The sequence below is a fragment of the Onychomys torridus genome, chromosome 22, assembly GCF_903995425.1.
Source record: "Onychomys torridus chromosome 22, mOncTor1.1, whole genome shotgun sequence".
Taxonomy (NCBI): Eukaryota; Metazoa; Chordata; class Mammalia; order Rodentia; family Cricetidae; genus Onychomys; species Onychomys torridus.
In genome coordinates, this window is record NC_050464.1 from 18,302,934 (window position 1) to 18,442,197 (window position 139,264).

At 50.3% G+C, this 139,264-nt stretch overlaps 7 protein-coding genes and 1 non-coding gene across 10 annotated transcripts; 4 read left to right on the plus strand and 4 right to left on the minus strand.

Moving 5' to 3' along the window:
• Positions 1-29,166: 29,166 nt before the first annotated feature.
• Positions 29,167-34,853, plus strand: Vps37d (VPS37D subunit of ESCRT-I). The gene is made up of 4 exons (XM_036172697.1): positions 29,167-29,371; positions 30,833-31,004; positions 33,160-33,242; positions 33,675-34,853. Exons 1-4 carry the CDS (start codon positions 29,234-29,236, stop codon positions 34,074-34,076), a joined length of 795 nt encoding a protein of 264 aa, XP_036028590.1. The 5' UTR covers positions 29,167-29,233; the 3' UTR covers positions 34,077-34,853.
• Positions 34,854-45,759: 10,906 nt separating this feature from the next.
• Dnajc30 (DnaJ heat shock protein family (Hsp40) member C30) lies at positions 45,760-46,927 on the minus strand. Its single transcript, XM_036172253.1, has one exon. The coding sequence runs from the start codon at positions 46,903-46,905 to the stop codon at positions 46,246-46,248; it is 660 nt and encodes a 219-aa protein (XP_036028146.1). The 5' UTR covers positions 46,906-46,927; the 3' UTR covers positions 45,760-46,245.
• Positions 46,928-47,047: 120 nt separating this feature from the next.
• On the plus strand, positions 47,048-57,940 carry Bud23 (BUD23 rRNA methyltransferase and ribosome maturation factor). 2 transcript variants are annotated; one of them, XM_036172251.1, is made up of 12 exons: positions 47,048-47,147; positions 47,239-47,276; positions 49,479-49,574; positions 49,669-49,751; positions 49,960-50,056; positions 51,966-52,062; positions 53,157-53,207; positions 53,936-54,021; positions 54,496-54,541; positions 54,793-54,851; positions 57,202-57,291; positions 57,405-57,940. In XM_036172251.1, the coding sequence occupies exons 1-12, from the start codon at positions 47,100-47,102 to the stop codon at positions 57,457-57,459; spliced, it is 846 nt and encodes a 281-aa protein (XP_036028144.1). In that variant the 5' UTR covers positions 47,048-47,099; the 3' UTR covers positions 57,460-57,940. The 2 variants fall into 2 exon arrangements, with proteins under 2 accessions (XP_036028144.1, XP_036028145.1); XM_036172252.1 differs by lacking the exons at positions 47,048-47,147; positions 47,239-47,276 and adding an exon at positions 47,301-47,399.
• Positions 56,702-56,834, plus strand: LOC118572864. Its single transcript, XR_004943558.1, has one exon.
• A 2,229-nt stretch (positions 57,941-60,169) lies between the features above and the next one.
• Positions 60,170-88,631, minus strand: Stx1a (syntaxin 1A). The gene is made up of 10 exons (XM_036172482.1): positions 88,509-88,631; positions 74,854-74,931; positions 74,464-74,563; positions 70,203-70,277; positions 69,422-69,495; positions 69,214-69,322; positions 68,683-68,756; positions 65,640-65,777; positions 62,200-62,310; positions 60,170-61,498 (listed from the first exon to the last, which is right to left on the minus strand). Exons 1-10 carry the CDS (start codon positions 88,536-88,538, stop codon positions 61,421-61,423), a joined length of 867 nt encoding a protein of 288 aa, XP_036028375.1. The 5' UTR covers positions 88,539-88,631; the 3' UTR covers positions 60,170-61,420.
• LOC118572647 lies at positions 88,587-102,528 on the plus strand. The gene is made up of 6 exons (XM_036172375.1): positions 88,587-88,739; positions 90,702-90,788; positions 95,344-95,448; positions 101,894-101,988; positions 102,108-102,228; positions 102,319-102,528. Exons 1-6 carry the CDS (start codon positions 88,587-88,589, stop codon positions 102,463-102,465), a joined length of 708 nt encoding a protein of 235 aa, XP_036028268.1. The 3' UTR covers positions 102,466-102,528.
• Abhd11 (abhydrolase domain containing 11) lies at positions 99,365-105,161 on the minus strand. Of its 2 annotated transcripts, XR_004943467.1 has the most exons (7): positions 104,919-105,161; positions 104,647-104,782; positions 103,666-103,839; positions 103,329-103,499; positions 103,055-103,236; positions 102,551-102,770; positions 99,365-99,638 (listed from the first exon to the last, which is right to left on the minus strand). XR_004943467.1 is itself a non-coding variant. In XM_036171495.1 (6 exons), the coding sequence occupies exons 1-6, from the start codon at positions 105,044-105,046 to the stop codon at positions 102,638-102,640; spliced, it is 924 nt and encodes a 307-aa protein (XP_036027388.1). In that variant the 5' UTR covers positions 105,047-105,161; the 3' UTR covers positions 102,479-102,637. The 2 variants fall into 2 exon arrangements, 1 of the variants encoding a protein (XP_036027388.1); XM_036171495.1 differs by lacking the exon at positions 99,365-99,638 and having other exon boundaries at positions 102,479-102,770.
• Positions 105,162-123,873: 18,712 nt separating this feature from the next.
• Positions 123,874-125,130, minus strand: Cldn3 (claudin 3). The gene has a single exon (XM_036172671.1). The coding sequence runs from the start codon at positions 124,909-124,911 to the stop codon at positions 124,252-124,254; it is 660 nt and encodes a 219-aa protein (XP_036028564.1). The 5' UTR covers positions 124,912-125,130; the 3' UTR covers positions 123,874-124,251.
• Positions 125,131-139,264: the final 14,134 nt, after the last annotated feature.

A 139,264-nucleotide genomic window follows, 5' to 3' on the forward strand; every position in this document is an offset into this window, starting at 1 on the left:
ACTCACTCTGTTGTAGACCAGGCTGGCCTTGAACCAAAAAAATCTGCCTGCCTTACCTCCTGAGTGGTGGAATTAAAGGCAGGCAGGCACATCAAACCAGGCCCCATCCACTAATTCTTATTCCCACCTATGTATCTGTTATCCAACCATCTCTCTATAAATACATCTAACTACCCATCTATTATCTTTCCACATACTGATCTACACACACACACACAAAGGATGGGGAGAAAAACATTGAATACATACTTTCTGCACCTGTCTCTGTGCTAAGCTTCTACATTTTTGGAGTGTATGACTAAGCATTCGAATAAATTAACTATGGTTCAACAACTCAGGAAAAGTACGAGGTGTGAAGATGCATGCCTGTGGTCCAAGGGAGCTGAAGCAGGAGAGTCAGGAGTTCAGGCCAGCCAGGGCTACAGGTCTAGACCCTGTCTCCAACAACAACAAATCAACAAATCAAAAGAAAATGATCTAGCCCTTTGCTCTCTACATGCCATAGAGAGGAAAATAAATGGACAGGCAGCAAGATGGCTCAGTGGGCAAAAACACTTGCTGCCTAAAGACCTGATTTTGATCCCCAAGGCCCGCATAGAGGAAGGAGACAGCCAACTTCTAGAGCTGTCCCCTGACCTCCACATGTGTCAAGCCACTCTAAATAAGTGAAACTTTAACTTAAAATGGAAATCTGCCGCTGGAGAGATGGCTCAGCAGTTAGGGACACTTGTTCTTTTCCCAGCACCCACACGGTGGCTCACAAACACCTGCAACTCCAATGCCAAGGGATCTGATGCCTTCTTCCCCAGGCACACACATGGCACACATACATACATGTACAAGTAAGACATTCATACTCATAAATCTAAAGAAAATTGTTTAAGTTAAAAAAAAATTAAGCCAGGCAGTGGTGGTGGCACACACCTTTCATCCCAGCACTTGGGAGGCAGAGGCAGGAGAATCTCTGTGGTCGACAGAGTGAGTGCCGGGATAGCCAGGGCTACACAGAGAAACCCTGTCTCAAAAATTTAAAAAAGGAAAAAAAAAAAAAAAAGAAAGAAATGACATTTCGATGGGCTGTGAGTGGGGGAATCAGAAGCTGAGGGTACAGATACACAGATACACTTTTCTTTGTTTCTTTCTGGGGAAGGCAGGGTTTCTGTTTATTGTTTTGTTTTGTTTTTTTTTTTAGGATAGGATCTCTTGTAAACCAGGCTGACCTAGAATGTACTATGTAACTGTGGATGACTTTGAACTTCTGATCCCCCAGCCTCCACCTCTTGAGTACTGAGGCTCACAGTGGGTCCCTGCCACAGCTGGCACATGGAGCAGGTGATGAAACTTGTTGAACTCAATAGCAGAAGTGGTTGCACAACCCCAGACTCACCAAGAATCATCGAAAAATGGGTAACATTTTTAAAATTTAAAGAGGGAGTAGGGCAGCAAGATGGCTCCGGGGGTAAAGGTGCTCACTGCCAAGCCTGAAGATTCCGAGTTTGATCCCACATGGTGGCAGGAAAGGACAAGTCCCTAAAAGTTGTCCTCTGCCTGCCACATGTGCCTTGGCACACACCTACACACAATGAATAAATATAATTCAAAGATGGGTTTGTTTTTGTTTTTTGTTTTTGTGTTTTTTATTGACAAGGTTTCTCTGTGTAGTTTTGGTGCCTGTTCTAGATCTCAGTCTGTAGCCCAGGCTGGCCTCGAACTCACAGAGATCTGCCTGGCTCTGCCTCCCGAGTGCTGGGATTAAAGACGTGCGCCACTGCTGCCCAGCCAAAGTTTTATCAAAAAGAAAATAGATGGATTTTTATAAGACATAAATTATAGCTCAATAAAAATAAAATCGGGACTTGGTTGCTGGAGAGATGGCTTAGAGGTTAAGAGCACCAGCTGCTCTTCCAGAGAACCTGATTTTAATTCCCAGCACCCACACGGCAGCTCACAGCTATCTGTAACTCCCGTCCTCGGGGATCTGACACCCTCCACTGGCCTCTGGGAGCACCAGGCACACACGTGGTGTACAAACATGCATGCGGGTAAAACACATAAAAATAAATAATAGCCAGGCAGTGGTGGTGCATGCCTGTAATCCCAGCATTCGGGAGGCAGAGCCAGGTGGATCTCTGTGAGTTCAAGGCCAGCCTGGTCTACAGAGTGAGTTCCAGGACAGCCTCCAAAGCTACACAGAGAAACCTTGTCTTGAAAAACCAAAATAAATAAATAAATAATAAAAATAAAACAAAGATAGGGACTTGTATACATGATTCTGTTTTCTGGTCATCTTCTCAATTGTGGTTATGTGGTTAACATCTCCATGTCCAGGGCTGGAGAGACGGCTCAGAGGTTAAGAGCACTGGCTGTTCTTCCAGGGGTCCTGAGTTCAATTCCCAGCAACCACATGGTGGCTCTTAATCATCTACAGTGAGATTTGGTACTCTCTTCTGACCTGCAGGCATGCATGCAGACAGAATACTGTATACATAATAAATAAAACTTTAAAAATTTCTTCCATGTCCATTTTACAGACTGGAATCAAGACTCCTAGGGGTGAAGTTATTCAGAGGGGTGCAGTGAGGACTGGTGATGAAGAGCTGGTATTTATGGACTGTTTATCACCTACGGGACCTTTGATACATCTGCAACCCCCTGACTTTATGTCCATTTTGCAGACAGGACCAGAAGCTCTGTTGAAGGTCACAGGAGAGGGTTTGCTTTAGGGTTCCCCTTCTTTTGTTTATTTAACTTTACTTATTTATTATTTTGTTTTGTTTTTCATGACAGGGTTTCTCTGTGTAACCACCCCGGCTGTCCTGGAACTCACTCTATAGACCAGGCTGGCCTTGAACCCACAGAGATCCGCCTGCCTCTGTCTCCTGAGTGCTGGGATTAAAGGTGTGCACCACCACTGCCCAGCCTTTTGTTTAGTTTCTTTTAAGACATGGTCTTATGTAGCTAGAAAGATTCAGGGCACAACGGCTCATACAGCTAATCTCGGTACATGGGAGGCTGAAGCAGGAGGATTGCTGTGATTTAGGGGCCAGTCTAAACTACACAGTGAGTTCCAAGCCAGCGGAGACTAAGGGTGAGAGTCTGTTTCAAAGACCAGAGGGAGAGTTAACTGTGTGACTAACTGGTAACAAGGCAGGAAGCCATTTCCTCAACTAGGTGTGAACCTTGAGCTTCTCCATGAGTGAGTCCAAATGTCTTCGAGAATGTGGCCGGGCGGTAGTGGCGGTGGCGGCGCACACACCTTTAAACCCAGCACTCGGGAGGCAGAGGCAGGCGGATCTCTGTGAGTTCGAGGCCAGCCTGGGCAACAGAGTGAGTTCCAGGAAAGGCGCAAAGTTACACAGAGAAACCGTCTCAAAAAACCAAAGAGAAATGTGGGCCATCGAGATGGCTCAGCTGGGAACTCTGCCAATCTGAGTTCGATCCCCAGGACCCACATGGTGGAAGGAGAGAACTGACTCCTGCAAGTTGTCCTCTGACTTCCACACATTGATAAATGTAAATATGTTAGAGGAAGTCAGACTGGATTATCCAATTGTTCCATCAAATATATGAGCCTTGGCGCTGGGGATGTGGTTCAATTGGCTGTAGGTTCGCCTGGAATGCACCAAGCCCTGTATTTGATTCCCATATCAGCTTGGCAGAGGCGGCACAAGCCTGTGTTCCCAGCATCAAAAGATGGAGGCAGGAGGATCAGAAGTTCAAGGTCATCCTCAGCTACATAGTAAGTGCAGAGACCCTGTCTCAAAAAAAAAAAAAAAAAAGTTAGGGGCTAAAGAGATGAGTCAGCAGTTAAGAGCATTGACCCCTCTTCCAGAGGACCAGGGTTCAATGCCCAGCCCCAAATGGCAGCTCACAATTGTCTGTAACTCCAGTTCCAGAGGATCCGACACTCTTACACAGACATACGTGCAGGCAAAACACCACTGCCATAAAGTAAAAATAAATAAAATAAAATAAAAAATAAAAAGTGAACCTGGCATGGTGGTGCACACCTTTAGTCCCAGCACTCAGGAGGCAGAGGCAGCGTGGTCTACAGAGTGAGTTCCAGGACAGCCAAAGATACACAGAGAAACCCAGTCTTGAAAAAAATAAATAAGGCCGGATGGTGGTGGTGCATGCTTTTGATCCCAGCACGCGGGAGGCAGAGCCAGGCGGATCTCTATGATATCAAGGCCAGCCCAGGCTATAGAGTGAGTTCCAGGAAAGGCTCCAAAGCTACACAGAGAAACCCTGTCTCAAAAAGACCAAAATAAAAGAAAACGAAAAAAATAAATAAAATAAAAAATAAGAAGTTCTCAAGCGGAGAGTGATGGAACACTAGTTTCTGCTGTGGATATCGCTCTGTGTAAATAAAGTTCTGATTGGCCAGTGGCCAGGCAGGAAGTATGGGTGGGACAAGAGAGAAGAGAATTCTGGGAAGTAGAAGGCTGGAGAGAGACACTGCCAGCCGCCGCCATGAAAAGCAACATGTAAAGACACTGGTAAGCCACTAGCCATGTGGCAAAGTATAGACTAACAGAAATGGGTTAATTTAAGATAGAAGAAGCAGATAACAAGAAGCCTGCCACGGCCATACAGTTTCTAAACGATGTAATTTCTGTGTGCTTTCTTGGTTGGGTCTGAGTGACTGTGGGACTGGCGGGTAAGAGAGATTTGTCCTGACTGGGCCAGGCAGGAAAACTCCAACTACAAGTTTCCTCACTTGGGAGGCCGAGGCAGGAGAGTGTCACACATTTTATACTGTGACTGTCCCATGGAGGCTGCCTCAGGTCATTCCTGGAAAACGCTGGTCTCTGGGCTCTGAGAGGGTAAGGGGGCTGAGGAGGCAAAGAAGGAGAGGGAGAAGAGGAGGAAAAATGGAGTGAGCATCCCTCCTGTTCCTTCATCAGCTCTTCTCTCCGACATCTACCCATGCAGTCATTTCCCTATGTATTGATCCATCCCCCTCATCAGCATACCGCTCCACCTGCTGCTCATCTACATCCATCATCCCTCTATCCATCCCATCCAACTCAACTATCCATCACACTCATTCCCCGCCCCCACCTAAGCCTCCTGAGTGCTGGGATCACACATGTGTGGCACCTCACTCACCTGGCTTTAGCGATTCAGCTCTCCATCTATCCATCCACCCACCAATCTCCAACCAGTCCATTTGTTTCTGGGTCAGTTTTTTCATGGATGTTTACCCATCTTTCCACTTAAAATTACAATTCCACTTACGATGATTATTGTTATTATTAGTGTGTGTGTGTATGTGTGTGCGCACTCAGTGCCGTGGTGTGCATGAGAAGGTCAGATGACAACTTTTGAGAGTCTGTTCTCACCTTTCACTGTGCGTTCCAGGGATTAAACCCAGGCAGAGGCAAGGGGCATTACCCACTGAGCCATCTTACTGGCTCCCTTTCTCCCTCCCTCCTTCCTTTCTCTTTTTTTTTTGGGTGGTGGTGGTGGAAATGGGTCTTATGTAGCTGGGGCTAGCCTTGAACTCACTATGTAGCCGAGGGTGACCTTGAACTCCTGAGCCTATCTGCCTCTACGTTCCGAATACTGGAGCTGCAAGCATTTGCCACCACATCCAGTTTATTTATTCTTCCATTTCTTCATCTGTTTGATGCCCAAACACCCAGTCATGTGCACGTGATCCATCTGTTGCCATCAGACCCCCACGAAAGCCGAGATGGGAGCTCAGAAGCTTGTGTGCTATTCCAAGGCTCCCACCCCTTTGAGACTCAGCAGGCAGAGGGGATGCAGGCCCACCAGAAATCAGAGAGGGACAGAAGCGACGGCACAGACTGTGGAGGTCAGTGAATGCAGTGGCTTTCAGCCTAAGGGTCAGAAAGGGCTCACAACTAAAAAGCATGCTTGCCAAAGACTGAATGGAAACTGGGTACACAGATGTGAGAGAAAATACACGGGGATGGAATGGGGGTGGGGAGGCTGGCAGGGCTGGGGAACCAAAGCGGTAGGTCACTTAACTGGCTGGGGTGACCTGCAGCCTGGAAACCCACATAGCTGCTAAGCCCACTGGTTCACCTAGGCTGGGACAGAGGTAGTCAGAGCCAGGTTCTGCCTAAAAGCCTGGTTCCAGTGTCCTTCATAGTGCAGACAGGGTTTCTCTGTGTAGCTTTGGAGTCTGTCCTGGATCCTCATTTTGTAGACCAGGCTGGCCTCGAACTCAGAGATCCACCTGCCTCTAAAAAAAGACTCTGGATTGTTTTTTAATTTGTGTGTGTGTGTGTGTGTGTGTGTGTGTGTGTGTGTGTGTGTGTGTTTTGAGGCAGGGTGTGTGTACAGGTCACTATACAGCCCCAGCTGGTCTCACACTCACAGAGGTCCACCTGCCTCTGCCTCCTAGGTGCCGGGGCACATCTGGCTCTGGCTGTTTGTTTTATTCTTTTTTTTTTTCCTTTTGGAGACAGGGTGTCATGTAGCCCAGGCCTCGAACTCCAGCTCTTTTTCCCTCTCCCTGTCCCCAGTGCTGGGATCACAGAATTGGCACCACCACACCCAGTACGTGCAATGCTGGTGATGGGACTAAGAACTTCATGCGTGCTAGACAAGCACTTTCTTTACCCACTGATTCTTTTGTTTGTTTGTTTGTGTTTTTGTTTTTCAAGACAGGGTTTCTTTGTGTAGCTTTGTGCCTTTTTTTCTGGAACTCACTCTGTAGCCCAGGCTGGCCTCGAACTCACGGAGATCTGCCTGGCTCTGCCTCCTGAGTGCTGGGATTAAAGGTGTGCGCCACCCCCACTGATTTTGGTAGAGGCTTATTACGCAGGCGTGGCCATTGGTGATTGCTAGGCTTGATTATGATTTGTTTCCCTGAATCACAGTTTTTAATCACCAAAGTCCCAGCCAATGGTGTTAAGAGGGTGGAAACTCTTCTTTGGGCAGCAAGATGGGTCAGCTGGTAAGGGTTGCCTGGAAAGCCTGGAGATGCAAGTTTGATCCCCAGAACCAACTCCATGAAAGTTTTTCTCTGACTTCCACACATACAACCCCTTCAAAATCATGTTCATGTAGGTATACACACACACACACACACACACACACACACACACACACACACACACACACTCGCAGAAAAGAAGGAAAGAAGGAAACTTAAAAAAAAAATTATGCTGGGTTAATTTCAGCACTCCAGAGGCTGAGGCAGGAGGATCTCTGTGAGTTTGAGGCCAGCCTGGTCTACAGAGTGAGCTCCAGGACAGTCAGGACTACACAGAGAAACCCTGTCTCACAAAACAAAAATACAATGGTATTTTAGTCCTGGCTAGTCTGAAATTGCAACTCACTATATAGGTCAGGCTAGCCTCAAACTCACAACAACCCTCTTACTTCTGTTTCTTGAGTGCCAGGGTTGTGGGTGTGCACCACAACAAAAGTTTTAGGTGGTGCTGGGAATGGAACCCCGGCTTTGTGCATACTAAGCAAGCACTCAACCGACTGACATACACTCCTAGCCCCTGCCTGTTTTCTTTATAATGTCAGAAGTCTTGGATTTTTGTTACAGTAACACAAAACTGCCCTGTACAGTGACTGAACTCAACCTCCAGTATCCCAACCCATCCCCTGTCCAGCCCTCCCATCTCATCATAACCACCCACCCCCACGCCCCCACGCCCCCACCCCCGCCTCTGCTGTTAGTGGAAGAGTTGTTGAAAATTTAACCCTTCTTCCCAGGCATTGTGGTGCACGCTTTTAATCCTAGCACTCGGAAGGCAGAGAAGGATCTCTGTGACTTGGAGGCCAGCTGGTTTACACAGTGAATTCCTGGACAGCCAGGTACACAGTAAAACCTTGTCTGGAAAAGGGGGTGGGGTGGGGAGAGGAAGAGGGGAGAGGGAGAGGGGAGAGAAAAAGAGATTTAAAAAAAAAGTAAAGAAAATCTATCCCTTTACCTTGGTGTCCATTAGTAATTTTAAAAAGCAAAAACATATTCCCCATTATAATGTAGCTCAACACTGCAACGGCCTGCTAGACTTATCTATTAGTCCAACCACAACCTTGGTGATCTAAATCATATAAGTTCTGGGCTGGGCAGTGGTGGCGCACACCTTTAATCCCAGCACTTGTGAGGCAGAGGCAGGAGCCTCTCTGTGAGTCCAAGGCCAGCCTGGTCTACAGAGCAAATTCCAGGACAGGCACCAAAACTACACAGGGGAACTCTGTCTCAAACAAAACAAAACAAAATCGTACAAGTTCTGGTCAAGCCTGGTGTGGTGGCGTGACCCCAGCACTCAGAAAACCAAGGTAGAAAGAAAGACCACCACTACATAGCGAGTCCCCCATACTAACCAGGCAACTTAACAAGATAATGTCTCAAAATGTCTTAGAAAGTGTGGAACTGAACACGTTAGCGTATTCCTGTCACTCCAGCTCTTGGGAGGTAGAGGCAGCAGGGTTAGCAGCTCCAGGGTAGCTTTTGAGGCCAGGGCTTTAGGAGACATTTTCTCAACATCCCCCTTTTCCCCTCCCCCCCCAAAAAAACCTGCACTCAAACACCCATCCCAACCCAAGTACATAAGTAAATAAATAAACCTGGAGCTGTGGTTGTAGCTCCACGGAGGAGTTCAGTCACCAAGACCAAGAAGAAAAAAGACAATGCAAAGAGTGGTGAGGGCTGGAGAGAGCCCCGGTGATTAAGAGCTTATACTGCTCTTGCAGAGGACCTGGGTTCAGTTCCCAGCACCCTCAACTGCCTGCAACTCCAACTCCAGGGACTCTAACACCCTCTTCCAGTCACCAAGGGCATCTGCACTCGTGTGCACGTAACACATACATACAAAATTAAGGATTAAAATCTCTCTCTCTCTCTCTCTCTCTCTCTCCCTCTGGACAGGGTCTTACTGTTGTATAGCCTAAGCCAGCATCGAACTCTCATAGATCTGTGTGCCTCTGCCTGGCACACACCTTTAATCCCAGCACTCCAGAGGCAGAGCCAGGCAGATCTTTGTGAGTTTGAGGCCAGCCTGGTCTCGAAAGCGAGTTCCAGGAAAGGTGCAAAGCTACACAGAGAAACCCTGTGTCCAAAAAAACAAAAACAAACAAACAAACAAAACAATAAGGAGTGTGACTGCCCCAGTTTCAGGCTTGTTCCATTTGACAGAAATGTGTGTCTGGGGAACGGAAGGGTGACACATCTCTCAGGCTTCCTCCCACCAATACTGTGTGCCAGGTGAGTCTAGGCAAGGATGCGCCAAACAGTGGGTACCTGCTATTTACAGAGGGGGCGGCCAGCGTGAAGCAGGCAAGCTGGGAAGACTCACTGTACCGTGCAGGTCTGGAAAGTCCATGCCCTGTGAGGACTGTGAGGACTCTGCTTGTTCCCTGGGGGCTCACTCACTGCTGTGCAGGAAGCTTGGCAGGTCGGACCAGTGGAAAGTAGGCAAGGGAGACAGTCTAGCCTAGCGTTGCTCACAGCCATCACTCCCCAGGGAACAGGCAGAGTCTCCTGGCCCTGGGCCTTGCATCATTGGAGGAAAGAGGGGGAAAAAAAGACAGAGAGACAGAGAGGAAACAGAGAGGTAGATGAGAAAAAAGAGGGAAGGACAGAAAGACGGGGAGAGAGACAGAGGCAAAGACAGGGAGAGATAAAGAGGAGAGAGATCTGTTTAAAAACAGGCAGAGAGATGGAGAGAAAGTGAGGTACAGAGAAAGAAACAGACAGATCAAAGACAGAGACACAAAGAAAAAGAGAGATCAAGGAGAGAGAGACATAAAGACACAGAGAAATAGACAAAGATAAAGCTAGGCAGGCAGAGAGAGATGGAGACAGAGACACAGAGTGACAAGGAGAAAAAAATCAGACAGATGGAGAGAGAGAGAGAGAGAGAGAAACCCAGAAGGCCCAGCACAGACATTATGATTACACTCTGTCCGTTTTCCAGGTGGAAAGTTGAGGCCACTCAACAGATACGCTCTGAAGTGCAGCCTCTTCCTTTGGGCATTATCGGAAGACATTATCTCTAGCTTCCTCAAGTGCCTGGGTGGATTCTGTGCACACTGCTTAGGAGAAAGGGGGGACCTTGGAGATGGGGGTGACAGTCTAAGTTGCCCCATCCCAAATCACCATCTGCCTAGGGAAGAGCAGGGTCACACACAGCCATGGAGTTAGATAAGGTGCTTTTATGGTTCGGGGCTCCCTGGTACAGGGCTGTGGGGTGCAGGGCACAGACTTAAACACTTTCCTATTGCACAGTCTTGAGTGTCACTGCACAAGGAGAAAGAACACGCCACAGGAGCAGATCAGCGACTCTGGAGGTTGGTTTGGCCTCCTCGGTGGCTACCATGACTCGATGTGCCATTTACCTTGTATTATTATCGCAAAAAGTAAAATAGGGCTGGGGAGGTGCCTCAGCTGATAAAGGCACCCGCTGCCAAGCCTGATGACCCGAGTCCAATCCGTGGAGCCCACATTGTGGAGAGAAACTCCAGAGTTGTCCTCTGACCGCCGCAGGCATGTGCCCATACACATACACACATGTCACACACCAATAAATTAAAATGTAAATAATAATTAATAACAAGAAGAAGACATGGTAGAACCTGGAAATCAGGACTTAGAAGACGGACAGTCTGACAGCTTCCTCCAAGGGACTTAGGTCTGGAAAAGGTCTCTGAAGCCTGCTGGAGCCGGCTTTTCCTCTGTCTGAGATGTCAGCCTTGCCCCCCGTGGGATGAGTAGTTCAGGACTGTTATGTCAGGGCATCAGGCCACTGGACCAGGATGGAAAACGGGTCTCAGGGACAAATCTCTTTGGGTCACACACCTGGTGGGGCTGATTGTGAAACAAACGTTGAGGTGACCCCCAGAACTTTCCTCTAGGCAGCGGCTCTGGGAACGTCAACTTGGACCTGTATCCTGGGCTAGCCCAGGAGGTGCATCGGTATTTATCAGGGTCACGACCAGTTCTGGGAACGTTCTGTTCCTGGCCCTGGTTGGGGGTGGGTGGGCGGGGACAGGGACCCCCTTTTCCAATGTGAGCAGCAGCATCTTCAAAGAGGAGAGGCAGGTGAGAGCCACTGAGTTGGAGTCTCGTCGGGCTTAGGAGATGTGGATCGGGAGAGAGGTGAGGTGGAGGAAGCGGGTCCACAGCATACAGACACTTAGGATCTGATCTAGGTCAGGGTCATGGTCCACACTGCCTGCCAAGGCACAGCAGGCACTTCCTTGCCTACCATGTTTCTAGCCCCAGGTACCGCTGGGCGGAAGGAAGACAGGAGGACAGTGGAGGAGCCAGGGGCAGCAGAGGGAGCAGAAAACAGCATTCCGATCAGGCTGCCTGGGTTCACATCCCAGTTCTGCTACTTCTAGGCTGTGTGACCTTCAGCCACTGCCTTGACCTCTCTGGGCCTCTATCTCCTGGGCTACAAAGTATCAATAACAGCCTTTCTGTCTTGGGTGGAAGAGGAGCCCTTTTCGTTCTGTCATGAAGGAGGAACAGGGCCAAGAAAAACCTCACATGACACCTGGTTTGCAGTCAATGTAAAAGATTTACCATTCCTTTTTTCTTTTTTCTTTGTCTTTCTTTTTCTTTTTCTTTTACTTATTTATTTATTTTTTTTTGGTTTTTCGAGACAGGGTTTCTCTGTGTAACTTTGCACCTGTCCTGGAACTCGCTCTGTAGACCAGGCTGGCCTCGAACTCACAGAGATCTACCTGCCTCTGCCTCCTGAGTGCTGGATTAAAGGTGTGTGCCTCCATGGCCCAGCTTCCGTTCCTTCTTTCTCTGGCCAAAGACAGTCCTCAGTTTTTACTTTTGTTGTTGTGTGTATGTGTGTGTGTGTGTGTGTGTGTGTTGTTCTTTTGAGATAGAGTCTCACTATGTAACCCTGGCTGGCTGGCCTGGAACTCACTATGGAAACCAGGCCTTGAGCTCATAGAGATCTGCCTGCTTGTGCCTCCACAGAGCTGAAATTAAAGGCGTTTGAAATAAAAGCACACCTGTCCTGCTTTTACTGTTCCTTGTTGCTTTGTCTTGAGACAGGGTCTCATGTATCTCAGGCTGGCCTCGAACTTGCTATGCAGCTCAGGATGAACCCCTGCCTCCACCTGCACTCCCCAGTGCTGGAATTACAGGCATGCACCACCACACCTGGTTTATACGGTGTTGGGTATGGAACCCAGGGCTTTGTACATGTTAGGAGAGTGCTCCAGCAACTGAGTTATAGTCCTGGCCCTTGGTTTCCTCTTGTTGTTTGTTTGGTGTGAGACAGGGTCTCACCCTGTAGCTTAGGCTGCTCTCAAACTCATCAATCCTCCTGCCTCATCCTCTTGAATGCTGCGATTACAGGCATGCACCATCCCCCATCCCCCCCACCCCCCCAGCCTTCCTTTGGATATGGAGCCATGGCAGGTGTAGGGACAGGCCAGTTGCTGAGAATTATCAAGCTCTTGGGTAAGGTGGCAGACTGGACTAGATTTCCACACTCCAGGTGACTTATAAAAAGCCCTTGGGAAGACACCTAGGGACCTTGATTAGACGGCCTGGCCTTCCCTCCCAAGGTGTCTCGGTGTCCATTTTAGTCTGTCCAAGTCTCTGTAAGGGTGTCCCTGGAGGAAACTTCCAGTGACACAGAGGAAGAACCAGGCCCAGAAAAGGGCCAAGGTCACAAAGCCTGACAAAGGCAGGAATCTGAAGACGGAAACCCAGCCCAGACCTGGCCACACGGTCCCCTCTCCCACCATGGTGGCCTCAAGAGCCACAGGCTTGGGGACAGAGTGGCTGAGAGCCAACAAGACGCTCCTGCCCTTTCAGGCTTGACCAAGTGGGCAGGCCTTCAAACCAGGTCTCTAGCCCCTGCCTGCTGCCAAGCTGGGTGACCGGAAATCCACAGGCCCCACCCTGGCATCTGTCCCCTCCCTCCTTGCTCCCTGGATCCAGTCAGACCACCCCTTTACCAGGTCTCCATTCAAACACAGCCCAGCATGGGGGTCCCAGGAGGCGACCCAGAGAGCCTGGGTGATCCTAAGAGGTCAAGCAAGATAGACTAGGATTCCTGATGGCCGATCCTCTCTGTTGCCTGAGCCTGCCACTTTCCCCACTGGCTCTGAGCATGAACAAGCTGGGGAGGGCGGGGGAGGGCATCGAGAGTGGGAGCCCTCCACTCCAGCTGTGATTTAAGAATGCCCCCTCACCATTGCAGACGGTGGCAGCTGAGGTCCGGCAAGGCTCTGAGTCTTCTTGCACAAGGCATCTATGTCCCTCTGATACCTGAAGACCTTCCCTGCTCACCTGAGCTCCACGCGATCTGCAGATGACGTCGGGCTGGGCTCCGATCCTGGGCCTCGGGTCTCCGCGGGGCTGCAGATGCTCAGGCCGCCGCAGCCTCACCCCGCGCCTTCCCAGCGCCGGCGGCAGAGGGCTCCGTGCGCTGCGCCCGCACGAGGCCCGGCTTTTAGACTGGGGTGTGGACGGACGGACGGGCGCTGCAGGTTCTCCCGCCCTCCCTCTCCGAGGTGTCCTTTGCCCCTTGGTCCGGTGCCTCCTTCTCTCCTTAGCACGTGGATGGCAGCCGCTCCTCCGGCTGGTGGCCCGTGGAGCAGCGGTGGCGCGCGCCCGTGGGCTCAGGCGCCTGCCAATCACCTTCCGCCGCCCCGCTCGTGCCCCGGCTCACCTTTAACCGTCCTCTCCCCCCGGGGCTCGGGGTCTGGTTCCCAAATTGTAGGCTGGGTGGGAGAAGGGAGGAGCCCCAGGTACCGGGCGTTTGAAGAGTCTCAGCTACCGCCCCAGCCCCAGGCCGGGTTTGAACCTCACTCACGGTTGTTAGCTCTGCGAGTCTGCAGCTCCCACATGCTCACTAATCCCAAACTGTGCCCCGGAGAGTCAGCTCCATCCTGGGTCCTCCAACGAGGACGCCCCTTCTTCTCTAAGCCCCCTTCTCTCCCTAGCCAGACCCCTCCTGGAACATATTCCGCCTGAGTGCTGGGAACTGATGGTGGGTCGTCTGCAAAGAGCAGCCAGTGCTCTTCACCACTAAGCCATCTCTCCAGCCCTAAATCCTCTATTTTTTTTTTTTTTTTTGAAACGAGATCTCTGAGCCCAGGCTGGCCGGCAACTCTCTCAGTGTAGCCAAGGATTGACCTCGACCTCCTGGTTCTGCTGCCTCCACTTCCCGAGCACTGGCGTTGCAGGGGTGAGTCCCCACACCTGGCGACAAAAGATTTTGTATCAGCATCTCTTTGAGACAGGGTTTCTCTGTGTAGCTTTGCGCCTCTCCTGGATCTCGCTCTGTACACTAGGCTGGCCTCGAACTCACAGAGATCAGCCTGCTTCTGCCTCCTGAGTGCTGGGATGAAAGGCATACGCCACCACTGCTTGGCCGATATCTTTCTTTTTAAAAGTTATTTCAGGGGGCTGGAGAGATGGCACAGGAGTTCACCATTATCCGTAACTCCAGTTCCAGGGAATCTGATTGCACTTTTCTGACCTCTGTAGGCACAAAGTATGCACACGTGGTGCATACATGCAAATATACAGGCAAAGCACTCTCATGTAAGATAAAATATATAAATCCAATAGTAAAAAAAAAAAAGAAAGAAAAAACTTACATTTAGCTTGCCTATTGTGTGTGTGCATGTATGTCTATGTGTTTGGGCACCTTCCTGCCGAGGCACACACGTGGGAGTCAGAGGGTAACTTGTGAGAGTTGGCTCTCTTTCCACCACGTATCAAACTCAGGTCCTCAGGCTTGGCACATCTATTAGCTAAGCAATCTTACTGGCCCTATTCCTCATTTATTATCAGAAGGCATGCTATGAAAATATTATTCTTAACATTTATCTAAAATTCACATTTCAGCCAGGGAGTGTGATACACACTAGGTCGTTCCAGCACTCAGAAGGCAGATATAGGAAGGTTATGATGTGTTCCAAGCCAGCCAGAACTCCATAGCAAAATACTTCTAAAAAAAAAAAAAAAAAGAGCCGGGTGGTGGCGCACGCCTTTAATCCCAGTACTCGGGAGGCAGAGGCAGGTGGATCTTTGTGAGTTCGAGGCCAGCCTGGTCTATAGAGTGAGATCCAGGAAAGGCACAAAGCTACACAGAGAAACCCTGTCTTGAAAAACAAAACAAAACAAAACAAACAAACAAAAAAACCTTCAAATTTACCTGGGTTGGCCATACCCATTCATAAAACAGGGAAAGTAGGAAAGTTTGGGCAAGACTGTCCTCTCCTAGCTCTAGCTACACGCTGCGGACAACCTCAGGTGGATCCAGAAGGGCACAGCTGTGTTCACATCCATCTCATGAAAACCAAGAAGAGATCAAGGTAAAGATCGGGATGGGAGGCAAGGAAAACTGTAGTAATTGGAATGGGCTCCATCAGAGAGGTGGGGTGGAGTGGGGCAGAAACTTCTAGAATCAGCCTAGTCCTGGAAGGCTGATTGAAGGGGGATGGAACACAGGGTCTGGTGTGTGTCAGGCAAAGGCTACTTCTGGGGCACACTCCCAGCACCTCCCTGGGGGATTCTAGGCTAGTGATCCACTGCTGAGCTATACTCTGAGCTGTAGCAGTAAGATGTTCAAGGCTACTGGGATGTTGGGGAAGAAGGGGAGTGGGCTAGATGGTGTCTGGTGAATTATTCCCCCTTGCACAGTGAAAGATGGGGAGATGTGGAGTGTCCTCGTGTGAGGAAGGCTCCTGAAGATAAGCAGAAACCATCTTCTAAAGACCCTTTTTGTTCTTGTTCGAGAGACGATTTTGGTCTGTAGCCCAGGATGCCCTCGAACCCACAATCTTCCGGATCACAGAGCTGTGTAATCCCACTACACCTGGCCGTTTCTCATTGCTGCTCTTTGCCCAGCACTGGGAGATTACTACCATCCCTCCTTCACCTTCTCAGACCTTCATGGGGTTAGACTCACTCCCTCCAGCAGCCATCAGAGGCAGTGGGTGACTGCTCCCCACTTTACTAGGAAGAAAACAGAGGGGCTGAAAATGCAGCTCAGTTGGTGGAGGGCCTCCCTTGCCTAGCACACTCGAAGTCGAGGATTCCAGTCCCGGCACCACACAAACCAAGTGTGGTGTTGTATGCCTGTCATCCCAGCATTCAGGAAGTGGAGAGCTGGAGATTGTGAGTTCAAGGGAAGCCTGGGGTACATGAAAGCCTATATTAAAAAAGGGGGGGGTTAAGGAAAGAGGAGAAGGAAGAACACAGAGCACTGTGGTGTTTTGTAACTTATCTGGGTTTCTGTGTCTGGGAGGTGGTGGAGCTGGGCTTTGGTTCTTGGTGGTACATCACACTGTGCTGGGGGCGGAGACTGGAGAGGTGGCATGAGTCCCTTCTTCCATGGAACGTGCAAATCTTAAATGACTGTGACGCTATCTTGGCAGCACCTTAGAGGCAAGAAGGGATGCCCCAGACCTTTAGCAACTTAAGTGTTAGGGTAAAGGGTACGAAGAGGGAGGGTTTCAGGTCCAGGGATGCTCTGAGCAACAGCAGCAGGGGCTGGGGAATGAAGCCCAGGGAGATGGCTCAGTGGGTTCAGTGTTTGCTACAGAAGTCTGAGGACCTCAAGTGGGATCCACAGCACTAACATCAAAAGTCAGGCTCAAGCCGGGCCGTGGTGGCACACACCTGTAATCCCAGCACTCGGGAGGCAGAGCCAGGCGGATCTCTGTGAGTTCAAGGCCAGCCTGGGCTACAAAGCAAGTTCCAGGATAGGCTCCAAAGCTACAGAGAGAAACCCTGTCTTGAAAAAACAAACAAACAAACAAACAAAAAGGAAGATGCTTGATGAATGTTCTATTGTGGAGAATAATCAAAAGCAATTCAAAGAGAAAGAAACCACATAAAAAAGTAATATATACCCATGTTCTATTTTTTTTTTTTTTGAGCTGAGGATCGAACCTAGGGCCTTGCGCTTGCTAGGCAAGTGCTCTACCACTGAGCTAAATCCCCAACCCGCTTACCCATGTTCTTATAAGCAACCACAATTAAACTTAGTGAATTGCCAAAAGAGAATGAGAAAGTAAATGGGGGACTAGTTGGGAAGAGGAAGTGGGATAGGGAGAGTAAGAGGGTGAGCATGATCAGTGTGCATTGTGTGCACCTATGAAATACCATAATTAAACCCATTACTACTATTATTACTATTACGACTACTACTACTATTATTATTATTATTATTATTATTATTATTTTGGGTTTTTCAAATCAGGGTCTCTCTGTGTAGCCCTGGCTGTCCTGGATCTCACTCTGTAGACCAGGCTGGCCTCAAACTCACAAAGATCCATCTGCCTCTGCCTCCCGAGTGCTGGAATTAAAGGTGTGCCCCACCACTGAAACCCATTATTATGCATAATTGATACCGGATTTTCAAACAGAATACAGTGTGAATCTACTTATATAAAAATCTAGAAATGCAGACTAACTAGCAGCGACAGAAGAAGAGGAGAGGGTATGGAGTTAAGGGTTGGGAGAGAAGGCTAAGAAAGACATAATGAAGTTGCAGAGATGGCCCAGGGGTTAAAGCACTGGTTGCTCTGGCAGAGGACCTGGGTTCGGTTCCTGGCACCCACCTGGCGGCTCACAATCATCGGCCACTCCAGTACCACAGGACTTAATTCCTCTCTTTGACCTCAACAGGTACAAAGCACACATGTGGTGCACAGACATACAAGTAGGCAAACACCCATACATGTAAGAATAAAATCAGTAAGTCGAAAAATGATGGAAATGATGAATTCCTTTTTTCAATAGTTCATGTTGTCCCACAGGTGCTGGGAATTGAACCCCCGGTCCTCTGGAAGAACAATAAGTGTGCTTAACCACTGAGCCATCTCTCCAGGCCCCAGATGATGAATTCTTTGTTGTCTTGGTGGTTTCACCTAAGAACTGCTCCTGAACTCCTGTGACTGAACACTTTGAATATGGGTGACTGACGGAAGCCGTGAGCCCAAACAAATGATCCTTCTTTGAGGTCAACTTCTCTCAGATGCTTTACCGTAATGTAACAGTTCAGGTAATGTAACAGTTCAGGTAATATAACAGTTCAGGTAATGTAACAGTTCATGTAATGTAACAGTTCAGGTAATGTAACAGTTCAGGTAATGTAACAGTTCAGGTAATGTAACAGTTCATGTAATGTAACAGTTCAGGTAATGTAACAGTTCAGGTAATGTAACAGTTCATGGTAATGTAACAGTTCAGGGTAACGTAACACATGGGTAAACTGTCCTGTGCTGTGTGAGCTCACAGAGGCACTGTCTCTGGAAGTGGCCTTGCCCCACCCCACTTCAGACTCAAGCATACTGTTGATGTCACGTATCCTCCAAGGACCCTTGTCTGGGCATGCTCTGGGTCCCCCTAACCCTGTGACAGGGAGGGAAGAGGGCAACAAAAGATCCCAAGAGTGAAACACTGTGTCCTCTGGAACAGCCGGAAGGTGACCCATTTCTAACAGAGGTCGCTAGTGTTCACCCCGTGGTATAAAAATGCTAGCTGGGTATGGTGGTGCACACCTTTGATCGGGAGGCAGAGAAGTGGGAAGATCTCTGTGAGTTCGAGCCAGATTGGTCTATAGGGCGAGTTCCAGGACAGCCAAGGCTACATAGTGAGACCCCTGTCTCAAAAAACAAACAAACAAACAAACAATTAAAAAAGCGTTCCTTCAGTGGAAGAGAGAATCTGGAAGCTCAGCCATGAGGAGAAAGCTCCACAGCGAACCCCAGCTGACTGTCTCAACTACCTGAATGCCTGATTGGATGATGTTTTGTTTGTTCTCTCTCTTCTTTTAAGTAATTAATTGTGTGTGCACATGTGAGCGTACATGCCACAGAGCCTCTGTGGAAGTCATGGAACAACTTAGGGAAGTTGGTTCTCTCCTTCTACCTTGTGGGTTCCCGTGGGTCAAACTGGGATTGTTGGACTTGGCATCAAGCACCTTCACCACGCTCAGCCATCTTAGGACTGTTAGTAGAATTAGCACTTTGCACGAGGAACAGTACCCACACGCCACAGCCCACATGTAGAGGTCGGAGGACAATGCTTCTGAGTGACTTCTCTCCTTCCACCTTTGTGTGGATCCTGGGGATGGAACCTAGGTCATCAGCCTTTTACATGGCAAGACCCTTTACCCAGTGAGCCTCCTTACTGCTCCCATGTTTCTTTTCTTTTCTTTTCTTTTTTCTTTTTTCTTTTTTTTTTTTTTTTTTGGTTTTTTGTAGCTTTAGAGCCTGTCCTGGACTAGCTCTGTAGCCCAGGATGGCCTCGAACTCACAGAGATCCACCTGCCTCTGCCTCCCGAGTGCTGGGATTACAGGCATGCGCCACCACCACCCAGCCTCTTTTTATTCTTAACAGGAAGATATAATCCTTATACTATATATGGAATGGGGTTGAGCATCTTTGGACTTTTTAATCTGTTTTTAGTTTCTTTCAGTTTTTGTTTTTGTTTGTTTGGTTTGGTTTTGGTTTTTTCAAGACAAGTTTTCTCTGTGTACTTTTGGTGCCTGTCCTGGATCTCGCTCTGTAGACCAGGCTGGCCTCGAACTCACAGAGATCCACCTGCCTCTGCCTCCCAAGTGCTGGGATTCAAAGCATGTGCCACCACAGCTGGCTTCTTTAGTATTTTTTTAGTTTTGTTTTGCTTTGGCTTGTTTTTTTGAAAATATTAATTATGTACAATAATGAATATCATCATGATATTTTCTTATATGTATCTATTGACCTTTGAGCATACTCACCCCCTTAGCCTCTCTGATCTCCCTCTCCCTCTGTCTTATCCCTTTCCTCTTCCCAACTTCTGCTTTCATCCCACCCACCCCACCCCATCAGCCCCTGAGAGTTACCTTACCGTTGCTTACAAGAGAGTGGATGAGGGTGAACAACTCACCAGTGATGACAACACCGCGTTCTTTCCCTCAGCAGGCACAAACTCGGGCTTCCTGAGTCCTGCCCTCCTCTATGATGGAATGAATATTGGCCAACCCAAACTTATGCAGCTTTTGGGAAGGTAAACACAGCTACTGCCAACTCAAGAGGCCATATTGAACAACACTCTACCCTTTCCTCAGGCTCTTGGATTCTGTTCAATTTTTTTTTTTTAATATCTATCTGTCTGTCTGTCCATCATCCACCCATCCGTCCATCTACCCATCTGTGTCCATGTCTGTGTCTATACATCTGCACACGTATCATAGAGCCACATGTGGACCAACTTTCAGGAGTCGGTTCTCTCCTTCCACCATGTGGGTTCCAGGGATCCAACTTGGGTCCTCAGGCTCAGTGACTAGTCTTTCTCCACTGAGCCATCCTGCCAGCCCTTGGTTTTTTTGTTTTTTGTTTTATGATAGAGTTTGGCTTCCTACATAGCCACAGCTGAGTAGGAACTCATGTTCTTCCTGCCTCAACCTCTGGAAGGTGGGGGTAGGAATTACAGGTGTACATCTAATGAGATGCCTGGCCTCCAGCTATGCTGTCCAAAAAAAAAAGGTGGCCAATGGTATGGAGTGTGAAAAATCAGCCCTGGCAGTAAGAAAGGGGGTGACAACCTTAGCCTTGGCTAGACCTTAGCCTTCCCTTGATGGTAGGAAGGGAGTGAGGGGCCTGAGTCAAGCAAAGTGGGGGGGGGGGGGCGGCGAGGAAATGGACATGAAAAATGTCAGCTGCAGACAGAACTTTAAAAGTCTTGGAAAACAACAAAACAAAAGTCTTGGAGTTGCTGGATGTGGTGGCACAAGCCTTTGATCCCAGCCCTTGGGAAGCAGAGGCAGGAGAATCTCTGAGCTTGAGCGAGCCTGGTTTATATAGAGAGTTAGGGAGTTCCAGGCCAGCCAAGGCTACACAGTGAGACTCTATCTAAACACAAATGAATAGGGCTGGAGAGGTGGCTCAGGGGTTAAGAGCACTGCCTACTCTCCCAGAGGACCAGGATGCAGTTGCCAGCATCCACATGAGAAATCCCAACTGTCTCTAATTCCAGTTCCAAGAGAGCTGAGGTACACACATACATGCAGGCAAAGCATATGTACTAAAAGTAATTGTAGCACGAATTTCTAAAGGTCTTTTAATAAAAAAAGATGAGCCAGATGTTGGGGTAAATGCTGAAAGATCAGAGAGACAAAGGAACAAGCCACAGCCATGTCTCGCCTCACCAACTCCATGAATCCTCTCACTGAAATCCTCTGAGTTCTCACCCAAAAGGCTCCAGCAGAAAGGGAGGCTTCTGCCGAAAAGCCTTTAGTTCCTGACTCCTCACACCTTATATATTTTGGTTGTGAGCCTGGCCTTTAACGGCTGAGCCCCTCACACCTTATATACCTTTCTCCACCCAACCATTACTTCCTAGTACTGGGATTAATGGCGTGTGTGCTTTCCAAGCAAAGGCATGAAATCTCAAGTACTGGGATTAAAGGTGTGTGCCACCACTGCCTGGCTCTGTTTCTCTCCTAGACTGAGTCAATCTCATGTAATCAAAGGTGGTTTTGAACTCACAGAGATCTAGATGGATCTCTGCTTCCTGAGTGCTAAGATTAAAGGTGTGTGCCACCACTGCCTGGCATCTATGTTTAATCCAGGGGCTGTTCTGTTCTCTGATCTTCAGGCAAATTTTATTAGAGTACACAATATATTACCACATTTCCCCTTTTTGTCTAAAATAATAAAAGAAGGTTATAACTAACATAAGAAAAACTATATACAATAAGTACAATAGCCAGGTGGTGGTGGCACACAACTTTAATCCCAGCACTTGGGAGGCGGAAGCAGGTGGATCTCTGTGAGTTCGAAGCCAGCCTAGGCTACCAAGTGAGTTCCAAAGTACAATAAATATACACAATATATACAGTCAAGAATTATATTAACGCCAGGCGGTAGTGGCGTACACCTGTAATCCCAGCACTGGGGAGGCAGAGGCAGGTGGATCTCTGTGAGTTTGAGGCCAGCCTGGTCTACAGAGCTAGTCCAGGACAGGCTTCAAAGCTACAGAGAAACCTTGTCTCAAAAAAAAAAAAAAAAAAAGAATTATATTAACAATGTCTAGTCCTTTAACATTTGACATATTCAGAGAAAATACTCCATTATTTATCCTATTTTGGTGAGTCCAAAATGTTCTATGTAATTCACTTTCTATCCTAACTTGTATTGCCAACCCAAAACTATCTTTTGATGTATTTCGGACTTATACTCTTCACACCTCTTTAGTGAATTTCTTTTCTGAATTTGTTAACAAGGAAAACTATAACTATCTAATCTTCAACTCCGTCAGAGACCCAAGAAGGAAATAATATTTACTGAGTAAGCAGGAAGTGCAAATAAATGACTTCTAAAATATGTGAGAAATTACAGAAACAGCTGGCTGCCTGGACAGTCACCCAAGGTTCCTCTGCCATGTTGGGGCATCCATCTTTGGTCTATAGGCCTAACATATCTGACAGACTCATCTGTGAAGCAGGATATTCTAAAGGGCCTTCCTACTTTGTCTTTGCAAGGTGTGGCAGCCCTTTTTTTGTGTCCTGCTTGTTAATTTGAACAACATACTGTCAGCAGTTGAGGCAAGGGTACTTTCTTGCCCAGTGGCTAACATTTGCCACAAAGAGAGTAAACTCCATATGGAGTTTCTTCAATGCACATCATCTTCTTTGAAGTAGATTGGTGCTGCCAGGAGCAGACATGTCTCATAGACATTAAAAAAAATTAGAATCTATGTTATTAAAACATCTTAAATGCCATATTCTGTAGATCTCTAAAGTGTTTGAAGATGACCTGTATATCTAAAATATATGTTTGACCTTGAAAACACACCTAATATGACTACAACTTCAATTGCAGTAACTACTAACTTTCATTTCTTTATATCCTAATTAGTTGGTAATAATAAATTTCAAGGACTATCAATTTGTGTTGCCTTGTTAAATGAACTGTATAGACACAATACCTTGAACAAGATTAAAAGTGTATGTTCAGTATGCTCTAACAAAATTATCTCAAATTTGTATCAATATACAAAATTTGTATACAATGTACAAAAATCCAATCCAATGTAAAATATTTAAAACACGGAGTTGCTTTTTAAAAGTAGATTCAATAATCTACTCTTTTATCTTATCATTTCTATATCTTTTCTCTGATTCAATAATCTACCTCTTATCTATATCATTTTTTTCTTTCTCTTTTTCAAACAAGAACCTTGAATCTAATCTCCATTGTTTAGTGTTTTTCCTGACCATTATCAACTAACAACTTGTAACCAACCATCCTAAAAAATGACAGTTATCCATAACTCATTTAAAGGCCAAAAGCCACCCACCCCACCTCTTGGGAATGTGGGTGTGCTGTTCTCAAAATTACTTCCTGCTGTCTGTGGACGAAGGCATCTTTAGGCGACCCTGAAAAAAATTTTTTGGGTTAATTGTCAAGTCCTGGGAGAGGTAGCAGTATCATTTGTCTAGTCTCTGCATAATATGAAAGTGCAGGGCTTGTCTCAAGTCCTGGCTAGAGTAGCCTGTGAGGCTGTATTATCGCAGCTAGCCATCTTGATACTGTCCTGAGCAGTTTGTAGTCCACAGCTGAGTGGTGTTTGGCAGTTTGGTGTCATTATCATTGTCCTGATGGAATCATCATTGTGGGGTCCCATCATCTTTTTGGAGACTTCAAAGATTGCATTCCTTTTCTTGGTAATTTTTTTCTGGGCAGTTCTCCCTTCTTCTTTGAATGCTTATTTGTTCAAAGGTCTTTAAATTCTTCAAGATGGTTGTTTTTATTTTTCTGAAAGACAAAAACAAAAACCTTCCCCAACCCTAACCTTGGGGAGTTTTCAAATCTAATCTTTATCAGTTTTGATTTATGTTTTTTTTCCTGAATTTTTTGTTGTCTCTTTTATAGCTCTTCTATCATCCAGAGCAGTATGGTTTTTTACAATAGGCATTGGGTTCTTTCTTTGCTCTGGGAAGGGTTTCTTCCATGGTGACTGGAAAGGACTGAATGGAATTTGACATGGGGGTTACCTTGTCTGTCCCTTATTGATCTACACTCATTAGTCCAGTGTCTGCCTTTGCCACACCTTCTCCATAATCCAGAAGGTAGGGGCATTCTTGGGATTATTGCTTGGAATAACATGGGTTTTTAGGAATGCCCTGTTTACAGTCCCTTTTTAGGTGACCTTGTTTACCGCAACTGAAATATTTGACATTACTATTTTTCTCCAAACCTCTGGAAATCACCTCTCCTATCCAAGCATCATAATCATGAGATTCAATATTTATTGTATCTCAGATCCATTCCTACAAGGGAGCTGATCTTACCTTTAACAGCCTAATTATCCTTTTGCATTGTGTGTTAGCATTTTCAAAAGCCAGAGATTCAATCATTATCTGTCTACCAATTATTATCTGTCTAGCTTCTGAAATTGGTATCATTCTATTTAGTGCTGAAGTCAATCTTTATAAGAAATCAATGAAGGTTTCTTTTGGCCCCTGTATAACTTCTGTAAAATGACTCAATTTTCTTTCCTACTTCTTCAAAAAAAATTTTTTTTGAGATAGGATTTCTCTGTGAAACAGTCCTGGCCTTCCTAGAACTCACTCTGTAGACCAGGCTGGCCTCAAACTCACAGAGATCCACCTGCCTCTGCCTCCTGAGTGCTGGAATTAAAGGTGTGCCCCACCACCGCCGCCTAGGCTACTTCTTCATGTGGCTAAAGCCAGGGTGTGGTCATCATATTTGGATTGTCTTTGTATATCAGCATAATCACCTTCTCTAAGAAGTTGATCTGGCAAATTTTAAGACTTCTAGCCCTACTCTGTTGTTCAATGGTCTTAGCCTCATCTTTCCACTAGGTCCTCCATTGCAATTGGGGACCAGCCTCTAAGACTGCTGTAACCAGATCTCTCCAGTGTTGAGGGATAATTCTATTACAAGTTGACCATGAGTTTAACATCTGCTTCAGGAAAGATGAGTGGATACCAAATGAAACTATTGTTTCTTTGAATATCCTCAAATCTAACATTTGCACAGGAGTCCAGTCAGCTTCTACATAGCCTTGAAGACATCTGTCACTGGGAGTTCCTGTAAGGTTACTGGATAAATTAAGGTTGGCTGTTTGAAATCCTTAGGCTGTTTCTCTGTAACCTTATAGTGAAATGTTGAGATTGGTTCACCTTTAAATTCCTTTGTCTGGGTTTGAATATCTCTATGATCTGTTTTAACAAATTTTTCTAAAACATTTATCTTGGCACTTCACTCATATTAACCAACTTTTAAATGATCAAACAAATAATATTTACAATTGACATTACACTGTTCCATTTTCAGACCATTTAATGTACAATCAAACAGAGACCAAATGCCTTTCATTGTAAAAATGTTTCACATTTTTTAATGTGGAGAAAAAAAAACCTTCCTTAAACTAATTCTTCCCTTTAAGAAACTTTAATAGACTCACCAAATCTGTTGACAATGATGATTCAAATGATGCTGTGGCAGCAGCCCAAGGATGGGTCCCAGAGAAAGCCAAAGGAAGAAACTGGAGGGTGTGAAAGCAGCTAATTCTGGCATGTTTGGAGCCTGGGCCTGGGGAGTTTGCTGCAGAGAGGCTGCAACAGAAATTTAGCCAGTGGGGTAGGGACTCCCAGCCCAGGTGAGATGGAGATTCCGGCCCCCGTATAGCTCCAGCCTGAGCGGGGACTCCAAGGCCACAGGCCACTGGCTACTGGCTATTTTGTGAATTTGTGCCCCACAAGTTGGACGCCAGATGTAACAGGAATTGCTAAAGGGTCTTTTAATTCTAGATATAAAGCACAGAACAATCAGACTGCAACCCACAGAACCAGGGAGGCTACATAGAAGGGGGACCCTAAGATGACTGTGGCTTATCATAAGTTTTGGTTTTACTCAATCACTGGGCAAGCCTATTTAGGATAACACTTTATACTGTATCAAGCTGATGATAGGAAAATAAATAAATAAATAAGAAAAAGAAAACCAAAACAGAAGAAAATCTGGAACGAGATATTGGAGTAAATGCTGAAATTAACGATTAAAAAAAATAAGCAAATAGACTTTTAAAAACTGGAAGGGCGGCATTCTTCCCTGAAGCCCCTCCCACTCAAAGCTGCTACTTTTCTTTCCATTTGTACTGCTCAAAAATAGTACACAAACCAGTACAAACATCATGGAGAGGGACATGGTGGCCCACACTGGTGGTACCAGAACTCAGAGGAGGAAGGCAGGAGGACGGTGGCAAGTCTTGGCTACATGGTGTCGAAAATAAAACAGAAAACAAAGACTGAACTCTAATTCAGTGGCAGAGCAACCTGCCTAGGATCCCCAGTGAGGAGCTGAGGGTGTGGTTCAGCAGCAGAGTACTTACTTCGGATAGGGGAGTCCCCCGTTTCTACCCCTACTTCCTCAAGGGAAAAAAAAAAAGTCCTGGGGGTGGGGTGGGATAAAAGGGAGTCCTTTAAAGCAGAAACTAAGATGACCAAGATGGACAGAAGACATCAGGAACAGAGCAAGGGATTACAGTCAGTCACCTCAGAGGTGAGAGGTGAGGTGAGCTTCAGATCAGCGCTGTGCCTGCCAGTGTTGACCTCTGAATGGAGAGGCTGCCTTTCCTGGAGGCAGGAGGGGAGCGGGGTCAAAGGGCAGGAGCAAAGAGCATCCTGATAGGCAGGGCTGGGACCCACAGGTTTCTTTCTAGGATGGTCGGTGGAACTCCTGTGTAGAGAGGGACACAGAAGGACCAGTGGTCTTTAAAAAAAAAAAGTAACTTATTTATTGCCAAAGGTGATGGTGCACGCCTTTAATCTCAGCACTCTGGAGGCAGAGGTAGGCAGATCTCTGTGATTTCAAGGCCAGCCTGGTTTACATATGAATTCCAGGCCAGCCAGGGCTACACAGTGAGACTCTGTCTCAAAACAACAACAAAAGTTTATCAGTTTATTATTATTATTCTGTGTGTGTGTGTGTGTGTGTGTGTGTGTGTGTATGCCTGAGTATATGTATGTGCACCACATGTATGCAGGTGCCAGAGGGAACCTAAGGAGGGCATTAGATCCCCTGAAACTAGAATTACAGGCAGCTGTGAGCCACCATGTGGATTCTGGGATCCCAACTCTGGTCTTCTGCAGGAACAGCAAATGCTCTTAACTGCTGAGCTATCTCACTAGTCTCTAGAGCTGGAGAGAGGGGGGAGGGGGAGAAGGTTGTCTTACAGAGAGAGCATGTATGTGAGGCACTGGGGTTGACTAAACAGACCTGAGAGGCAGGAACCTTCCCACCATCTCCCTTACGTATCTGAGGACAAGGTTCCCAGAGTAGGAGGGGCCAAGGGCGAGCCAGACAGAAAGAGACCCCTCTGAAAAGCTCTCAGGCTGACACTGAAGAGGCAGAATAGGGAGGTCAGCAGGGTGTGTGTGGAGATAGCCTGTTGATAATGATGGAGACTACAGCCAAGGGAGAGCAGAACTGTGAGTTCACAAGAAAAGAAAGGCTAAGTTCCCCGGGCTGGCGAGGTGGAGAGGGTTTGGGGCAGGGGGCTTTCCTATGAGAGGATTTCAGCTACCGGTAAGTGGTGGAAGAGCCGAATAGGATACAGCACACTTGTCATCTTAACGCTAGGGAGCCTGAGGCAGGAGGATGGAGCTGATTAGAGACAGTCTTATCGAGCTCTCTTGGTCCCTAGGCCTTGGCTTATGGTCTTCTCCAGAACTCCTATTCAGCCATGAAACCCGGTTCAGGTGTTGCCTCTTCAGATGACTCTTTCGGATTGGCTGGTCCCAGTCATGTGCTTTCATAGTGCCTTGTGTGTGTGTGTGTGTGTGTGTGTGTGTGTGTGTGTGTGTGTGTGTGAGAGAGAGAGAGAGAGAGAGAGAGAGATTCACTATGTATGTGTATGTGGGGGAATGTGCATGCATGGGTGCATGTGGAAAACAGAAATCAAGGCTGGCTGTCATGTCTGCTTTTGTTTGTTGGTTTGTTTTCAGGCTGGACCTGAACCTCACTGATCAGGCTAGGCTGGCTGACCCTCGAGTCCCAGGAATCCACCTGCCTCTGACGTCCTGTGAACATGAACCACCACATCTGGTTTTTACCTGACTTCTAGGAATTGTACTTAGGTCTTCGTTGTGTGGCAAGCACGTCAGCAGCTGAGCCATCTCCCTTGTTCCCGCCATCCTGATTTTGGGGACAGAGCTTTGCTGTGTAGCCCAGACTGGCCTCAGACTTGGGACAATCCCCCTGCCTCAGCCTTCACAGTGCTGGAATTATAGGCAAGCCACCATGCCTGCTTCTGCCCATTCTGTCTTGTACTTAGATGTGGGGCCGAGACTCTGCCTTGACCTGCAAACTCTCTGAAGGTGGGACAGCGTCCCCCTTAGACAGCGGCTCAGCCCTTGCGCTCTGCGGACATGGCACAAAAGGGGGCAAGATGTCAATCATCTTCTGTAATGGGATCTTTGGGAGGTGATGTCATCTCTGAGGTTTTGAAATCTATTTTATTTTGTAAGTTACCTTTTATTCATTTATGTTTTGGTGGCGCTGGACTTGTTTAGGGCCTTGTTCAGGCTAGGCAAACACACTACAGCCTGAGCCATGGCCTCAGCCCTCTGTGATGTCTAGGTATCTCTAAAGTAACTGTAACTCGAGTTAGCTACACGTTCACCTGCCCTGAGCCCAGGCACTCAGTACTCACTATCTCAGCTCCCCATTTTACAGAGGACAAAAACTGAGGCATGCGGTGGGAGGTGGGGGGGAGACGATGAATGTCCAAGTTAGCAGCCAGACAGGGACTTTGGCGCCCGGCCCAACTAAGAAAGCTGTAGGAATCCAAAGAGGAAATATGAAATAGCCTTGCAAACTCTGGGCGCCTGGGGTGGGAGGGTCCACGGTGAAGCGTGGCGGGATGAAGGGGTGAGAGGAGAGGAAGACTTGGGTTTCCAGAGGGAGGCGGGAGGATGGGCTTCTGGAGAGAGGCCGCTTGGAGCGACAGGTACGCGGTGGCTCCGCGGCACCCGGGCAGGAGATCTCGGGCTGAGGCTCGCCCCCTACCTACCCCACCCCCAGTCCTGCCAACGGCGGCGGCGGCGGCGGCCCCTTTAAGAGCGATCGAGGCGCCCCCTGGCGGCAGAACGCGGGCAGCGCAGCGCGCGGCCGAAGCTGGAGCTGGAGCCGGAGCCCGGAGCCCGGAGCGGAGCCGGAGCGGAGCCGGGGCGGAGCGGGGCCGATCGGGCCGAGCCAGCAGCCGAGCTGGGGGCGCGGGCGGGCGGTATGTACCGGGCCCGGGCGGCGCGGGCGGGGCCGGAGCCCGGCAGCCCGGGGCGCTTTGGGATCCTCAGCACCGGGCAGCTCCGGGATCTGCTTCAAGATGAGCCCAAGCTGGACCGGATCGTGCGGCTCAGCAGGAAGGTAACGCGGGGGGCGCGGGCAAGAAAGAGGAGGGTGTGTGTGGGGGGTAATGGAGAGGACGGGCCGCGGCCTGCGGGGACCCGGAGACCCAGCCAGCGGAGGCCACCCCCCTGGAGCTGCCAGGCCTCGGGATCATGGGAGCCTGGCACGTCCGAGTGGGCCCCGCGGAGCCGCCCCCGGGGGATGGGGGGCGCCCCGATCCGGCCTGGGGCGGGTGGTGCGGGAGGGGGCGCCCGGGGATGCACCCGTGCACCCCGGGATGGCCGCGAGGCGTGCCCTCCCGAGGATGCTCCGGGGAGGTGTGTTCTGGGGGGCGGGAGGTGGAGGGTGAGCTGTGTTGTTGGGGGCCCTGGCTCAGCACACCCACGTTCTTTAGGGCCAGAAAGGGGAGGCGCCTTGCTGGGGGGGGGGGGGAACTGAAGGCCTGCTTGACACCTGGGGGGGGGAGGAGAGCTGGGAAGGGGGGTTATGCTTTAGATTGGGGAGGGGGCTTTGTGTCTGCCATTGGGCATGGGTCTATGAATACAGAGGCTTGTATTCTGTAGGCCACCATAAGAGAAAGTTGTATATTTCACGGGAGACATAGGCCCGGGCTGGTTGTCTGTTGTGGGGGGCGGGGGGCGTGCAGAAAGAGAAAGTGTGTGTTAGAAGGAGCCAGACGACGAGGGGCATGTGCATGGATCAGGGGACAGATGGAGGGGAGCGTGTTCTCCAGGGGCGGGGAGCTAGGCTTGGCCCTCCTAGAAACAGGCTCAAAAAGCCTTCTTACAGGGCCCCAGTGCTTCTGCTAGGTGAGCAGCTTAGCAGGTGCTGGGGACCACAAAAGCGAAGGGGGTGTGTATTGTAACCGCGGGGGTGTGTGGGATTCCACTAGAGGGCCGATGAGGGGGTATGAGAGATGAGAGGGTGACCTGAGTGTGGGGCGGGGTGTGCTGGGAAGGTACAGGGTGAAAACATCGCTCCCCCAAGAGTCAGAACAGAGGGTGGGAATGTTTTCCACACAAACACCTGAGGAGGAAGCGAGACAAAGGCCTGGAATGAGAGGCAAGCTGCCCAAGCATGGAAAATGGGACAAGAGAGGGGAGGGGGGTAGTCCTCGGGGAGCTGAGCAGACATATTAATTGAAAAATTAAAAATTAACTAACATTTGTAGAGGCCTTCATAGTTTGCTTCACTTGGGTCTCACAACAACCCGGTAAGCGAGGCGGGATTTTTTTTGTTTTGTTTTTGTTTTTGTTTTGTTTTTAATTGTAGAAGAAACTGGGGCCCAAAGAGAAGACGCCAGGCAAAGCCTGGAACAGGCCAACCTAGCTCTCTCCACCTGTTGGTCCCGACAGCCCTGCAGGTTGGGGATTCCCAGGTGCCTTTGGCTAGGCCTGTGGTGGGTGCTGTGCCAGGGTGGACCCCGGGAGATCCTGGGCAGTTCAAGCCCAAGCCCCTTAAGCTCTCCTCTGCTGGCAGTTCCAGGGTCTGCAGTTGGAGCGGGATGCCTGCTTGGCCTCCAACTACGCGCTGGCCAAGGAGAACCTGGCCTTGCGGCCCCGCCTGGAGATGGGCCGGACTGCCCTGGCCATCAAGTACCAAGAGCTTCGAGAGGTGGCAGAGAACTGCGCAGACAAGCTGCAGAGATTGGGTGAGGGGAGGCTTGGGAGGCCCGGGAGGTCCGGGAGGCCCGGGAGACCTGCCTGGGGCGGGGCTGGCCTTGGTCTGTGCTAGGCTCTTAAGGGTGAGCCTGGGACACACCTACTCCTGGACAAAATTTGAAGGGAGCTGCTTTGGGCCTTCTGGAAAGTGAGGTTGTGAGCTGTGGAGGAGCAGGCTTGAAAAGCTGGCCTGGGTCCCCCATGTGTGTAATCCCGGGACTTGGGAGGCAGAGGCAGGATGGAACACAAACTTGAAGAGCATTCCTAGGCTACCGTAGTGAGCGCTGGACCAGACAGGGAGGTCAGTTGAGGGGAGAGCCTGCCTCAAAAACAGAAACAAACAGCTGTGGTGAAGAGGCCTGTGTTGTGGGCGGTGGTGGCGCACTCCTTTAAACCCAGCACTTGGGAGGCAGAGGCAGGCGGATCTCTGGGTTCTGAGTTTGAGGCCAGCCTGGTCTACAGAGCAAGTTCCAGGACAGCCAGGGCTACACAGTGAAACTCTGACTTGAAAAAAAAAAAAAAAAAAAGAAACAAAAAACAAACAAAAAGAAAGAAAGAAAAGAAAAGAAAAAAAAAAAAAAAGAATTGGCCCTGATAGAGGCCCTGGGCAGTGGAAGAAACTGGGCATGGTGATGTAGGCCTATAGTCCCACCACTTGGAAAGCAGACACAGGAGGATCAGTAGTTCAAGGCCAAACGTGGCTGTAGAATGAGTTTGAGCCCAGCCTTGGCTACCTGAGACCCTATCTAAAAAAAAAAATCAGGCTGATGAGATGGTTCATTGAGTCAAGACACTTGGTGCCAAGCTTGAGTTTGATCCCTGGGACCTACATGGTAGAAGGAGAGAACCAGCCCCCATAAACTGTCCTCTGACCTCCACAACTGTGCAGTGGCATGAAGTGTGCCCACACGTAAAACACACAGGAACACACAATAAAAATGTAAACAGTTTTGGGGTTGGGGATGTAGCTCAGTGGTAGAGTGCTTGCCTAGCAAGCGCAAGGCCCTGGGTTCGATCCTCAGCTCTGGAAAAAAAAAATGTAAACAGTTTTAAAAAACGCAACATCAAAACAAACGAAAAATAAGAAATGGGGGCTGGGAGATGGCTCAGTGGCTAAATGAGTGCACTGTCTGCTCTTCTAGAAGACCTGGGTTCAGTCCCAGCACCCGAAAAGCAGCTCACAACTTCCCGTAATTCCAGTTCTAGGGGATCCAATGATAGATCTTCTGATCTCCATGGGCACCAGGCACTCACATGGTACACATGCATGCAGGCAGGCAAAACAAACATGCACATTAAATATTTAAAAAAAGAAGAAGAAGAAAAGGAAAACAAGAACGTAGTCGTGAACCCTGGAGTGCCCCCGTGGTCAGTGTCTCCCCTTTATTCTTTTTTATTCTAGAGTGTAGGGCTGTCTCATGTCTGACCTAAGTAATGGGTTGGGTGCTGGTAGCCTCGATGTGGTAGTGAGGAGGATATCTGTCCCTAAACACTCAGTAGTGTCCATGTTACCGAAGAGACTGAGCCAGGCATGGTTTTGCATGCTTGTAATCCCTGCACTCAGAAGGCTGAGGAGTACCATATTTGGCAGGCTAGCCTGGGCTACACAGTGCAACCTTTCGATGATGATGATGATGATGATGATGATGATGATGGCTGGAGAGATGGCTCAGCAATTGGAAAGGAGTGGAGTTTGGTTCCCATCACCCATGTTGGGCAGCTCACAGGCTCCAGATCCAGACGGGGTCTGACAACCACTGGCCTCTTCAGAAAGCTGAACTCAGTCAAGTGTGCATACCCACCCATACACAGACACATACTCATAATTAAAAATACAACCTTCTAAGAAAGAAAAAGAAACAACAGTATTAAAAACAAACAAAAAAATAAGCTGAACTTATTTGTGTATGCCTATAATCTCAGCACTTTGAGGTCTAGAGACTGGAGGATCAGGGGTTCAAGGCTAGCCTGAGCTACACAGCGAGTTTGAGGTTAGGGGCTTTAAGAGACCCAGCCTCAAACGAGACCAAGAGAAAGCCACAAAGCCAGTTGAGGATTTTGGAGGCCACCAAGGTGGGAACGGTAGTTACCTGCGGTCAATGGGAGAGTCAGAGTCCCTGTCTGTCCCCCCCCTGTGGTCCCCAGAGGAGAGCATGCATCGCTGGAGCCCCCAATGTGCGCTGGGCTGGCTGCAGGCTGAACTGGAAGAGGCTGAGCAGGAGGCTGAGGTGAGGTGGACAGGGAGGGAGACCCATCTCGTCCCATTGGGGTTGCCATGATAACAAAGGCTTGGGAGTGCCTCCCCTGAGAAGCCCGCCATGATTGCCTACAGAACTTTCCGGGATGGCAGCAGTTGATGTCCTAGGGAGGTCTACAGACATTGGAGGGCAGGGTCGGCGGAGGAGTAAGGCCGGGTTTCTCTGGGGCTGGGTTGGGAACCGCCACTAAGTGAGTTGAAGGAGGGCATGGGACAGCCCCTTCTTGTGGAAGAAATAGGGGTGGACAATCTGTCCAGTCTGGGTAGACCCAGAGGCGGGGCCAGGTTGGAAGCTCAGGGCCTCTGCTGGCTGGCTGGTCACCCCGTGGGGAAGGAGGAATCTAGTCTCTGCTGGGATTGCCTCCCCTCAACTCTCCCCTTTTCCCTCCTGGACACTGCCCAGGTCCAGATGGAGCAGCTGCTGCTGGGGGAACAGAGCCTGGAGGCCTTCCTGCCAGCCTTCCAGAGGGGCCGCGCCCTGGCCCACCTGCGGCGGACCCAGGCAGAGAAACTGCAAGAAGTTCTGAGACGTCGGGAACGCTCTGCCCAGCCGGCCCCCACCACGGCTGCTGCTGCTGCTGCCGCCGCCGCCGCCGCCACCGCCGTGGATCCCCCCAAACCCTTCCCTGCCGCTGCCGTCCTGCCCACGGGGGCCGCCCGGGGACCACCTCCAGCCGTACCCCGGAGCCTGCCCCCCTTGGACTCCCGCCCAGTGCCCCCACTGAAGGGCTCCCCCGGGTGCCCTTTTGGCCCGGCCCCTCTGCTGAGCCCTCGACCCTCTCAGCCTGAACCCCCTCATCGGTAGGAGCCAGGGGGCGGCCTCCCAGCGGGGGTCCAGACAAACTTGATTCGTGGCTCCTCCTCCTCCCCCACTGTCTGGGTGGGGGGAGGGGCAGGCCCCTCCCCCTAGCCTCAGGCCGGCCCCAGGGCCCTGGAGGCTGAGCTGGGGAAGAGGGGCTTCCCGAAGAGGCCCGGAGAGGGCTGGGGGTGGGGTGGGCAGGGTGCTGGACCTCGGTCACCAAGGAAACTCTGCCTTTTTATTTTATTTTGTTTTATTTCATTTTTGTCTCCCCGGTCCTCCAGGGTGCCAAGCCAGGGTCCCCAAATGAAAAGAACTTTGAGGGGGGGGTCTGCTTCCCCCCAGGAGGTCTTGCTTGGGGAGGGGTCTTGCTGTCGCACCCTGCCACATGACTGGGCTCGAACTTATTGGCCAAGGCTTACTGGATTGTTCTCCTCATATCCTGAGCTAACCCTTTCCGCAGTTTGGGGGCCCTCCGCCTAGGAGCCAGGTGGTCATGCCCCAGCTGCGGGCCCAGGGGCACCCCCAAGGGCCTTGCAGCTGGCCCTTGGGGCAAGGTAGGACCGAGGCTTCTGACCTGCGCAGGTGAGAGCCGGCCATCCCCAGGAAAGACCATTCTGTATTTTTCTGTCCCTGTCCCCTTGAATGGAACCTTTTTGAGGGCAGGTCCTTGTCTTTGTATGTTCTGTCCTCAGCCCCGCCTCCTAGGGGCTGTCAATAAATGTGCTGATGGATGACGGTGATGATGCCCCGCCTCCTCTCTGCTCCCTCAGCCAGCCTCCACGTCTGCTCTGGCGCGTCCTCCTACCGAGCTGCCCGCCCTTCCTTTCCCTGCCCATCTAAAGCTCAACTGACCTGCAAGGCCAATGGAAGCCTCCTCCGGGGAGCTGCCTGCTTTCCAAAGAACCTTTTCTAAACCTCACTTCCCAGCCTGGCCAGAAGTTACACTGCCTACGCCACGGTCACCGAGAGCCTCACCTGGCTGCACCCTCTCTTCCAGGATTGCTTGTCCAGCTCATCACGATGGTGCCCCACCTTCTCTGGCCTGCCGAACCACAGCCTCCACGGGTGATACCTTCGATGGGTGACGGAGGAGGGGCTCTGTTAGGAATGCAGGCATCTGCCGCCCACTAGGGAGACATTAAGTGGCCAGCATGGCTGCTGGGTGTGGAGCAAGACCAGCAAACAGAACATCGGGGAGAAGGGGCATAAGGGTGACCCCGGAACGGGAGAGGCTGGAGCAGGAAAATCGGAAGTTCAAGACTCGGGGCTGGGGGCATAGCACAGCGCTTGTGTAGTGTGTGGGAAGCTCTGGGTTCGATCCCTCGCACCCCCTGAACTAGGCATGTTAGGTCACACCCATAATCTTGCACCTGGGAGGTGGACCTAAAAGATCGGGAGTTCAAGGTCATCCCCGACGACTTAATGAGTCCGAGGCTGACTAGATGGCACTGTCTCAACCAAACCCGCAAAAAACACGTTCAAGACCAGCCTAGGCGACATTTACATCCAAACGGAATACGTGGTGAGACCCTATCTTTGAAATAATGCAGCATCGGCATTCCTGGGGTCAACCAGGGTCAAGTAAATCTAAGCAGAGGAAATTTGGCCAAGAGGCACAGAAACGCCTACACACGAGTAGTCTGCCAAAAAACGCACTGTAGAAACCGGGTATGCTGGCTCATTCCCATAATCCTAGCACTTGGGTGGTGGAGGCAGGAGGATTGCCTTTTTGAATCTAGCCTAGGGTGGTGAGTTCCAGGCCACCCTAATCTACAGAGTGAATTGTTTTTATTTGTTTTGTTTGAGACAGGAGACCTCATTTTGTAGAACTCTGCCTCTGCCCCTGGAGTGCTGGGATTAAAAGCGCTCGCCCACCACACCAGGGTTAAAGAATGAGATTTTGTCTCAAAGTAACAAGAGTGCTATAGAGGCTTACAAAGCTAGATAGAATCTTCTAGAATGTGGGTGTTGGGTTGACTCTACTTTTCACTGAAGTTTTTTTTTTTTTTAATTAATTTTTTTTTCCATTTTACATACCAACCCCAGTTCCCCCTCCCTCCCACTTTACCCCCATCCGCTCCTCAGAGTGGGTAAGGCCTCCCATGGTAGTCAACAGTCTGGCATTCCAAGTTGAAGGAGAGCCTAGCCCCTCCCCACTGTATCAAGGCTGAGCTAAGTCTCCCAGCACAGGGAATGGGCTCCAGAAAGCCATTCACTGAAGTTTGTAGTATAAGAGGGACCCACCCCCCCCCCCCCCCCCCCCCCCCCACCCCGGCATCTTCGGAGTATAAAAGATGAGAGTGAGTCTTGGGACTGAGTTCCATAAGAAAAGTGTGCAAATGCAGGTGTGTGGTGTTGAGCCCCCAGGATCTCCCGAGGACTGCCTTCCAGTGTGGTCCCAGGGGATAGAGCCGAGAACACCCCAATGGGGGCTCTTAGTGGCTGCCCCTGGAGGCAGGGATCCCTGTTGATGTGTGAGAAGAGCTTGAGGATTTGCTTGATCTTTGGAACTTAAAACAACAGCTGGAGCCACTGGCGGGTGGGAACCCTAGAGCTGCCAAGGTCATCAGTCACCCCCAGAAGGGCGCAGGGGAAAGTGCCTGCTAGAGAAACCCCATATGGCCTTCGCCTGCATTCTCCCAGCCTCCTCAGTGCTGGCCTTTGGACTGCGGGAGGCTGAGGGATACATGAACCCTGGGGTTGCCTGGTGACGGCGTGAGGAAGACCTCCCTCACCTTCCAGCTCAGCCTGGGAGCAGACTGGGTGCTCACAACCTCCATGAGGCCCCGTTCCTGGACCGACATTCCCATCAATTTTGTTTAAGAGTATAACCAAAGAGAAAGGGTCAGGTGTGGTGGTGCATGCCTTGGATCTCTGCACTTAGGAGGCAGAGGCTGTAAGATATCTGTGAGTTCGAGGCCAGCCAAGGCTACACAGGGTGACTTTGTCTCAATAAAGTTGAGTTGGGGAGAGCTAAGGCTGGGCATGGCTACCTTTGTTTCCATTATCGGGACTTTGAGGATTATTTTCTAGAAGGGCTCAGTGGCCTGCACTGGCCTCAACCTTCCTTCCCTAGGGCTGGTAAGAAGTAGAGAAAGAGCCAGCCAGGTTGGGGATGTGTCTTGGTTCATAGAGTGCCTGCCTCACATGCACGAAGTCCTGGGTTCTATCCCCAGCATCGCATAAACCAGGTGCGGTAGTGCATGTTTATAATCCCAGTATTTGAGAGCTGGAGGCAAGATGGGCAGAAATTCAAGGTCAAGGAAGTTTAAAGCCAGTCTGGGCTAAAAGAAACCATGTTTCAAAATTCAAAACAGAACAAGCCCCAGTACAAGACAGAATATAGAAAGGGATAAGTGTTACCATGGCAACTGGATGGGTCCTTCAGGTTGCCTCCCAGTGAGGTGAGGTATGGTGGCCCATACCTGTAATCCCAGTACCTGGGAGGCAGAGGCAGGCATATCTCTATGAGTTCAAGGCCAGCTTTGTCTACAAGAGTGTGAGTTCCAGGCCAGAGAGGGCTCCATAGTGAGACTCTGCCTCAGAAACCAAAACCTAGATTCATAATGTCCCCTGGCTAACTGGTGCGTGGTATGTTCTGAAGATTTCAGTCATTCTTACTTTAAATGTTCTGCCTCCGGGTTCTAGGGATGAACATGACCCGGAATGACCCTGGGATGACCCTTTGTGAGGGAGGAAAAGACGAGAGTACACAGTGAGAGAGGCTTAGAAGATGATTGCCTGGCGTTTGTGATGCCTTGGATTCCATCTCTACTTTCAATACAAAAATTAATAATCCACCCATTACAGGCTCCTGCAGCCTGCAGCTAGCACCATGGCGCGCATCTATAACCCCAGGAATGACTGTTTTGTTACCTGGAGACCTGGAAAAGAGTCCTTAAATTACATTTATTTATTCAATTTACAGGGGAGGTCACATGTCATGATATGCATTTTGAAGCTAGAGAGCAACTTACAGGAGTTGGTCCTCTACTTCCACCATGTGGGTCTCAGGGATCAAACTCAAGGTGTTGATCAAGTTCAAGGTGTTGATCAAGTTGGCATCTAGTGTTTTACCTACTGAACCATCTTGCAAACCCTTATTGAGGGCATTTAAAAAAAAAAAAAAAACAACAAAAAAACAGGGGCAGAGTATTGGGTTTGGAAACACAGTGTTGTTTTGTTGCCTTTTCAAGACAGGGTTTCTCTGTGCAGCTCAGGCTGTCCTGGAACTCACCCGGTAGACCAGGCTGGCCTTGAACTCACAGAGATCCACCTGGCTCTGCCTCCTGAGTGCTGGGAGTAAAGGAATGTGCCACCACTGCCCGGCTTGGCTTGTTATTATTATTATCCATTTATTTGTATGCGTCTGTGTGAGTCTGAGTGTGTGTGAATCTGAGTGTGTGTGAGTGTGTGTGTGTGTGTGTGTGTGTGTGTGTGTGTTGGGAGGATATGTGCTCCTAGGCTTACAGAAGCCAGAAGAGGGCATCAAGTGTCCTCTTCTATTACCCTCCCTATTCTTTTGAGGCAGAGTCTCTCCCTGAACCTGGGGTTCACATTTTCACAGCTGTCGAGCCTCAGCACTTGTCATGTCTTTCCCCCATCAGACTTGGGGGTTACTGGAGTGTGTGGGATGGATGGCTTACAACCTGGATACTGAGATCTAAACTCCTTTCCTCATGCTTGCTCAGCAAATGCTCTTAACCACTGAGCCTCCTTTTCTGCCCAGTTCTGGTTTTGAGAAAAAAAAAAAAAATGGTTTCTGGACTGCTTGCTATGTGGATGCCCAGACAGGAAGTTGCTGTTGTTTGTTGAAGATTCATTATTTATTTATGTGTCTCTGTGTGTCTGTGCACCTGCTTGTGTGTGTGCCTTTGGATGCCAGAAGATGGCATCTGATCCTTTGGAGCAGAACCCAGTGGGTTCAGAGAATTGAATCAGGTCCTCTGGAAGAGCAGGGAACGCAAATATTTTTAACTGCTGAGCCATCTCTCCAGCCCCAAATCTGCTTGTTTAATTACACTTATTTGTGTGAGTGGGTGGGTGGGCGAATGCATGCGTGCTCGCTCCTGCAGGCGCATTAATTTGCTGGAGTCAGATCTGTCTACCATGTAGGGACTAAACTCCGTTTGTCAGGCTTGGTGAACACATCTTCCATTGAACTATCCTGCTGGGAATGGTGCTGCCCCAGAAAGTCATGACTTTGTTTGGGACCAGTTTCTATATGTTTTCCCCAGAATCCCTCATTTTTCAAGTAGAAAACATGTTGGTATTAAATAGGCCTACTTCCTCCTCCTCCTCTTCTTTAGATAGGTTCTTATTCTATAAACCAAGCTAGCCTTGAATTCAGAGATCCACTTGCTTCTGCCTTTCAAGGGCTCGGATTAAAAGTGTGAGCCAGTATACCCTGCTAAGTGACAATGTGCCAGCCAAGGTTCACCACGTCAAGCAGTTACCGACCAGCCTATGATGTCTACAGAGCTCTGGCTAAGAGCTTACCCCTAGTCACCTAGGGACAGAAACACGATGGTTTCCAATATCTGGGTGAGCTGTGGGTTTATCCCACTATACACCACTTTACCCTCATGATTGAGTTGAAGGGTTGTGACTTCTGCATTTGGCTCAGCCCTTGCCATTATTAGGAGTCTTTCAAGATCCTTAGTGTACCTGTAAAGAATACAGACAACTCAAGCCAGCCAAGGCTACATAGAAATACACCGTCCCCCAAATGATAACAAACCAACCATGACTCCTAATTAAAGTGACTTACACTCAGGAGCCGAGACTCTGTGATTCCATCCAAAGTAGATAGAGACATGTCCAGAATCCCCCAGTGAGGGGCTGGGATATGGCTCAGTGGTAGAGCCCCTGCCTAGAATCCCCCAGTGAGGGGCTGGGGTGTGGCTCAGTGGTAGAGCCCCTGCCTAGAATCCCCCAGTGAGGGGCTGGGGTGTGGCTCAGTGGTAGAGCCCCTGCCTAGAATCCCCCAGTGAGGGGCTGGGGTGTGGCTCAGTGGTAGAGCACCTGCCTAGAGTCCCCCAATGAGGGGCTGGGGTGTGGCTCAGTGGTAGAGCACCTGCCTAGAATCCCCCAGGGAGGGGCTGGGGTGTGGCTCAGTGGTAGAGCCCCTGCCTAGAATCCCCCAGTGAGGGGCTGGAGTGTGGCTCAGTGGTAGAGCCCCTGCCTAGAATCCCCCAGTGAGGGGCTGGGGTGTGGCTCAGTGGTAGAAAGTACTTGCCTAGAATCCCCAGTGAGGGGCTGGGGTGTGGCTCAGTGGTAGAGCACCTGCCTAGAATCCCCCAGGGAGGGGCTGGGGTGTGGCTCAGTGGTAGAAAGTACTTGCCTAACATGTGCAAATCCTGGGTTCAATCCCAGCTTTGAAAAAAAAATGAAGATGTATAATCATCTTTCTGTATAAAACAAAGGTTATGGGCTGGAGAGATGGCTCAGAGGTTAAGAGCACTGACTGCTCTTCCAGAGGTTCTGAGTTCAATTCCCAGCACCCACAGGGTGGCTCACAACCATCCATAAAGAGACCTGGCACCCTCTTCTGTATACATAATGAATAAATAAATATTTAAAAAAACAAAGGTTATTAAAAACACATATTGTGTGTGTGTGTGTGTGTGTGTGTGTGTGTGCACACGCGCGCACGCGCACACGCGCGAGTGGAGGTCAGAGGACAACTTGTGGGAGTAGTTCCTTTCTACTGTAGATCCTGGGGATCAGGAGTGACTCAGGTTGTCAGTCTTGGTGGTAAGCTGGGGAGCCATCTCTTCGGCCCAGGCATGGGTTATTCTATCAAACACAAATCCCTGCAGGGGTCAGCAAGGTGGAGAAGCAAAGCAGTCCGTTTCTATGAGAAATGTTTCCGCCCTCTCTCTTTCATTCAGCTTCTCCTTCTTATGTGGTCTTTACATGGTTGTTTGGACACTGTCCCATGTGGAGCCCAAGCTGGCCTCCAACTCTTCATCCTTTTTGTGTTTTTCTTTTTTTGTTTTTGTTTGTTTGAGGCAGGGTTTCTCTGTGCAGCTCTGGCTGTCCTGGAACTTGCTTTGTAGATCAGGCTGGCCTTGAACTTCCAGAGATCTGCTTGCCTCTGCCTCCCAAGTGCTGGGATTAAAGGCGTGTGCCACCTCCACCCAGCTATTTGTTTTATGTACCTGTGTGTCTGTGTCTTATGTGTGAGTGCAGTACCCACAGAGACCAGGAAAGGGTGTTGGATCCCTTGGAGTTACAGGCCATCGAGAGCCACCTGTTATGGATGCTGGGAATGGACCTTGGTCCTCTACAAGAGCAGTACATGCTCTTAACTACAGAACCATATCGCAAAGCCCCAAACTCTCTAACCTGCCTTTGTTATTTTGTTGTTATGGTTTGAGACAGGGTCTGACTACGTAGCCCTGGCTGGCCCCAGAGTCAGAGATCAGCCTGCTTCTGCCTCCTGAATGCTGGGGTTAAAGGCTATTCCACTGCACCTGGAGAAGACCCTGAGCTTCTGATCCTTCTTCCTCTGCTTCTTGTGTACTGGACTTGCAGATGGCACCACCATTTCCACTGATGCCATGGTAGGGATGGAACCCAGGGCTTCCAGTGTGTTCCTGGTGCTCACTGTGGTTTTAACACAGAGAGGGGCACTACTCACCCACTCAGAGGCTCTACAGCACCTTACCTAAGCTGCAAGTTGGATCTGAGAGCTAACCTACATGGGAGTAGCACCCAGGGAGGCAGGTGCACCCTATGACGCCATCCACAGGCAGATGGAAGTATAACTACATCCCAGGGAAGCTGAGCTGAGAGCAAAGTCTGAGATTAACTTTCCTTTATTTTGAGACAGGCCTGATGTAGCCCAGGTTGGCCTTAAACTCTGTCTTAGGATGACAATGAACTTCAGATCCTCTTGCCTTCACCGAGTGTTGTGATTACAGGTCTCACCACCATGCTCAGTGTATGTAGTGTGGCGGTTGGAACCCCGGGCATTGTGAATGCCAGGCAAGCACTCTACGAACTGAGCCACATTCCCACATTTCTCCATCCTCACCCACAAGACAAAGGCCAAGAGAGGCCTGTGACCTGCCAGCTGGTCCTTCCCTCTCTTCATAGGGTATTGTGACCTCGCACGGGTTCAAGACACAGGACCTCGTGTTGGTGGCCATTCCTGTGGTGCTGTGGGGGAATCTCCTTAGTCAGTCATGACCCAGAAAACAACTCCCTGGCCTAAAGCTACACATCTTTTTTTTTTTTTTTTTAATTTTTTGATGCTTTTTTTAAAAAAAGATTTGTTTATTATGTATACAGTATTCTGCCTGTATGTATGCCCGCAAGTCAGAAGAGGGCACCAGATCTCATTACAGATGGTTGTGAGCCACCATGTGGTTGCTGGGAATTGAACTCAGGACCTCTGGAAGAACAAGCAGTGCTCTTAACCGCTGAGCCATCTCCCCAGCCCATTGGATTTTCTTTTTTTTAAAGATTTTATTTATTATGTACACAGTATTCTGTCTGCATGTGTCCCAGCAGGCCAGAAGAGGGCACCAGATCTCATTACAAGTAGTTGTGAGCCACCATGTGGTTGCTGGGAATTGAACTCTCTCTGAGCCATCTCTCCAGCCCCCCACATCTTTTCATTACATTTATTTAGTCTGTGTGTGAGGTCTGTGGGTGCACATGTACACACATGTACGTACACACATGCACATACCACTATACTTCTGGAGTCAGTTCTCTCCTACTACCATGTAGGCCCCAAGATTGAACAAAGACAAACTCCTTAACCACCAAGTCATCCATAGGCCCCACCCTGCTTTCCTCTTTTTGAAATAGGGCCTCGCTATGTAGCCCTGGCTGGCCTGAGATTCATTATGTAGCCCCAGCTGGCCTGAGATTCACTATGTAGCCCCAGCTGGCCCACAAACTCATGGGTCATCCTCCTGCTTCTGCTTCTCCAGTGCTGGGATTCTGTGTGTCCACCACCAGGCCCCCCTTCTACCTTTTCTTGAGACAGGGTCTCACTCTCTAGCCTAGGCTGGCCTAAACTGGAGACCTTCCTGCTTCGGCCCACCACATGCTGGGATATACACATGCTATCACATCCTGTCTTGACTGATACTGGAACCGTGACAGAGGCCAAAGATGTATCATGGGAAGGAGTTCAGAAGGAAGGAATCCGGTTTGTACCGCCACTGTGGTCAGTATAAAAGGGCATTTCACCCAGTTTGCCCATTTTAGCAGTCTGACTAAAAGACAATCCCCAGATGCACAGATCTTAGTTTCCTGTCAGCTTGATGGAGCACTTCAGCTCCATGCCTGCTGCTTACTCAGCCTTGCTCTGTGCAGGGACACACCTCCTTACCCACTCCCTCCATTGCCAGATTCAGGAATAGCCACAGAGGGCATGGGCTAATGTGGATCGCCAAGTTTACCCCTCTTGCTAGGGCATACTGGAAGTAGGGAAAGGGAAAATCCAATCCGGTCTTGGGAGGAGGGAAGAATAAAATGATACCAAGGGAACCATGTGTGGTAGTCCTTCAGAAAGCCTCCGATACCCCTGTGGATGTGGTAGCCCATGCCAGAAATCCTAGCACTTAGGAGACTGAGGCAGAGGATGGAAAGCTCTAGGTCAGTCTGTGATTTAAAAAAATTGCTGGGATTACAACATCTCTAGCCTGGTTTATAGAGTGTAACCCAGGGATCTGTACATTCCAGGCAAGTACTCTACCAACTGAGCCACATCCTGAGCTCTGCTGTGGATCTCTATTGCCTCAGCTTTACACATGCCCCCAGTCAGTGTACTTACGATGTCCTAGCTCATTCCCAATGTGAGTCAGAAGGGGACCTCTGGGCTGGAGAGATGGTTCAGAGGTTAAGAGTATTAACTGCTCTGCCAGAGGTCCTGTGTTCAATTCCCAGCAACCACATGGCGGCTCATAATCTGATGCCCTCTTACGGTGTGCATGCAAAACAGAACACTGTATACATAATAAATAAATAAATCTTAAAGAAACAAAAAGAAAAAGGAAGTAAGGGGACCTCACAACTGCTGTAGCTCTGACCACAAGTTACTACTAGCTGCTTGGTGTAAGAGAACCAAAAGAACCCAGAAATCTGAGCTGGGTCACGGTGGTACACACCTGCACTCAGAAGATGGAGGCAGGAAGCTGGTGTGGTGGCACACGCCTTTTTTTTTTTTTTTCTTTGCACACACCTTTAATTCCAGCTCTTGGGAGGCAGAAGCAGTTGAGTGTTCAGGGCCAGCCTGGTCTATAAAGCAGTTCTACAACAGCCAGGGCCTCACAGGAAAACCTTATATCAAAAACAAAAACAACAAAAAAGAAGGTGGAGACAGGAGGATCAAGAGTTCAGTATCAGGGCTGGAGAGATGGCTCAGAGGTTAAGAGCACTGGCTGCTCTTCCAGAGGTCCTGAGTTCAATTCTCAGCAACCACAGGGTGGCTCACAACCATCTGTAATGAGATCTGGCGCCCTCTTCTGGCCTGCAGGCATACATGCAGGCAGAACACTATATACATAATAAATAAATAAATCTTTAAAAAAAAAAAGGAGCAGGGCGGTGGTGCACACCTTTAATCCCAGCACTCGGGAGGCAGAGCCAGGTGAATCTTTGTGAGTTCGAGTCCAGCCTGGTCTACAAAGTGAGTTCCAGGACAGAGAAACCCTGTCTTGAAAAACAAAACAAAACAAAAAAAAGAAGAGTTCAGTATCAGGCACAGGCACAAAGAGAGTCCATGACCAGCCTGCATTACTAGACAGAACCACAACAAAACAATCCCCCCCCCAATCCAAATGGCAATTCTCCCCAAAATTCATTACAATCCTTGGTCAGCAGCATATGAGGAACCTAGTTTTCAACCTTTTTTCATCTCCCCCCCACACACCAAGATGCAGCTCTGATTAAAGGTGTGAGCCACTATGCCTGTCATTTTAAAGACAAGCCTTGCTATGTAATTGGTCACAATCCTCCAGCCTCAGCCTCCTCCATCGATCAGAGGCCAGACACTCTGGACATCATCTCCACATTAACCAGTGAGCCTCCTGCTGCTTCTCTCCTGGCTGCTCCAGGGCCCAAAATTAGTCCCACAATCCAACAGCCTCTCATTAGCAGGCTTGTGGCCCCTGTGATCAACACTGCAGATGCATGGGCCACACTCAGGAACTCAAGCTCCGAGTCTTGTCACAGTTAGCAGGCTGCACAGTTACAATGAAAGGCAGACCAAGGGCAGGCACACTGTCCCAAGACGAACTTGGCCCCAGTAGTATCCCCCTACATCACCACTGGGGAGTAGAATGAGTAACAGTGGCAGATCTCAGGAGAGCAAAGTATTTACTCTTCTGTGTTTACACCCACGGGGCACCTTCCCCCAAGGTCACACCCTGGATAAATATGGACACAGGCACATACTCCTCATACCCCAGGGCTTTGTTTTCCGGCTCCCACAAGACAAGAGGTGGTGTGAAACAGACCTGAGTAAAAATGGCAATCTTGCACTAGCTTTTGTCTTGGCAGGGAAGGGGGATACAGGACGACCTCAGCAATGCTGGGGACTGAACCCAGAACCTGCTGCATGCTAGCATTCTCTCACTGAGCTACTAGCTACATTCCCAGCGTCTGCTGGATCTTGATCAGGTCTCACCTGTGGCTTGGGGGTAACACAGAAAGACAAGTTTGATGCAAGCCCCAAGAATTAAATCTTTTTGGCAGCGGACAACCCAGGCGTACTGCACTGTTCAAAGGTTACAGAGGAAGTGCTACCCCATGGTATAAACATGTGGCAGGGCACAAGACAGAGCTTGCTCGCGGCTTCTGGATAAAACCAGAGCAATGGTTCTGGGAGTTGACATCTGGAAGGCAACTTCTAGAAACAAACCGGCATCCAGGGGACTCTGGAAAGCACTTAAATGGCTAGTTTTCGGGTGTCTTTATCCTGGGGGCTCTTTCTTGGTCACGGAAGAGCCTCTTTTTCTGGACCATAGGAGAAGGATGTGTTGATCACCAGCCAGGCTGGAAAGGTGCTAGGAGAGTCCAGAGAACGCCACTAGAGGTAGTCAATTCAATCCAAGACCAATAGTTCAAAGGTTAAGAAAGGCAACCAATAGTTCAAAGGTCAAGAAAGGCAAGTTTCTTGGGCTGGTTCCCCTTCCCTCCTTTTCTCCGATTAAATACGGGACCCGAAGAAGGCGAAGATGAGAAAAATGAGGATAAAGAAAGTGGCATCTCGGGTATCGTCCCAGCGGAGCCCCTTGTTGGACTGGCCCTCCTTCTTTTTGCGAAGGGCTTCCCTCCGGGCGCGCAGACGCCGCTCTCTCTCTAGCTGCTCTCCATAGTGCGCCTGGTAGAAGGCGTCAAAGTCGAACACAGTGCGACGGTCGCCGGTAGCGGCCCGAGAGCCATCGTGAGCCCGAGGAGTATAGGGAGGAGGGTGTGGAGGAGTGGGATCGGCCGGGGGTGTCCTAGAGGGCTTGACACCGGGTCCGCGCAGGTCCTGGTCTCTGAGCAGACCTCGGTCATACTTGCGACGGAGGATGGTGCTGCCCAGGACCAGATAAGCTTCGGAGATGCGCGTGAAGCGCTCGGCGGCCTCGGTGCTGCCGGGATTGCGATCAGGATGGTAGAGGAAGCTCTGCCGGTAGTACGCCGCTTTGATCTGGGCCTGCGTGGCCGTGGGGGGGACGCCCAGCAGCTCATAGAGGGCGGTGCGGGAGTAAGTCCTCCCTCGCGGGCACAAGCCCGTGGCCGAATTTTGTGGCACCCCCCGGGGCTGCCACAGTCTCCATAGAGGTGACAGCCGCCAGCCCAGGCAGCGCGCGGCCGCCATGTCGTGGCGAGGGCAGGGCGGCGCCCAGCCAGCCAATAGAAACCGCGAATCGCGAGCACCGCCTCCGCCTCGTAGCCAATCAAATGAAAAGAAAGGCGGGGAAAGTAGAGGGTGAGCGCTACGAGGCGGGCGCGGAGTTGATGACGTCAAAACATTGCGCTGGGGCTTGCCGGCACCAGCGTGCTGCCTTAGAGATGGCGTCTCGTAGCCGGAGACCTGAGCACAGTGGACCGCCAGAGCTGGTGAGCGTCTTGTCAGGTCTTAATCTTCTTCTAGAATGCCTAGCTTTGGATTCTTCCCCTCATATCCCATGTGTCTTTCTCTTCCCAACAGTTTTATGACCAGAATGAAGCCCGGAAATACGTGCGCAAGTGAGGAGAGCATGGCTGTTGAATGGCATCGGGGGTCGGGACCGGCAAGTCGCCCGGATTATGGGCGTCACTTGGAATGCATTTACACTTTGGGAGTGGGGGAAATGAGAGATCAGGGTAAAGGTAGTTATGCCACCGGTAAAGTGAACTTTAAACCGTCGAACTCCCGGCGGGATCTTGGTACCTTGGTTCCAGAGTAGGCGTATTCATCTCCCGTTTACACTAGATCATTTGACAATGTGTTTTAAACATGTGGTAAAGCAGGCAGTAGTTAGAGGATACGAACGGGCTACTGTCATATTGTATACGTGCTCTGTCACTGAGCCACACCCTCAGCCCCTCACTGGGGGATTCTAGGCAGTTTTACCATTGAGCCACACCCCCAGAAAGGCATCAGTCCTATTAGGAGGGAGGACATACTCATTATGGGTTTATTGTGAGCCTTCTTTAAATACATGATTGCACTAAATTGTCATGGCAACCATTGACAGAAACATTGTCTGAATCCTCTACATGATAGTTTATTTGGTTTTGTTCGTTTGAAACATGATCTCTTATAGCTAAGGGTATTCTTGAACTTGCTATATATCAGAGGTGACTGAATTCCTGACCCTCTTGCCTTCACCTTCCAAGTACTAAAATTGCAGGCATGGTCCATCATGTAGTACTCTATGGAAACTATTGTGTGTGATTATTTACCTTGCTTTTGGACAGACCAGGTGTAGAACTATTCTGCTCAATATGGCAGCCAGTAGCTAGCTATTAAAATTCTGTAAGTCTGAATGACTTAATGTGGAGAAATGAAAAAACAAAAAAGGACACAGCTCACAATTTTTTGCTAATTACATGTTGAAATAACACTTTGAGTATGTTGACCTTAAAATAATTATTTAGTATATGGGGTTAAGTAAACTGATCACCGTTTATTTGTTCTATTTTTGTTTTTTTGAGATATGTTTACATTATGTAGCCCAGGCTGGCCTCATTTGTAGTGACCCTCCTGCTTCAGCCTTCTGGATGCTGAGATTATCGGCATGTACTACTATGTCCTGTTCTTATCTATTTACACTCTGTCTCCCACCCGCACCTTCCTTTTGACTCAGAGTTTCACTATGTAACCCTGGCTAGCCTTGAACTCACAGAGATATGCCTGCCTCTGCCTCTCAGGTTCTGGTTCTGTGGAGGTGTGCACCAGCACACCTGGTGCCTGCATTATATTTCTCATGGCCATCACTGCTGTAAGGTTTTTTGTCTTTGGGTACCTGGGTTGGGATGTATGGTGACACACACTTTTTACTAATGAGGTGAATCTTTTTTTTGTTTTGTTTTGTTGTTGGTTTTTTGTTTTTTTGTTTGTTTTTTTGAGGTACTGGGTATTGAACTTAGGGCCTGTTGGAAGTGGGGCAAGTGCTCCACCACTGAGACACATCCCTATCACTTATGTGTTGTTGAGCCTTACATATAAGAGTAAATACAGCAGATGACTCTTTGAGAGAACGCATTCCTAAGGAATAAAGCATCAAATAGAGTTGAGATAGTCATTGACTGGTCAGCTGCTGAGCGATTTGCTCTATTTCTGTCAGCTTTGCAGCCGGTGCACTTAAAATGTGCACACAATAAAATGACATGCTACTGTATCAATTTGGGGTGACTTTGTTGATGTTGTTTTTGAGACAGGGTCTTGCCCAGATCGGCCTTAAAGTCTTGGTTTTGTTTCAACCCCCGCCCCCACACACACACACTTTTTTTTTTTTTTGAGACAGGGTTGCTCTGTGTAGTTTTGGTGGTGCCTGTCCCGGATCTCACTCTGTAGACCAGGCTGGCCTAGAACTCACAGAGATCCACCTGGCTCTGCCTCCCCAGTGCTGGGATTAAAGGCGTGCGCCGCCACCACCCGGCCTCAGGTTAGAATTGTAAGTTTAAAATGCTGGACAAAGGCTGGTGAGATAGCTCGGGATAATCACCAAGCTTCATGACTGAGTCAGATCCCAGGAACCCACATGTTGGAAGAAGAGAACCAAATGGAGCAAGTTGGCCTCTGACCGCCACATGCACACACACACACACACACACACACACACACACACAATAAATGAAATATTTAAAGTTAGGAAAAAGTACCTCCAGTTGATTGTTCCCTTTGAGCTAGGTGAAATAGGACCTAGAATTTCATGACCACTCCTGTTTTTCTACTTCCTCCAGCTCACGGATGATTGACATCCAGACCAAGATGACTGAGCGAGCATTGGAGCTCCTCTGTTTGCCGGAGGGTCAGCCCTCTTATCTGTTGGACATCGGGTGAGGTCCTGGGGCCCCAGGTCCGATTGCCTGGGTAGGGTGGAGTGTCTCTTACTGTTCAGCTCTGGGAGAGCCTGTGGATTGTTTCTTCCAGCTGCGGCTCTGGACTGAGTGGAGACTACATCTCTGAAGAGGGGCACTATTGGGTGGGCATTGACATCAGCACGGCCATGTTGGGTAAGTTTGCTCTGTCTCGTACCAAGGTGACTATCCTCTTAGTGTGGAGCAGCTAAATTGGATTTTTGGTTGAGATCAGGTCTTGCCATACAGCTCAAGCTAGTCCCCAACCTGGGATGCTCCTGCCTCAGCCTCCCTGTTGCTGAGATCACAGGCCCGCCCAACATCCCTGTCTGCAGCACCCATATGATCCTTTCCTCTGATGTAGATGCTGCCTTGGACCGAGACACAGAGGGAGATCTGCTGCTAGGGGACATGGGCCAGGGAGTCCCTTTCAGACCAGGTTCTTTCGATGGCTGCATCAGGTGAGGGTCTTCACTTCCTACTCGTAATTCCTAAACCCAGCTGTATAGCAGTCATACGTGCTACTTAAAAGTTTACCTGTTCTGGGCCCGTGTGCTGGCTCAGTGATCAGTTACCAGGCCTGGCAAACTTGAGTTTGATGTAGAACACACATGGTGGAGAGAAAGAAGGTTCTTGGGGATGATTGTCCTCTGTACGTGAACCAGGGTGCATGCAAAGTTAATGAATGTAATTTGAAAAATGTACATGTTCTAAGATTTTTGAGATTTATAAGGACAAAGGTGGCTAAAAAAATAGTGTGTGTGCACACTCTTGTGTGTGGGTACACACAGGTGGAGGAGGCAAGGGAGCAAGAACCCTTGGGTGTTGGGTCTTTTGTTTCAGACAAGCTCTCATTGGCCTGGAGTGATGTCATACATGCCGGACTAGCTGGCCAGTGAGCTTTCAGGCATCTGCCTGGCTCTGCTTCCCGTTCTCCCATGCTGGGATCATAGGCACACTGAACCTATAATTATGTTCCCAGGTGGTGGTGGCACACCCCATTAATCCCAGCACTTGGGAGGCAGAGGCAGGTGGATCTCTGAGTTCAAGACCAGCCTGGTCTACAAAGCAAGTTTCAGGGTGGCCAGGACTATGTATACAGAGAAACCCTGTCTTGAAAAACCGGATTAAAAAAAAAAAAAGACTTATCTTTATTTTGTGTGTGTGTGTGTACCACATGCATGCCTGGTCCCTGGGGTAGCTAGAGAACAATGTCCAATCCCCTGGAACTAGAGATGGGTGTGAGCTGCTGTGTGAGTGCTGAGAACTGAACTTGTGTCTTCTCCAAGAGCAGCAAGTGCTCTTAATCACTGATCCATCTCTCCAGCCCCTGGACTTTCATGACCAGCTTTGGAACATTAACATTACTGTTAGAAATATGAAATGCTGCTGCACATGGTTAGAACCCCAGCGCTTGGCAGGTAGAGACTGGAGGATTAGGAGTTCAAGCTCATCCTCTGCCACACGAGTCAGAGGCGAGGCTGCATGAGATCCTGGCTCAAAGTCAAGATTAAAATATTAAAGAAATAGGAAGTAGGGGCTGGAGAGATGGCTCAGTGGATAAGAGCACTGGCTGCTCTTCCTGAGGTCCTGAGTTCAATTCCCAGCATCTACATGGTGGCTCACGACCATCTGTAATGAGATCTGGTGCCCTCTTCTGGTCTACAGGCACACATGCGGGCAGAACACTGTATACATAATAAATAAATAAATCAAAAGAAATGCTGTAAAAAAAAGAAAGAAATAGGAAGCATTTGGTGTTTTTGTATGTGTATGTTTGTGATTTGTTTTGGTTCAGTTTGCAAGACAGAGACTCACCACGTAGCCCTGTCTGACCTGGAACTCTCTATGTAGACTTGTAGAGATCCACCTGCCTCTGCTCCGCGCCTGAAGTGTTTGTTTGGTGACATTGGAGAGCAAGCTGAGGGCCTTGCTCATGCCAGGCCAGTCATGTGGCCTTCTGTGGCTGGGTGTGCAAAGCAGTGAGCAGTCGGCCAGAGTGAGGAGTGTAGCCGCTGACTGTTTGATAGACACCGCAGAAACACGCGGAAGGACAGATGAGTGGCTGGGTGGGCGTGCTGTCCACTGGGTGTCCTTTGATTGTCGGAAGAGAGTGCAGGGGTAGGTGGGCAGCAGTGGCCTTGGCACCACAGGTACACACAGACGTGCATTGAGAAAGCATTTTCCTGGAATGGCGGAAGGGAGTGTGTGCTGCCCTGACTGGTTCTGGGTTGTATAAGTGGTCAGGAGTGGACCGGCCTCTGCAGGGCAGGAGCTTTATGAAGCGGGCGGTGGTGGATAATGGCCGGGTCCTCAGGAGGTCGGTGGGGACAGCGTGGGTCCCTCCTGACTGGACCCCTTCCTTTCCAGCATCTCAGCTGTTCAGTGGCTCTGCAACGCGAACAAGAAGTCGGACATCCCTGCCAGGCGTCTCTACCGCTTCTTTTCTTCCCTGTACTCTGTCCTCGTGAGTATGCGCTCTCCTCCTCCTGTTTCTGCCTGTCCACCATACTCCTGCGTTGTCAGTTCAAGGGTGAAGTGAGGTCCACGATAGGAAGGCTGCTTAGAAAGAACACGCAGGCTGTGGGACTTGGTGGGCATGCCGGTATAGAACTGGAATCCTAACACTCGGAGGCAGAGACTGGAGAGTTGGGAGCTCAGTGCCAGTCTTGGCTACATAGGAGATTCAAAGTCATCTAGGGATGTCTCAAAAATGCAAAAGAAGGGGCTGGAGAGATGGCTCAGCAGCTACGAGCACTGGCTGCTCTTCCAGAGGACCTGGGTTCAATTCCCAGCACCCACATGGCAGCTCACTGCTGTCTGTAACTCCAGTTCCAGGGGACTTGTCACTCTCACACGGACATACATGCAGGCAAAACACCAATGCACATAAAATAAAAATAAATAATTTTTTTAAATGCAAAAGAAAAAAAGCCCAGGAACACAGGGCTGACATCTGACCAAATCTAGGAGCATCACAGTCAACATCTAAGGCAATCAAATGAGGAAAGTGACAGTGTGTCGAGCACACAGAGGTCACCTGCCAGATTGCCCGTGTCCTCTGCACTTCGCTCCACTGTCCCCTTCTTTGTTAATTAAAAACATTTCACGGCAGACAGTGTGGCACACACCACAATCCCAACATTTACTGAGTAATTCTTGTTTGTCCTTTTTCTTCTCAGACAGGGACCTACTGTGGAGACCAGGCTGGGCTTGAGCAGTGGTGATCCTCCTGCCTCTGCCTCCCAAAGGCCTAGGTTACAGGCATGTACTGTGCTTTTCTTTGCCACTTACACAACTGTAAGTCAGATGCCTGCTCTGCCAGTGTGGGCCCCAGTTCAGGAGTCTTGTTCATGGTGGCATTCTGGGCTCTGCCCGTGACAGGAGCTTTGTAAATACAAAAAAAAAAATGTGGAGCTGAGGATCGAACCCAGGGCCTTGTACTTGCTAGGCAAGCGCTCTACCACTGAGCTAAAATCCCCAACCCCTGTAAATACTTTGTAAGTGAAGGTCCTCACCCCACGAGCGCTTATGTGGTCATGACATTTCTGTTGCTTACAGGTCCGCGGGGCCCGAGCCGTCCTGCAGCTGTACCCTGAGAACTCGGAGCAGGTGAGCAGCTAGCTAGATCGGGGGTCGGGGGGGGGGGGGGGGGGTGGAGAACAGCCTTCTCCGCTCAGCTGTCTTCTTGCCACTGGGCACCATGGCAGAACAAGGAACTCTGGCAACCTGGTGGGACAGAGGGAATGAACACCTGTTGATGGCACAGTGACCCCAGATGGCTCCCTGAAAGGGGTGTGCCTGTAGGGGAGGCTGGGGTGTTGTCTCCTGCTGACAGAGGATGATACAGTGGCAGGTGGGGATGTGGCTCAGTGGTCGAGCCTCAGCTAGTACACACGAGGACCTGGTCTCCATCCCCAGCACCGAGAGAGAATTGCAAACAGCTAGGGGGTGTCACAGAATGAGCTGTAATGTCACGCATCTCCATAACCCCACGGGTAGAGTCAGGGCAGGCAAGAGGACCTCAGCAATTCTGCCTTAGGTGGCATGAGTTAGGCCTTAGAACGACGGTGACCTGCAGGTCCCTGCTCTTAACAGAACTGAGTCTGGTCCAGTTTCCTGAGGGCCAGGAAAGGCTTTGTTCTGACACCCCCTCCTCAGGGTGGGGCTGCTGAGACCGAAAGCCACCACTTTGCCTTGGTGGCTTTGGGGGCCTCGGGGTGGAAAAGTCTAGCTAGAATGCGCTTTGGAGTCTGACCAGTGAGGGCTGAGGACCGCCAGAGGGTCTGTGTTGTCTCTCCCCTCTCCCTCGTCCATCCACTCTCTGACCCTCTCCTCAGCTGGAGCTGATCACAACGCAGGCCACAAGAGCAGGCTTCACCGGTGGCGTGGTGGTGGACTTCCCCAACAGTGCAAAAGCAAAGAAGTGAGTGTGAGGGGCCGGGGCCGGGGCTCAGGGGTGAAGTGCTTTTTGTGTGAACACGAGGGCCTGAACCCCCGTTTCCAGCATCTGCGCAAAGGGCCAGGCATGGTGCTGCGGGCCTAGAACCCCCATGAGGCACTGGGGAGATGAAATAGGCGGGTCTCTGGAGAATCGCTGGCCAGCCAGCCTAGCCTACATGATGAGCTTAAGGATAGTGAGAAACCCTGTCAAAAAATGAGGTGGACAGTGTCTTCAGGAGTGACAGCTGAGCTGGACCTCAGACTTCACATGTATACCATACACAGTGAGTGCTGGCCCAAGAGCCGTCTACACAGCTGCAGGGCCCTTGCAGGCTACTGAGTAGACAGAGGGATGCTGGGTAGGTGGGCAGGGCCATTAAAGATAGAGGACAGGGACTTGTCTCTTCCTGCTAGGCCTTGTAAGCTAGGCTTCATGTTGCCCTCTGCCTTGTTTCAGGTTCTACCTCTGTCTCTTTTCTGGGCCTTCCACCTCCCTGCCAAAGGTAAGGGTTCTGGGCTCCCAGGCCGTGCTTTGTATTCCCAGCACCAGAGCATGCTGGGAGTGCCTCGGTGGTCAGGGTTCCCCAATCCCCTGCACAGAGCCCAACTCTCTGAGACTCCTGCAGGTCCTGGGAAGGAACGCTAACCCCTGTAGCCTGGCCTTTAGATCTGCCAGGGTTCCTCAGGCCTTGATGCACATGGGTCTGTTGGGGCAGTAAGTACCAGGGTGACTTAGGAGTTTTGTCTCGTACAGGGGCTGACTGAAGGTCAGGATGCAGACCGGGCCACCGAGTCCGTTTTCACCAGTGAAAGGTAAGGTGCATAGGTGTGGAGACCAGGCAAGGGCTGGGGCATTTCTCTCTGCTTTACCCCAGTCAGGTTAGACCCAGCTGCTGTGCCAAAGTGATGTCCCAACCCGGTGTGCCTGTGTGGGCTGTCTGCCTCCTCAGCCTGGGTACCAGGGCAGCCACAGCGTCTTGGCGTCCTGTGTGAGCCTGCACATGCCCTTTCTCCACACACTTGGCAGGGTGTTCCTGTGACATCCCCCTGCCATCTCTCCCTGGCTCCAGCCACTTTTAGCTACAGCCTGGGCCCCAGCCTTCCCTGGCCCCTGCCTCCTCCTCTTTACCCTCTAGAGTCATTCCTGTCTACACACATAGCTCACAGTTGGGGGACAGATGCTCAGACCGTTCAACACAGCCCGGCTAACAGAGAACACATGTCACCAACAGACGTAGTGTGAGGATGAGCGGCCCTAAGATGCATGGAGGGGGTCGGATGCCTGGTGCAAAGCTGAGTGAAAACATATAGAAGAATCCCAGAGCTCAACAGGAAATGAGCCGGGGAGCTCAGAAAGGAGTGGGCAGGGGGGCTGGGGCCAGGCTTCTGCAGCAAGCCCCTGTTTTCTCAGCCAGCTCACCGGCTGATTCTGTTTCTGTTTGACTGTGAAAAGCAGCAGGATCCCTGGGCCCCAGCACTCCTGGTACCCCTGGTCACGTGTCCTTTCAGCCACCCTGAAGACTTTCTCTTGCCTTTCTCTAGCGACCCACATTGTGTTCCTGTAGCAGGCTTTCTTGGACCAGCCCCCAAATCATGACATGGAGTCTTATTAATTATGAATGCTTGGCCTTAGCTTAGGTGTGTTTCTAGATAGCTTCTTTAACAGAACCCATTTCTGTTCATCTGTGTGCTGCCCTGAGTCCAATTTACCTCATCTATGTACTGTCCCATCCTGCTTTCCTGCTTCCTCTGTGTCTGGCTGGCCCCATCTCCCCTCTCCCCACCAGCCCTACCTATCCCTCCTCTGCCTAGCTATTGGTTGTTCACCTTCTTATTAGGCCAATCAGACGCCTTAGGCAGGCAAGGTGAAACAGCAACACATCTTTACATAGTTAAACAACTGTTCTGTAGCACATCTTTACTTAAACATTCTATTCCACAAGATGTTCCCGTTCACACCACCCCCACAGTGTTCCGTGTGTTCCGCACAATCTTTGGATCCCTTGCAGTTGCCTTGACCTCTGACCACACCTTGCCCCTGACCCTTGACCACTCCTTTTGCGCCAGTGAGTTCTGGGACTCTTCTAGATGTTTCTGCTCGGCTTTGCAGAGAAGTACAAGGTGTCCAATCCCCTCCACGCATCTCAGGGCCCCTTAGCTTTACACTAGTGTCTGTGTGAGTGGAATGGTTACCAGCCCTGCCTCTGCTCTTCTGGGCGATTCCGGCCCTCTCCCTCTCCCTCACTCCACACAGTGCCTTCCTTGCCGCCTCGTCTTCTTCCTGGCCAACCAGGTTCCTGTCACAAGCCTTTCTCACACACCCCACAGTGTGCATGGTGGCGTGGCGTGTCACCGTAACCTCACTGACCTGTTCACCTGCCCACAGAAGAGGGCAGGCTCCTTACTGACTTCCAGAGCAACATGGCTGCTCTTCCTCTCCTCCCATGGCTCCCTCTGGCCTCACGTGGCCTGCCCTTCTTTGCCGGTGGTCTGGGTTGGACCCCTCTCAGGCTCTGCTAGGGGGAAGGTGTGGCGAGCCTAGGTCGGCTCCTGCCTCAGGCTGCGCTGAAGCTGCTGGCAGTGTCCTTCAGGCTAGGCTGGATCACTTCCTCCCAGCAGCCAATGGGAATGTGGGCGGGTGAGCAGGCTCCCGCTCTGCCTTGGGCCTTTTGTCCACTAGGCTGTGGGGATCACGTTCCTCCTCAGCCAGGGATGGAGGCCAAGATCAGTCTGTGAGGAGCATCTTCGTCAGGACTGCTGTGAGCGGGCAGCCTTGTTTTCCTGCCTCAGACATTGACAGAAGCTGGGGATGACACTGGCTTCTGCTAGGCACACTGAACCCCAACCCTGACAAGGAACTTGAGTGGCAGCATTGGACTGTGCGGGTGGGTACCATGGCTCTCCTTGGACACCACCAGGCTCTTGACTTACTCCTTCCTGGAGTTACCGTATGGACGAGGTGTGTGCCAGACACAAGGCCATCTACCAGCGACACCTTGCAGGGACAGGGACTGCACCCCACAGCTCGGCTAAACCAGGGTTCTGGTCCTGTTGCGGAAGTGTCCTGAGTGGAGGTTATAGATGGGAAGAGGGAACCCTGGGAAGGAGCCACCCCCCGCCCCGTGCACAGCTTAGCCACCCTCTCACTTCCATCTCCGGCTAGGGTGCCACACAAGAAGGCACGGCGGGACCTGGTGAAGAAGAGTCGGGAGTGGGTCCTAGAGAAGAAGCAGAGGCGCAGACGCCAGGGCAAGTGAGTACCAGCTGGGCATGGGCAGCAGGGAGGGTGAGGCTGCGGCCAACAAGTCACCTGCTTGGAGGTCTTAGAGTTCTTCCTTCTCCTGAGTCTGTTTTGTCTGTCTGCAGGGAGGTCAGACCCGACACCCAGTACACTGGCCGAAAGCGCAAGCCCCGCTTCTGAAGGTGCTGTATCTAATCAAATGGAGAGTCTGGCCACCCACACCTGCGTCCAGTCCTGCAGATGGGGCCCTGGCCACCCACACCTGCATCCAGTCCTGCAGATGGGGCCCTGGCCACCCACACCTGCGTCCAGCCCTGCAGATGGGGCCCTGGCCACCCACACCTGCGTCCAGCCCTGCAGATGGGGCCTGGCCACCCACACCTGCCTCCAGTCCTGCAGATGGGGCCCTGGCCACCCACTCCCTTCAGTGGTTAGGAGCTGTCCAACCCAGGACCTGCCTCTGAGGAATTTTCTAGCTTGAACTGTTTACCTCAGCAGCTAGCAATATAGTATTTTAGAAAAGTTGTGAATTTCTCAAAATATTTTTTTCACTAAAAGAGTTCCAAGGATTTGGGTTTGGCAGCCCAGATCCTGAAATCCCAACACCCTCCTGGGAGCCTGAGGCAGCAAGATGGAAAGTTACAGGCCAGTCTGGGCTGCAGAGCAAAAATCTGTCTGAAAAAAACTAAAAAGAAAACATTTTCTAAGGATGTTTTATTTTGTCTTAAATGCATTAAATAACTTTCTAAGTAGCTGGTGTCCCTGGCTCTATAGTAATCTGTGTCTCAGGTTCCTGTGTTGGGAACCACTGCCTGGCTCCCAGGCAGGGACTGGACTTAAAGACCTGGAATGGACAGAAGCATTCTTGCAGCTTGTGGGAGGTACAGGTGGGTCCCTTGAATGGGGACTTATCTCTCATGTCATGATGTCATGCAAGGTTGGGAATGGGGTTCAGGTATTTGGGGTCTCCATTGCCTCAGGTCTCTGCCACTCTTTAAGTCCCTGGCCTCGGGCGGGAGGTGTTAAATGTCTCTGCACTTGGTTGCCGCCCGCTGTCTGGACAGTTGTAAATCCTGCTCTGGGATGTGTGGCGTCCACCAGGCTGAGGCTATTGGATGGTTATGTTCTGTGAGCCCTGGGGCGGGTGTGGGGGGCTACACCTAGACATGGCATAGCAGGAAGGCACTGGACAGGGAGGCTGAGGGGCCTAAGGCCCTAACCCCTGGAGTGGCATCTCCTAGGGGCCAGATCCAAGACCTCCGCTCAGTAGGTACAGTTGTTGCTCTGCAAATGAGGACTTCAGATCCCAAACCAGGTGAAGCTGGGTGCAGTAGTACTGCTAGTTAGGCAGGGTACTCCGAAACTCACGGTCAGCTGTACACAATGCACAGAAGACCCTGCCTTGTACTAGGTAGAGGTGGGGGACAGCCCAAAGTTGTCCTTTGACCCCCCCCCCCCACATGTGCACACACACTCAGGCTCACGTGCGCACTTTTGTTGTTTTTTTTTTTTAAGATTTGTTATGTATACAATGCCTGCATGTATATCTGCAGGCCAGAAGAGGGCGCCAGATCTCATTACAGATGGTTGTAAGCCACCATGTGGGTGCTGGGAATTGAACTCAGGACCTCTGGAAGAACAGTCAGTGCTCTTAACCTCTGAGCCACCTCTCCAGCCCATGTGCTTTTTTTTTAAGGGGCTGGAGAGGTGGCTCAGTGGTTAAGAGCATGTACTTCTCTTCCAGAGGCCCTGAGTTCGGTTTCTACGACCCACATAACCACCTATAACTCCGGCGCCAGGGGACCCAGTGCCCTCTTCTGGCCTCCACAAGCACCTGCACTAACACGACAGACACACTCACACACATATAAACAAACAGCCAGGCATGGTGGCGCTCCCTCCCTTTTAGTCCTGGAAGGGAGCGCCCGCCTGAAGCCAACACATGTCCGCTTTGTGTGTAACTTGGTTCTCACGCCAGCTACATGACCGCACACGCGCAGGGCGGGGTCTTGCGTCTTACGTCATCAGGGGGCGCTGGTGACTACGTACACGCGTTGTGGTCACACAATCTGGGCCTTAAAAGCCAGCTGCAGACCCCATGCTCTCTCTGCTCTGCTCCCCTCTCCCCTCCCCCCTTTCCCTCCTAATAAAGCTCTGAAAAGGAACACTGGGTTCCGTTGTGACCTTCCCACGCGGTAACCAGCACCATCACCAGGCCTGTTCATCATCCTTTCATAAGGTTTCTGCGCCTGTGTGGAGGTTGGAGGAAACTTCCTTCCGGGGGTCAGTTGTCTTCTGCCATGTGGATCTGGACCGAGGTGGTCAGGCTTAGTGGCTTACTGGAAGCAGAGCAAAGCAGTGGATCTCCGACTTTGAAGTCAGCCTGGTCTACATAGGAAGTTCCGGAACAGTAAGGGCCACCTAGAGAGACCCTGTCTTCAACAAAATGTTTAAAGAAAAAAAAAAAACATCTGGGAGTTGGAGAGATGGCTCAGTGGTTAAGAACATTGGTTGTTTGTGTAGAGAAACTGGAACGGGTTCCCAGCACCCACATGGTGGCTAACAACCATCCATAAATCCAGTTGCAGGGGATCCAACCCACTCGTGTGACCTCTGCAGGTCCCAGGCACACACATGCATGCTGACAAGACATTCACACATGAAAGATCTGAAGCCATGCCTCTGATAAGCAAAGGCGCTAGCTCTCCCCTAGGTAAGGGTGGGGTTCTGGGACTGTCTCAGAAAAGCCCAGAGTTACCCACTGACCACCCAGCCACAGTTCAAGGCCTGTGTATCGGGGAAAGGGTGGGATCTCCCATCTCTGAGCCCCTTCCCCATCCTGTATCCCCTACACTGCAAACAGAAAAAAAAAAAAGTTGCAAACAGAGGCTCACTACAGATACAAATGTTTATTCTACATAAAAATCTCACAAAATGGGCAGCTGGTTTTACCAAGACCTTTGGTGAAGGGGTAGAGGGAGGTGGCCGTGAGAGAAGGCAGCACGGACAGTGGTCACAGTCACTGGGCAGGAGCAAAGCTGAAGGAAAGGGGGCACACAGACACGGCCCCAACTCCCGCTGCATGCACACGCATGCACACTCCTTGCCTGTGCACAAGAAAGGGTTCCTGGGGCAGGGGGTATATTTTTTGACTCTGAGAAGCCCCAAGATGGCAGGGGAGGGAAGTGGGGAGCCCCCTCCCCAACTGGCTGCTGAATACTGCATCCAGGATACCTGACACCACGTGGCACATCAGTGGGAGACAGAGCAGGGCGAGACTGCAGGCCCAAAGTGACACCTGGCTTTTCAGAGCATAGAGAGAGCAGGGGACCACTGTCCCCAACATGCAACTCTGGCCGCGACTCAACATGCCTGTTAGAGACTGTGGGTGGGCTGAGGCCTGAGGTCTGCCCCACCTCTCAGCTACAAGCAAGGCTGGAGAGGATACCACCAAACTTGCACAAGTTCACTAGGCTCAGGCCCAGTCCAGGGACATGACCCCCAGGGCTGTGGTATGGGCAGCTGAGGCCAGAGACATTGTCAGGCTTTGCTCAAAGTGGGGATACTGGGTGCTCCTAAAACACCAGCAGCCATGGCCCCTGAGCCTCCTGGCAGTGGTTAAGCTAACAAAGAACTTCAGTGCTGGGCCATCCCTTGGGACACCTCTCCCTTAACCTGAAAAGCAGCACCATGTGACCAGCTGGTCCCCACCCTCCAGGTGCCTTGGCATGGCGGGGAGAGCTGGAGAAGCCAGAGGGCAGGGCAGGTGAGGGCAAGGTTGCAGTCCGTGAAGGAGCCCGAGTTCCAGAGGAGGGTAGACGTCAGGCCTGAAGAAAGGCAGACCTGCCCAGGGCCCAAGTCTTGCCCACACTGACCTGTCCCCAGCCCCTCTGGCTGTTCCTGATCCTGCTCCCCTCTGCCTCCTGTACAGACACACACTGTCACAAGATCATGCACACGACACGGCTTGGGGCAGGGTGGTGGGGACGGGAGCCTCATGGCAGAGGGAGCAGTGTGGGATGGGAGGGGAAGGGCTCCCAGCCAGGAGGCAGGGGTGGGGAGGGCAACCCAGCCAGATGCAGCAGCCAGGGGCCTCCTCAGGGAGACCCATCCAGAGTGGAGAGGTGGGTGGGGCTGGTTTCTATCCAAAGATGCCCCCGATGGTGGAGGCGATGACAATGCCCAGAATCACACAGCAAATGATGATCATGATCTTCTTCTGCAGGGAGACAAAGGGTAAGGCCTCAGAAGAGCCGCAGGGGTGCAGTGAAGGAGAGACCAGCATGAGGGCCCAGGCTGGGGATGGATAATAATGCCAGCCTAGAATCCCCCAGTGAGGGGCTAGGGCGTGGCTCAGTGGTAGAGCACCTGCCTAGAATCCCCCAGTGAGGGGCTGGGGTGTGGCTCAGTGGTAGAGCCCCTGCCTAGAATCCCCCCAGTGAGGGGCTGGGGTGTGGCTCAGTCGTAGAGCCCCTGCCTAGAATCCCCCAGTGAGGGGCTGGGGTGTGGCTCAGTGGTAGAGCACCTGCCTAGAATCCCCCAGGGAGGGGCTGGGGTGTGGCTCAGTGGTAGAGCACCTGCCTAGAATCCCCCAGTGAGGGGCTGGGGTGTGGCTCAGTGGTAGAGCCCCTGCCTAGAATCCCCAGTGAGAGGCTGGGGTATGGATCACTGATAGAGCTTTTGTCTAGCATGTGCTAGATCCTGGGTTCCACCCCTCCCCCATATGAAAAAAAAACAACCAATAACCAAAAATCAAAATGAGGGTTGAGATCTGGAGGGTCAGGATTAGAAAGGATTGTTGATGGAGAGGTGAAGGCTATGGTTGGAGATTCTGAAAACGGTTCTGAGGCAGGTGGGGAGGAATATCTCACAGCCTGGTGGCTCCCTGGGGCCTGGGCTTGGACAGAGCTGGCCACTGACCCTGCGTGCTTTGCTCTGGTACTTGACGGCCTTCTTGGTGTCAGACACAGCCCTCTCCACGTAGTCCACAGCGTGTTCCACATTGTACTCGATCCTGTCAATCATCTCCCCCTGCAGGACCAGGGGGACCCAAGGTCCAGGCCTCCCTCCTCAGAACCAGAAGGGAGCTCAGGGTAGGGATTCGGGAAAGTACCCTGAAGTCAGAGAGAAGAGAGCTGTGAGGAGGGCAGGGAGCTTCTTACCTCTGCCACCAGGCCAGGCACCTGGCCAGGGCATCTTGAGTACAAGACATGCCAGGAGCAGCTCCCGTCTTTCCCAAACAGCAGCCATCCTGGGGGTGAAATTGGCCATGCAGTGCCAGGCAAGGGTGAGGACCATGCGGAGGGTGTGACCCCAGGAAGTGGACAATGCCAAGCAAAGGCAGGGCAGGAGTAGGTGGGCTGAGCCTGCCCCGGCCAAGGTTTACCAGGTGAACATGGGCAAGCCTCTTACTCTTTCCCTAGGGGGCCAGGTCCATGAAGCTCTTAATGTCTGCTGTCTTCAAACTTTGAGACCCTTTGGCCAGTCCTATGGTCCTCTTTGGGTCACATGTTCTTCATCTGACCGTGACACTGTCCCGACAAGACTCACAGCAATGTCGTGTCTCAGTCTGAGGATGACACCTTCTCTTCACAGCTTCTCCCCGGGACACAGCAGCAGCCTCCCCAGACTTCCTCACTACTTACAGCTATGCCATGCCTTCCCGTAGAACCCCTAGTCTAATCAGGCTTCTGAGCCCAGCACTCGGGAGGCTGAGGCAAGAGGATCCAAGAGTTCAAGGCTAGCCTGGTCTACATAGCAAGACCCTTCCTTACAAAGGTAAAAGAAATCACAAAACACACAACAACCCCTCAACAACAACAACAAAATGACCCAAACAGACAAAAAACAAACAGCAACAAAACCTCAAGGAAGGCGGGTGTGGTGACAGCTAAAATTCTGGCACCGAGGAGGCTGGGCCGGGATCAAAGCCTCGCTTGTGCCAGACAGCATGTGCTAAACGGCAAGACTGTCTCACAAAGGCAAAGGAACAAAACAAAGTCAAAACTAAAAGTCAACAACAGGGTTGGGGATTTAGCTCAGTGGGAGAGCGCTTGCCTATCAAGAGCAAGGCCCTGGGTTCGGTCCTCAGCTTAAAAAAAAAAAAAAAAAAAAAAAGTCAACAACAGCAAAATCCACATCAATAAAGCCAGACATGGTGACTCAGACCTGTAAGCCCACCACTCGGGAGGCTGAGGGTGGAGGAATGCCACAGGTCTGAGGCCAGCCAAGGAAGACTCGAAAGAAAGGGTGGCGGTGGCACACACCTTTCATCCCAGCACTCGGGAGGCAGAGCCAGGCGGATCTCTGTGAGCTTGAGGCCAGCCTGGGCTACAGAGCAAGATTCAGGACAGGCACCAAAGCTACACAGAGATACCCTGTCTCAAAAAAAGTGGGGGAGGGGCTGGGGGCTGGAGATGTAGCGCAGTCTCTACGGTGGTTGCCTAGAATGCAGAATGTCTCACGTTTGATCTCTAGCACCTTGTCAACTGAATACAGTAGCACACCTGTGATCCCATCATTTGGGAAGTAGAGGCAAGAAGATAGGTAGTTCAAGGTCCAGGACCTGAGATGGCTCAGTAGATAAAGCTGAATGCCCCCAAACCTGTGCTCATGGCCCATATAACTGAAGGAGAGAACTGACTCCCACAAGTACAAATGGACACAGACAGACACATAGGCACATGCGCGCACGCGTGCGCACGCACACACACACACACAAATGTAAAATGTTTTTGTTTTTAATACAAATATTGAAGGTGAGACTGAGATATGGCTCAGTGGTTCTGAGCACTGGCAGCTCCTACAGAGGACACTGGTTCAAGTCCCAGCAAGCACCCACAGGGCAGATCACAGCCACCCATAACCCCAACTCCAGGGGATCAGACACCCTCTTCTGACCTTCATGAACCCCAGGCACGTAGTGCACTGATGTGTATGCAGACAAAAACACCCATACACATTAAAATAATAAAGGTCGGGGATTTAGCTCAGTGGTAGAATGCTTGCCTAGCAAGCGCAAGGCCCTGGGTTCAATCCTCAACTCAAAAAAAATAAAAATAAAAATTTTTTTAGTTCAAGGTCATTGTATGCTACATATCAAGTTTGAGGCTGGCATGGCAGATATGAGACCCTGTCTCCAAAACAAAATATGCCCAATGGTATTCAGCACCACCAGTTTTCCTACCTCATCTGTCTCCAGCTTTGGTGTGCCCTTGACCACTCCCTGTGTCCCACAGACCTCCTTTCTCCTCAAGCCCGGCCTCCTGCTGAGCCCTCCCTTGGCACTGCTGGTCCTTGGGGGGAGGGTGCGGGGTGCGGGGCTCCTCATTTCTCACGGGAGCCCTTCCTTAGCTGGTGCCTTTGTGTGGAGCAGAGGAAGCCCTGAGTGGATGACGTCCTGAATATGTGTCAGGACCTGGGCACAGCCTTTAATTTCAGCACTCAGGAGGCAGAACCAGTTGGCTCTCTATGTCTGTGAGTTCAAGGCCAACCTGGTCTACATAGCAAGATGCTGTCTCAAAAAACAAAAACAAAAACAAAAAACTGGAAGAAATAAAGAAGGAAAAGACAAACTTGGAAGCTGAATGTCAGGTAATTGCATTGAGATGACTTGACCAAGTTGACAGGCACCTCAGTTTGGATCCCCTGGAAAAAGCACCCACGTGAAAAGCCAGCCATAGAGGCCCATGCCTCTAACCCCAATTCTGGGAGCCAGAAAGGAAGATTTGAGGCCCACTGGGCCAGCCAGTCAGGTTAATTTGGTGAGTTCCAGATTCAGTAAGAGACCTTGTCTCAAAGAAATAAGGCACGCAAGCACACACACACACACACACACACACACACACACACACACACACCTGTGCATACGTACAATCTCAAGTTTGTGATTGTGTGTTAGGCCTCATTCATAACTACCCTAGGTCTCCTGCAGCTCACAAGCCACAAGCTGAACATGCCTACCTAGGACTCTCCTGAGCCCCCAGCACACCAGAGAATTTATTCTATAAAGACGTTGAGCTGTCCTTTCTCACCCAATAGCCATTCACTCCTGTAAGCAAATGCTCAGTTGTCTTCTCCATTCCTATGCCTCAAGCTCCTAGCAAGGTAGCCAGTCCATAGTGGCCCCTAGCAGTTTGTGAAGCCAGGACAGGGGTGAGGGGTGGGGCCATGCAGGGCCTGGGGAACCAAGCAGAGCCATGCAACAGGATCCCTGGAGGTCCTTACAACCGTCTATGGTTACCTGAAGACACTGTCCCTCCCAAGTAGAGCAGCGTGTTGGGTGAAATGGGAAGGGGTTAGTGTGGTCCTGGATGCTGCTGGGAGCCGGAGGTCCTAACATCGGGGACGAGGGCACTCACCTGGCTCTCCACCAACATGGCCATGTCCATGAACATATCATGTAGCTCCCGGATGCTGTTCTCCAGCTTGATGATCTCACTGTGTCTGGTCTCGATCTCACTCAGAGCCTGCTTCGAGATGCTGGAGTCCATGATGATCTAGGGAGCAGAGCAGCGGGACCCTGATGCTGAGGACAGGGGCTGGAGACCAGGACTGGGAGAGCGGGAAGGCTGTCATTTTTTTTTCAATTTATATTTATGTGTTTGTTTGGGTATATGAGTGTAGTGCCTGTGGACCGGAAGAGGGTGTTGGAACCCCTAGAGCTGGAGTTACAGGTGGTTATGCACTGTCAGACATGGGTGTTGGGAAATGAACTCATGTTTTCTGGAAGAGCAGCAAGGACTCTTTTTTTGTTTTGTTTTGTTTTTCGAGACAGGGTTTCTCTGTGTAGTTTTGGTGCCTGTCCTGGAACTCACTCTGTAGCCCAGGCTGGCCTCAAACTCACAGAGATCAACCTGGCTCTGCCTCCCGAGTACTAGGATTAAAGGCATGTGCCACCACCGCCCTGCTGCAGCAAAGACTCTTAACCATAGCCATTTCTCCAGGTTCAGTGGTTGCTTTTTTTATCAATTTGACATAACCTAGAATCACCTGGGAAGGGAGTCTCATCTCAATGAAGATTGTCCATATCAGCTTAGGTAGGGACATGTCTATGAAGGACTGTTTTAATTATGAAGGACCCAGCCCACTGTGGGTGGCAGCATTCCCTACGCGGAAGCTCGCTGGGCACTAAGCATGCAAACTTCATTTTCTCTCTGCTTTGGTTGTAATGTGACAAGCTACTTTAAGCTCCTGTGAGCTAAAACATGACCCCTCTCCCCTGAGTTCTTTTTTGTCAGGGCCATTTTATCACAGCAACAGAAATGAAGCTGGAACAGGAGCCAAGGAGGAAGGCGGCTGGGATGAGCAGTTTTCCCAGAAGCAGCAGCCACAGCCCTTCCAACCTCCTGTTTGGCTCCATTGCTAATTAGCTTCTGTGTGACTCAATTCCTGCCTGAAAGGAGGAGCTGCTGACACTCCCCCACACAGTGAGTGCTCAGCAAGTGACTGTTTTATTTTATTATGGCAGGGATGGTAGTGAACACCTTTAATCCCGGCATTTGAGAGGCACAAAAAGACAAATAGACAAATCTCTGAGTTCCAAACCAGCCAGGTCTATGCAAAGAGTTCCAGGACAGCCAGGGTTACATAGTGAGACCCTGTCACTACACACACACACAGACACACACAGAGTATTTAATAATGATATATATACCATTATTTATTAACTATGTATGTGTGCATGAAGCATGTCCAACAGCACATATGTGGAAGCCAGACACGAAAATCCATTTTCTCCTTTCATACACAGAGTCCTGGGCATCAAACCCAGGTACTTAGGTTTGGTGGCAAGTGTTTTTACCTGCTGAGCCATATTTGTTTTGAGACAGGATCTCGTGTCTCCCAGGCTGGCCTGGAACTGGCGATATAGCCACAGGTGACCTTCAACTCCTGATCCTCCTTCCGTTACCTCTTTCTCTTTTTCGAGACAGGGTTTCTCTATATAATAGTCACGGCTGTCCTGGAACTCAATTTGTCGAGAAGACTGGCCTCAAACTCATAGAGATTTGCTGCCTCTGCCTCCTGGGTGCTGGGATGAAAGGTGTGTGCCATCATGCCTGGCCTGCCTCTAACTCTTTAGCGCTGGAATTACAGTCCTGCAACCATGCTGGAGTTTAGGAAGTGCTAAGAACTAAATCCAGGGTTTCATGAGTGGCAGGAAAGCACTTTAACTGAACTACAGCCCAGTCCTGTTTTTTTTTTTTTAAACATTTGTGTGTGTGTGTGTGTGTGTGTGTGTGTGTGTGTGTGTATGTGTGTGTGTGTACACGCACAGGTCTGTGTACCAACTTACATACATGCAGAGGCCAGAACAAGGCATTCTCCTATTACTCTCTACCTTATCATTTTTACAAACGTTTTTACATCTGTTTTTGTTTATTTGCCTGTGTGGGAGTGTATGCGGCACGCCACAGCTTGCCTGCAGTCAGAGGACAATTTGGGGAAGCCAGCTCTCCCCTTCTACTGTGTGGTTCTTGGGGATCGAACCCAGGTCAGAAGGCTTGGCAGCAAGCTCTTTTCCCTTCTAGCCATCTTGTCAGCCCTGCCCCGGGGGGCATGGTCTCTCACTGATCCAGAAGTTCGCCCTTTTGGTTAGGCTGGCTCACCTTTGGCCTGGGTCTGCCCACTCACATCTGGAGTTACAGGCACGCACAGTTTGTTTTGAGGCAGGGTCTCACACAGCCTAGCCTAGCCTCCACTATGACTTCACCCTCCTCCATCCAGCTGCTGGGATGACAGGTGTGCAACATCACACCTGCTTGGTTACACACATACCCTGGTTGGCCTTGAACGGCAACACTACTCAACCTCTCAAGTGCTGGGTTTACAGGTGTGAGGCATCATGCCCAGCTTAGATAGGGCTCTAAATTTTCCTTATTACACTTAATTAGTGTGTATGTATCTATGCCTGGTGTGGGGCACGTGTATGCATGTGTGTCTGTGTGTATATGTGTCTATGGTAGGTGTGTACCTGTGGTGTGTATGTATGCATGTATATGTATAGTGTGTGTGTGTGTGTCTGTGTGTATATGTGTATGGTAGGTATGTACCTGTGGTGTGTTATGTATGCATTTATATGTATAGTGTGTGTGTGTGTGTGTGTGTGTGTGTGTGTGTGTGTGTAGACAACTTGCAGGAGTTAGTTCTCTGCTTCCACCATTTGAATCCCAGGGAATCCAGCTCAGTTCGCCAGGCCTGGCAGCAAGCTCCTTTACCTGATGAGCCATCTCAACCTGGACACAGGTTTTGATTTTCACCTTGATCACTGACATGTATGGGACCCTCAACAGGCTTTCTCTCAAATCCAAACATTGCCCCAACCCTGGCTTTGGCGCGCACACACACTGGGCCTAGTGTGGAGGGATGTGGTTTATGAATAACAGGGGAGGGCTTCCCACTCACCCCAGAGGCGAATATGGCAGGGTTTCCGCTCTCCAGCATGTCCTCCAGTTCCTCACTGGTCGTGGTCCGACCGGCTGTGGGTGGGAGCACATTAAAGTCCTGCCCTCTCCAGGGAGCTTGGTAGCTTCTAGTCCAAGCCAAAGCCCCACCCTCAACCACACCTCTAGCTACAAGCCCCATCCCTAGGCTGTCACGGATGGGTGCCACATTCCTCCAGCCCAAACTATATCTCTAGCCACAAGCTTCACCAATGGCTCCATCCTTCCAACCCGGGCATACAGGCACCACACCCACCCCAGTCTACCCCATACCCCATACCCAGACTCTATCACGGAACCACCCCTCCAGCTCAAACCACACCCCTAGCCACAGGCCACACCCACCACCACTACAGCTCAAATCCCGACCTCGGGCCCCGCTCGTGGCTCCAACTCTCCAACCCAAACTGCATCTCTAGCCACAAGCCCCACCTAACCACTCCTTCAGCCACAGGCCCCCGCCAATCCAGCCGGGACCCTGCCCCCAGCTCACTGATCTCCAGCTGCCTCTGGATGCGTCCTTTGCATCGTTCTCGGTAGTCGGATTGCGTGGCATTGTATTCGGACATGACCTCCACAAACTTTCGCGACAGCGTGGAGTGCTGGGGGGGGGGGGGGCGAGGGCGGGGAAATAGGTGTGCCGGTGGGTACCAGGCTCCACAGGGACCCAGAGACCCGCCCACCCCTCCGTCCTGCTGTACCTGCGTCTTCCGGATCCTCAGGTCGGCGGAGGAGCGGTTCAGACCTTCCTCCTGCTCGATGCTCTGTTCGATGCCTGGGTGGGGGGTGATGTCAGGGGATGGCTAAGCAGCAGCCCGCCCCTATGCATCGGCTCCACCCACAAGCGGAGGATTCAGCACGCCCCCCCCCAACCCCCGGGGTGAGGCCTCTGCCTGTGTCAAAAGGTACAGAAGGTCATAGGGAAAGCAAACTGTAAATAATGATGAAATGGGACCGATAGTGGTCCTTCTTGCTGGTTAGTGTGTGCAGCTGTGTACATTTGTGTGAGCGCACCCACCCACCTGTGAATACCCTAAGGAAGGTGTGTGTATGTGTGTGTGTATGTGTGGGTGTGGGTGCGCACCCGGGTTCCTCTTTTCAGGAAAGTGAGGAGGACCAGGTGTCTGTCACCGACAGATCACGTCCCTTAAGCTGCCATGGCCATAGGACATGTATGCACGTTTGTGCACACAGACACAACATGTGGTCTCTGCATGAGTCCGGGATGCCAACCACCTCTTTGGGCGGGGTGGGGCTTTCTTTTGATTATTTCTACATAATTCTCATACAGCCCAGGCTGTCCTCACACTCTGTAGCCTAGGTTGTCCTTGAACTCTTGATCCTCACATCTCCACTTTCGGAGATTACAGGTGTGAGCAGTCTCCACACCCAACTTACGGGGTTCTGTGAATCAAATTCAGGGCTTCACGTAGCCTGGGCCGTGCCAACTGAGCCACATCCCCAGCCACCAGAGCGACTTACTCTTTAACTTGGAGCGAACCTTGTTTGCTGTTTTCTTTATGTCGGACATGAGCTCTTCCAGTTCCTCCTTGGTCTCTACGGGGGTGAGGGGGGAGACATGTGTCTTTTCCTCCTTGTTCAGACCCAGCTTCTAGCACCAGGAGCAGGATGGAGGGGGGTGCTGGGCAAACCCCAGCATTGTGGTCTTCTCTTTTCTCTGGGCTACAGCTTGTCTACAGATGCAATTCTAGAAGGAGGCCACCTCAACGACAGTCCCACCCCCTCTCCCTCTGCCTTCCAAGAAGCCGCCTTCCTGCTTCGCCGCTTCCCCCATCCCGTGCAGATAACAGATGGGGCTAAATTTAAGGCTGGTCTGGCTGCAGTCAGCACCAGAACTGAGGACTGTTTGCTTGTCGGGTGCTGGGGTGGGATGGGGCTGGGTTCACCTGGCTTTACCTGGTGGCTCGGAAGGGGAAGCAGAAACCCACCCCCAGGTCAGCAGGGTGGACGCCCTGGCCTAGGCAGTCCAGGCAACAGCTGTCCTTGAAAGCCTCACAAAGCTGTCCTTCCTAGGTGCTTAGCTCCTCTGAGAGGCCATGACAGGGGCCCAGGGCCCGTGGTGGTCTCGGTGGGAGGTAGCAGTTTCAAAGAGGTAATACCCGCCCCCTGGGGGTTGCAGCCCCGGAGGTGACAGGTCACTAGGGGTCATGAGAGGTGAATAAAAGTGAGAGAAGGCAATGGCCCTTCTCCTAGCGCGTACCTAGGAGTCTAAGTTGGCAGAGGCCTCAGGGTGCTTTTCCAAGAAGCCACCAATCCTACCCTCTCTTCAGGAGACATTGGGACCAGGCTCTTGGCTAACCCCTTTTGTACCATACACACTGGGGATCAGGCTTAGGGGTGACGGCAGTGATCTACCAGGACAGGAGGGTCACCTACTAAGTGGAATGTGAGTGGGGCAGCGCTGGGGGGCTCTTCAGAGTGGAGGAGGGAGCCTTCCTCCCGCGAACAAAAGGAAACTTGGTCACCAGCTGCTCTTGCCGGCTCAGCCTTTTTTGTTCAAACCTAAAATAGCCCAGCCGGATGGCGGCCCCCGGGGAGCGAGAAGCAGCAGCGTCGATCCAGGAGAGCCCCCCAACCCACTGCCAATTTCCATATTCCTCCTTAGCTCTGTCCTGCCTCACAGCCCCATGGCATGCCCTCTCCCCTACCCCCCATGAGTGGCTGCATCTCCATGTGGCTCTGCTGGTTCCTGGGAACTAACTATACCCACTCTGTAGGCCACACAGGGCTAAGTGTGGACGCTGGTGGCACATGGGAGCTGAGAAAGGAAGGTGAGTAGTTCCAGGATGGTGTGCCCACCCCACCTCCAACAGCTGAGGGGTCCCCTTGCTACCCCCCCCCTTCCTTCAGATATAGTCTCATATAGACCAGGCTATCCTGAAACTTACTGTGTAGCCAAAGATGACCTTGAACTCCTAATCTCCCATCTCTACCTTCAGAATGCTAGGATGGCTACAGGCACGCGCCACCATGTCCCAACTGCGGGGAGCTGGGGATTGAACCCAGGACTTCGTGCATGCTAGCCAAGCACTCCATCCAAAGCTCACTGCTTTCTTCCCACCACAAAATTACCATATTATGCAGCCCACACAAGGACACACGGTGACCTAGATAATCGCAGACATAGATAGGTACATCACCGCAGCCATCGGGGAAAATCTTTAGGAAAAGGGATGGAGTGAGATGACTGCCCCGCCTTTCCATGGCCCGGGTGGTCCTCCCCTCCCCTCCCCTCCTAGGATGTCACCTTAGGTCCCAAATGCTTCATACTGCCTTCCCAGGGGGCAGGTATACCATAGCTGCTATCACAACTCCTTGTCCAAACATCCAAAGGGCCAGAGGGAGCCTTATTCTGGCCCAGAGGGTGAGGGGTACTGGATGCAGGACACATGCTTGACACAAAAGCCTTCCCCTGTCTTTTGTGAGCCATAGCACCTGGGACCTCCCCGAAGACACAGATAGACAGGATAGCAAGCTTCCAGCCACTAGTGACCACGGAGGGCAGGCACGTATGAGTGGCTGGCCAGCCTGGGTCCCTGAGACAGAGGACTGGCCAGCCAGTGCCTCCGTGGGCCTGCAGTTGAAACCCTCTGGGCAGAGGGGCTTGGTTGGGCCCTGCTAAATATCAAGGCGGTAATCACTGTCCCAACAGAGCACCAGGTGCAGTGGCGCGTGCCCATAATTCCAGCACGTAAGAGGTGGAGGCCAAGCCAGGCGGTGGGTAGTTCAAGCCTCTAACCCCAGCAAAGGCAGGTGGATCTCTGTGAGTCCGTGGCTAGCCTGGTCTACAGAGCGAATTCCAGGACAGCAAGGGCTGCACAGAGAAACCCCGTCTTAAAAAAAAAAAAAAAAAAAAAAAGAGGTGGAGACAGGAGTATCGGGTCATCCTCAACTACATTGTGAGTTCAAGGCCAGCCTTGGGGTAGATGCCATGAGATGGCTCAGTACGTAAAGGTGCTTGCCACCAACGCTGATAACCTGAGTTCAATACTCAGAGCCCAAATTGTGGATTGAGAGGACCTGAGCCCTGAAGTTCACACTGGCCTCTGAGTGTGCGAGGTCACACATACCCCCAGAATCACCTATAAATAAAATAAATCAATGCAACTTTTAAAAAGAGAGAGAGGGAGCCGGGCAGCGGTGGTGCATGCTTTTAATCCCAGCACTCGAGAGGCAGAGGAAGGCGGATTTCTGTGAGTTCGAGGCCAGCCTGAGCTACAGAGTGAGTTCCAGGACAGGCACCAAAACTACATGGAGAAACCCTGTCTCGAAAAACCAAGAGAGAGAGAGAGAGAGAGAGAGAGAGAGAGAGAGAGAGAGAGAAAGAGAGCTGAACAGATGGGACAAGTGGTTAGGAGGAGGACTCAGGTTCAGTTCCTAGAACCCACATGGCAGTTCCAGGAGACACAATGCCCTCTTCTGACCTCCATGGGCACAAGGCACACACGTGGTGCACTTGCATGCGTGCTGGCGAGACACTCTGCATATAAAATAAATCTAATAATAATAAAATAATAGAAGCCAGCTTGGGCTACATCTCTCTCTCTCTTTGTTTTTTTTGAGACAGGGTTTCTCTGTGCAGCCCTGGCTAACCTGGAACTCGCTCTGTAGCCCAGGCCGGCCTCAAACTCACAGAGATCCGCCTGCCTCTGCCTCCCGAGTGCTGGGATCAAAGGCGTGCGCCACCACTGCTCACCGCCTGGTTGAGACACTATTAAAAACAACAACAAACTCAGATGCAAAATAAAAATCAAAAGAGGGCAAAGACAACGCCTGACAGCTTGCTCTGGGCCTGCATGTACCCAAACACTCACACCTCACATCACACACACACACACACACACACACACACACACACACACACACCTCAACAGGAGTGTGAAGGCCAAAGGCCAGGTCAAGGGACCCTGTCTAGGGCTGAGTAGGATCTAGACACACATAGGCTCCCTGAGTGAAGGGAGACAGGTGACCGACTTCCTGGAGCCTCGAGAATGCAGGGCTCTGGGCAACTCATCGACAGGGTGCCAGATCTCGCAGGAGGCTTTGCCCCGCTCTGTCAGAGAACCACCTCAAAGTTGTCATCTGCTCCCTGGGGAGTCAAGGAGGGTGGGGCTGGGCTGGGCATCAGGCAACTTAATTTGTCCCTCTGCCTGTCTATCCATCCCATCCCTCCCTCCTTCCCTCCACCCATCCCATCCATCCATCCATCCACCCACCCACCCACCCACCCACCCACCCACCCACCCTTCCTTCCTTCCTTCCATCCATCCATCCATCCATCCATCCATCCATCCATCCATCCATCCATCTATCCATCCATCCATCCATGCATGGACCCTCCTTCCCAGCATCCCAGGAGAGCTGCCTGCCATCTCTGTACCCTTAGGGAAAACTCAAGTAGCTGGAGAGGGTGAGGGCTGGCCTGGAACTCTCTTGGTAGTAGAGGATGCCCTTGAACTCCTGACCCTCCAACCACCACCTGCTGGGATCACAGGTGGGTGCCGCCATCCCCGGCCATGGCAATCTTCACAGCAGGTCAAGGTCTCCAGGTGACAGGAGACACTGATTTGTTCAACTCCAGGCCTGGGTCAGTGCGAGGAGCTCTGTCTCCGGCACGTGCAGGTCAAACACCCCACTGCCCGTTACACCCCAGTGCAGGGTGGCGGGGGTGGGGGTGGGGTGTCGGAGCCCTGTTTTGCAGCCGCCCCCCACTCTCACTCACTCTCGTCCGGGTTGGGGGAGGCCAGGATGGCGCTGTGTTTCCGCTTCACCTCCTCCACGTTTTCGGCAATCTTGTCGATAAAGCCCCGGATCTCTTCCACCTGGGGGACCCGGGTCAGGGAGGTTAGAGGAAAACAGAGTAGGGAATCAGAGGGAAGATGGGCCAGCATTGGGAGCTGAAAGAAAGTCCCAAGCAAGGACGCTGCTTTGCTTAGTTAGCATCAACCTATCCACCTTCAAATTGGCTCACACTGGAGCCCCGGGGTGGAGGGGTGGGGGATGAGAGCGGGGAGTGGCTGAGTAAGGCTTAGTCTGTAAGAGAGTCCTGCACCAGCTCCTAGGTGAGGAATAGCAGGTGCAAAGAGGGGACACAGAGTGGGCTGGTTCCTACCTGTTCGAAGAACTCATCCATAAAGCGGTCTCGGTCCATGGTGACAGTGACATCATCATCGTCATCGCTGTCTTTGGCCTGGACAAGGTTATATACATGTGAGTGGACATGTGTGGGTCCCCTGGGACCCTTAACGATGAACCTTCTTCACACACGGGCACAATGAGGCTCTCTGGCCATTCATCGCCCTCTTGGGAGTCTCGACAAGCCCTGCCCCGGTTTCCAGCCACACTGCCCCCTGGAGGATCCCCAGGCACCCAGCACAGTAGAGAAGATCTGCCTGTCAAGTGTCAAGCGGGTGACAGAGTCATGTCCCCTTCCAGTAGCTATGAAACTTGGTTACCATGCCAGTGGTCCCTAAGCCTGAAGCCAACCAGTAGGTTGCTGCCCGAGTTAACTGAGCCCCGAGTCCCACTGGGGTCTCCAAACGTTGCCTGACAGACGCCCTGCAAGCCACGGCTTCCTCCTCTCCAGCCCCAATGGTCTGTTTTGTTCTGTGTTTAGACAGTGTGTCACTTTATAGGCCAGGCTATGGTTCAACTCCTGACCTGACCTCAGCCTCTGGAGTGCTGGGATTATGGGTGTGTGCCACCGTGCCTGCTCCTCAATTAAAACGGAGCTCAGAGTTTCCAAGACCTGTTGGTCCCTGTGTCCCAAAAGCAGCCACATAAAAACCACAATTACCAGCCAGGGAATAATTAAACTAGGCTTGTCTTCTGGCCATGGTCATTTTTTTTTTCCTTTTCCATTTTCGTGTGTGTGTGTGTGTGTGTGTGTGTGTGTGTGTGTGTGTGTGAAAGAGAGAGATGTGCACGTGTGTGTGTATATTTGTATGTGTGGAAGTACAAATACATTTGGAAGCCTGAAGTTGATGTCCTCAGTTGCTCATCCCCCTTACTGATCGAGGCAGGGTCTCTCAATCAAGCCCAGAGCTTGCCGATTAGATATGGCCTAGTTTTACTAGGCCCCCTTGCTCTAGGGATGCCCCGTCTCTTCCTTCACATGCAGGCTGCCACGCTCACATGGCATGGGTTCTGGGGATCTGAACTCAGGTTCTCTTGTTTGTGTGGCAAGCATTTTTAACTGCTGAGCGAGCTCCCCAGCCCTGGCCACGGCCATCCTATTTAACAACACCCAGAGTCAGCCAGGGTCACGAGCCGGATAGTTCAATGTCCCTTCCCCACAGCCAAGGTACACCAATGTGACCTAGGACAAGAACTACCACCTTTGGGTCGGGAGCTCAGGGCTCAGCCATGGCTCACTGCTCAGTACGTGATGGCAGAGGGTACTGCCTGCTCTCTCAACATGACTTAAGTCGAGGCGATGAGTAGGCTTGGCTCAGGGACATACCACCCCTCCAAGACTGATGCTCTTCTGTGAAATGGGGATCGTGATAGCTGTCTCTAGGGGCAGAGGACTTAGAAGAATAAGACACAGGCATTTTCTTGGGCTCCATTACCTAGTCAAAGCAGGACCCAACCGAATTGCAAGAGGGGGTGGCGAGAAGCTTTTCTGGAGGCAGCGCTGAGGGGCCTCCTCCCGTCTAGAGATCACACCTCCTCCCCCGGGCAGCTAAAATAAACCCCCACTCTGCTCCTTCTCCTCAGAGTGCCTGTGGACTCCACCAGGTGGCCATCCCTCCCCCAACCCATAGACAAGGAGACACTGGGAACTATTGTCACAGGGGCCATTTCTGGCTGTGGAGTTCAGTCATACAGGATACACCTTAGGGAAACCGAGGCACGGCACAGCCTGTAAGAGCTCTGTTCCCTATCACTATGCAGCTAGCCAGGTCCTGAGCAGTGGAATTGGGGTGTGTGCCGTTCGGTCTCTACAAGCTCTGGGACCCAGAAAAAGATGGGAAAGGTACTAGGAAAGGTGGAGAAAACATTTCAGTTACCAAAATTACATATAGTTGTGGTATATACACAGGTATGCATGCATACACCACACCATGCATGGGTAGGCATACTCCTGCACTCTGTAGGTCAAAGAATAAATTGTAGAAGTTGGTTCTCTCCTTCCATCATGTGGATCCTATGGTTTGAACCCTGTAGCAAGCAACCCACTGACCCATCCTGCCGTTTTGGGTCAGAGTCTCATGTAGCCCAAACTAGCCACCAACTCAATATGAAGCTGAGGGTGGCCTTGAATTCCCGATCTTTCCACCTCCTGGGTGCTAGAATTACAGGAATATACCACCATGCCCACTTTCCAGTTTCCTTCTCTGGGACTATCCAAAGCTGGGCAGGCTAGCACATGCCTGTAATCGCAACAACACTCCAGAGGCTGAAGCAAGAGGAGGAGTCAAGGTCATCCCCAGCTATTTGGGGAGTTCAAGGCCAGCTTGGGTTACATGAGACCCTGTCTCAAAAAACTAAAATGGGGCTGGAGAGATGGCTTATCAGTTAAGAGCTCATATTGCTCTTACAGAGGATCAAAATTTTGGTTTCCAGCACCCACAACATGCAGCTCACAATCACCTGTCACTCCAGCTCAAAGGGATCTGGCGCCCTCTTCTGGACTCTGCAGGCACCTGCACTCAAGTGCACATACCCACTCAAAGATGTGTGTGTGTGTATATGTATATGTATATGTATATGTATATGTATATGTATATATATATGTATATGTACACACACATATATATATATATACACATTCATACATATACACTAAAAATTTTAAAATAATAAATATAACACTGGGAAAAAAAGCTCAGTTGGTAGAGAACCTAGAATGCACACAGCCCTGGGGTCTAACCAAGTACCTCAGAACTTAGGTGCCAGCCTTGCTGAGCCCCCTGCTTCACCCCTTGGAACTCCTGGGGCTGGGCTGGTATTTCTCAGTCCCTCACATAGGCACTGATCTCTCTAGAGCCTGCCCTGCTATTCCCACCCACTCCCTGCCCTGGAGCTAGACTGGAGACTGGCAGGGGTATGGCTAGACCTTGTCCATGAGGGCAAAGATGGGAAGGAAGGGCCTGGGAGAGATTCTGCAGGTGTCGTTCAGAGTGGCCCCACAGCCAATCAGAAGGTTTGGGTCTGACCTCCCAGTTGTGGTCAAACCTAGCATGGTTATAAGTACCCTGAGGTGGGGGGCCCATAGGAATCACCTTCCTCAAGTTCTCTCGGCTTCTGTCTTCATTTCCTCTCAAGCTACTGTGATGAATATCCTGAGAAAAAGCACCTCAGTGGAGCAAGGATTTATTTTAGCGCACGATTCCGGGTTACGGCCTATTACTGTGGAGAAGCCACAATGGCGGGAGCTTGAGAGGGCCAGCCAGTCACATCACATCCAGTAAAGAGCAGAGAGAAGGGCTGGAAAGATGGCTCAGTGGTTAAGAGCACTTGCTGTTCTTGCAGAGGACCTGAGTTTGGTTCCCAGCACCCACATGGTTCAGGACCTAAGGAATGGCGCCACCCACAATGGGCAGGGTGTTTCCCCCCTGCATAAATTTAACACAGACATGCCCGTGGGCCAAGGCAAAACAATTTGAAGGACTGAGTCTCTTCCCAGGTTGTGTCAAGCTGGCAACTTTAAACCTAGCCATCGCTGTCTCCTTCCTTCAGGACTTCTCGCTGGTACCAGTTTCCTTCTCCTACCCACATCCCGGAGTCTACCTACAGCTCCCGTGAATGTCTTCCTGCCTCTGCAATACACTCTGTTTCCCCTGTACTTCCGATTCCATGAAGCCAACCATCCCCTCACTCTCAGATGTTGCCTCTATCAGGGAACCTCCCCCTCTAATAAGCCCCTCATTCCTCCGGTTTCCCGTACCCTATTCACATGCAGATGGGAGCCACAGCCATACTCCTCCTGAGTCCGGGACCTGAGTCGACCGGAGGAGTCATGCCCCATCACCTCCTGTGACAGAATGCTCCATTACTACCCTTGCCTGGCAGCACCGGCTAAATCTGGAAGGCAGACTGTTGGTGGCCTGCTCTCTTTCCTGGGGTTCGGCACTCTGCTATAAAGAACCTGGTCATGCCTTCTCCCTAGGGTGGCACTACCACAGGGCTAATGGTCTCACCAGCATTCTCCAACCCTTCTCGACTCAGCTCCAGCATGCATTCCTTTCTTTCTCTGGAGGCCCATGACTTGTTCTGTTCTGCCTCGGTCCTCGGTAGTTCAGTACACAAACTGATCTGCTGCCATCAGAGTGGGGTCAAAAGAGCTGACCAAGCTGGGCGCCAGTGGTGGCACACACTTTTAATCCCAGCACTCGGGAGGCAGAGGCAGGCAGATCTCTGTGAGTTCGAGGCCAGCCTGGGCTACAGAGCTAGTCCAGGAAAGGCTCCAAAGCTACAGAGAAACCCTGTCTTGAAAAAAAACAAAACAAAACAAAACAAAAAACCAAGGTGGGAACTAGTGAGACAGCGCAGGTAAAAGCACTCCCCGAAAACCTGATGACCTGGGCTGCATCCTTACAACCCACAGAAAGGTGGACAGACAGAACCAACGACACAAAGTTGTCCTCGGACCTCAACATTGGAGCCATGACAAGGACACACCCCCATAATACATCACAGAGGGGGGGATAGGAAGAGAGAGGCATGATGCATACAGAGAAAGAGAGAAAAACGAAAACAGTTTTTTAAAGTTATAATCACGTAACACTTTCTTTCAAGGAACAGCCCAAACCGCCCCTGCCCACAGTCCACGTGGTTAGAGCGAGGACACAGAAAGGACCTATCCTGTTCCATCTCGTTTTCGTCCCTCTCACTCTTGGGTTACCTGAGCTAGTGTCTCCATACAGTCCTCCAACTCCCATCTCTCTGCCCCCGACTCCCCAGTGCGAGGATCACAGGTGTAGGCCATGATGTTCCTGCCAGACATATCCTTGACCAACACAAAATCAGGTAACGTGGCTAACCTGGCTCTCCTGGCATGCCTTCTTCCTGGTTGTCTTGACTGTGTGGGGATGGCACATGAGCACAGAGTGGCTACCCGTGCACCCGGAATGTGGCTCAGCCGGCCGAGTGCTTGCCTCTCATGAATGAAGCCTTGGGTTCGATCCCCAGCACCGAACAAACCGAATGTGGTGGTGCAGGTCCCTACTCTGAGCACTTGGGGTGGTGGGGGCAGGGGGAGCAGGAGTTTAAGATTGCCTGCAGCTACATGCTAAGTTTAGGGCCAGCCTGGGCTACATGAGACCCAGTCACCGACAAACAGACAAGATCCAATGAGCAGCCAGGTATTTTATGGATAATTAAGGACCTAGGTAGGGTCCTAGCTTTTACTACATAGAAGGGGCAGGATAAGGGTAAGGACTTGGTGGACTCTGACATGGAGGCAGCAGCTAGAGCCGGAAGGCAAGCATAGATCAAGACCCAAACATCCGATGGACAGACGTGCACAGAAACCAATCTTGCTGCCAATCTGGCCAGAGTCTGTGTCTGCCCTTCTTCAGAGCCATCTCCTCAAACTCCCAGGTTGGAATCCTCCTGTGCCCAAGAGCCCCCAAACCAGAAACATGGAGACATCTCCTTCCTTCCTTCTTCGTTCTGTGAGACAGGGTCTAGCTACGTAGCCCAGGCTATATCCTTGGATGCACAGAAATCCTCTTGCCTCCACCCTCCCAAATTCGGAATCACTGCTGTGCAGCTGTATGACGACAACCCCTCCCCCAACACTCTTCCTCTCTTTTTTTTTATTTTTTTATTTTTGTATTTTTATTTTCTGGAGCTGAGGACTGAACCCAGGGCCTTGCGCTTGCTAGGCAAGCTCTCTACCACTGAGTTAAATCCCCACCCCACCCCTTTAATAAAACCTAACCATTTGATTTTTCCTGATGAGTTTTGTTGCTTATCCCCTGGTTTTTGACCCTGATTCATATCCAGAACCCTTTAGAGGAGGGGTCAAAAATTCCATTTCCGGGGACTTTGGAATGGCTCAGCAGTTAAGAACTCAATATTGTTCTTCCAGATGATTGAGTTCAGTACTCAGCACACACACTGGGTAGCTCACAAGGGCCTGTAACTCCAGGTCCAGAGGATCTGACACCCTCTTCTAGAATCTTAAGGTACCTGCACACACATGTATATACCCACATTCAGACACATACACATATACACACAAAATAAAATTCTCCCCACCCCCCGTGAGGCTGGCAGTGTGGCTCAGTGGTACAGCACCTGCCTAGAATCCTCCAGTGAGGGGCTGGGGAGTGGCTCAGTGGTACAGCACCTGCCTAGAATCCCCCAGTGAGGGGTTGGGGTGTGGCTCAGTGGTAGAGCACCTGCCTAGAATCCCCCAGTGAGGGGCTGGAGGTGTAGCTCAGTGGTAAAGCCCCTGCCTAGAATCCCCCAATGGGGCTGGGGTGTGGCTCAGTGGTAGAGCTCCTGCCTACAATCTCCCAGTGAGGGGCTGGGGTGTGGCTCAGTGGTAGAGCATCTGTCTAGAATCCCCCAGTGAGGGGCTGGGGACAAAGTACAGTGGAAGAGCCCCTGCCTAAACTGTATAATGCCTTGGAGTCTGATCTCCAGCATTGTAAACAAACGAGACAGTCTCCACAGAAGTCATGTGTGGTGATTTGAAAGAAAATGGTCCCCAAAGGGAATGGCACTATTAGGAGGTATGGCCTTGTCAGAGTAGATGTGGTCTTGTTGGAGGAAGTGTGTCACTGTAGAGGCGGGCTTAGAGGTCTGATATATGCTCAAGCCATGCCCAGTCAGACAGTTCACTTCCTGTTGCCTGCAAGATGTAGAATTCCCAGCTACCTCTCCAGCACCATGCCTGCCTGCACACCACCATGTCCCACCACGATAATGGACTGAACCTCTGAAATTGTAAGCCGCCTCCTCAGTGAAATGTTTTCCTTGTAAGAGCTGCCATGGCCATGGTGTCTCTTCACAGCAATAGAAACCCGAAGACACCATGGCACCACAGGTGGGGACATAACAATAATTGCACCAGAACTTTGGTATCAAAAAAAAGGGAGGGGGTTGGGGATTTAGCTCAGGGGTAGAGCACTTGCCTAGCAAGCACAAGGCCCTGGGTTCGATCCTCAGCTTAAAAAAAAAAAAAAAGACAGCAGGGTATGTAAGTTCAATCCCAGCTTATAGGCGGCAGAGGCAGAAAGATCAAGGCAAGTTTGAGGATAGCCTGGGCTACACATCAAAATCTTGCCCCAAAACAACAAAAAATTCATCAATTAACACACACACACACACACACACACACACACACACACACACACCCTCCTTGGACAAGTGAAATGTCTCCATGGCTTGCCACCAAGCCTGACGACCTAAGTTCAACCCACATAGTGGATAAAAGGAACTGACTGACTCCTCTAAGGTGTCCTCTGACTCCCATGGGTACACTGTGGTTCATGTGTGCCCCCTCCAAACAAATAAAAAAAAATAAGTAAATGTACAGATGACAGCACCCTCCTCCATTTCGAGTTACAAGGTTGGCCTTGGCCAGCAAGACGGCTCAGTGGGAGGTGGGGAGCCTTTTCCACTCAAGCCTGGCAACCTGAGTTTGATCCCTGGGACCCACATAGAGGTGGAAGGAGGAACAGACTCCCTGGAGTTGTCCTTTGACCCTCTGACCTCATGACTGCCAGGAAATTACAGGGCTGGAATCAAGTGCTCCCTGGCAAAGACCACTGAGGAACACAGGACCTCACTAGAACCACTGTGGGCAGGAAGCTGGGAGCTGCCAGCTACCCCCGGCAATGTTGAAGACAGTCTATGTGATCTTCCTGGCAGAGACTCCCGTATTCCAGGACACTTTTTCTCCAGGAAGCCTGAGTGATTGTTCCGGGAGGTGCAGAGGCTGGAGGATGGCAGCTGGCCAGCCAGCCGGCAGGGTTTGATTCATTGGCTGAGCCCAGCCAGCATCGCTGTCTGCCTCCGGGGCTATTTTTTTTCCCCTACCTCTTTAGTGACTAATCAAAGTCAATATCGCAAAGTGCAAAGAGGCCCCGAGCTCCAGAGAGAAGTCAGGCTGGGTCCCCAGAAAAGCAAGCTCCCAAGTGCTGCCTAGTATCCTGTCCCCACCCCTGGGTCTAGGTGATCCCTGCAACTCCACTTCCTCCTTAAAGTCCCTGCTCAGGGCTCAGTGCCCTCTACAGAACCCAGAAAGGAGCCCTGCTGGGCTGTGTATCCTTAAATAAACCCCTGGTCCTCTCTCAACCCAATGTTTGTACTATGGAAAACAGGTGGTTTGCCTAGACAGTCCTGTAAGCCGATTCCATCTGCATCCCAGATGTACACATGCCCAAGTATAGAGTTTACTCTGGACCCTCTCCCGGGGAGCTGAGGAGTGAGGAAACCTCACAGGAGGTCACCTCTTCTGGGAAACAGATAATGTCAGATCCATTTTGTTATCTCTGCTTTACATTCTGGTTTGTTGCTGTTTGCTGCTGCTTGTTTGGTTTTTTTTTTTTTGTTCTGTCTGTTAGTTTTGAGACAGGGGATCGTGTAGCCCAAGTTGGCTTTAAATGCAATGGAGCTGAAGATGGCCTTGAACTCCTGATCCTTGTGTCTCCATCTCCTAAATTCCGGGATTACGGGCCCGTGCCACTATACCTAGCTAATATCAGCACAGGAGAGGAGAAGTTAAACAGGAGATAGACCGTACCTTGAGCAAGGGACTAGTGGGCAAGGACAAAGTGAACCCTGGGCTTCCTCTTCCAGAAAGTTCTGCCTCTCCTAGATCTCATGGAACACTGGTGCCAGGTGTCAGGGGCCTTGATATCTTCCCCCTCCTTTCTTATTTTTATTTATTTTTGTTTTTTCTTTTCTTTCTCTCTCTTTTCCCCAAGACAGGGTTTCTCCGAGTAGTTTTGGTGCCTGTCCTGGAACTCACTCTGTAGCCCAGGCTGGCCTTGAACTCACAGAGATCCGCCTGGCTCTGCCTCCCGAGTGCTGGGATTAAAGGCGTGAGCCAGCACCACCAGGCCACAAGTGCTCTTAACCAGGGAACCATGACTCCGGCTCCCCACGTTATAGTTTATATTTGAGACAGGATCTCAACTACATTGCTGGTGCTGATGCTGCACTCACTGAGTAGTTCCTGTTGACCTTGAATTTGGGAGCTTTCTGCCTCAGCCTCCTGAGTAGCTAAGATGACAAGAATGTACCATAAGACACAGAAGGCCCGGCTCTGAAATCTTTCATTTGAGGGAAGGTCTAAATTCTTCTCTCTCGTCAGTTGGCCCGTCCCTTCGGATCACGGTCTCTATCTTAGGAAGTCCAGTTCCCTCTGAGCCACACTCCTTATTTCTCATCCGCCCTGACTGTCCCTCTGTACTTACTCTCTACTTCTAGTAGTAGGTCCCCTGTGTCATGCTGGCCTCGAGCAGAAGGGGCCAACGGTCTGGGAATACTCTGGGTTAGCGGGTGTCGGGGAGAGGGGGAGGTCAGTTCCAGAAACTCCCCAGAAGGAAGTGAAGACCTGGGGCTGGGACTGTAGTTCAGTTGGTGGAGCCGTAAGTTCCATCCCCAGCACAGCATGAACTGAGTTTGCAATGGAGCACGCCTGAAATCCCAAAACCAGGAAGGTGAAGGCTGGAAAATCAGAAGTTCAAGGTCAACCTCAGCTACACGAGCTCTGAATTCAAAAACAAACAAATAAACCCCACAGAAAATCAGGGTGCAGACCTGCTGCCCATGCAGTGTCTGAAATACCAGCGCTAGAAAGGCCGAAAGAGTAGACGCAAAGGGCCAGTGTGGGAAAGACCCTGTCTCGGAAATAAAACATTAAGGGCCACAAGATGGCTTGGCAGGGAAGGGCGCTTGCCGCCAAGCATAGCAACTTGGAATTCCATTTTTGGGACCCACATGATGGAATGATTGAGCCGACCCCACAAAAGTTGTCTTCTGACCTCCATGCACATGCACCCTTCCCACAATCAATCAATAAACAAACAAATATAAAGATATTAAAATAATGGTAATAATAATAATAATAATAATTGCTTATAGTTTGAGGCCACCCTTGGCTACATAATGAATTCCAGGCCAGCCTAGGATACATAGTAAAACCTGTGTCGGGGGGAAATAAAAAAAAAAGAAGAAAAAGGGCTGGAGAAATGGCTCGGCAATTAAGAGCACTGACTGCTCTTCCAGAGGCCCTGAGTTCAATTCCCAGCACTCACATGGTGGCTCACAACCACCTGTAGTGAGATCTGGCGCCCTCTTCTGGCCTGCAGGCACACATGCAGGCAGAACACTGTATACATAATAAATAAATAAATCTTTAAAAAAAAAAAAAAGCAAAAGAGAATCAGTATGGTGGTAGGTGCCTGCAACCCTAGCGGTTGGGAGGTAGAGGCTGCAAGATCGGGGGTTCAAGGCCACCCCCGGTGACATAGTTGAAGATGAGCTCTTCTCAAACAAATGAAGGAAGAAAACGTGGGAGACCTCTGAGTTTTGTCACGTGTCAGGGGAATACCTTGCTCCCCAACTCTCTCCCCAGCGGTGTGATCCTGGACCAGTCTTGGCCTCTGAGGGGTTACGTAGGCTTCTGATCTCTGTGGGTCTAGCTACAAGGCAAGGGGCAGGGAGTCCTTGCTGGCCCCTTCCTAATCGATGTCCCTGTGCATCTGCAGATCTGGGAGAGGTGGAGCTGCAGGGAGGCTAGAGGGCTGGGCCCAGCCCACAGCGCAGCAGCGAGGAAGCATGCCAGCTCCTTCCCCAAGTGTGACTTTTATAAATAAGCTCCCTTCTCCTTCCTTCCAAATGTGGTGGTGCTTGGTGGGGGAGAAAGAGGAGGAGGCGGAGGAGGAAGCAAAAGGAGGGAGGGCACACAGATGCCATGCATGTGTCCGGCAGCATCAGCACCAGCGTCTCCATCCCTGGTGCCTCTGTGGTTTTAAAACCCCGGCTCCTGGGCTGCAAAGGCCCCTGCAAATTCAGTCACAACTGAAAGACCTAGGACCACTTCTCAAGCCCCCAAAGAAGCTGGGCTCTGAGTTTTTCTCTTGTTCTTTTCTCACATATCCCCTGCTACCTAGCATCAGAATCCCTGTTGGGCCAAGAATGATGGTGAATTCCGGATCCTTCTGCCTCCAACTCCCAAGTGCTGAGACAATTGCCAGGTGTGCCCCAACGCGATTGGCTTATGCTAGGCAAGCACTCTACCAGCGGAGCTACGTTTCCAATTCCAACTGTCCCTCTTTGTGTCTCATAAACAGGAACCCTAGGACAGGAGAGCAAGGGATTTCTTTCTTTTTTTCCCCTTCTTTTTTTGTTTTTCAATACAAAGTTTCTCTGTGTAGTCCTGGCTGTCCTGGAACAGGACCAGGCTGGCCTCGAACTCACAGAGCTCTGCCTGCCTCTGCCTCCCGGGTGCTGGATGAAAAGCGTGCGCCACCACCGCCCATCAAGAGCAAGGGATTTCTACGAATGGTAGCAGCCCTCAAGACTCTCTCACCCCGGCCATGCCTGGATCAGCTAGACCCTCCATGGACAAGGCCGGCTGGCCGTGAGGACCATCTCCGGGGGCCTTGAATCCCGGATGGAGTGGAATGTATGTAGAGTTCATTTGAAGCCAAGTTAGTCTCATGTGGGGCCACCCCGGCTAGTGCTGGGGACATAGCTCTAGGTTCAAGCTTTTTTTGTTTGTTTTTCGAGAGAGGGTTTCTCTGTGTAGTTTTGGAATCTGTCCTGGACTAGCTCTGTAGACCAGGCTGGCCTCGAACTCACAGAGATCCACCTGCCTCTGCCTCCCCAGTGCTGGGATTACAGGCGTGTGCCACCACCGCCCGGTGCTTTTTTTTTTTTTAAAGATTTATTTATATATGTATATGAGTGCTCTGTCTTCCTGTCCGTCTGCACACCAGAAGAGGGCATCAGATCCCATTTTAGATGGTTCTGAGCCACATGTAGTTGCTGGGAATTGAACTCAGGACTTCTGGAAGAGCAGCCAGTGCTCTTAACCACCGAGCCATCTCTCCAGCCCCAGGTTCAAGCTTTTTACAACCCAAGCTGATCTGCCACCCCTCCAACAAACCAGCGGGCCCTTTTGCTATGACTGAGTTCTACCTTTAGCAGAGAGGCTGGAAGCGGATAGGCCAAAGACTGCAATCATACAGAAAGGCACAGGCTCCTCGACACTTAGTTCCCCTGCATACCCACAACAGACACACGAGATACGCCAAGACGTGCTCACAACCATGTGCACTGCCACCATCACCTGGACATGCTATCTGACTCGAGGTGACACCAGTCTGACACGGTGGCGCATGCTGTCATGTCGGCACTCATGAAGCTGAGGCAAGAGGATTGCTCTGAGTTTAAGACCCAACTGGGCTACATAGTTCCAAGCTACCTTGGGCTACAGAGAAAGATTTTATTTAAAAAAAAAAAAACCCACAGCACAGGAAACTTGAGGGCGTTGACAAGGGGCTGTGAGGCAAGTGTTCAAAGACGATATATGACATGAGAGACTGTCTGCTTCCTTTGAAATAGATGAGGCACTGGGTACCCAGCCAAGAATAATCCAGGTCTGAAGGCAGGTGGGGGTCGGTTGAGGGTAAAATAAGAGGAAGGGCAAGACTGGAGAGCATAAATAATGGTTGGTATTATGGTAAGGGAGATCTGGGCACAAATGGAGAAGCCAAGCAGAAATCACAGTCATTAGGTCAAAAGCACAAAGACAAAACTTTCCATGAAAGGCTGTAAGTGGGGCACAAGAGAAGCGATCTAGGAAGCCACCCAGCTGGCGTGGGAGTGGGGCGCTGGGGGTTCCCAGAAATCAATGGGTGGAGCTCGCTGGGGATGGTCAGCTGGGGAACTGGATAAGAGACCCTGATAAGGTGCCCTTATTCAACCTCCCTCGGGCTAGCTTAATTTCTGTCCCTCTACGGTCTGAGACCAGAGGAAGGACGCTCCCCTGTGTGTTAAGAGTAGGGGACTGGGGTCTCAGGATTCAGAGATAATAGTTCAAATTTAGAACCACTCTACAGCCTTCTACTCATCTCCAAACCCCGCCCCGAGAGCCACACCCCAGAGGCCTCCGTCACACAGGTAGGAAAATAGATCCAGGTCGCCGCCGTTAGAGCTGGAAATCCAGGAAGGGTCTGGGCAACGCCAGCTTGGGTTGCCTAGAAGCCCAAAGGTGGACTAAGGGTAGGTATGGTTGAGTCCTTTGATCCAGAGTAAGCCGGGTATCCCGAAAACGACAGGGGTGGATCGGATCGGGAGCCACAGGTGATGGGAGCCACAGGTGATGGGGCGCCCCAAGAGACAGCTCCCGCAGAGGCCACCCCCACCCGGCGGCCTCAATTCCGCAGCGCGCCCAAGGATGGAGTTGGGAGGGGAACTCTGGGCAGGGGGTGGGGGAGACGAGAGGCTCAGCCTCCAGGGGACAGTACAAGGACGGTGACAAGCGGGCGGGGAACAGGTCACGATTTTGCATCCCGCCACCGAAACCCCATAACAGCTCCTCCAATCGCCCCCACACAGAAGCGCCCCGAAAAGTTCCTCAAGACCCCAGGTTCCAGCCATCAGCCCCGGTGCTGAAGAGCTCCAGTCCGTGACCCGAAGTGGATCGGAGGGGTGGGACTCCCAAGGGGGCTCGGGGGGTCCCCCAGGCTTGCAAGGCTCCCTCTGTCACCTTGTGGACGCCCCGGTGGGCTGCGGGAGCCGAGTGGAGAATTGCGGGGCGCGGGGCGAGAAGCGCGCGGGGATCGGACTCACCGTGCGGAGCTCCTGGGTTCGGTCCTTCATGCTCCCGGGAGTGGCAGTAGGCGCCGGCTGCAGCCGAGTGAGCCCCGCATGCGCGGATGCCGCCCCGCGGCTGCGCAGCGCCAGCCCGCGCCCCGCCCCAGTCCCTGGGACCCCCAAGCCCAACCCCAGATGGCCACGCCCATCATCCGTCCGCGCCGGGATAGATCCCGCCCAGAGCTCCGCCCCCGGGGAGCCCAAAGGGTACAAAACTAGCCATCGGGTTCTGGTACCTCCTCCCCGCATCCGCGAGTAATCTCTCCCTCGACGTGGCTCCAACTCCCTCCCTCGCCCTCCCCTGCCCCAGCCCCCACCTCTGCTCAACCACCCAGTCTCTCTAATACAGATCCTGGATCCTGACCCTCAGAGCCCTTCCCATCCCCTGGATTTGCTGGAGTAGACACCCACTTTGTTTTAAAGGATTGTGTAGCCCAGGCTATCCTTGAACTCCTGCTTCTGCCTCTGCCTGGAGAGTCCAGGGTTTGCAGGCATGAGCCTCCCTGCCTGGTTTGAAAGTCCCGTCCTGAATGGACTACCTCACGACCTCTAGCATCCCCTCTCTTCCACAAGTCAAAATCCCGACCTCCATCCTGTCCTGAGATGGCTGAACCTGCAAAGGTGCTTGCCACCAAGCCTAAAAAATCTGAGTTCTATTCCTGGGACCCACGTAATGGAAGGAGAGAATCAACTCTTATACGTTATCCTCTGAGCTCTATGACACACAAAGGAGGCAGGGGGATGAGTGAATATAAAATAAAACAATATAAAAATCCCTCTCTAGAGCGGTCCATCCTCAGCCTTCCCACCTCTCTGAACATCCTTCTGTCCAGACCGGGACCTTGCGTCCTGTCCCAGGGTTTCTCAACTCTTCCATTGGATTCAGGACCACTGACTCTCTCTTTACACACAATAATAAAGATAAAAATGTTTGGCCAGCCGCGGTTAAAAGCACTGGCTGCTCTTGCAGAGGTCATGAGTTCAATTCCCAGCAACCACATGGTGGCTCAGAACCATCTATAATGGGATCTGATGCCATCTTCTGGCATGCAGGCCTACAAGTGAAAGGACCAGCCAGGTAGGTGGCAGAACCGGGGCCATAACAGGCTCTCCTGGCTTAGTTTCTGTTCACTAGAACAGGCTGGAGCTGAGCAAGCAATTCTCAGGAAAACCACAACTTAGGGGCAATCAATCAACAGGTGCCCACCCCCAGCCTCCTGCCGCCTCAGCAGGCACCCCAAACCCCTTCTGTGGCTCAGCAGATGCCCCATCAAGACTTTTGCTAGCTAAAGCTAGCTTTCTCTACCCTCTCCTCAATAAGCCCCTAAACACTACACCCCATCACAACCAATGGGCCCTACAGCCTCCCACCAATCAGCTCCCAGACTAATCTTTCCTCCACCAATCAGCACCAGATTAAGCCCTCCTCCCTGGAATTCCCCTAACTGTGCTTAAAAGGCGCTTGCAACTCTCCTTTGGGGTCACTATTTGCTACCCCATCATGCTGGAAATAAACGCTCTTGCTAAATTGCATAAGTGACTGTTGGTCTTTCTTGGGGGACTGTTGGTCTTTCTTGGGGGCTTCTCTTGGACCCTAACACATGCAAGCAGTGTATTCAACAAAACAAAACAAAAACAAACAAACAAAAACGTTTAGCCAGGCAATTATGGCATGTGCCTTTAATCCCAGCACTCAAGAGGCAGAAGCAGGTAGTTCTCCACGAGTTCAAGGCCACCCTGGGCTACAGAGCGAGTTCCAGAATAGCCAGGGCTACACAGAGAAACTCTTTCTTGGAAGAAAAAAAAAAAGCTTCCCTACCCCCTACCCCCCCCCTTTCCTCATGCCTCTCTCTACTCCAGAGTTCAAATGCCAGGCCTGATGTTTTATATCCTGTGTGGAAGCTGCAGGCTGTTCAGACCCGGGCCCAGGGGAAAGCAGGACCTGTGGAGAAATGTGAATGGTGTGCCAGTCGGCAGACATGTATCTTTTAGTCCCCTGCCAGCATCTTGTTACAGAGTAGACACACACACACACACACACACACACACACACACACACACACTTCCTAACTCCTCATCTTCCCACCCCCTGCTGCTGATCTTCTGTGTGAATGGTCTCAGGCTTTCTTGACCCCAAGCCAAGCACACTCATACCTCTTTGTACCTTAGGGTTACCAAGGCATGGTCTGGATCCGATCCAGCCGCCTGCTGCCCGCTGTGTCTGGCCCTGGCGCCTCTCCCAGACTTTCAGCGAAGGTTAGACGGCTGGCTGGCAGGCAGGCTGGGACGCTGGTTCAGCCTTTCCTTTCTCCCTAGAAAATCTGACAGGAGATAAATGTGGCCTGGCGTGGGAGACAACCATCCTTCCCAGTTGTCCAGACGTCAACATTCTGCTATATTTTATTTTTAATATCATTTATTTGTGTGCATGGTAATACCACAGCAGACTTAGAGAAGTCAAGGACAACTTGCAGGGGCCGGTATTCCGATTCCACCATGTGGGTCACAGAGATCAAACCCAGGTCATCAGGCTTGGCAGCAAATGCCTGCATTCAATGAGCCATCTCATTGTGTGTGTGTGTGTGTGTGTGTGTGTGTGTGTGTGTGTGTGTGTGTGTTTAAAGAAAGGATCTCTTGTATCGCAAGTTGGCCTCAAACTTGCTGTGTAGCTAAAGATATTGACTCCTTGATCTTCCTGCCTCTGCTAAAATTGCTTCCCCCACTATAAGGTCCCCCAAACAGACCAAGGTATGGTGCCAGCAAAGTTGACCCTGGGACATCACCGAGTCTCTGGGCCTTACAGGGCATGGGGGAGGGATCTCTTACAGGTGTATGGATGCTTCTCCCCAAAAGGCCACACTGGTAAGTCTGCTTAGTTGGGATGATGGTTTTCACGTGGTTGCATGGATGGTGTCCGTTCCCTTAGGTCTCCCCACATTCAGACTCTAGCCAGGGTTAGGGATTTAGCTGAGTGGTAGAGCAGTTGCCTTGGCCCTGGGTTTGGTCCTCAGCTCCAAAAAAAAAAAAAAAAAAAAAGACTCTAGCCCTTCCCTAAAACACCCTCCCCCCTACGCTCCACACGAGGGCAGAATTATATATCCAACTGGATGGGAGGAATGCCTGGATACGCAGGTGAGGGTCCCATGAACCTCTCTGCTCCCCCTTCTATGAGGAAGGTTCTACAGTCAACAAGCCCATCTGGGATGATGTTATGAACAGGCCCAGCCCAGCTCCTGAAGATGGTGATAGGCTGGCTCAGAAGACAGTGCTGTACAATCAATATTCCACCTCCCAAGAGCTGGGGCTACAGATGTGTACCATCACTCCCATTTCATGCACCGCTGTAGATGGAACCCAGTGTTTCATGCATGCTAGGCAAGCACTCTACCAACTGAATTACATGCCCAGCCCCACCTCCCTTTTGTATTTTGAGCTAGCCCCTCATATTGCTGGAACACACCGTCTCGTCCAGGCTAGCTTCAAAGTTAACATCCTCCTGCCTCAGACTCCTGAGTGCTGGCGTGGAGGTTCAGTGTACCACTCCACTTTGGTCATCTCTACCGGGTGTGCTCCATGGGGCCCATTTGACTGACAGGGGGAGCTGCCCGGCCCCTGATCTAGCAGGTTTCCTGTGTTTAGGGAGAGTCAGTACTGTGTCATGGCTATGTCCTCAGAACTCAGTGTCTGGCTGAATGCAGACTTTAGGAAAATGAGACACAGCTGCTTCCAGAGAAAGCCACAGTACCTTGCCAACATCACTCATGTGGACATGTTAAATGTTAGCATGAAAAATGAAGGAAGAAATGAAAGTGTGCACTTCATATTAAACTTTTTTTTTTTTTTTGTGACTAGCAAGTACTCTGCTGCAGAACCATGACCTATTCATTCACTAGGGGATTCTAGGGAGGTGCTCTACCACTGAGCCACACCCCAGCCCCTCACTGGGGATCCTAGGCAGGGGCTCTACCACTGAACCACACCCCAGCCCCTCACTAGGGGATTCTAGGCAGGAGCTCTACCGCTGAGCCACACCCCAGCCCCTCACTGGGGGATTCTAGGCAGGGGCTCTACCACTGAGCCATACCCCAGCCCCTCACTGGGGGATTCTAGGCAGGTGCTCTACCACTGAGCCACACCCCAGCCCCTCACTGGGGGATTCTAAGGAGCTCTCTATGGAATTTCATTCCTAACCTCTTCGAAGCTGGCCTAAACTCACTATGTAGCCCACTCAGACGCCCCAAACTTGGTGCAATCATCCTGTGTCAGTCTCCCAAGGGAGGAAGATTACAGGCACCAGCCATCAGTCCTGGCTTGAGAATTACAATGTAAATCTCCCTCTGTCTCCTCTGCCCTGGTGTGTGTGTGTGTGTGTGTGTGTGTGTGTGTGTGTGTGTGTGTGTGTGTTTAGAGTGGTTTGTGTGAGATCAACCTCTGCTATTGTTCATCAAGTGCTTTTTTAAAAAAAAAACCTTTATTATATAATTCCTATCTCTGTGCCAACTTGCCTCTTTGTCTTTTTAAATTTTTTTTAGCAGTTTCTTTCTTTCTTTTTTTTTCTTTTAAAGATTTCTTTATTATGTATAGTGTTCTGTCTGCATGTATGTCTGCAGGTCAGAAGAGGGCACCAGATCTCAATACAAATGGTTGTGAGCCACCATGTGGTTGCTAGGAATTGAACTCAGGACCTCTGGAATAGCAGCCAGTGCTCTTAACCTCTGAGCCACCTCTCCAGCCCCAGGATGGTTTATTTCAACAGCCTCTCTTTCAATTCCATGTCTCTTAGCAGCTCTTGTTTGCTTATGACCATTCAAAAAATTCAAAATCAATACAATATACAGGATCCAAACTCCCTGTGTATTTCCCATCTCTATGTGGCTTTTTCCCCCTCCCATTCTTTCTAAGAGCTGAGGACCGAACCCAGGGCCTTGCACTTGCTAGGCAAGCACTCCACTACTGAGCTACATCCCCAACCCCCCCCCCATTCCTTTTCTTAAGCCTAAGCATATTGTTAAATACACTATAACTTGCTTAGAGATTTTTTTTTCCCAATCTGGACCTCTTTTATTGTGTATTTTCAGCCTTTTTTGACTGTGTGAGCAAACTTTTTTTTTTTTTTTTTTTTTTTCTGAGACAGGGTTTCTCTGTGTAGTTTTGGAGCCTGTCCTGGATCTTGCTCTGTAGACCAGGCTGGCCTCGAACTCACAGAGATCCTCCTGGCTCTGCCTCCCAAGTGCTTGGATTAAAGGCGTGCTCCACCACTGCCCTGCAGGAGCAAACCTTTAACCTACCCCTGGATTCTCCGCAGCTGGCTCTGAAATGGCTCCTCCCACTTCTCCGGTCTGAAAGCCAAGTGTGATGCTCCACGGCCAGTCTGAGGTTTGTCTGACCAGGAACTTCATTCAGGAACTTCCTGAATCTCTAGAATGCCAATGCCTGCACTGTGGCAGGCATTTTTACTTAGGTTTTTGTTCCTAATAATGTAGTAGCTGCTCAAAGGGCTCAGTGACCAGCAGAATCTGTCTGGCCGGGACTCTTAAAGGGGCCGTTATTATTATTATTTTTTTAAACTCAGCTTTCTTAAGTCCTGCGTGGAAATAAGGGCCCACGTTGGAATGCCATTATATTGTTGGTTGTTTTTACTCTCTTTCTTGTCGGGGAGGGCACCACCCAGTCCCAGGTAAATCGCACATGGAGGCTTTTTTTTTTTTTAATTATCAATCAATGCCTGGCCTTAGCTTGGCTTAGTTTCTTGCCAGCTTTTCTTAACTTATTCTATCCTGACTACCTTTTGCCTCTGGGCTTTTCCTGTTCTCTTACTTCTGTAAATCTTGCTCTTACTCCTTGGCTGGCTATGTAGCTCGGTGGCTGGTCCCTGGAGTCCTCCTCCTTCCCTGGCTGCCTCATCTCTCCTCAGTTTTCTTCTATATAGTCTCTCTGCCTGCCAGCCCCGCCTATCCTTTCTCCTGCCTTGCCATTGGCCGTTCACTTCTTTATTAGACCACCAGGTGTGTTAGACAGACACAGTAACAGCTTCACAGAGTTAAACAAATGCAACATAAACAAAGGTAACACACCTTAAAATATATTACTACAAGCCAGGCGGTAGTGGCGCATGCCTTTAGGGAGGCAGAGCCAGGTGGATCTCTGTGAGTTCGAGGACAGTCTGGGCTACAGAGTGAGATCCAGGACAGGCACCAAAGCTACACAGAGAAACCCTGTCTTGGAAAAACAAAACAAAACAAAAAAATTTACTACAGAGGGGCTGGAGAGTTAAGTCATCAGTTGAGAGCATTCGCTGCTCTTTCAGAAGACCTGGGGTTGATTCTCAGCTCCCACATGGGCAGCTCAGGGGACCCCCTCTGGCTTCCGGGAGAATTAGGCAAAATACCCATGCATTTAAAAAAAAAAAAAAAGCTGTATGTCACTCACACCGGTTACCCCAACCCTGGGAAGGCAAATACAGGAGAGCACTAAGTTCAAGGTCAGCTTTGTTTACGTAGTGAGTTCCAGAATATCCGGAACTACTTAGGGTGACTGTCTCACAGGGAGAGAGACACGGGATGGAGAGGAAGCCGGATGCTGCAGAGTGGGGATGATGTGGTCTAAGGTTGGAACTGTCATTTTGCGCTCCCCATCACTGTCCAATGGGAAAGCTAGCGCACAGGTGTGCCCCGGAATTCAGGTGAGGGCCAGGCTGGAAGTCACCAACAGAGTCGGTTTCTTTGTGTGTGCCACGGAGTCTCATTGACCGCAGGCTGGCCTCTACCTGGTGATACCTAGCCAAGGATGTTCCTGAATTCCTTTTCCTTAGCTTTACCTCCCCAGTGCTGGGACTACAGACCTGTGCTACCGCCGCCAGGGGCCTGTGCTACCGCAGTCAAGGGTCGTGTCCCTTGATCCCCGAGGTGTCGATAGGGTGAGTAGAAAACACTTGCAGGGTCAGATGAGCAGAATTTTTACAAAGGAGCCCTGGGAATGGCCAAGCGCCCTAGGTTCCATCTCACGCCCTTGGAGGAGCGGGTTCTGCTCATTGGATCTCTAGTTGGGAGCTGCTGCCACCTACAGGTCAAGGGTGATACTGCCTCGCTTGTCCAGCTGCTTTTCCTTGCACCTGTGTGCTGAGTCTGGGATGAAATCACCAGCGACAGAAGCCCTCCAGCTGGTGGCGGTGTCATCTGACAGTGACAAGAGGAAAACAGAGAAGCCCAGGGAGTGTACGCACCTGGAGGAGGAGAAGGAAGCTTCTTTCCCCCATATGTTTTTTTAGCGTCGGGGGTAAAACCCCAGAGCCTCACACACGCACCCTACTACTGAGCCACACCCGTAGCTCCTCACTGGCAGAATTCTAAACTCTGCTCTACCTCTGAGCTACATCCCGGAGGCATTTATTTTATTGTTTTCTGGTTTTGTTTTTAGTTTATGTGTCATGGATGCCTTTGGAGTCTAGATGAGTGCGCTGCGTCCCCTGGAGCTGGAATTACAAGTAATTGTGAGCCACCTGACATTGAAGGAAGTCAGGACAGAACTCAAACAGGGCAGGAAGCTGGAGGCAGGAACTCAGGCAGAGGCTGTGGAGGGGTGTGGCTTACCGGCTTGCTCTCATGGCTTGTTCAGCCTGCTTTTTTGTTTTGTTTTCTTTTTCAAGACAAGGTTTCTCTGTGTAGCCCCGATTGTCCTGGAAGTAGCTCTGTAGACCAGGCTGGCCTCAAACTCACAAAGATTCACCTGCCTCTGCCTCCCGAGTATTGTGATTAAAAGCCACTGCCACCACCCAGCCCTGCTTTCTTACAGAACCCAGGACTCACCATGAGCAGCGCCTTCCCCCCATGAATTAGGAAAATGCCCAGCTGGGAGTGGTGGCACAGTCTTTAATCCCAGCACTCAGAAGGTAGAGGCAGGTGGATCTCTGAGTTCGAGGCCAGTTTGGTCTACAGAGCTAGTTCCAGGAAAGCCACAAAGCTACACAGAGAAACCCTGTCTTGAAAAAACAAAAAGAAAAAGAAAAAAGAAAAAAAGAAAAGAAAGAAGGAAGGAAGAAAGGAGAGAAAGAAAGAAAGGAAGGAAGGAAGAAAGAAAGAAAGAAAGAAAAAAGAAAGAAAGAAAGAAAGAAAGAAAGAAAGAAAGAAAGAAAGAAAACGCCCTACAGTCTTGCTTACAGCTTGACCTTATGGAGGCATTTTCTTAATTGAGGTCTCCTCCTCTCAGATGACTCTAGCTAGTGTCAAGTTGACATAAAACCATCCAGCATGCAAGAGTTTCAAGATGGGGAAGGTTTATGGAATATTGCTCCTTGACAGGCTAGCCACCTTTGAGAGAAAACACAATTCTCCAGTCTCCGGTGCAGTATTCAATCTCCTGCTGTGGCCCTGTCTGGCAGATCCCCTTTGGCTCCATCTTACAGATAAAGACTGTTTGGTTCAGGTCCTAAGAGTTAGATGACTCTGAAAGCACCCCCCCCCCAACACACACACACTCCGATTCCCTGTTCTACTGGCACGACGCCCGCCCCCCACGCCTCCAAACAGCGGCACTTGCTCTCTCTGCTGCCCTCCATCACAGTTCATCATTAATCTGCCACCACCTTCCAGCTCAACTTCAAGGCCTGAGGAAGAGGCAGGAAGAGAGGACGGGAGATAGATGGGCAGCCAGGAGGCGACCCTTGCTACTGGAGTGTGACTTATGAGATGGTGTTTTGGCCAAAATCCCACCAGTTCTGGATATAAATGTATTTCCTCCTTTTTCCTACGGATAAGACTGAAAGAAATTTGGCCCAATATTTTCATTTAAAAGAAGATGAATAATTGATTCCCCACTTAGAAGTAGTTAAAATATTGAAAATTTAAATATTTAAAAATCATGTACTGGGGTTGGGGATTTAGCTCAGTGGTAGAGCGCTTGCCTAGCAAGCACAAGGCCCTGGGTTCGATCTTCAGCTTAAAAAAAAAAAAAAATCACGTACTGTACCAAGCTGATGAAAGAAAATGCTGACCGTAAAAAAATCATATCTTGGGCTAGGCAATGGTAGCACCCATCATTTTTTTTTTCTTTTTTTAGCTGAGGATCGAACCCAGGACCTGCGCTTGCTAGGCAAGTGCTCTACCACTGAGCTAAATTCCCAACCCAGGTGGTGCCCATCTTTAATCTCAGTATTCAGGAGGCAGAGGCATGTGGACCTCTGAGTTCAAGGTTAGTCTGGTCTACAGAGCAAATTCCAGGACAGCCAGGGCTACAGAGAGAAACCCTGTCTCAAAACAAAACAAAAAGTTAAAAACCACATCTTTTAAAAAATATATATATTTTTGTGCCGGGCGGTGGTGGCACATGCCTTTAATCCAAGCACTCGGGAGGCAGAGCCAGGCTGATCTCTGTGAGTTTGATGCCAGCCTGGGCTAGAGAGTGAGTTCCAGGAAAGGCGCAAAGCTACACACACACACACACACACACACACACACACACACACACACACATATGTTTTGTTTTTTTTAAGACAGGGTTTCTCTGTGTAGCTTTGGAGCCTGTCCTGGAACTCGCTCTGTAGCCCAGGCTGGCCTCGAACTCACAGAGATCAGCCTGGCTCTGCCTCCCGAGTGCTGGGATTAAAGGTGTGAGCCCCTGCCCAGCCATCAAAAATATTTTTAAGGATTTATTTATTTTGTTTGTGTCTGGGTATGTGCCTATGAGTGCAGGAGGCCAGAAGAGGGCGTCGGATCACTGGGAACTGGAGTTACAAATAAATGAAAGCTATGTGACGTGGGTGCTGGCACCTGACTAGGGTCCTCTCCAGTGCTCTTTGTTGGGAGTGCAAAGGTCCTTGTGCTCACAGATTGCACTAGGGAAACCAGGAAACAAAAAGGGTTGTCTTCTCAAGACAGAAGATACATAACCCATTTTTCATCCCGAAGGCTGGGGACAGAAGTGGCTAATAGCCTAGGTAACCCCAGTCCTACCTGTGTGCCCAAAGGCTTCCCCAGGCTCCATTTCAGGACTGGACATACTTAATAGTCTAGATAACCCTTGTGCTATTTACATGGCCAGGGGCTTCCCCAAGCTCCCATAACCAGGACCAGAGGTGGCTAATAGTGCATATGACCTCCACGCTATCTATGAGGGAGACCACATCAGATCCTCTCCTAGGCCAACACTGGCTACGGTTTGCATATGGTCATAATGCTTAGTACCACCCCCCACACCCTTCTCCCGGAGGCCAGAGAGAATGTCAAATTCCTCGGAGCTAGAGTCACAGGCAGTTGTGAGCTGCCTGTCTTAGGTGCTGGCAACTGAACTCGGATCCTCTGCAAGAGCAGGATGTGCTCTTAATTGCTGACCTGTGTCTCCAGTCCGATCTTCGTGACAGCCTCCTGAGCTCCACGATTTCAGGCATGCCTTACAGCGGCTGCTTCACTTTAGTGTCTGTGTCACTAGAATGTGAGTGTCCCCAAGACTGTGAAATCCTGTCTGTTTTTCCTCCCATCACCAGGACACATGGCTAGATCAGAGCAGGTGCTAAATGTTTGTAGGGCACATGAATACACACACACACACACACACACACACACACACACACACACACACACACGCTAGTGGGGGGTGGTGGCACATACCTTTAAGCTCAGCACTCGGGAGGCAGAGGCAGACAGATCTCTGAGGTCAGCCTAGTCTACACAGAGAGAGAGTTCCAGGGCAGTCAAGGCTACACAGAGAAACTCTGCCTCGAAAAACTGAAACAAACAAACAAACAAATAAATCAGTCCCATGGAAATACTAGGAACATACTAGACAAATGAACAAATTATGAGATATTGATGACAAGCTGTTTCTCCTTTTTTGGGGGGGGTAACTTAACTTTATTAGTGTGTGTGTGTACGCGCACACGCAGTCATGCATGAGCCACAGTGTGTGGGCATTAAAGGGCAGGGCTGTTCCATTTCCTTGGCTTGTGAGTGAGAGTTCGTTCAGACCCTTCGTTTACACTTCTGCTTTGCACAGCTACTGTCATAACGTGTCATGTCTGGAGCCTGTGGATCCCAAGGGGTGACACTCCGGTCTCTAGGATCGGCAGCGGGCACACTTACCTGCTTAGCCACCTTGCTGGCTCTGTTTCTGGCTCTTTGAAGAAGGGAAATAAAAATACAGAAAGGGGAAAGGTTAGGGGGGCATATGCCGCTCTGGACAGCAAGATGTAAACAAATGTGTAATCTATGGAGACCAGTAACTACACAGGCCAGGCGGTGGTAGCACACGCCTTTAATCCCAGCACTCAGGCAGGCAGATCTCTGTGAGTTCAAGACCAGCCTGGAATACAGAGTGAGTTCCAGGACAGCTTGAGCTACACAGAGAAACCCTGTCTCAAAAAAAAAAAAAAAAAAAAAAAAAAAAAAAAAAAAAAAAAAAAAAAAAAAAACCACCACCACCACCACCAACAAAAAACTATACAGATGTGAAAATGGACATCTGGATGTAGAAATGCACCCACCAAATGGCAATGAGCCATCTAATGGCCACCTCATCATGGGCTCTAAGTACAGCTATCCTTGGAGATACTGGTTCAAGAATCTCTACCACCAACTAATCCAAGGATGCTGAGATGCTCAAAGACACAAAAGAATATTCTATGAGCTGTGAGTGTGGCTCAGTGATAGAGCACCTGCCTAGGATCCCCCAGTGAGGGGCTGGGGTGTGGCTCAGTGGTAGAGCACCTGCCTAGAATCCCCCAGTGAGGGGCTGGGGTGTGGCTCAGTGGAGCACCTGCCTAGAATCCCCCAGTGAGGGGCTGGGGTGTGGCTCAGTGGTAGAGCACCTGCCTAGGATCCCCCAGTGAGGGTATGAGGCGTGGCTAGGCAGCAGAACACTTGCCTAGCATGTGCAAGAGCCTGTGTTCATTCCTTACCTAGCATTATACAAAGAAATAAGAGGAAAACGATGCTCAAAGTCTCAAAAATACCTTCCCTCCACCAACATGGTCTAAACATCTACATCAGGTGACTGACATTCATATGCCATGGTTTGAATCACACTGGACAGTGTCAGAAAAGAGCCGCATTTCTGGGATGTTTATGGTGGAGGCACAAAACAATGGTCCAATCAAAAGGAAATCTGGACCCACCCAAATGACAGAGCAGTTTACCTGTCAAGGTCACGAAAACTCACAGGTTACACATTATTCTGGGTTGAGAGAGAGGACAACTGGGTAGGATGTTTCATACCTTATTAGATTTCTATTCCTTTTTTATTTATTTTTTTATTTTCAAGACAGGTTTTCTCTGTGTAACAGCCCTGGCTGTCCTAGAACTCACTCTGTAGACCAGGCTGGCCTCGAACTCACAGAGATCCACCTGCCTCTGCCTCCTGAGTGCTGAAAGTGCTGGAACTAAAGACTTGCACCATCCCAGCACTTAGGAGGCAGGGGCAGGGGGACTTCTATGTTTGAGGCCAGCCTGGTCTACAGAGAGAGTTCCAGGGCAGCCAGGGCTGTAACATAGAGAAGCCTTGTCTCAAAACGGACAAGCAAGCAAGCAAACAAAATTCCCTCATCTTGCAAATGTAGTTCAGTTAGAGTCTGCCTGGTCCTGCATGTTTCGGGTGTACTAGCAATAAAATAGCGGAAAGTGAATATTCAAGAAATTGGTAAGGATGCCTTGGGATTTTTCTTTTCCCTTCTGAGTTGGGGGTTAGGATTATGCCTTGAAGGGCTAGCAAAGAGTCAACCCTCCTGCTGGAGGACTGCCTCATGCTCAGCCTTGCAGAGTCCTAAACCAAGTCAAGATTGTCCCTCCATGGCTATAGCAAGACACCAGTGGAGCGCCCCCTAGGGACAGAGGAAGGCAAGACTTGGGGGAAGGCCTGAGGTGTTCCAAGGTGTGAGGAGGGAGGTGTACTTGCTCCTTGCCCTGGATTGTTCTTCAGTAGGTGGAGTCTGCTAGGGAGTGCCCTGCTTGGAAGGGCAAAGGGCTCTGTCTTCTGTTAGCCACAACCAGCTGACAAGAGCCTCAGTCACCTGGCCACCTCTCTAGGGACACTGAAAGGTACGTATCCCCCCTATGATTTCCTGAGGACAGTGTAGGAAACCCTTTCTCTCTGGGAGTTCCAAACACTCTGTCCATTCTGCTGAACCTGGCCAAGGGGCCTTGCTTGCTGTTCCTGAGTAAGGCCCAGAGTCCCCTGGCCTACTTCCCAGCCAGCCCGACGAAGGTTCTCCTAGAGCTTTACAAGATGAGGGTGGAGCGCCCCCTGGAGGCAGCGGGTGGTAAGACTAGGTGGAAATAACGGGACAGGGTCAAGGCCAGGGCAGAGGTACCCAGGGTGGGGCTTCTCATTCAGACAAGCCCCAGATCACTGCCTCCTCCACCCTTATCCTCCAACAGAACCCAGAATCCCAAGCGGCTGGAGCACTGGGGGACACCCGGGCAGAGCCTTCCCTGGAGCAAGTCCTGCAGGAACGGGATGAAGCCATTGCTAAGTGAGAGAAACTTCAGACCGGGGTGGGGGGGTTGGGGGGGCTCACTCCTGCTACAGGAGAGGAAAGGGACTCCAGACATCCCACTAGAAACCCCCTGCTGCTGTCCCTGCCACCTGCAGGAAACGCGCTGTGGAAGCTGAGCTGCAGTCCTGCAGAGCCAGGTTGCGTACCGTGGAGGCTCAGCTGCTGGAAGTCCTACAGGAGAAACTGAGGCTGAAGCAGGAAGTGGAGGCCTGGGAGGTAGGGTAGGGCCTCTGACACGGGCGGCTTGGAGGGCACCCCTCCCGTCCCTGGGGACGGCCTTGCCCCTGCTCTCTCTCTTGTCCCCAGGAAGACATGCAGCTTGTGGTTCAAGAGCGGGTGCAGAGTCAACTGCAGGAGGAGTCCAGGGGCGCTCTGGGCACACAAGAGAACGCCAGTGCTGGCAGGGGCTCCCGGATCCACCTCTCCTGGAGTCAGTGGGGACGATGGTGGTGAAAACGGATCCCAGTACGTTAAGAGAACCAACTTTATTCATTAAAGTGTTGGGCTACCTCTGTACCCATGCCCTCTCCGTGCCCACCTGAGTTTTTCTGTGCAGAAGCCAGGGGACAGGTCACAAGGATGCCAAGCCCAGAGTTCCCTGTCTGCTCTTCCAAGGAGCCACTTCTTAGGCCAAGAAGCTGCTGAGAGCATCTATGAAGTCCTGGGGTTTGTCACTGTGGACCCAGTGGCCAGCATTAGGCACAGTCTGAATCTGGGCTTTAGGAAAGAGACGCCTAATCTCTGAGTGGTGGCTGGGTCTGGCCACCATAGTGAAGGGGTTAAAGAAGACGATGGAGGGAGGGAGGGAGGGAGGGAGAGGGAGAGAGAGAGAGAGAAAGAGAGAGAGAGAGAGAGAGAGAGAGAGAGAGAGAGAGAATATGAATGGGAGAGAACAAGAGTTACATGAATCTACATGTCCAGTGGTGTTGCCAGGCTCCCAGATACCCCATGCGCACACCCAAGCCCTCCCTGACCCAAACAGACTCCCACAGCTGGGGGTGGATAAGGCATACTCCTTCCTATCGGCCCCACACTGACTTACTGTATATATCTAGAATTCCCACCACGCAGAAAGAGAGTTGGCCCTGAGTAGGATTCAAGTTGCTGTGGGAAGGTCAAAATCTTGTCCAAATACTGAGCTAAAGTATCCAAGTTCACTCTCCAGGAGAATTGCCCGTCTATCTCCACAAGGTTATTGAGCAGGAACCGCCGAATGGTTGGGTCCTATGGTGGGTGGATCAGGCAGTTGTGAGCGGCCCGACATGTGTCTTAAGTCTACACCATGGGGGTGGAGGAAAGGGGATAGCATGTATCACCTTGACAGTGGAGCTAAGTTGTTCATCTACCAGTTTTCGGGCCTCGGAGTGCCGCACCTTCTCCGGGAGATCAGCCGCTTTCATGGCCGCTATGTAGCTTTCGAGGCAGGATCCAGGTGTGGTTCCCACTGGGCTTATGTCCACAGCGACCAATCTTTCCACAACATCCGGCTAGAAGACAGAATCAGACAAGAAAGGGTCCCAGATGAGCTCACCAAGCCTCTAGCACAGTTGCTGAAGCCTGGCCATCCACGGGCACAGATGTGTTCCACAGAATCAGTAGGTCACTTAAGGTTTGCAGTGATGTCTGAGGAAGTCCCCGAGAGATGCAGCTCACCCTCTGCAGGGCCAGAAGCATGGCTGTCTTTCCTCCCATGCTGTGGCCAACGAGGACGCAGGGCACCAGGCCCAGCTGTGGCAGGAGGCCCTGAAGGTCCTGACTCATGGCCTCGTAGCTTGCATCTGGACTGTGGGGACTGTCACCGTGGTTCCGAGCATCCACTGTCAACACCTGGGGTGTGTGGGGGGTGAAATGGGAGGAATGGTGTTACTCTGATTGTAGACAATGAAAAGCCTGGTAGCGACTCTGAAGCAGCCAGGGAGATGAGTCTGGGGACATAATTGTGTGTGTGTGTGTGTGTGTGTGTGTGTGTGTGTGTGTGTGTATGTGTGTACATTGTCATGTGCCCGTAGAAGCCAGAGGTCAATCTTGAATATCTTCCCTAGTTGCTATCCAACATATTCCTTGATTTTTATTATACACATCTATACGTATATAGATGTGTACGCAAGCATGTGTGTGCGCACATGCTATGGTGTGCATGTGGCGGTCAAACGACAACTTGTGTGGAGGCGAGAGGACCAAGAGAGGAGCCTCAGACCAAGAGAACCAAGAGAGCGCATGGATTATACAGGAAAGAGAAGCTGGGGGAAGGGAAGGGAAGAGAAGGGAAGCCCCTGGGCTGGACAAGTTTATGGTAGGGGTGGTACAAGGGCAGTGGAGCCACTGGTACTGAGTGAGCTTGGCAGCCAGTGTGCACTCCGGGATGCTAACAGGCACCACATGTAGCCATTTGTCCTGAGTTTCTTTGGGACCCGACAGAGGGACGGGTGGAGATCTGTAACCTAAATGTTACAGATCTAGAAGGCACCCTGCAGAACCTGGCCTCTTCGAAGATGTTTTCCGGGTTACAGCGCACTGAAAATTTCCCACTTACCAGCTTGAGCCCAGATCTGAGAGGCTGAAGCTAAGTCCACTACCCTCAGACTTCCCCCTTAGCCCCCGCCCACCCCAGCCCCGCCCCACCCGGAAGCTCACCCTCCTGCCGGTCCTCTGGACCATGGCCTTGGCAATGGAGTTGAAGTTGGTTTTACTGCCAAAGAGTCCATGCAAAAAGACGATGGCCGGGAGTGTCGCCTCTCCATCTAGAAGGTTATAGGACAGCGGCAGCGGCCTGGAAAGTGGGGGCCACCGTGGAGAAAGGGGAGGGTAAAGGTGAGAAGGGGCGAGGCCAAGGGAGGGGCGGGGCCAACCGGGCCGCGTGCGAGGAGGACCAGAGGAGTACCATCTTCCCCGTGTCCTTGACTGACCTCGGATCGGCGTTTCCTTGGCCACTACTGTGGCTGCTACTGAAGGCACCGGGCACCGCCGAGCATCTGGGAGAGGAGGCACCAAGCTTCCCACGGGGGACCCTCCACGCTCGCGCCCAGTGGAGCATGCCGTCACTTGCGGCCTATAGAAGGTGCTTCCTAGGGATGTCCCGCGGCACGCTCCGCCTCCCAGAGCCCTGCTCGTTTGCAACTAGGGCTCCGCCTATCTTCCTGCCCCCCCCCACCCCGTCGAGGCGTCACTCTAGGTCACGTGGCCTAACGTAATCCCGCAGCCCCCTCCTTGCACCATTACCCAATGCAGGAGCTTCTTGATCACGCCCTGGGGCGGAGCCTCCAGAAGAGCCGGCCCTTGCGTATTACGCAATTCTTGAAGCCGCTGGGAACCTGGTCTGGAGGACTAACTGCCTTGATTACGCGATGGGCGTAGCCATCCAACACTAGCCCTGCTCCACTTGCACAATTACTCAATTCCTGCACACACTACGAGGCGCCTAGAGACGAGATCCTTGCCAGGACCAGGGCGGTATCACATGGGTTGGCCCCGCCTCCTGGGCATTACACAATACCCTTCAGACCTGTGAGCCCCTGCCACGCCCTGGGAGGGGCCACCCCATTGGCCTGTTCTTTGTACCATCACTCCAATCGTCGTAGCCACGATCGGGCATCTGGAGAGGAGCTCCTCGGCCACGTCTTGGGCGGAGCCACGGGAGACTCGGGGACCACCCCTTGCATCAAGACGTAATTCCCACCTTCTGTGCCTCTGCGAGCTCTGCTTCCCTAGGTCATGCCCTACTGTGGGCGGAGCCACAAGAGAACCTGGTTGGTCCCTTGCTTGATTTTGCAAACCCTTAAGATGCTGTAGCGCCCAGAACTTGTCTCCTTGGCCACGCTCTGGGCGGAGCCACTCAAGACTCTTGGCCCCACCTCTTGCAACCATTACGTAATCCTGGCTGGTCTGTGCGCACCTCCGGGAGCGCCTTGGCTACGTCGTAGACCACGCCCCAGCTTTTAAGTGGCCCGTAGTCTATTCTAGACTCCCCTACTTTGATTAGAGGGTCAAGGAACAAATGTGGGCGTGTCCCTGGCAAGGAGCAGACCCCACTTGGCGGGCTCCTCCATCCTCAGGCACCGCCCTGGGTGGATGCCATGCTCTCTGAGCCTCCGGCCTGAGCAGGAGACGCCAGGAGTGGCTCTTGTTCCAGCTCCTGCCAGCTTGGTGGCGCCGTGCTCCACAGCTGGGGGTCCTGCCATGCTCCCCAGACCATGAATGCTTTGTTTCCCCGAAGTCCCCTCAAGAAAAAGCTGGAAGAGGCTCTCGAGGTCACTTCGATCGTCTTTACTTAAATTGGTAAATCGAAGTGCAGAAAGGGCAAAAGATTGGTCCAACAGGCAGAACCAGAGAGTCTTGGTCCGGTCTTCTGTTTCTGATGCAGATCATTTGAAAGACCAAGATCAAACCCTTAGCCAGGGATTTGTATATAGTTATTGCACTGAATAGAAATGGCCCTGGGCTGGGTGAGGCGGCTCAAGCCTTTAATCCCAGCGCTTGGGCAAGCGGTTCTCTGTGAGTTCAAGGCCAGCCTGGTGTATATAAGGACAGCCAGGACTACATAGAGAAACTGTCTCAAAGAAAAGAAAAAAGAAATCAAGAAAGAGCCGGACTAGTAACTTGCCATTTACCAGCAGAGAGTAGCAATCCTCTCACCCCCAGAAGGCACCCCATTCCGCACTGAAATCACTTCCAACAGGGACCCTGCCTTCTGCCCCTCGTAGGCTAGGGAAAGTCGTTGTTTGCTTTTTGTTGTTGTTTATTTATTATGTACACAGTATTCTGTCTGCATGCATCCCTGCAGGCCAGAAGAAGGCACCAGATCTCATTACAGATGGTTGTGAGCCACCATGTGGTTGCTGGGAATTGAACTCTGGACCTTTGGAAGAGCAAGCAGTGCTCTTAAGCCAGATCTCCAGCCCCGGAAAAGTCGTTTTTACAAGTTAAGTTTCCCATAGGCTTCAAGCCCTCTGGTTGGATCCTTCCCAGAGTCCCCAGCCAGACACCAAGCCGTTGGATTCCCCTTTTGCCTTGCTAGTTGCGTAGTAGAGTATGTTTTACTTTATGTGTTTTACTTTATGTGTATGAGTGTTTTTCTTGCTTTTTTGTCACGTGTACTGCATTTGTACCTTGTGTTTTCAGAGAGTTCAGAACAGGAATAGGCTCCCCTGGAGCTGGAGTTACAGGTGGTTGTGAGTCACCCTGTGGGTATTGCAAGAGCAGTGCGTGCTCTTAACCACTGAGCCATCTCTCCAGCCCTTTTGTTTCTGGAACTTGTTATGTAGACCAGGCTGGCCTCAAACTCACAGAGAGTCACCAGCCTCTGTCTCCTCAGTGCCGACATTAAAGGTGTGTGTCACTGTACCTGACAACTGTTTTTTGTTCGTGTTTGGTTTTAGATTTATTTATTCATTTATTATGTATACTTATATATTATGCATTATGTCTGCATGTTTGCCTGCAGGACAGAAGAGGGCACCAGATCTCATTGTACATCGTTGTGAGTCACCATGTGGTTGCTGGGAATTGAACCTGAGTCCTTTGGCAGGACATTCACTGAGCCATCTCTGTAGCCCCAATTTTTAAATTATTAACTTTATTATAAAAATCTTGCAAATAAATTAAAACATCACATACCAAAATTAGCAAGACCCCAAGTCTACACAACTCAATGAGCTTCTATACAGTTATGATAAGCATTTGAAACAGGGGCTGTGGAGTGTCACATTAAATTTTGTATTTTCAGTATCAGATATACTTTACGCACTTATTCACCACCAAAACAAAACAAACAAACAAACAAAAAAATCCATGACAGATTTAGAACTAGAGAAACAGCCGGGCAGTGGCACATGCCTTTAAATCCCAGCGCTGGGGACGCAGAGACAGGCAGATAGATCTGTATGAGTTCGAGGCCAGCCTGGTTCTACAGAGTGAGTTCCAGGACAGGCTCCAAAGCTACACAGAGAAACCCTGTCTCTCAAAAACAAAACAAAACAAAACAAAAACAACAACAACAAAACCTAGAGAAACGATTATCTTTATATCCTCTTCATAACCCTGGTCTTTTACCCGCATTCAGTCCTTCCTCACGCCCGTATGCTTAGGCTTTCTTGTTCTTCCCTGTGTGTTATGCTAGTCCCACGTGTGTGTTTGCATACACACACATATTATTGACTAGATTCCCAATATGATAGAAAACACGTGGCTTTTTTCCTTGAGATTGTATGACCTTTTAATTTTTTTTTTTTTTTTACTTTATTTTATGTTATGTGTATATATATTTTACCTGCATGTGTCTCTGCGCGTCTGGTGCCTGAATGTACCAAAATAGGACATCAGATCCTCTGGGACTGGAATTACCATTGAGAGCCACCATATGGGTGCTAGGAATCAAACCTGGGTCTTCTGCAAGAGCAGGCACTGCTCTTAACCACCCGGCCATCACTTTAGCCCATCTTTTTATTTTGAATGGTACTGGGGACTGTACTTAGGGCCTTGTAGCTCTCTTTTTATTTTGAGACAGTCTTTTTTTTTTTTTTTTTTTTTTTTTGGTGAGTGGAAGGTTCTTTGTGTAGCCCTGGCTGTCAGGAATTCACTTTGTAGACCAGGCTGGCCTCGAATTCACAGAGATTCATTTGCTTCTGCCTCCTGATTGCTGGGATTAAAGGTGTGCACGACCACCGACCGCCCTGCCGAGACAAGTTTTTATTCAGCAGTCCATACTGGCCTTGAACATGTGATCCTCTCACCCAGCCCCATCAATAATTGGGATTATAGACCTGTGCCACCAAACCTAACCCCTGTCTTATATATCTTTTAGGGCCCAAGGTTAACTGCCATCTCTATCTCCAACCATCCCAGACACTCATCATTTCTAGCCTGTGTTCGACAAGTATTTGTCTATATGCAGTTCTAGAGCAATATCTTCCCTGTGTCCATCCTGGCCCAGGGGTTCTCTGAGGACCCAAGTATATTTTGTTCATCTGCTACAAAAATACGATTTTACAGGGTTGGGGATTTAACTCAATGGTAGAGTGCTTACCTAGCAAGCACAAGGCCCTGGGTTCCATCCTCAGCTCAAAAAAAAAAATATATATATATATATGATTTTACTGCAGTATCCCCAAAGGGCTGGGGAGATGGCCCAGCAGTCCAGCAGTTAAGAGTTCTGGCTGTTCTTCCGGCAGAACTGGGTTCATTTCCAAGCACCCACACAGCAGCTCACAAGTGTCTATAACTCCAGTTCCAGGGGATCTGATGCCCTTTTCTGGCCTCCATGGGCACTGCATGCTTGTGATGCACAGCCTGATCTACCGAGTGAGTTCCAGGATAGCCAGGGCTACCTAGAGAGACCCTGTCTCACAAAACAAACAAACAAACCCAAAAGGCAAAAATATAGCTCAGTGGGAGAGTGTTTGCCTAGAATTCATGACTCCCTGGGTTCAAACTCTAGACTCAGTCCCCCATCCCAACACACACACACACACACACACACACACACACACACACACACAAATGGAGTACTTAAGAGCACTGGAGAAATACTTAGGCAAATTTTGCTGGGGTGTCTGGTCAAGTGCCCACTATCAGGAGACACTAAGACTAACCGAAGATATATTGGCGCCTCCTCTGCCCTCAGGGCAGGGCTGAAACACGCTGTACACCAACTCCCGGACTCCATCCCACTGCGGAAGGGGACCGGCAGCTGTTTTGTTCTATCCTGAACTCACAAGGGACCCTTACCAGGCTTAGGGTGATCTCTATGCTGTCTGCAGAGAGTTATTAGGGTTTCAGGACACCTGAGCCCTGTATGATTCAAGGACTAGAAACCACCGCCCCCCTTTCTTTGTAAGACAGGGTTTCTCTGTGTAGCCCTGGCTATCCTGGATCTCACTCTGTAGACCAGGCTGGCCTCGAACTCACAGAGATCCACCTGCCTCTGCCTCCCGAGTGCTGGGATCTTTCCTTTCCTTGAATTTGCTTTTAGATTTATCTATTCTCCCCTCTGCCCAGCTGAGGACCCGGAGGCAAGCACTCTACCACTGAGCAAAATCCCCAACCCCAGATTTATCTATTTTTATTTGATGCGTATGGGTATTTTGCCTGCATATATGTCTGTGTACCATGTGTATGTGTGGTGCCCAGAGAGGCCAGAAGACACTGTTGGATTCCCTGGAACACAGATGGTTGTGAGCCCCCTTGTGGGATGCTGGGGATTGAACCTAGGTCCTCTGAAAGAGCTACAGGAGCTCTTAACCCACTGAACCATCTCTCCAGCCCCCTTTTTTCATTTTTTTTTTTTTGTTTTTTTGTTTTGTTTTGTTTTGTTTTGTTTTGTTTTTTGTGTGTGTGTGTTTAGAGACAAGCTTTCTTTGTGTAGCCCTGGCTGACCTGGAACTTACATGGTAGACCAGGCTGGCCTCGAACTAACAGAGATTTGCCTGCCTCTGCCTCCTAAATGCTGGGATTAAAGTTCTGGGCCACCATGACCTGGTCCCTTAGATGTATTTTGTGTGTGTGTGTGTGTGTGTGTGTGTGTGTGTGTGTGTGTGTGTGTTTTAAAGATTTATTTATTCATATATATGAGTGCTCTGTCTTCATGCACATCAGGAGGAATCTGATCCTATTACCATGTGGTTGCTGGGAATTGAACTCAGGACCTCTGGAAGAGCATCAAGTGCTCTTAACCACTGAGCCATCTCTCCAGCCTAGATGTAGTTTCAAAACCTTTTTTTACATGTATTTTTTATGTTTGTGATATGTTTGTGTGTCTCTATGTGTCTGTGTGTGCATGTCTCTCTCTGTGTATGTGTGGATACTCAGGTCTCACAGCATGCCTGTGGAGATCAGAAGACACCATGAAGGAGTCTCTGTTCTCTTCTTCCTCCACATGGATTCCAGGGATCGAACTCATGTCATTAGCCTTGGCAGCAAGCGCCTTTTTCCACTGAGCCATCTCACCAGCCCCCAGAGCCAATGGGTTCATAGTTCTGTTGGGAAAGGGTACTGTTGTTAAACAGTGTGAGAGTCAACCTTCTGTCTAGCCAGCTCACCCCAACCTGGCACACAACCTTTGACCACATGCCCAAGAGCCAAATAGCCTAGTTCTACAGTCAGAGTGAGTGGCTTTGAGGACATGCAGAGTCCTGGGCCCTAAAGCTTGTGGTCACATGGCTCACTCAAGGCCGAACCTGGCAAGCAGAAAAACCAGTTGGTTTGAAGGTCCCAAGTGAACATTCCAGAGAAAGTAGTGGGCGGGGGCAGGGAAGAGGTGTAAAGCTCCCTGGGCAGCAAGACTCTGAGGGTAGCCTGTTGGGGAAAGGTCAATTCAGAGCTGCCCACCCTTTCCCAGCTTGGTGGCTAAGTCAGAGAGTTTAAGTGAGTTGGCTTCCAGCAACTCAGACATGCTCAGATCCATTCTCCCCCATACTACTGAGCCATAGCTCCTAACCCTGATAATATACTTGAGGAGGGCCTCATCCTTATTTTATTTTACTATCTATCTATGTATCTATGTATCTATGTATCTATCTATGTATCTATCTATCTATCTATCATCTACCTATCTATTATTTATCCATTATTGTGTATCTATGTGCGGAGTCAGAGGACAAGAGGTGGTGATCAGTTCTCTCCTTCCATGTACATCCCAAGATTCGAACTCATGTCATTACCGCTGAGCCATCTTGCTCAGGCTATCATTATTTTAACCCCGAAGGAAAGAAAGAAACGGAAGCGAAGCTTCCTTCCCAGATTCCTTCTTCTACCTAGTCTAGGGCCCTCATAATTTCATCCCTGCCCTCCCTTCTGGCTGTAGACCCAAAGGACCAAAGAGGTGTGTGTATGGCTGGCGGGGAGGCAGAGACACTGCACCCTGGCGGCGGGCGGGCGGGCGTGGAACGGGTTAAAGCTGGAAGACGGCGAGTGTCCTCTTAACCGCACCTGGCTCAGTATCGGTCACGTGACCAGGGTTTCACCTGCCCTGCTGGGCAGGGACAATCGGGCCGCTTGTTCCCTAAAGCCGGTCGCCATGGTGACAGGAGTGTGCCTGGGGAGGTCACAGGGGCAAATTCCTGCCTGCTGGCCGGGGTGTGGCAAGGGTGTCAGCTGGATTGTAGCTTGTTTTGGGGTCCCCTAGGGGGCCCTGGAGGTTCCCGGTGGGGTTTGTCCAACTAGAGCACCCCCCCCCCTCGCCCGCCCGGTGTGACTTCCCACCTGGCCACCTGAGGTCGTTTCTCCGTCTCCCCTGATTTTGAATCTAGGTTGATTAATTTGTTGTTGCTTCCCATACATACAGTCTCTGGTTTAATCCGCATGGCTGTTGGCACAGTGGGATGGTAATCCCCCGGGCCCACTTATCCGATATTCTCCCCTGTCCTGGAGTTAGTACTCTGAAAACATTATTTTTCCCACAACAGCACACTAACTGTATGATAGGAAACTTCCCTGGCCCCAATGAACCACAATTTTTTTTTTCCTGCATGTGTGTCTATGCACTATAAGCGTGCCTAATTCCAGAGGAGTTACGGATGGTTGTGAGGCACCATGTGGGTGTTCGGTACTGAACCAAGGTCCTCTGCAAGAGCAACAAACGCTCTTAACCTCCGAGCCATCTCTTCAGCTCCTGAACGCAATTATAACTAAATTGAGTATTTATTTGTGTTGAGACAGAGTCTCAGGTAGTTCAGATTGCTGGGAATTGAACCCAGGTGGTACGGGACAGAAGTCAGTGCTCTAACACACTGAGCCATCTCTCCAGCCCTATTTAGGTTTTTTTGTTTTGTTTTTGTTTTTTGTTTTGTTTTGTTTTGGTTTGGTTTGGTTTTTCGAGACGGAATTTCTCTGTGTAGCTTTTGGAACCTGTCCTGGAACTCACTTTGTAGAGAAGGCTGTCCTCGAACTCACAGAGATCGACCTGCCTCTGCCTCCCAAGTGCTGGGATTAAAGGCGTGCACCCGCCCTATTTAGTTATTTTTAAAGGTTTATTTTTAGTTATATATATATATATATATATATATATATATATATATATGTGTGTGTGTGTGTGTGTGTGTGTGTGTGTGTGTGTGTGCATATAGGAGTATGTGCCACTGTGTGCAAGTGTCCTTGGAGGCTAGAAAAGTGCACTGGAAACCAGGCGATGGTGGCGCACACCTTTAATCCCAGCACTCAGGAGGCAGAGCCAGGCACATCTCTGTGAGTTCAAGGCCAGCCTGGACTACCAAGTGAGTTGCAAGAAAGGTACAAAGCTACAAAGAGAAACCATGTCTCAAGAAAGAAAGAAAGAAAGAAAGAGAGAGAGAGAGAGAGAGAGAGAGAGAGAGAAAGAAAGGTGCACTGGATCCTCTGGAGCAGGAGTTACAGGTGGTGTGTGCCCTGTGACTTGTGTGTGTGTGCTAGAACTCAGGTCCTATGGAAGGGCAGTCAGCACTGGGCCGTCATCTCTCCAGCCATTTATATATATAATTATTCATTGATTTGACATCCAGACTGCAGTTTCCCCTCCCTCCCCCCCCCCCCCCCCCACGCCCCACCGCACCCCCAAGCCCCTTATGTGTTTTGTGACTCTGGGACTGAAGCCCAGGCTTTGAAAGGACAAGTGCTCTACTTGAAGTTGGCTTTACTTTTTTTTTTAAAGTGGCATGTTACTATGTTACCCAGGTGTATTGGTTACTTTCATTGTTGCTGTGATCAAATAACTAACAGAAGCAATTTAAGGAAGGCGGGGTTTATTGCAGTTTACAGTTCTAATGTACAGCTGGTCATGGTGGGGAAGTCATAGCACCCAGAGCACAAGACAGCTGGTCACGTTACATCCGCAGACGGGAAGCAACGAGAGGCGAAAGCTGGCACCCTGTCTCCTTTTCATTCCATCCAGGGTCCCAGTTCAGGGGATGGTGCTGTCCCAGTTAAGTGTGGGTCCCCTCACCTCAATCAACCCAATCTAGAAACTTCCTCAGAGACCAGAGGTTTGTTTCCTAGGTAATTCTAGATCCTGTCAAGTTGAAAATTTATTTTACCTGTCAGGCCCACAGCCCTCCCTCCTCACCCTTCCAAGTAAGGAATCACAGGCGTACCACACACAGCAGGCACACCCGGAGTCTATGTTTGTTCAAACCTAGCAACCTACTCCCCTTGAGAAATGGCAGCCCGAAGGTTAAAATCCTGTCTGCCCTGCACACCTGAGTCTTTGTTTTGTTTGTTTCTTTGGTTTTTGCTTTTTAAAAGCCCCAGCTTTTGTTTATTGAGGACCTACTATATGCAGATGCAAGAAAGAGCCCAGAATTATTTTGTTTTGTTGTTTTGGTTTTTTTTTTTTTTTTTTTTTTTTTTTTTTTTTTTTTTTTTTTTTTTTTTTGACAAGGTTTCTCTGTGTAGCTTTGCGCCTTTCCTGGAACTCACTTGGTAGACCAGGGTAGCCTCGAACTCACAGAGATCCACCTGCCTCTGCCTCCCAAGTGCTGGGATTAAAGGCGTGCGCCACCACCACCCGGCTAAGAGCCCAGATTTAGGTGGAACAGATACTAATACATCTGCAAAAAAATAAAATAAAGTAAAATAAACCAAAAATCTTCAAAAGCCAGGAAGCTTGCTTGACCCTGGAGCACCTAAAAGAGCATGTGGGAAGAGACAGTTGAGTGAAAGACCTGGAGGCTGAGGGGGTGTTGACTACGTGAGTGGGGTTACAGTGGAAGAGAATGTTCTAGAAGCCAGCACACCTTGTGCAGTGGTGAAGTCATCTGTCTCTCTCAAGCAGAACATCCAACTCTTTCTTATTTATTTATTTTTGAGACAGGGTTTCCATATGTACAGACATAAAATGAATTAAACTCTCAAAAAAAAAAAAGGGGGTGGGGGAAGAACAGGCAGAAACAGTTTCTTTTGACTCATAGTTTGAGGGCATATGGTCTATCCTGACTGGGAAGGCATGACCACAGGACCTGGGCACATTGCAAACACCGTCAAGTAGCAAAGAGAGGAACGTTGGTGCTCAGCTTGATTCCTCAGGTTTATTCAGTTCAGGACCCCACATTCTGGGAGGGTGTGTCCAGCTGGGTTAAGTATCTTCAAAGACAAATCTAGAGATGTGTCTCCAAGGGGATTCTAAACCCAGGCAAGACGACAATGCAGATTACCCACAAATCCATCCTTTGTCTGCTTGACACCCCCAAGCCATCGTGTTAATCTGTAACCATTCCACCTCTAGGTCCTGAAAAGTTTATGCCCACCTCCTTATGCAAAACATTTTTAGCTCATCTCCAACAGTCCCCTTTGACCTCAAACCCTTTCTTGTTCAAGACAGATTCTCAAGTAGCTAAGGTCAACTTTGAATTCGATATGTACCTAAGGACGGCCCTTAACTTCCTCCATGCTGGGATTAAAGGCATGTGGTCTGGAACTCTCTCTCTCTCTCTCTCTCTCTCTCTCTCTCTCTCCCTCTCTCTCTCTCTTTTCTTAGATGTATTTATTTTATTTTTATCTTTATGTGTATGAATGTTTTGCTGACATGTCTGTATATGTAATATGTGTGTGCCTGGTACCCATGGAAGTCAGAAGGAGGTGTTGGATGCTATGGAAAGAAAGTTTTGGATAGATGGTTGTGAGCTACCATGTGGGTGCTGGGAGCTGAACTCAGAGCCTCTGGAAGAGTAACAGGTGCTCCTAACTGCTGAGCCACCTCCAGCCCTAAATCCTCTTCAGTGTTCTGAGTTCTGGGATTACAAGTGTGCAGGAGCTGTCCAGTTTTTAAAGTCATTCTAGAGGGGCAAGGGATTGATTCATTGGGTAAAGTGCTTGTGTGAGGACCTGAGTTCAGATCCTTATCACCCACATAAAGGCAGGGGTACTCTGCTGTGTCTTCTCTAAATCTAGTCCTGGGAAGCCTGAGACAGGCAGATCCCGGGATCCCATTGGCCAGCCCGCTGGCCTAACAGAATTGATGAGCTCCAGCTTTATTGAGAAATTTTGCCTCAAAAAATAAGGTGACTAAGAGGTTAAGAGAAAAAAGAAAAGGGGGTGGGGATTTAGCTCAGTGGTAGAGCGCTTGCCTAGCAAGCGCAAGGCCCTGGGTTCGGTCCTCAGCTCTGGCAAAACAAAACAAAACAAAACAAAACAAACAAAGAAAGAAGAAAAGAAAGAAAGAAAATCGGTTAACAGCTCTCGTTGCTTTTCTAGGGGACCTAAGTTTGTCTCCTAGCACCCACGGCAAGTGGCTCACTTCAACTCCAACTCCAGGGTATCTGGTGTTCCCTGGACTCCTCAGACAAACACACACAGATTAAAAACTAAAGATAAAATAAGATGGTAGCAATCAAGGAAGATATCCGACATTGACTTCTGGCCTCCACATGCAGAATATACACCTCCACATTCACGGACACACGGACACACGGACACACAAAGCATCTTAGCCATTTCCTTCTTCCTCGGGTCTTGTCCTCTAACTCACTCCCTCCTAGCTCTGTTGATTTTTATTTCCCTGATTACACCTCCACCCCCACTAGCCTGGAGTCATTTCTCTGCTGGTATCAGCACCATCTGTTCCAAACTCAGAACATGGTTCTCTGTTGATCCATTTTGTTCCTTCCCACATTCAACTGTATTTTCCCAGCTCTGGGGGGCGGCGGCGGCGGGGGAGGGAGCGGGGGGAGGAGAATGGGCACTTGTGGCTGACAGAGGAACAGAAAGGTAGCTTTGTGTTTGCAAGTGTTTCCTACAGCTCTGGAGGGAAAGGTATCCTGACTGTCAGGCTATACCTATAGCTGTGTTCCGGTGGGGGATGATCTCCCTGCAGGATGTGGCAAATCACGCTCCTCTCCAAGGAGACCCCTTACCACTGAGCTCTGGGCCAGTCCCCTAAGAGAGTTTCCCAGCAGAGATGTCCATTGCTTCTTTGCTCCTCTCCCACAAAAGAAAGCCTTCACCCAAAACTGGTTCAAGAAATTTATTTGCTGGGCAGTGGTGGCACATGCCTTTAATCCCAGCACTCGGGAGGCAGAGGCAGGCAGATCTCAGTGAGTTTGAGGCTAGCCTGGTCTACCAAGTGAGTTCCAGGACAGGTTCTAAAAGCTACAGAGAAACCCTGTCTGGAAAAACCGAAAAGAAAATAAGCCGGGCGGTGGTGGCACACGCCTTTAAATCCCAGCACTCGGGAGGCAGAGGCAGGCGAATCTCTGTGAGTTCGAGGCCAGCCTGGTCTCCAAAGAGAGTTCTAGGAAAGGCGCAAAGCTACACAGAGAAACCCTGTCTTGAAAAACCAAAAAAAGAAAGAAAGGAAGAAAGGAAGAAAAAGAGATTTATTGGGGAAGGAGGAATCCAGGAGAGTGACTGCCTCCACCAAGGTGGATAAGGGCAGCTCCCAACTGAACAGCAAGCACAAGGGTTACATAGGGTTTCTTAGAGGCAGAATTTTTCCAGGGTGAAGATTTTCAGGGTGCGATTGGTCAGATTTCAATCCCCGAGCTTGCACAAACTCAGAGATTGGCTGGATTTCATGATCAGGGATTGGTTGGATTCCTGCTCAATTGGTCAGGGGCAGAATGTGTTTCCTTGACTCTGGTTTCAGGGTCAGGGTGTATTTCTTCAGCTGGCCCTTTCCCCCTACAGTTTCCAAAGCTGAAGCCCTTTGGGGAAGGACAGACAGACAGGACTCCAGGAACCTCTGAGATTTGTTAAACTCTCCCAACCCTTAGTCATTCCCAAAGTAGTCTCTTCCCCCTTCCCCTCTCCTCCCGCCCCTTCCCTCGCTTCTCCTTTGTGATGTTGTTTTTAAGTTTTTTGGTTTTTAAGATTTATTTGTTTATTATGTATACAGAAGAGGGCACCAGATCTCATTACTGATAGTTGTGAGCCACCATGTGGTTGCTGGGAATTGAACTAAAGACCTCTGGAAGAGCAGCCAGTGCTCTTAACCTCTGAGTCATCTCTCCAGCCAGTTTTTAAGTTTTTAATCAGTCTCAGTCTCTGGGCTTTGAACCTGGGCCTCAAGCATGCCAGGCAAACACTTCCGAGCTCCAGTCCTGGCCCGTCACCGGGAGGATTGTAAACCAGCTCTCTATATCACTGAAATGTGGCCCCACCCCCAGGTCTTTCTTTTCAACTTTTTTTGTTTTTTGTTTTTTGTTTTTGTTTTTGTTTTTGTTTTCGAGACAGGGTTTCTCTGTGTAGTTTTGGAGCCTGTCCTGGAACTAGCGCTGTAGACGAGGCTGGCCTCGAACTCACAGAGATCGGCCTGCCTCTGCCCCCGAGTGCTGGGATTAAAGGTGTGCACCACCACGGCTCTTTTTTTTTTTTTTTGGAGCTGAGGATCGAACCCAGGGCCTTATGCTTGCTAGGCAAGTGTTCTACCACTGAGCTAAATCCTCAACCCTCAACTTTTTATTTTGAGACAGGATGTCACAAAGTTCTACAGACTGCAGACAGGCTCTGGCATAGAACCCATTCTGTGGGCCAGGCAGTCCTTAAACTTTGAATCCTCCTGCCTCAGCCTTGCAAGTACTTGGGATTACATTTCTATGCCACTAGTATTGGTCTCTATTTTATTTTTTAGCAGTACTGGGAATGGCCACGGGGGCTCACACACAGCAAGGCAAATAAATGCTCTACCACTGAGCCTCATGACCAGCACACAGGTGTACGACTTTCAGAGCTAGCCAAGCAGCAAAGCACATGACCTCATTCCTTAAGGAACATAGAAAACCAAACTTGTGATGGGGAGATGGTTCACTGGGCAAAATAAGTGCTATGAAAGAATAAGTTCAGGTTCCTAGCACCCATGGTGGGGCACACCCAATAATCTCAGCTCTAGGCATATGGAGACAGGCAAATTCCAGGGGCTCACGCCAAAATGGAGTGCTCCTAGGTTCAGGGAGAAAGCCTGTCTCAAACTATGTAAGGATAGGCTGCGCACAGTGCCGTGAACTTTTTTGTTGTTGATTTTTGTTCTGTTTCCAGATAGGGTCTTGCTGTATAGCCCTGGCTGTCCTGGAACTCATTCTGTTGACCAGGCTGGCTTGAATTCACAGAGATCTGGCTCTGGAGTGCTGAGACCACTGCCCAGCATTTTTTTTTTTTTAAATGGAAAAGAAATGATGAGAGACAGACAGACAGACAGACAGACAGACAGACACATCTACAACTGGGACAATATCACCTGCCTTACAGATCTGAGCTACAGGTGCATAGGTCCTGCAGAAGGTCCCTTAGCAGGCATCAGGAGCCCCCTCCCTGACTTGCTTCTTCCCCAGCTTGGCAGACACCAACCATCTTGGCTTGGGTGACCTTTCCTGGATGGCTGACAGGGCACAGGGGAAGAAAGGTTACTGTTTGAAGCCTCCTGAAGACCTCAGAAAGCCACAATAAACACTGCAGTTGTTTGATGAAGCAGTGGACTGCGGGAAGAGCTCAAACTGGTCTGGTGTGGCAAGCCTGGGATGGCTCCCGGCAACAGTTTGGCTGCAGGGCCTGGTAAGAAGCTCTGAAACTGTGCAGGTGGTGGGGGTGGTGAGGGTGGGGGTGGGTGAGGGGTGTTTTGTTATTGTTGTTGTTGTTATTGTTTTTTTGTTTTTGTTTTTTAAGACAGGGTTTCTCTGTGTAGTTTTGGTGCCTGTCCTGGAACTCACTCTGTAGCCCAGGCTGGCTTCAAACTCACAGAGATCTGCCTGGCTCTGCCTCCCGAGTGCTCGGAATAAAGGTGTGCGCCGCCACTGCCGCCACCCAGTGAAATTGTTGGTTCTTAAGAAACCTGCGGATAGCCGGGCGGTGGTGGCGCTTGCCTTTAATCCCAGCACTTGGGAGGCAGAGGCAGGCGGATCTTTGTGAGTTCGAGGCCACCCTGGTCTACAGAGCGAGATCCAGGAAAGGTGCAAAGCCACACAGAGAAACCCTGTCTCGAAAAACAAAAAAGAAAGAAAAGGAAAGAAAGAAAGAAAGAAAGAAATCTGTGGATTTTTCTCCCCAAGCAACCACCTTCCTTGTATATCTATGCTCCTGCATGGCTGGATATACTACAATGTTTATGATCAAAATGCACATTAATGAATCCCCTATATGCCCAGCATGGTGCCTGGGTAGTCTTGTTATTATTGTTTTTTCTTTGTTTATTTTCAGACAGGGTCTCACTATGTAGCCCAGGCCGATCTGGAGCTCACTTATGCTGACGTAGGCTTTTATTGAACTCACTAACATCTACCTGCCTCTGCCTCTAGGGTGCTGGGATTAAAGGAGGTTACAGAAGTGTGTCACTAGGTCCTGCTGCCCACATCCCTCTCATGGTGTTAGGAACGGAATCTAAGGCTTCATTCGTGCTAGGCAATTGCTGTCTTGCTAAGCCACACCCTAGTCCCTCTAACTCTGAACTCCATCCCCAGCCATCTTTTTGTTTTTTTTCTTTTTGGTTTTTTGAAACAGGGTTTCTCTGTGCAACTTTGCACCTTTCCTGGAACTCACTCTGTAGCACAGGCTGGCCTTGAACTCACAGAGATACACCTGGCTCTGCCTCCCGAGTGCTGGGATCAAAGGCATGTGCCGCTGCCACCGCCGCCGCTGCCACTACCACCACCTGGCTCAGCCATCTTTTATTTTATTTTATTTTGACGTTTCAAGACAGTGTGCCTCTGTGTAACAGACCTGGCTGTCATGAAACTTGCTTTGTTGACCAGGCTGGCCTCAGACTCACTGAGATCTGCCTCTGCCTCTGGAGTGCTGGGGTTAAAAGCAGGTGCCACCATTGCCTGGCTTTACTTTTTACTTTTTTTTTTTTAAGGTAAAAGAATTGCATACTTCTGTAGATGTGACCGTCTTGTTAAATAAGAAACACAGAGCCAACTGCAGAGTTAAAAGCCAAGGGGTCAGAGCAATAGCTGAGAGCTGAAAACCTTACCCTTCACTGCTGCTCAGTCTTTCCTCTTCGAAACTATGTTGAGAGGTTCTGAAAAATCCATTAATATACTTCCACTTCTCTTATTAAGGATTTGTCTCATTGATTTTTTTTTTTTTCTGTCATGGGGTGTGTGTGAATATGTCCCATCCTCCACCTAAGTGTTCTTATTATTTAAGGGTCCTTTTATTTCACGGAGCCTCTGCCATGCCTAAGCCTTTCCCGGGCCAGTGTGATGGTTCAGTGGGTTAAGTGCATGCCAAGTAAGTTTGACTACCCGGATTCAAGCTGGAATCCTTGTAAAGACAGGACAGAACTGACTCCACTAACTTAACTTCTTCTGACCGCCACTTGTGCGCCTTGGCACACGCTGGCACCCACACGCAATAAAAATAAAATTAAATAATAATAAAAATGGACCGTCCTCCTTAGAGCTCTTCCCCTTCATGGAGCCAAGACCTGTTTATTCTTTTGTTGGAGAGGATACCCTCAAACTCACTGTGTGTGTAGTCCAGGCTGGCTTTGAACTCATAGTCCTCAACCTCCCATGAGCTGAGATGACAGTTGTGGTGCACACTTGGCCCCAAATCTCTGCTCACCAGTCACTTGCTCTTTCCTAGTGTCTCTCCTCTCCTGGATAGAAGAGTGGTTTCCTTAGAGGAAGCTGCTGGGGATAGTCATCTACATCATACTCACTGCTCTCCTAGGATCTTATCGGGAATGCACTAAACACTAGGGGAGTTATTATTAATAGCAACGCATTTCCTCTTCCTTAGGTCATCCTGATGCCAGCACACTGGCATTCCTTAGGAAAGAGGAGGGACCTTCTGGAGTGGTTCTAAGCAATCTTTTAGCACTGGGCACATCGGAACCTGCCTCTAATACCAGCTCCTTAGGATGCTTAGGTAAGGTGAGCATGAATGTGAGGCTAGCCCTGGGAGCTAGATTGAGACCTAGTCTTAAATCCAAACCCAATATCAAGTTTATGTGATCAAATCTGCGGGGGAGCCTCTTTCCCTCCCCAATCGCCAGGATGAGCAGCACAGCTCAATGTCCGCCAGCTCCAGTCTCCCTGATGAGTCCTCTTTCAGGCATGCCACTTGTGCTCGGTGCCCAGATCCGACTTCTTGCCTCCCACTCACTTTCCCCTCCACGCCTCTGCCCAGGGTTCTTGCTTAGGCCACGCATAGCTGCCACCTTGCTGTTTAGAACCAAATCTCGTCCCCCGCTCTCATGTCCTCGGTCCTTTCCGTGTTCAAACACTGTTGTCCATTCCCACTTCCGTGAACCTCTTTTCTTCTTTCAGTTTCTAGAACGAGATCACTCTTCCTCTGGTTTCTGCTGTATGTTAATGACTCCTGGGTTTACAAGGTCTCTGGGCATTCATTCCCCTTCCTGTTTCCTGGATCGTCTTACCTGGCTGTTCCTAGTCTGATGGACTCTCACACTCAAAGCGAACCTTCTCGGCTTCCCCGCAGGAATCTGAGCTGCTGTTTGGGAAGTTGTTCCATCAGCTGTGACCTAAGGCTGAAAGCCAAGTCTGTATTATTTTATCTTTGTTTGGTTTTTCAATACATGGTTTCTCTGTGTAGCCCTGGAACTCACTCTGTAGACCAGGTTGGCCTCGAACTCGGAGATCAGCCTGCCTCTGCCTACCGAGTCCTGGGGTTAAAGGTGTGCGCTACCACTGCCTGGCTCAAATTGAGGCTATTTTTGAGTCTCCTTTTTCCCCTCACTCTGACACCTAATGGTTCTGGAGTCCTGAGAATCTCACTTCCTTAAACTCTCTCAGTTCTGCCCTTGGATACCACCATCTCACCCTAGATGGGGTCCAGCTATCATCTTTGAGTATCTTCCTCAATTTTTCTCTCCCTTTGTTGCTGTTTTTTGTTGGTTTGTTTGAAACAAAGTCTCCTTATGCAGCCCAGGCTGGTCTAGAACTCACAGAGATCCTCCTGCCTCCAGAGCACTGAGATTAAAGATATGTTCCAACATTCTCGGGTTTTTTGTTTGTTTGTTTGTTTTTTAGACAACTCATGTAGCCTAGGCTGGCTTCGAAACTGATATGTGAACCAGGTGTGGTGGTCAGCCTGGTCTACATAATGAGTTTTGGGACAACCGGGGCTATGTAGAGAGATTCTACCTAAAGAAAAAAAAATGAATGAACGAATAAATGAAAGGAAGGAAGAAGAGAGAAAGGAAAAGAAATTGATATGTGGTGGAGAATAGAACCTTGAAGTCCTGATGTTTCTCCCTGCACCTTCCAAATAGTCTCACTTTTTTAAAGCATAGGAACCCGGGAACCTGTTTTCCCTTCAAGAGCCCTGCCACAGTTCCCTTTACCTTGTTCCAAGAGCAAGTGCCTTACTTCTCAATATTGTCTAAAGCCAGGTCCCACCCTCCCTTGAAGGCACTGGGAAGAAGGTGAGGTGGCCTTTTTCCTCATCTCTCCACCTCCAGGTCAGAAGAGTTCATCAATGGAACCCAAGCCCAGTGTCTGCTACACAAGTACTCTACCACTGAGCCACACCTCCATCACTTAGATGTCCTTCTGCTGGGGCATTTGAGCCAAACAATAGGCCTTTTTGTTTGACGCCTCCAAATATGAAATCACAGTATAGAATGTACTTCTTTAACCCGCACATCAGCCACCTCAAACGCCCAGAGCAAGGCTGGATCCAAACTCCAAACTCAATCAACTGGGACATCCGGGAGAAGAGCCCCTTGCCTTCTCCAGCCAGGTTCCTCGGAAGCCCCTTAGCTGGATGGCTAGATAAGGCTTGCTATAGGCTCTGTTGAGTTCAGTCCCGGAATACCTCCCAAGTGACCCACCGTGTGAGCACGGACTCACTGCATAACCCCGCTTTCTCCTTCCTGGATCTATAAGCTGTTTTAAGCTCGCTGCCCATGGTGAGGGCTATCCCAGGGATACTCCCCAGCTGGTGCCCAGTAGAGGAGGTGGTGGCCTGTGGGGGCGTTCAGGATAAGGAGGCTCCAGCGACTGTAAAAACAAAAGGTTTTTATTGAAAAATACGAAACGGCCCGTTTTACGGTTGCCTGTCTCTGCCCACTGTGAGCCTTCCGGCTGCGGAAGCACTGGGCTGGCAAGTAGCTACGGTGGCCACCCCAGTCCTGTACTTGGAAGGGTGAGGTTTCTTTGTCCAGACGGGTTGGACGGTTCCTAGGCCCGGCAGTCAGGTGGCAGCCGGGGGAAGAGAGGGACGTCAGGCTGTCTGTCCTCTTCCAGTCTAGCAAGCAGAAGGCGTGTCATCTGTAACCATCTGGAAAGTGGGGTGGTTTCCGAAGCCAGGCTGCACGCTGGACTGGTGGGGTACTTCGGCTGCTGATAGTGGTGATGGTGCGGTCTGCATGCACCCGGCCCCTCAGACATAGTCCTTGCGGTCATAGGCGGTGCCGGTACCGGTGCCAGGCCCGGTGGATCGCGGCGCAGAATAGAGGATCTTGGTGGGCGCGTACTTCTCGCGCGGTGGGCAGGAGCAGCAGAGCAAGGCGCCCCCTAGTAGTTGCATTGCGGCGGCAGCCCAGCCCACGTACAGCCCGGATCCCAACTCCCGCTTCTGAGGCTCGGGCACCAGTGGGTTATAGAAATCCCTGATGATGGTGTTGGCCGACCAGGACACGGGTATTAAGGTGAGCAGAGCGCACAACAGGAAAACCACTCCCGCCCCGATGGTGACCTTGGCCTTGGCCGTCTCGTCTTGGATGCAGTTGGTGCACTGGGCGCCCACGAGCGACACGAGGAGCCCGAAGGCGGCCAGCAGGATGGACACCACGAGGAGGGCTCGGGCGGCCTGCAGGTCCTGCGGCAGGGCCAGCAGCGAATCGTACATCTTGCACTGCATCTGCCCGGTGCTCTGCACCACGCAGTCCATCCACAGGCCCTCCCAGGTGATCTGCACCGTGACGATGGTGTTACCGATGAATGCCGAAACTCGCCACGTGGGAAGAGCGCAGCACACGATGGTGCACAGCCAGCCCAGCACGGCCAGCAAAGTGCCGGTGATCTCCAGGCCCATGGACATGGCTGCTGGACTTGAACCGGCTCTGCCGGGCAGCTCCGGGGGCTGGGAGACGAGGGATCGCGACCCCTGGACCTCAGAACCAACTGCCGTGCGAAGATTGACGGACGACTGTCGCCGGGGACCGACGGGTGGATGGCAAAGGACGCACTAACGGCTCCTCGCCCGGGCTCTCGCAGAGGCTGCCTCTGCACCTGCCTGTGGCTTTGGAGGCTGGCTCCTGAGACTGGGTTGGCTCTGGGGTGGGGTGGGTTGGACTTAGCTGGTGCCCAGAGGAGGAGCTCGCTCTCCTGGGGACAGTGACGTGTGTCCCGTCCCCGTCCAGTCCCGTCCGTCCTCCCCTTCCCCTTCACCAAGGGAGGAAAGACTTAGCCAGAAACCGAATGCTCTGGGGTGGGGGATGATGTCGAGGGAGGGCCGGGCCCTCTGTGCTCCCTCCTTTCCAAACCTCTCCTAGCTCCTCATCCTCAGCAAATTTCCTTGAGACATACAGAGCGGGGAGGGAACTCTTCAGTGATTTTTTTTTTTTGAAGCGCAAATCACTAACAGTAAACTGCTTGGTTCTCTTGCCCCCACCTCCAACCTTTCCAGCGCGGGAGGCGGAGGATGGGGGCGAGGCCAACTCCTTTGGACTGCCGGGACTGGGAGGACCCAGTGGGGGCGTGGCTGCGGCTGTTTGTGGTTGTCAGTGGACGGAGTGCAGTGCCTGCTCTGGGTCCCTCCAGCTTGATGCAGGCAGGTAGTAAGGTCAATATTCGAATACACTGGACTCTGGAGCCGGGGCCGCCCACCTGAAGAGCCCCCCACCCCCAGGTGTTGATTCTTGTCCCGCTCCCTCATGGGACGGTGGCAGCCTTAGCTGGATTACTGTCCCAACCAGAGCTGCTTTTCCACACTGAGGTTCTCTTCACGGGGTGGGGTGGTGGTGGTGGTGGTGGTAGTGGTGGTGGTGGTGGGTGGGGTGGTGGTGTCTTGTTTTCTCTCCTCAGGGGGCAGAGTGGGTGCCAGGGTGAGGTGGGAAAGAGATTGGATACATGGCGAGAACAGAAAAGAAAAAGTCAAGCCAGGTGTGTGGGCTCATGCCTGAGGCTGAGGCAAGAAGGTGGCTTTGAGTTCAAAGCCAGAGTGGACTCTGGAGTGTGTCTCAGAATAAGACACAGCACGCACACAAAAAGCCCTGTGCAGTGTATTATACCTGTTATCTCGGGAACCAGGAGGGAGGCAGGAGTTGGAGATCATCTTGGCTACGGAAAGAATTCAAGGCCAAATGGGCCACAGGAGACCCTGGCTCAAACAAACAAACAAACAAACAAACAAAAACATCAAAACAAAACAAAAGCCCGGAACACCAATCCCTATTGCCTCTGAGCACTGTGTCCCCCTGCCTCACGGCTCTTAAGAATTGGCCTTGGGGTGACCCGTGCATGCTCCGATTTCTTCCTTCTCTTCCCCTCACCACAGCTAGGGTCTGGCTCTTCCGGTTTTGTTCCTAGACACTCCAAGGACCTGTGCTTGGGGTCCTTTCTCCAGGGGGCGCTCCGACAGCTGCCCACCCCCCACCCCCGCCCAAGTCTTTTGTAATTTTAGGAGCAGGGGATGTAACTCACTGGGTAGAGTGCTTAAGCAGCAAGCTAGAAAGTTCGTGGTCTGTCCTTCTGTCCTGGGTCCTGAATAAACCCTGCGAGATGGTAGGCTGACAATCACCACCCTAATGTACATCAGAAGTTCAAGATCTTCCCCGGCTACTTAGGGAACTGGAGTTCATGGTGGGTGGCTTGGGACCCTGTCCCCGAACAAAAAACAAATGATAGCGACAGAACCATCCCAGCTTCTTACCCACAATGCCCACGCCCCTTTCCTATTTGACATCATCTGAAGGGTCCTCTCTCTCTCTTTTCTTTTTTTCCTCTCTTCCTCCCCCTTCTCCCCCTCCCTTCTCCCCCTCCCCGCCTTCCCTTTTCTTCCTCCTTCCTCCTTCTTTTCTCAACCTCCCCCTCCCCGCCCAGGACTGCGCTATGTAACCTAGGGTGGCCTTAAACTCAAGATGGTTTTGCCTCCCCCGCATGAGCGGTGAGATTCTGTGTGAGAGAGGCCACGCTTGGCTTCTCGTTGATTGCTGGTTCTTTGTCTCTGCTCCGCTCCGTTGCCACCGCTGGGACATTGAGAATGTTCCAAGACTGAAAACCATTTTTGCCTGTTTTATTATATGGCACTCCCACCACCTAGAACAGGGCTGGGTCCTCCAAGACACAACTGACTTAGCACTTTTTCTTGTTTCCCAGAGCTGCTCTGCCCAGGCTCCTGGACTGAGGATGTTGTGGTGGTGGAGGGCCCCAGGGGCTGTGCAATTAGCTTGGTCTGAACTTGAGACCATCCAGCTAGATGAAAAGCTGGGGGGAGGCAGATGGTCCAGAGGATAAAGGTCCTTGTTGCCAAGCTTGACAACCTGAGTTTGAGCCCCATTACTCCAAAGGGGGAAAAGCCTGTTTCCCAAAGTTGTTCTCTGATCTCCATGTTTGCATGTGCGCGTGTGCACACACACACATACACACACTGAATAACAAAACAACAAATAACACTGAATAGCACACCCAGTAACAAAATAAAGGGGCATGCTTCATTGAGTTGGGCTCAGGGTATTTTTTTTCTGGGGGGCCCCTACCTCTCAAATTACAAACATTCAGACTTCATCCTCTCCCCTAAGAACCCAAAGCCTCTGATGTTAGAAGATTCAAATAAACAATCCCAGAGGCACATGGAAACCAGGGCTCTGTTTCTTCCAAGTGCAAAGGTCCTGGGTTGGTCCTGATGGGCAGGGCTGGGAGTGCCAGGGCCAGAAGGCCCAGCTGGTGCAGGGTCAGGGCTGTTCTGGAAGGAGTGTAAGCCTGGGTCCTCTTTAATGGAGTGTTGGTATGGTGACTGACACCTTGGCTCAGGGGAATGAGGATATGGTTCTGTCTATAAAGTACTTGCCACATAACAATGAGGACCTGGGTTATATCCCCTGAAACCCACATTAAAAATCAATCAAACAAAACAAAACCGGCAGTGGTGGCGCATGCCTTTAATCCCAGCACTGGGGAGGCAGAGGCAGGCCATCTCTGAATCTGAATACAGCTTGGTCTATAAAAGGAGTTTCACGACAGCAGGGACTATACAGAGAAAAACCAAACTGAAACAAATCAATTAAAACTGGGTGCAGGGGTTCCACCTGCAACTGTAACCCCCAGGAGGCAGAAGCAGGAGGATCTGAGGGGCTGGCTGGCCAGCCAAAGAGATGAGTTCAGATCTTGTGAGAGATCCTGCCTCAAAAAACAAGATGGAGGCATGACTGAGGAAGATATCCAGAGCGTCAGAGCGTCTCTGGCTTCCACCTATTCGAAAACACACGTTTTCATATACTTGCTCACACAGGCACACACACACACACACACACACACACACACACACACACACACTCCAAAGAAAAGCGGGGAGGGTTTGGGGAACCAGCAATTGAGTGGTAGAAGCAAGAGATCTCTGTGAGTTTCAAGGCCAGCCTGATCTAAGAAAGTTCCAGTCTGGCCAGAGCTACATAGTGAGACCCTTTCTTTCTTTCTTTTTTAAATATAAGATCTTTATTGACAGATAATTCATATAGTATACAATTTTCGTTTTTGCACCATTTGATAGACTTTAATCCAGCATCCTCATAGGCCCATGACACCATCGCCACTTCCTGTTTTAGAACATCGCTGTCTTCAATTTCTTTCTTTCCTTTTTTTTTTTTGAATGACGAATGCCATTTATTGAAAGAGGGAAGAGGTTCTTAAATACAGGCTCACAGCACAATGGGAGAACCTTGGAGGGGTGAGACCTTTTCTTTTTTTTTATTTTTATTTTTTTAAAGATTTATTTATTTATTATGTACACAGAAGAGGGTACCAGATCTCATTATAGATGGTTGTGAGCCACCATGTGGTTGCTGGGATTGAACTCAGGACCTCTGGAAGAGCAGCCAGTGCTCTTAACCGCTGAGCCATCTCTCCAGCCCAAGAGACCCTTTCTTAAACAATCCAAACCAAATCAAACACACAAACCTTCAAGATGTGAACTCTATGTTTCCTGTCCCTGCCTCGTGTCACCATCCCAGCCTGTTGTCATACTGCCTCTGCCATTGTGGACTCTTCTCCCTCTAGAGTGATAAATAAATTAATAAATACATTTATTTATTAGTTTATAAATGAATAAATCAGCAAACAAATAAATAAGCTGCTGGGCAGTGGAGGTTCACAACTTTAATCCCAGCACTTGGGTGGTAGAGACAGGCTGATCTCTGAGTTTGAGGACAGTCTGGTCTATAGAGCAAGTTCCAGGATAGTCAGGGTTGTTACAGAGAGAAACCCTGACTCAAAAAACTAACAAATAAGAAGGAGGAGGAGGAGAAGAAGAAGAAGAAAGAAAGAAAGAAAGAAAGAAAGAAAGAAAGAAAGAAGGAAAGGAGGAAGGAAGGAAAAAAGAAAGAGCTGGGTGGAGGTGGAGCATGCGTCCATAATTATGATTAAATTATAATTAAAAATACATCTTTAATCCCAGCACTCGGGAGGCAGAGGCAGGCAGATCTCTGTGAGTTCGAGGCCAGCCTGGTCTACAGAGCAAAATCCAGGACAGGTACCAAAATAACACAGAGAAACCCTGTCTCAAACCCCGCCCCTCCCAAAAAAAAAGAAAAGAAAGAAAGGAGGAGGAGAAGAGAGGGAGGGAGGGAGGGAGGGAGGGAGGGAGGGAGAAAGGAAGGAAGGAAGGAAGGAAGGAAGGAAGGGAAACAGATTTCCATCTAACAGTGTGCTGGAGGTCACGTGAATGTTGAGACAGGGTGGGCCACTCTGACAACTGGTTGTACTGTGGTTTGACACCATGCTCTTTGACTCCTGCTTGTCTCCAAGGCTGAGGAAAAGGTCGATGACTTTTCCACCCTCAGTTTCTACCCTTGTAAAGTGGGAGAAACTATGTTCCCGTGACTCATGTTTTAGGACTGTGGAGAGATGGGCAGCCATGTCTTTGTCCCGTAAAAATAGAAACAACCAGGGCAGGGCACGAAATCACACAGCGAGATGATGTGTACTCAGATCAGTGATAGCTGATCCCGGAGACCTTGAGTAAGTTCTGTGTCCGCCTTGGTGCGGGTTTCCTCATCCCGGATAAGGGATTGCTCTGTGACTGGACAGGGCTGGGGGATGGGCAGGAAGAACTGGCTTGTTTTGAGGCGGACCTGCTGGGCAGGGCTGATCAGAGGCAAGCAGGGTAGTTTTCGTGCCCAGGGGCCAAACTTCAGGGCCTCCACAAATAAGACTTTGGCTCCAAGTAAACACCTCCAATCAGCCCTGAGCTCAGTATCTATCATGGGTCTTATAACTCAGTAATCGAAACACAAATGACCCAATTGAAAAATAGGTGAAGGAAATCAAAACCATGAGCTATTTATTGCCTCACTCCAGGTAGAATGACCCTTATCAAAAAGGCGGGAGATGATGGATGTTGGGAGGAAGTGAAGAAGAGGGAGGAGCATGTTGTTGGTGGCAATGTGTGTTATTATAGCTAGTATGGAAAACAGCCTGGAAGCTTCTCAAATTATTCAAAAGAGGAGCTGGCAAGATGGTTTAGTAGTTTAAGGGACTTGTCTCCGAGCCTGGCCACCTGAGGACCCACATAGTGGAAGGAGAGAACCGACTCCCGAGAGTTGTCCTCTGACCTCCATATGTGCCCCATGGCAAACACACACACACGCACACACACACACACACACACTGCCTCCACAAAAAAAATGAATGAATAAATAAATGTAAAGAAAAAGTTTAAAAGGTAATTATCAAGGGATTTAACTATTCTCCTACTGGGTGTGCCATTGGTGAGGGGACTGACTTGGTAACACACTGTCACCCTCCTCAACCTAAGCATTAGCTCCCTTAATCCTTTATGGACCTCAACTCAGGCTAAACAGGGATCTGTAGTTTTGGTGCAGAAAAGAATATCAGGACGAGCCAGCAGGAAACATAGTCAGAAATGCAAACCAGCCGGGCGGTGGTGGCGCACGCCTTTAATCCCAGCACTCGGGAGGCAGAGGCAGGTGGATCTCTGTGAGTTCGAGGCCAGCCTGGTCTACAGAGCTAGTCCAGGTAAGGCTCCAAAGCTACAGAGAAACTCTGTCTTGAAAAACCAAAAAACCAGAAAAAAAAAAAAAAGAAAAAGAAAAAGAAATGCAAACCAACAAAACCAGGCTCTCACCACATGGTAGTCCTGGTGAGCCTGGAACTTGCTGTATAGACCAAGCTGGCCTTGAGCCACAGAGATACCCCTGCCTGTGCCTCCAGAGTGTCAGGATTGAAGGTATTTACCACCATACCTGGCCCCGGAGTTGGAGACTTTACTAAAGATATTTTAATGGGCTGAAGTGATGGCTCAGAGGTTAAGAGCACTGGCTGTTCTTCCAGAGGACCTGGGTTTAAGTCCCAGCACCCACATGGCAGCTCACAACTGTCTGTAACTCCAGTTCTAGGGGATCTGACACCTCACACAGACACACGCATACAGGCAAAACACCAATGCATGTGAAACACAAATAAATAAAAGATATTTTAATGTAGCTGGGCAGCTGTAGTGTCACGCCATTAATCCCAGCACTGGAAGGCAGAAGCAGGCACAGCTCTGTGAGTTCAAGGCCAGCCTAGTCTACAGAGTGAGTTCCAGGATAGTCAGGGCTACACAGAGAGACCCTGTCTCAAAAACAAACAAATGAACAAACAGAGAGAGAGAGAGAGAGAGAGAGAGAGAGAGAGAGAGAGAGAGAGAAAGGCAAGAGAATTGTTTAGAGTTTAAGGCCAGCCTGACCTACAGAGTGAGACTGTCTCAAAAGACCAAACCAAACCAACCAACCAACAAATAAAATCATTGACTGTCTCAAATAAATAAGTAAATAAACAGGATATTTTAATACAGGCTTTAACCATAAGGGTTAGGAGAAAAAGAGGCACTCAGAAAGAAAGATATACCCAGCTGTGAGTATGAGCTTCTCCAGCAAAAGTCACAATGAACTGTATTAGCACTGGACATGCATGCTTTCCCCCCACCCCCCAGACAGGATTTTTCTGTGTAGTTTTGGTGCCTGTCCTGGATCTTGCTCTGTAGACCAGGCTGGCCTTGGACTCACAGAGATCCACCTGCCTCTGCCTCCTGAGTGCTGGGATTAAAGAAGTATTTTTAAAGATGTACTTTTATTTATGGGTGTGTGTGTGTGTGTGTGTGTGTGTGTGTGTGTGTGTGTGTGTGACTGTATGCCACATTTGTACAGACCCATGGAAGCCAGAAGAGGATGTTAGATCCCCTGGAGCTGGGGTTATAGGAGGCTGTGAATTGCCTGTTGTGGGTGCTTGGAATCGAACTTGCATCCTCTGGAAGAGTGTATGTGCTCTTAACTGCTGAGCCATCTCTCCAGTCTTTATGCATACAATTTTCATGGCTCTCAAAAGAGTTCTAAGAACTCCCCTTTTTATTTTTGGTAAGTGAGATGATAGATGGAATGGACAGAGATAGATAGAATGGAATGGCCTTGGATGGAATTATAAGCTGACCACACTATGGCGTCTCTAGGGTTCGATGGGGGTTTAGATATATTCCTCTTCTTTGTGACTGTTGCTTCTGCTGAGATTCCTAGAAAATTGCAGGTTTGCAGCTAGGAAGGGAGACAGGCCTTGAGCGGTTGTTATCTGTGCTGCTGGTCTTGTCCCTCCGATGGCCGGAGGCTCCAGTGAGACTCTGGAGCCAAGGGCCCCTTCACTTCTCATGTCTTTATACCTTCCCATCTGTCCAGCCCGCCTCAGGTAAACATGCACAGGAAATACAGTCTGTACACGGAAGAGGTGCGCTCCACGATCACTGTGGCCAGGTATGTCACAGCCAGGGTGTGGAGTCTGCAAGTGAATGGATAGAGAAACTCGGGGCGTGGCGCTGAACATCTGGAATCACAGCGCTGAGAGGTAGGTAGAAGCAGGAAGAGGACCAGGAGTTCAAGGCCAGGCTAGCCTTGGCTACACAGTGAGTCCCAGGCCAGCCTAGGCTACATGAGTCTCTGCCTCAAAATAAACAAGCAAAAAGAAGAAGGAGGAGGATAAAGGAGAGGAGGAGGAAACACAATACACATGATGGAGTATTAATCCAATGAGATTTTTGTCAATTTCAACAACACTGATGGCACCGGAGGACATCAGTTCAGTGGAATAAAGAGAAAGGAAGCGATCTTATATGTGGAACCAGAAAAGTTGGTGTCATAAAAGTGTGAGTAGAACCGTGTGATCGGAAGTGGAGGAGAGCAGGGTGGAGGAGAGAATGGAGAGAGGCAGGTCAACAGAAACAGAGGGGCTGGGATGCTGCTGGGGGTGGGGGTTGGGAGGCAGAATGCTTGCCCAGCCTACATGAAGCCCTGAGTCCTAACTCTAGCAACAGATAAACCATTAACTGTGTATGGTGGGGCCTGTAATCCCAGCAGTCTGGAGGTGGAGACAGGAGGATCAGGTTCAAGGTCATTCATCCTTGGCTATAGAGCTGGTTTAAGGCTAGCCTGAGCTACATGAGACCCTGCCTCAAATAATAAACAAACAAACAAACAAACAAACAAATAGGAAAACAAAAAAGGAGGTACAAGCATCCCAAAACCCAAAGAGAGAGAGACAGAGACAGAGAGATAGAGACAGAAAGAAAGTGGGGCATGTATGAACAGCCATTCAGAATAGAACAATAAGTTAAGCACATGAAAAGATGTTTATTATCATTAATCATTAGGGAAAGGCACAGAAAAACCACAAAGTGGTACCACTATACACTCAAGAACGGTTAAAGCGTAAACATTGACAATAACGAGCTGTCCTCTTTCGCTGGGCGGTGGTGGCACACACCTTTAATCCCAGCACTCGGGAGGCAGAGGCAGGCGGATCTCTGTGAGTTCGAGACCAGCCTGGGCTACCAAGTGAGTTCCAGGAAAGGCACAAAGCTACACAGGGAAACACTGTCTCGAAAACCAAAAAAAAAAAAAAAAAAAAAAAAAACAATAACAAGTGTTGACAAGGTGGTAGAGAATTTGTCCCACCTCCCTTCTGGAGTATACATTTCAAAAAGATAGGGTCTCACGTAACTGTGCCTGACCTCTACTCCTCAATTACCTAAATAGTCGAGGATGATTTTAACTTCTCATTCTCCTGCCTCCAGAGTTCTGGGGTTATAAGTGTACAGCATCACACCCAGTTTTGTGTAGTTCTGGGAACCGGGCCAGGGTCTTGTGCACACAAGCCGAGGCTCACAACTTACCTACACCTCCAAGGTTGATTTGGTCTTATGAGTCAGGATTTCATTCTATAGCCCAAGGTGCTCTGAAACTTAGGCTCTACTACAGAACCAGGCTCCCAGCCCCTCACTGGGGGATTCTAGGCAGGTGCTCTACCACTGAGCCACACCTTGACCCCTCACAGAAGAATTCTAGGGAGATGTACGGCCCTAGCCTTCAAGGAGTGATTTTTTCAATTGAATCCCCAAAATTTTTTTTTTTTTTTCATTTTATGATCTGGAACTCTGGACATTACTTTAACCTTCTGACTTAGTTTTATTGTGATATCATGCTGGCAGAAGAAGGCCAGAGTGTTCCCTTATCACTGATGGGCAGATGCAGAAATCCTGGTTCTACTTATTTTTTAGTGATGTCTGGGGCAGGGGAAGAAGGTGACTTCTGACTGCTGGGTAGGGGTGGGCCTGCCAACTCCCTTGAGAGGTTTCTGTTGATGGTTAGGTAAAGGTGACCTCCTTAGATGTCAACTCTGGGGTTGGCAGGAGCCAGGGGTGTTTTCTCAGGACCTCCCAAGTAGAGGAGACTCGCTGTCCATGGATGGGATAGCAGGAGGGCAGAGGTCAGAACATCATCCTGTGGAGGTGTTGGGATGCTGCGTTCCAGTCTTGGGAGTGTGGAAATTGAATCTGCAACCCTGCCTGTCCTTCGCTGGAGCTGGTGTGGGTTTGCACATGACTCTCCTAAGTTTTCTTTCTGAATGCTGTCACAACATACTTGATAAAAGCAAGCTCACAGTTCAAGGGCAGACGGTCCATCACGGTAGGGAAGGCACGGCAGCTGGAGCTCGAGATGCTGGTCACACAGCGGCCACAGCCAGGAAGCAGAGAGAGAGAGAGAGAGAGAGAGAGAGAGAGAGAGAGAGAGATAGTAAAAATGCTGATACTGCTCATTTCTTATTGGTGAAATTATTAAGGCCACTCCACGTAGTTAAAAGGGAGGTTTATTTTGTGGGGTAACTTACAAATGAAGGGGTAGGTTGCAGGCAAAGGTATAGGGTAGTCCGGCGGTGTTCTCTGGAGAACTCTGCTCGGTCCACCTCTAGTGTCCCGCGTCCCGGAACCAAGAGACCACCTCCTCCTGCTCCTCGGTCTTCTGCTCCTTCCTCTGCCCCGCCTTGTGGGCGTGATCATTACTGAAGCCTCAATGGGGGTTGGAACTTCCAGGCCAATGCTGGGATGGCTACCCACTACAATTTCTCTTCTCCTTCTCCTTCTCCTCCTCCTCCTTCTTCTTTTCTCCTTCTTCTTCTCCTTCCTCTTCTTCTTCCTCTTCTTCTTCTCCTTCCTCTTCTTCTCCTTCTTCCTCTTCTTCTTCCTCTTCTTCTTCTTCTGCTCCTCCTCCTCCTTCCTCTTCCTCTTCCGCTGCTGCTGCTTCTGCTTCGTCTTCTTCTCCTTCTCCCTCTCCCCCTCTCCCCTTCTCTTCCTCCCCCCCTCCTCTTCCTCCTCCTCCTCCTCTTCCTCCTCCTCCTCCTCCTCCTCCTCCTCCTCCTTCTTCTTCTTCTTCTTCTTCTTCTTCTAACTTTGTGTTCAGTCAGAGGTCCTAGCTGGTGGGATAGTGCTGCCCACATCCAGGGTAGGCTTTCCCTCAACCCAAACTCTTGGAAATGTCCTTGTAGACACGTCCACAGGATCATTTCCCAGTGGATTGGAAAGCCAGTCACTTTGATGGTAAAGATTGACTATCACAGTTAGAATCAGTTCTTGTCTGGGTCATGCTTCCTTTTTCAGTTCCTTGACTAAAAACAAGTTCAAGGCCCGGCAGTGGTGGTGCACGCCTTTAATACCAGCACTCGGGAGGCAGAGCCAGGCCGATCTCTGTGAGTTCGAGGCCAGCCTGGGCTACCAGGTGAGTCCCAGGAAAGGGGTAAAGCTACACAGAGAAACCTTGTCTCGAAAAACCACCCAACAAAACAAACAAACAAATAAAACCCCAAGTCTGCTTGGGGCTTTAATTTCCCGGCTGTCTGCTTCTTCAACTCTACATTAGGGATATCCTAAGGAAAAAGAAAAATGAATCCTGGAATCCCAGCACTCTGGAGGCTTACACAGGAAGATCTGGAATTGGAGGCTAGCCTGGGCTATGCTAGATAGTGTCCAAAGGTAGCTAAGTATAAAAAGGGGGTGCCGGGCCGTGGTGGCGCACGCCTTCAATCCCAGCACTTGGGAGGCAGAGGCAGGCAGATCTTTGTGAGTTCGAGGCCAGCCTGGTCTACCAAGTGAGTTCCAGGAAAGGCACAAAGCTACACAGAGAAACCCTGTCTCGAAAACAAACAAACAAACAAAAAACAAAAACAAACAAAAAAAAAAAAAAAGAGAGAGAGAGAGAAAGAAAGAAAAAGGGAGGGGGGCCCTGGAGTGTAGCTCGGCTGGTAGAATGCTCGCCTTGTGTGCAGGAAGCCCTGGGTTTCATCTCCAGGTCCATGTAAACTGGGGACGGTGGTGAACACCTGTAATCCCAACATTCCTGGAGGTAGAGGCAGGAGGATCAGGAGTTTAAGGTTTTCCTTGGCTACGTAGTGAGTCTGAGACCAACATGGCATATATGAGACCTTTTCTCAAATACAACATAGGGGGAGGGGCCAAAAATAAGCGGAGAAAGAGAAGGTAGAGGAGGAGGAAGACTAGGAAGAGGGGAGGGGAGGAGAAGGAGGAGGAGGAAGAGGAGGCAGAAGACTAAAAGTAGTGTGGAAGGGTCAGGAGGAGGAAAGGAAACCCCTTTGGATGTTTGGGTGGAGGCCGGGGTGGGCGAGTGGGCGGGAGGGAGGAGAGAGCAGTGGGGAGGGTCTCGCGAGGTCCCCGCCCCCTCCTGTGCAGGGCTGGCTGAGTTTCCAGCCTCATCTCCACAGAGTGGCGAGCCATACACTCTGCTGATTTCCAAGTTTATTTAAACCCAGGAGCCCTTATCGGTATTTCCATCCAAACAGCATGAAGTTAAACAAAGCCGGTTTCAAGGCCTGCAGTGAGGAGTTGATTTAAGATAGGGCTCTATCTGTGGTTACTCAACCTTAGGTGAGGTCCCACATTATCACCGGCCAAGGCACGCTCCACGCCAAGCCAGCAGCTAGGCTCCACTGGCTGCCTTTGAGCTAAGGGCTGAAGAAAGTCTTGCTGCTGAAGGGGAGCAGGCTCTTGGAGTCTCTCAAGCAGCTCTCAGGGTGTCAAGGAATCTCTTCTGTCCCAACTCATTGGCACTCGTTCTAGGGGATTGGGGTCACAGTCACCATGATGACAAGGAGAAAAATCATTACAAATTATTTAGGCCTGGGATGTAGCCCAGGAGTAGAGAACCAGCCTAGAATCCCCCAGTGAGGGGCTGGGGTGTGGCTCAGTGGTAGAGCACCTGCCTAGAATCCCCCAGTGAGGGGCTGGGGTGTGGCTCAGTGGTAGAGCACCTGCCTAGAATCCCCCAGTGAGGGGCTGGGGTGTGGCTCACGGCTACAGAATTTGCCTGGCATGCAGGAGTCCCTGGTCCCACTCTCAGTGACTCAGTGACCCTTTTCAGAGCACAGTAAGGCACAGCCCATTCACTGCCCTCTGAGTTGGGAACAACCCATGGTGATGGTGTCTTGGGGTGGGGAAGAGAGATTGGATTCAGCTTAAACACAAGCTAGGTGAGGTGGGACATACCTGCCGTCTCAGCACTCAGGAGAAAGAAGCAGGAGGACGGGATCAGGAGTTCAAGACCAGCCTGGGCTAGGCAGTGAGAGACTCCTTCAGGAGAACAAAAACAGGACTGACAAAAGATGGCTCAATGGTTAGGTACTTAATTTCGGATAACTGAGATTCAGTTCCCAGCACTTACATTAGACGGTTCACATTGCCTGTAACTTGGGGGGGGGGGGGGGGGGGCAGGGTGCGGATCACTTTCTGGCCTCCAAAGGCACTTGCCCACAAATGGTGTGTATAAACCTATGCAGGCACACAGGCACACGTAATTCAAAAAGAAAAGAAAAGCTGGCTTTGGTGGTACACACCTTAAATCCCAGCACGGCAGCACTTGGAAAGCAGAGTGAGGTGGATCTCTGTGAGTTCAAAGCCAACCTGGTCTTCAGAGTGAGTTCTCGGCTACACAGTGAGGGGAAAGAAAAGAAAAACAAACCCACATGAGTCCTAGAATCCCCCAGTAAGGAGCCAACTAATCCACAACCAAACCAAGTGAAATATGCCATCCTACTTGCTTGGGGGACGAGATCCCTGTGGACGACGGCATCTGTAAGGCGTTTCATTTCTTGTCTACCTCCTCAGATCCTGCGGCCATTCACAAATCCACCCAAGCCTCACTGGCTGCTGAGACACATTAGGCAATCTTGCTACTGATGGACCAGGTCTCTTGTAGCCAAAGTGGGTTGGGTGGGCCAGCAAGAGGGTTCACTGGGCAAAGGTGATTGAAGCTAAGCCTGATAAGTTTGATTACCCAAACTCATACAGCTGAAACAGAGAAGCTATTCCTGCAAGTTGTCCTTTGGTCTGCCTTATGTGGCACATGTGAAGACACACACACACACACACACACACACACACACACACACACACACAGATAAACAGCCAGGCTCAGATTTATATGCATAATCTCAACAATATGGAGGCTGAGGCAGGGGGATCAGGAGCTTGAAAAGCTTGAAGCCAGCCTGAGCTACACAGAAAGATCTTTTCTTGGGAAAAAAAAATTAAAAATGTAAGCCATATGTGGTGATGTACTCCTGTAATCCTCACACTATGACACTAATGACAGGCTGGGCCCCCAGAGAAGCCATCTCAAAAGCAAAAACCAAAAATACTGAAAAGCAAAAGCAGTTCTCTTATCTATGGTGTCTGGGGAATACACCATAAGCCCCCCATTTCAGGCCACTGTGCCTTTCATCACATGGGGGGAAGAATGTTCAGAGACCAAGAGGAATGTGAACAGACAGGCCTTGCTGGCTGCCTCCTGTTCCATCATCAGTCTTAAAATGTACTCTTTGTGTAGACATGACCTTGCGCAGTTCAA

Excerpts from the sequence above, each read along its gene's own strand:
- Abhd11 (XM_036171495.1), bottom strand. The coding sequence starts at position 105,046 with ATGCTCCACTGGGCGCGAGCGTGGAGGGTCCCCCGTGGGAAGCTTGGT. Across the intron at positions 104,783-104,918 it reads CAAGGAAACGCCGATCCGAG|GCCGCTGCCGCTGTCCTATA; the intron begins GTCAGTCAAGGA and ends CCCACTTTCCAG. Across the intron at positions 103,500-103,665 it reads TGCTTCTGGCCCTGCAGAGG|CCGGATGTTGTGGAAAGATT; the intron begins GTGAGCTGCATC and ends TCTGTCTTCTAG.
- Bud23 (XM_036172251.1), top strand. The coding sequence starts at position 47,100 with ATGGCGTCTCGTAGCCGGAGACCTGAGCACAGTGGACCGCCAGAGCTG. Across the intron at positions 49,752-49,959 it reads CATCAGCACGGCCATGTTGG|ATGCTGCCTTGGACCGAGAC; the intron begins GTAAGTTTGCTC and ends CCTCTGATGTAG. Across the intron at positions 54,542-54,792 it reads CTTCCACCTCCCTGCCAAAG|GGGCTGACTGAAGGTCAGGA; the intron begins GTAAGGGTTCTG and ends TGTCTCGTACAG.
- Vps37d (XM_036172697.1), top strand. The coding sequence starts at position 29,234 with ATGTACCGGGCCCGGGCGGCGCGGGCGGGGCCGGAGCCCGGCAGCCCG. Across the intron at positions 29,372-30,832 it reads TCGTGCGGCTCAGCAGGAAG|TTCCAGGGTCTGCAGTTGGA; the intron begins GTAACGCGGGGG and ends CTCTGCTGGCAG. Across the intron at positions 31,005-33,159 it reads AGACAAGCTGCAGAGATTGG|AGGAGAGCATGCATCGCTGG; the intron begins GTGAGGGGAGGC and ends TGTGGTCCCCAG.
- Cldn3 (XM_036172671.1), bottom strand. The coding sequence starts at position 124,911 with ATGTCCATGGGCCTGGAGATCACCGGCACTTTGCTGGCCGTGCTGGGC.
- Stx1a (XM_036172482.1), bottom strand. The coding sequence starts at position 88,538 with ATGAAGGACCGAACCCAGGAGCTCCGCACG. Across the intron at positions 74,932-88,508 it reads GAACCCAGGAGCTCCGCACG|GCCAAAGACAGCGATGACGA; the intron begins GTGAGTCCGATC and ends AACCTTGTCCAG. Across the intron at positions 69,496-70,202 it reads GGTTCGCTCCAAGTTAAAGA|GCATCGAACAGAGCATCGAG; the intron begins GTAAGTCGCTCT and ends CCCCCCACCCAG.
- Dnajc30 (XM_036172253.1), bottom strand. The coding sequence starts at position 46,905 with ATGGCGGCCGCGCGCTGCCTGGGCTGGCGGCTGTCACCTCTATGGAGA.
- LOC118572647 (XM_036172375.1), top strand. The coding sequence starts at position 88,587 with ATGCGCGGATGCCGCCCCGCGGCTGCGCAGCGCCAGCCCGCGCCCCGC. Across the intron at positions 90,789-95,343 it reads CTCCCAGACTTTCAGCGAAG|CTTTACCTCCCCAGTGCTGG; the intron begins GTTAGACGGCTG and ends CCTTTTCCTTAG. Across the intron at positions 95,449-101,893 it reads ATCCCCGAGGTGTCGATAGG|AACCCAGAATCCCAAGCGGC; the intron begins GTGAGTAGAAAA and ends ATCCTCCAACAG.